Here is a 144,179-nt window from a genome sequence, read left to right as displayed (position 1 = left end):
AAAAAAAAATCCAACATATTTAGGGAACTGATCGTTGTGAGTGTGTGAAATTTGTTGCAGCTTGATTGGATTAAAGAGGACTGTCAGGCCTTGGCGAAGATGTGCACTTCTACCGAGTGCTATTCCAGTCAAAAGCTGCTTTCACACATGTAGTGCAAACCTGAAATGTTCTAGACATTAACCAGAAGAGCATGTGTGTAAAGTCAAAAGCTGGCATCAGTTGAACTGGACATTTTAAGACTTTTAATGGTAGGTCCCAAGTACAAATGCTGTGTAATGTCCGATTTGTTAATAGAGACAGTTATTGTCTGGAGAAATCACGGCCTATTGATTATGTTTCCATCCTCTCTCCTGCAGCGCCATTGAACAGCGCTGGTCTACTGCTGGCCCTACCAAGAGTCCACCCCCTCGCCTAAAAAAGGGCGGTAGTGGTTGACAACACATCTCAGACAATCTGTTTCTGTGCATCCACACAGGAGTTCATTGGTGAAAACAGCTATAGTCATATCCATTCCACAACCCCAACTGCATGTTAACTATAATATAGTATATAAAAATATATCTTAATAATATATATTTTCAGTCTTGATATCTAAACATTCTGTAGAGACTGAAGACAAAAAAAGACTATGAACCATCACGGTGGACCATTCTTTACTTGTCAGGCCTCGTATTGGCACATGTATACTACGCATAAACTACCTTCAAGGGTTCTATGTATATATTGATGTTTCTTAGCTTATAATCCTATTTGTTTGAACCTAATAATCCTCCTATAAGATGTTTTAATGTGGGAAACGAAAGCATTGGCAGTCGTCTCTCTCCAAAGCCTCAGGTAAAAAAAGATGACTGCACCTATCCTCCGGCTGGGCTCTGTTATAAACAATCAACGCTGTTAAATTCAAATCAAAGAATCCAAATCATAGTACTCTAAGCACATGTATGGGAACTAGCTGAATTGATCATCTGTCTTTCTTTCAATCGTTCTCCTTTTGCACTGCACAAAAAATGTAAACTGCTCAAATTATGTTTTATTTAAGAAATTAATAAATTTGTAACATCTCAGGTCTGCACAGTATGATCTGCTGGTGCTCATGGTATGAGGAGGCACATCAACTCCAGGTTGTGAGCTCTTGTAGAGATGCCTTCTCTCTTGCCATCACCTTTGATCGTGATATGCATATTTCATGACCAATGTAATGTCAATGAGTCCTAGACTAATCCACCTCAGAGCCAGGGGGAGCACACCCAATGATAAGGGTGAGTGAACTCAAACAGACTGAGATAAATATTGTATTTTACGAGGAAGAGAGTGAAAGACGCGGCAGGGCCGAGGGACAGGGAGTCACCGCGGGGTGAGATAGTGGGAAAGATAGCTGGGGAGAGAAGTATCTACAGAGCGAGAGAATGAAGCAGACACAGAGATGGAGAAATATCAAGGGGGGGACAAGGGCTAAGGTTATTGCAGGCCACATTTTGCTGTCTACACACAGAAAGCTGCTTGAGCTAAATTTCTGTCAGGTTTACACTTTCCCTGCTATGTTGACCCTGACAGCAGACAGTATTCAGGTCAACAGCAGCTCGTCTCCATCACTTGATTGACTCATCTCGAGTCCATGCATCATTAAAATCGATTAATTTCCTGTGAAGTGATGAAACAGATTGAAAGTTCAAAATGTTGATTTAAATCTTTCATAACCGCTGCATGCTTTAATAATTGCAAATATGTTCTCACCCCCCCAACACCATTTATTTTCCAATACGGCCATCGGGAGACGACTAAACACACCCTGGTGAGCCGGCAAATGGCTGATACCTAACCATGCAGCTGAAACAGCGGGGGAGCACAGGAACTGAGACACAAAACTCATTCATAGGAAGATGGAACATCTGAGGCTTGCTAATTTGCCAGTTCATATAGGTCCCCACCCAACCCACCCACCCACTTCTTCTTCTGTCTCACTCCGTCTCCCTTTTTTTCCTTCCACCCTTGAAATACGTTTGATTCCGCGGTACTTTTGATGCAGATGATTCAAACTACCTCATCCCAGGCCTCTGCAAATGCTATTTGGAAGTGATATGACACCAGATAAATGATTATGGGGTCCTCCTTCCCCCCTGGCAGTGAATGGAAGAGGTTATGTGTTAATACAGGAAGAGAGGTTGTATTTTATGTCCAGTGATTAGCCTTCTTGGACCTAATTATGTCCCTGGGGACAACGACGCTCCTCTCCTCCTCGAAACCGTTTCTCTACCTATCTTGTCTCATTTCTGCTCTATTCCTCCTCCCCATACTCCTCTGTACCCTACACCCAGAGTTCCTTTCTCTTGCTCTCTCAGGTAATAGACACTCTTGATTCTGTTTCCTTTCAACATGAGCAGCGTGCACTCACAGACCCTTTTCCCCAAGTAACCCCAGTCAGCCTGAAACCATCTACAGTGATGTGTGTGTGAGAGGTAAGAGATAGGTAGACAAGCAGGAGACATTGCTGATTTTTGGAGAAACTGATGTGACTGAAAGGAAGAAGAAAAGAAAGAGGGGTTAGAGAGTGAGAAATGTTTTCCACTACACTGAAACCCTGCTCCCTTAATCGTGCATCAATCTCTGGCTAGCTGCAGATGGAAGTGAAGGGAACCTGATTCCACCTCAGTTTGAAAACTGAATAAAACATGCTCTCTACTTTATAGTTCAAGGCTGCAATAAAGGCACACAGGCCCCTCTAAACTACTGTAAGTGGGGCTCCCACTCAACAGATGCCAATTTGGCATGCAGTTATGAGTAATAGGAGTGTGATGGTGATCATCGAGTATAAATATAACAGTCTTGGTGATAAAAACTGTTCTTCTGAAACCCATTCCCCTCTTTGCTCAAAGTTTCCAAAAAACTGACTCTCAAAAAAAAGACTCTAATCCAGGTTTTCTGAACTCAAAGAGTTTGGAAGAAGCAGCTCATTGTTTTGTAAACAAGGACTCAACTCAACTCAAAAGGATGGATTGATGGTGGCAACAATTACCATTAATGCTTATTGTGGATACTAAATTCAAGAGAAAAGAAGCAGACATGGAAATGACATGAAAAGAAGCAGATATTAAACGTAAAAATGACCATGAGGTCATTCATATCTGCTTGTGTAGCCTGAGTCAGAAAAGTGCTTCATCTTTTAAAAGTCACATTCACATCTTTTCTGCATCAGCGATTATGCTCTGGGCAAAGTGCCAGCCAAAGATTTCAGTGCCAAGGCTGGAATTAGTATAGCCATTACAGATGAATAAAAAAAAAGAATTATTCAGCTTCAGCACCAATGTCCTTTACTTATTGTTACACAACATTTTAAAATAAATATTTGTATGGAATCATGTCTATTTTGTACATTGAACTTATGGTTCTGGTATATGTCAATGTTTTTAACCATATGATTTAAATTGTATCAAACACAATTTGTGCGCACCTTTTTCCAACTACAGCCAATAAGTGTCCATCCCAACAGTGCAAAACTTGGGTTTACTCTGTGATTTCCTCCAAAGGCCCACATCAGCTTCATCTCCTGTCTTTACTTTGCATTCAATTCAAAATGAAGTGAAACTGTGAGTGAAGGGCAAAACATTTGGATCAGTTACACACACCCCATGCTATTAATGTGCCATGAAGCTGTATTTTTCATCGCAGCCAGAAGTGGTCAGGACTCTCAATGATCAGTAATAAAATAACAATGAATAGAATCAGAGGGGCGACCCTGTATTTTCATATTGTAATATAATTTTATAATGTCGTCATTTATACCATGTGTTGATGAAGCTGTAGATCTTAACGGTTGCAAAAATGAATGCATCACTACACTATACGATGTAATTACCTGACTTCATGATGATGTTGATCAGGATTTATAATGGGAAATTAACAATAAATTGTCTCTGTAGCGTTATTATTTGTGATGACATCTTTGACCATGACTTCTAACCTTTAACAAATCAGCTGAGACCGTCTGCTGAGACCTTCCAGAGTAATATTCCATGCATTGATATTTTGTAATCCCACAAAGCCGTGAAGCCAACACCTTTCAGCGCAACAGTGTACCATTTCAAGTTTAACTCTGAGATCTGTATAATCACAATGTTCTTGCTGTTAACACAACCTCTGGTGTTGACAAATCAAGCAAAATTGATAACTTAAGAACTCAATCATTACTCTAGCTGGGTAGGTGCAGTGAGGACATTGCATGAAAGAAAAGCAGCAAAGGAAATATAAGTACTGATAGGAAACTATTTTACAAATGAAGTGCCTTCACAGCCTTCACAGCCTCAGTTTGCTGCTGCACCCAACAGTTACACTCCTCTACTTTGCCTGAAGGACCAACACATGAAGGATAAGAAGGTAGTCAACAAAAGACCACAGAAATAGATGAATGACATCTGATGTAGAATACCACATACCACTGCAGCATGCAGGTGACTTTTTCTTCTTTATTTACGTTACTGGATGTGATATCATTGAACAAACATCTGCATAAAACTAGTTGATGGAAGTGTTTTTACTTAGTCAATGTTTTGGATGCTTGAAATTTGCACAACATTTAGAGGCACATGTTTAAGTCTATGTTTCAGCAGAAGCTCATATCAAATCCCTTTTATGACTTTAGTTTTAGTTCGGCTCAAAATGAGGTGAGTCTGTGATTGAGTCGGCAAAGCATCTCAGTTTGTGCCTTTTTTTAAAGAAAGAAAATGTTGACTCTAATGGGCTGAATAGAAAGTGAGAGGGAAGCTTGTAACACTCCCACGGCACTAATAACATGACATGAAGCTGTGATAATTGCAGTTTGATTGCTTTTTAGAAGAAATAGGATGAATCCCATGATTTGTCCAAAGCTGGGGGTGTGTGGTTTGGGGAGGTGGGAGAAGAACTCCAACAAATGCTAATTTTCGACTGAATCACAACGCTCATCGCTGTGATCATTGTACAAGGGTAAGTGACACATCCCAAAGCACAAAGAGTTTAGCCTCACAATTAAATTCTAATTGTGTTCTTGCAGGTCTAAATGGCACAGTGTCTGTAAATGTCTGTAAGTGTGTGTGTGTTGGGGGTGGAATACGAACTGATTACTTTGACGACTGCAGATTGTGCCCTGAATTGTTGCAACAGTCGGCAGGGCAGAACCGAAATGAGCATCTACTAATTGACTATGTATGCAAAGTGCTGCTATATACAAAGTACCTGTCAGAATAGAATTGTTATCACGCAGCAAATAATACATCAGCGTGTATGTGTGCATTTCAAACTCATGGATTGATTTTACGACAAAAAATAATGATTAGAGTTGCCTAAGAGTCATCATTTGGAGCAGTGGTTCTGGTCAGCTTGTGTCTGCAGTCATCATTACTGCATGTAGGCAAAGAAAAATGGCTTATTGACCATAAGGAAATAATTTTCTCACAATTCTCAAGTCAAATTTTCTTAGGTGTATAAGGGGAGCTGTGTATTTCCTGTTTGATTGTGTAGCTGTGTGAGACCCTCCCCAGGGCTGTAATATCCTCTTGATTTTATAAGAAAACTCCCTATAATCTCAGGTTTATAGGTACATTCCCATCCACTAGAGAGTCACCAATGGTAAATCTCCATGAACCCACACTTAATATTCACACAACAGTAGTGGAACATGGAGATTTGTGCTAAATATGGGTTATTACCTCCACTTGAGGAGCTTGTGTTTACATCTGTGTTGGCTTATATGTTTATTTGTCTATTCCTTTGCAGGACTATGCAAAAATCGATTGATGGATTCGAAAATTTGGAAGGGTGTGGTATAAATCAGGAAAGAACCCATAACATGTTGGTGCAGATCGGGATCAGGGGGCAGATCCAGGAACTTTTTTTTCACTCCCGCTAACATTTTTAACATCCAATGTTTTTTTCAACATTTTCAACCTGGAGAATAATTCATGGATCTTGATCCTGAAAAAATCTGATATGTTTAGAGGATTGATATTTATGAGTCAGTGTAATTTGGTGCAGATCCAAATTAAAATCCAAATCTAGATTATTGCGATGTGTTTGTAATGTTGGGCCATTAGTGCCTGACTAATATTACATTATTGATTCTGCATGATTGCGGTGAACATATTATTTTATAAGTGTACATACAGTAAACTATGCAGAAAAAGATCAAATTCAACCAAAAGCAATTAAAACATTAAAACCCTCCTCAAACACTCCCTTTTTGCAAAATAACCAAAATCAATAACCCTCTCTCCTTCTTCTGACATCACCTCTCACCCTAATCATTTTTACACCTTCCCTTAGCAAAGTTGTGCTGACAGAAAACAACTAAATTCACTTAAATCTCAAACAATTCAATTAAAACTGATCGAATTTATACACAAAGAGAATACTGGAGGATGAAGCAGACGCATTAACCATGAACTTTCCTTGCATGATCAATATGTCAAAGCTTTGGCCTTGGCTTTAATGACTAGACTGTGCTTCCATATTAGCTTGATGCATTATAAATCCAATAGCTTTGTCTGCCAGTGTGTGTTTGCCCCAACATAAATGATAGCGACATAATAGAGATCAAGCTGAGTATTTAGTCTTAATTTTCCACAACACTGTAAAGAAAAAAGAGGAGAGTGATATTAATATTCGTCTGTAAGCACACTGTGAATGTCTTTATGCTTCCTCTCTCTCTCTGTCCTCATCTGCTGCCTCTAATTAAATGGGGTGAAACAGCCTTGTGTTTCACTTTTATGTGTTTCAATTTTGTCAGCAAGTTTCCCCACAATGCACCCATCTGACTTTCAAATGATGAATGAAAATCCTGCTCTTAGTGAAGTAATTCCATTAAAGTTCCATATTATGGAAATAAAGACAAAAACCTACAGTATGTAATTCAATTTTCTGCGTTTGGTTTCTCATACAGACCCCAGTGGATGAGACCATCTATCGAATTTGCTAATATTTAAGTGCCTCCTCTTTCCTGAAAACCACATTACTATGCGCATAGATGAAACATTTGCATCAGGCCATTCCTCTTAAATGTGATTCCTCTTTCTTTTATTTTACAAAGCCTGTTGGAATTAGATATTTGCTATTTATTTCTACATTAACCGAATCGCTGTTTCTGCTCGATCACGTGCTCTGTCTTCCCCAAAGTTAAAAGAACTTATCAGATTTGATAATGTCAAGTTGTGGGAGTTTAAAACTAACAAACAGCCTCTCCTTCACTCAGAAGACTGATGAAGCCCATGGTGCGAGTTTGAATAATGTGTGAGACGTGACAGAGGCCAGGGGGTTATTTTCTTGCTCAAGGAATGTGTTTAGCTGTGGCAGCAGCGGCCTTAACAGGGATATGGATCCCGGCCTGGGGAGATGTCTCAGCCTCTCTCTGGGATCATTATTCCAATGGACAAAGCCTTGGTTACAAATAGGTTCATGAAGTTCTTGGGCGGCACACTCTTTGTTTTCAGAGCATTCCTCTGTCTTTTTGATCTGAACATGCAAAGAGAGCTGCTGTTTGGACAAAGGTTGGGAGCTGTTGTTACTTGCACAAGTGAATCATTTTGTGATTGTACTAAACATGAAGCTGTGTTCCACAGCTTTACTGTTTGTTCTCAACAAAGCTGGTGAACAATCTCTGGTGAACCAGATCTCTGTGTCCTTCCTACACCAAATAACATGCATATGAGGTTTGTGCTGATCCAGTGGATCCATCAACGGCAAGATATCCACAGCAGCATTTTTCAGTGTGGTGACTGTTTGGCCAACTTACAGAGAAAAACAACTAATCACTCTCACATTCACACCTACAGACAATTAAGAGTCTAAAATCCACCCCACCCCAATCAGCACATGTTAAAGGTCCAGTGTGTAAGATTTAGGTGGAAGGGATCTATTGGCAGAAATTGAATGTAGAATAATCCTCATGATGTTTTCACTAGTTCATTTCATCTAAATTTTAGGAATTGCAGTTTTCTTTACATCGGGGGGGGGTCATTTCCAGGGAGGCCGCCATGTTTTTTACATTAGTCCAGACTGGACAAATTAAACACCTTTTGAGTTTTTATGACAACTGAAGCTACCACAGGTTCTTTTTCATGTTTGGAAGGTGAGGGTGAGGTGAGGGGTGTTCAGCTGCAACATGTAATTTCAACACTAGATATCACTAAATTCTACACACTGTACCTTTAAGACAGTGGGAGGGAGACAGAGTATCTGAAGAAAAAGGGAGAATATGCAACTGGGAACATTAACCAATAGAGCTTATACCTCCACCAAGGCCTGACAACCTTTGTGAAATAGCCTGATTTCTTTCATCAAGGTTTATGAAGTCTTCCCTGAGAAATCAAGCGAAACATTGAAAAAAAAAATATTCCTGAAAAACACAAAAATTCCTAGACCCGCCCCAAAATATATGATATATATGATATGTGTTAATTTAAACCATATTGATATTATATATCATTTTATACAATAATATTGTCTTTTTGCACACTCTGTTGCACACTCTGTTGTATAGTCAAATACTTATATTTATACCTCTACTATATATCATATCATACTCTTTGTATATATAAGTCTATATACACATATTTATACATGTGTACATGTTATTATTATTATATTATTACTACTATTATTATTATATATACTGTTGCTGCCATTATTACTATATACTGCTATTATATTGGTATAATTACTATCTATATAAATATATATTATGTTATATTATATACTATATATATATATATATATAGTATTTTTATATACTGTCTAACAATAACATTACCATCATATCATCAGTGCTATTACCATCATATTGCCACTGCACGTTATCTTATCTACCTATTCATCTTGTGTTTCTGTTTTTATTCTTTCTACCTCAATATTTTATTTTATTCTATTGTATTGTATTTTATTCAAATATACCAGCTGCTATGACAACTTAATTTCCCTTCGGGGATGAATAAAGTATTCTATCTATCTATCTATCTATCTATCTATCTATCTATCTATCTATCTAAATATAATGGGTTTATTCCTGGCACATACTGCTTTCTTCCACCAAGTTACTAGGTAATCCTCTCTGTAGTTTTTTTGTGATCTTTCTAAATACAAACAGACCAACAAAGAAGTGCACCTACTTGGCAGAAGTAACAAATCAGGGATCCTTTATGAAAGCATTGCTCCGTAGCACTAACACAAGCAGGGACGACAGGATGCTGCAACACTGCTCGACAGTTTAAGATATATCAGACAGGTTGACAGATTACAATTCAGATACAATCCAAAGCACTTATTTAAAGGTGAAACTAAAGGCGATCAATGCTACATCAATTGTCCTTTGTTAATAACCGTCTGATCTTGAACAGGTGATTATTGGTTTATCATAGTTGTGGGCACATGCAGATTTATGAGGCAAAAAAAAGATTAAAAAAGCAAACACTTAAGAACAACAATTCCTCTATGAAAACAAGAAGATAAAATATGTGGTTTGACCATAAAACCAGTGTAATCATGCTCACCCCCCAGTTGCTCTGTGATTCTGCTGTATGTGAATAGATCCCAAAGAGACAAAAGACATGCTGGTAAGCTCAGATTTGTGTTTATAATGCGATCAGTTACAGTTTTACTTCTGAAACTCAATTAAATGATTCCTGAAGGTGAATTATGTCCTTAACTGACACCAGGGATTCATACAGGGAACGTGGCAGCCCTCCTTTACAGTGATACAGTTTAAGTGCAGCTTTAAGGATTACTGTAAAAAAAAAAAAAAAAAAAGACAACAAACTTGGTGGTAACTGAAAAATAAAGATATTCTAGCCTTCCGTCAGTGTGTACAAGAGGAGGTTAATTTCTGCTGCGCTGCATGGTCTCAGCGAGGGCTGAAATCACAGATGTGCTCTACGGGGCTCCACATTGTTACACCAGCGTCAGCAACTTTCCCTTCCACCTAGCATATGTGGAAACTCAGTCTGGAATGCATCCATGAGGAAGAGAGCAAAGGAAGCTTTGCTGACCCCAGACAAAATCAAATGGAGGGAGGTGAGGGATGAAGAGCGAGATGGAGAATGGAGAATGGAGAGCTCTACGGGTGTGCAAGTGTGTGTGTGTGTGTGTGTGTGTGTGTGTGTGTGCACGCATAGAGGGGGTGGTGGCTTTCATTTTCAGGGGATTAAAATGTGGCTGTAAAACTTTAATGATTCCCTGTCTATTGACAAACCGACCACGTTACTGTCTACTACTTATCTACTCTCCACGTATATATCACACAGGCTCAGAGCTGCACTGCATGCAGATGTACAGTTTATGAGATTGTGTCATTATATGAACCTGTAAGTCTGTATAAACATTTTTTACAGTATTTTCTTTGCAAATCCAATACACTGTAAAAAAGTATGACTGAATTAATTAATGTCTAAATAAATACATTAAAGCCAGGGTGAGGATTATAATCAATGTGAATCCATGTATATTTGTATTTATACATGAAATATAAGTATTATTTAAGAAAAACTATGAAAAACATTTCAAGTTTGGTGCTATGGAATTTTTCTTATACATCTGATGCTTGAAGTTCTTTACCTTTTGAGTTGAAATACTGCTTTTCAAGATGATTGGATTAGTTAGCAATATATTGATACAAAGACAAAAACGAGAAGTGCTCCACCCTCCCTCAGCCTGAGCAGAGGCCTAAACAGATTACCTGAAAACACTCTGAATCTTTACTGTATACAGCCTGATGTCACATATGAGTGTAGTTGGGATGATAATCATTTCTGAATTAAAAAACTAAACATTAAGGGATGAACTGAAGATATTGAAACCAATCTGATGCCAGCCTGTTGAAGAAGTTGTTTGTCATCTAAGTTTAGCATAAAGAGTGGAAACTAGTTAAAACAGCCAAAGGAAACAAAATCTTTCAACAAGCACATGTAAAATTCAAAGATGTGTTGGAGATTAAGGTAGATTAAGATGAAGAATTACACTGCATTTATGGGCAGAACTTTTTCTATCATACATCAATCAAACTGTCTGCATAGCCATCAAGTGCAATTTTGGGTTCAGTGTCTTGCCCAAGGACACTTCAGCATATGGAATGGCTAAATTTCTAAAGGTTGAGATGAAATGGGAGAAAAGAAAGATCAGCAAGAAGGACCTGTGGGGAATGGAAGCAAGCAGGATTAGCTTCCTGATTATAGCAACCTATGGCGTCCTGCCCTCACCCAAAACACTACAGTGGTGGCTGAATTAAGAGATCCATCCTGCCCACTGTGCTCAACTCCAGCTACCCTCAGGCACATCCTCACTGGTTGTAAAATAATTCTTTCCCAAGCTAGGTATACATGGAGACACTACCAGGTACTCAAATGCCTTGCAGCAACGATAGAAACAAAGAGAACTGCTACCAAAACCTTGCAATCCAAAACATCAAACGCAGTTCAAAGGACAACATTTGTCCGTGAGGAGGGACGGGGACAGAGGCGGCCTCCTCCACTGACCAGGAGTGGGCAGTTGGAGAAAGTCAGAGACTGGGAGATGTTGGTGGACGTGGGCCAGCGACTTACAGTCCCATCACATATTGTCACCACCATCCTAAAACCTGACCTGATAATCTGGTCCTGCATGTCGTCTACTTTGTAGAACTGTCAGAACCATGGGAGGATAATGTTGATGAAGCGAATGAGAGGAAAAGGCTGTGGTATGCAGACATGGCATTTGAGGCAGAGCAGCGTGGCTAGAAAGCAATAGTTTGCCCTGTGGAGGTTGGCTGCAGGGGTTTCCTTGCAACATCCACCATCTGCTCAAAGATATGGGGATCCATGGACAGGCCCTGCACCAGACCATAAATGAAACATCACAAAGTGCAGAACGCTGCAGCCAATCAGAAGGAAAGATCCCAAATGGGCCCCAAGATGCTAGGGACATGTACAGAGGGCTGATCATCCTGTGGTAGGCCTGCCTCAGAAGAGGGTGTATTGTGATTAAAAGGCAGAAACAACTCAACTGCTGGCGGTCACTAACATCCGATAACATCAACTGGCGGTAGGCATTAATTAGTGCGTTAGAACATACAAGGGATATTCTCCATCTTGTCCTATGTTCTAAAATGGGGAAGCATGTAGTTTAAAAAGGCATAAAGGTAATGATGTGTGATCTACTGAGTGGCCACATGGCTCTCATAGTACTGCCATACAAACCAGTAGCCAATCAGATTTACCTTTAACCTTAGCATACGCTCAGGTTCGGACTGTATCATTGCTTACAAAGCCAAAATACATAACTGAAGTTATGTCCATAACATCTGTTGGTGGACACTAACACCTGCTAACATCCACTGGTAGCTCTTAAAACGTACAAGGGATATTCAACATCCTATATTCCCCCCAAAAAATAAGATATCATATGGTCAACAGATTTTGATTATTTTATTATCAGCAAATAATTTCGCTATCATTTCAAACTGATTGCATTTTGACTTGCTTCATAATGAAAAGCAAAGGTGGGGCAATTGTGACAGTTCACTTTTTTACATATTGGTGAACAGGTAAGTGATTCCAGTGAGGCAGCATGCCAGGCCCTTCAACATATACAGACTCAGAGTTACACAGCATGCACTAGTACAGTTTATATAATTCTATAAAGTATTTCTTTGCAAATTCAATACTATCCAGAAAAGTGAAATGAAGGTTTACTGAATACATTTGCACATCTTTGTACATTTGCAAACTTTGCACATTGAAACTGAATTCATGTATAGTCACAACTCACTCTCCATTGTGTGGACAGGACCCCAAAGTTGTTTTTTTCCCCCTTCCCAGACTCCAGTTAATAGCCTAGCTTGTTGCTCCAGTATTTAGAGCCTGTCATCGTTTTTCCCCGTCTGACTGAATGAACCATTATGATCAAGCAGCTACAGCAAATAATGCAGCACCACACAAACACCTACAAGTAATTTGAGCCTATATTTGCATCCCCTTACCCTTGCCCTGCCAACCACTGAAACCTTCCCACTGTGATGAAATGTGGCTTTTAAAATTACTTTAGGATTACTTTCTGCAAACCCCATCCCCCTCTCTGTCCCTCCCTCCCTCCCTCGCCACACTTGCATTAAAGGACTGCCTCACCTCAGATATTGGCTTTAAACTTACACATCTTTTTGCAGCAGCCACTGAGAGTTTTTGTTTTTTTCTTTTCATTTTCATTTCATGTCCATAACCGGACTCTAGGCAGGAAATTATCTTGTGCTCTAATGATGCTGAGAAATGAACCAGCGCACGGAAGTTTAATACAGATTGTAATAGAAATGAAAATGAGCAAACTAATAAAAGTATATACGCATACAAACGCACAGGTTCATTTGTTTGTTGATTCCCTTTTGTGCCTTTGTGCTGCACATCTACATGTAGTGAACAAAGTGTGTGTGTGTGTGTCAGCAGTTGGGAGACTAGCTGACCTTTCAGGGGACCTCCCTCACTGGAGCTGTCCTGTAGTGGTATTTACATTACCATTTCAATACACTGCCAGGCTTGGCAGGCAATAAAATATTCAGCTGACCTTTAAGGCAAAAAAGACTTAGTTAGAGCCTGTCATATCATTTAACCTTAAGACTGTAGAGAGTAAGTGTGAGCTGTGTCTCTGTGTGCCCCTCATTACTGGCCACACTGACAGCAGAGGCTCTTTAACTGAAAGCAAGCCTGTGGCAAAGGTACTAACCCACTGTTCCCACCGAGAGCCATTTATTCCATCCCTGCCTCTGAACACTCGGCCGTCAAAGTGAAGACTCAACCTTATGTCTTATTGTCATTCATCTCCACACTTTTCCTCCAAGTATCCATGAAATGTATATACACGTAGAGCACATGTACGTACTCCATTGCCCTTCAAAGAGTGAAGTGGGTTTTTTCTTCTTCCAGCCTTCAGGTTTCAAACATTTTTCTTTACCCAAACATCATCTCACATAACATGAAAGGGATTAGGTCACACTCCAACATGCTCCGGAAATAAAACAACATGTATTTGGTTATTTTCATCATTGAATATAATGAGGAGTGACAGCCAACAGAAAATAATTCACAGTCCAAATAAGTCATTAAATGTATCTGTTTGACTGCCAAGTGATCTTCAAGAAGTTCAGTGAAAAAGAGCCTGAGCAATAATGGCTGGTTTAGGAGAAATAGGAGAAAGCTGTACTGATGAAGCTACAGAATAAGAGTCTTTTTTGGTTCTTTGACAAGGCTGACAGGTTAGTCAGTTTTCTTTAAGACCCATGGAGAAAATACAAACTATTAACATGCAAAAGTGAGCGAAGAATGAATTAAATATGTTTCAATGAAGCACCTGTTGTTTTCTGTTTCTCAACAGCTCAGATGATGTTACTGAGTTCAAGAGCTCTGAATAAAAGAAGGCATAAATATGAATTAGAACTCCTTTTTCATCAGATTTATAAAGCTGCTCTATTATAAACCTCAGTAAATGTGAAACAGAAACCTAGTTTGTGGACTTTGAGCTGAGACCATTTTGGCAAAATATGAATGAACCTGACATGCTCGTACCTGATTTCCTCAGTTTCCTCTAAATGGAAGTTGACACGTTGTCTGGGCCACAAACTTTACTCCCTGTCAAAAGTCAGGTTTTCATCCAAATGTGGTGCAAAGAAAAGCAGCCAGACAAAGAGCTTAATAATTCACATTTCAATCCACTGCTGTTGTGCAAATATTAGAAGTGAGTCTTGTCAAGAGAAACAGTTGGCTGTTATTCTCTGGTTGGGTACCATGAACTGGTGCAGAAGCCAAAGAATCAGCCACTTGACATAGTTAAAAAAGCACCAGTCAAACCTTAAATGGTGGACATCAACTTTGTGGAAATACATTTTGGTTAGGTTGCATTTGTTCTGTTTTATGAAACTTTATAGTCTCCACACTGCTCCCAAAAGATGTGATGTTTCCTCAACTGCTGTTTTTCCAAGTGACCACTATGGGTAATATTTCCTTATTCTCGGATATGGACCATTTGAGCAGGCCATAGCAATAATGATACAACCCCTAGAAACATACCAGCGCCACACATACCACACGTTTGTCATTGTTTTCCCAACAATAAACATGTGGTTAAGATTGTGGAAGTATCATTGTTTGGTTAGTTTCATGCACAAATGTGCTTATTTATTTAGCACTTGATGTATAAATAGATATAAATACAAAGAAATGACCAAAAAGATCAGTGCAGGGAGGGGCAGAAAGCCCAAACAGGCTTATATAAAGCCTCCACCTAAAACATGTTAAATAAACCACAGGATTGAATTTAAACAAACTAAAAATTACAAAACTACAACAACAAAAAGAAAAAAAACATAAAATAACCCATTTAAAATAGTGCACATTTAAGTAATATATAAGAGATATTGAATAATACAAATTCAAACAATGAGCATGTAAGCAAACGAAGACAAAAGTACTATAGAGAACCAGCTATAAACCAGCAATTAAATGAGCCTTTAAACATCTTTTAAAATGTTTAATAGTATAACATTTCAATGCCAGATGTGAAAAGTTATTCCATAGTTTAGCACCCATATAACATATGGAGAATTGAGCATGACTAGTTAGAAAGTGAGGAGGGGGAAGATCTGCAGCTTGCCTAGTTGCATAAGAATGAACCTGTGAATAGCACATAAACTGCTCAGGAATATTTCCTTTATTTTTATATATCTTATAAGTAAAAACACAGATCTGAAGTATATGATGTCATATATAGTAAGGATTCCAAGTCCTTTGAATAAAGGAATGGATGCAGCATACGATTTGGAACAGGTTGCAATTCTAATAAAGTGTTTTATGAAGGACCAGAATTCTGTGAAGGGTAGTAGGAAATATACTTGCCCAAACTACATTACAGTAGGAGACATATGGATAAATCAAACTATAGTAAAGAGTGAGGAGGCAATTTCTGGAGACGAGATGACTAACCCTCCTTGTAATCCCAACTGATTTATTCACTTTTTTGCTAACCCAGTCTGCTTGATCTTTCCATTTTAAGTTTTCATCAACAAAAATTCCCAAGAATCTAGTGGATGTAACTCTAGGCATCTCCGTAGACTCTATTATAATTTTACATAAATCTTTATGGTATAACTTTTTACCTCCAAAAATAATAAAATTCGATTTTTTAACATTTAAAGATAATTTATAAATTCAACCCAAGTGGCATATACAGCTAAGCCAGCATTTGCCTCTTTCATCAGAATATTGAAATTGGAATGAGAAAGAATTAAGGTAGTGTCATCTGCAAACATAATTGGAGAAAGAATATTTGAAACATTTGCCAAATCATTAATATAGATTAGAAATAATAAAGGTCCAAGAATAGAACCCTGCGGTACCCCACAGAGTAGTCCAGCCCTGTTAGAATTGCAACCCTCAACATTAGATACATTTCTAAAGTTTCTAAAGTAAAGTCTCTAAGTTTCTAAAATCTCTCTTATGTTGGCTGGGTCAACTGGTAATATTTGGAGGTCAAGCTGGATTGTTGAAAGAATAGTGATAAGTTACGAGGGACTACAGAGGCTCCAGTATCATCAACTGATAGTCTGTCATGTCTCAGCTGTGAAAGTCTCTTCCATCATGATGTACTGTATCACTCAGTGTTTTGGGCTTTGTTGTTGTGTAAATGATTCCCTAGATTCAAACATATGCAGATGTGAACTTGCATTCTTTGGTTGCAAACACATGCTCAAGTGTGCACACCACAAGCCGTACGCATAAATAAAATCACATATCACGAGGAACTAACACACACACACACACAGACACACATAGGGAGAAAGAGAACCCATCTGCTTGGAACAAACAAAATGGATGAATGCCCTTTGGGAATCCTGGCAAATGAATACTCTTGACAGAACAATTAGCATCTTGGAGACAGGATAACCTTTACTCAATACATCATCTTTATTATTCTCGACCTTCATTCTCACTCCATTTTATAGTAGCCCAACGTTCCTGTTTGTGTGTGTGTGTGTGTGTTTGTTCCCAGGCTGTGTGCATGAGTGTAAAGAACAGTATAGACCTGGGACCCGGAGGAACATGTGAAGTGTTTAATGTGGTGAAACAGGTGCAGCCAGACAGAAAGGGCAGCCCAGCCAGAGCTAGTAGGTTAGTCACACTCTGACCCTCACATCACAGAGCTGGCACTGCTGTGGGCGGAGATGTACAAATTGCTCTTTCCTTTTCCTTTTCCTCTCCCATTCTCTCACTCTGTCTCTCTTCCACTTTTCCTCACTCACTCACACACAAACACTTAACTGCCACTAGTAATATATTATTTGTTTGCTGATGTTGTCCTATTGTTCCAATGTGATACTTCAATCACAGCCTACCTGTCGGTTTTTATTGTGAGAGGATTTTTTGTATTTTAGTTAATAACTTTACAAGTTTAGGTCTGCATCAAAGGAAAACTTCAGAATTATAAGAATCTGCTTGACTGAAGAGTTGTTTCCAGCATTGTCACTGTTTCATGTAGATTTTGTCCACTTCAGTATAGTGTAGAGTTCAGGAACATTGAGTTTAATCCTGCAAGGCTACTTGACTAGAAGAGAAAAACAAGCTATAACCCCATCTCATTTCAAGGCAGACTATCTCTTGTTGGCCCTTCATGACAGTCAGTTGAGCTAAGAAAATCCAGCCAAAGATTTTTGCATTGTTGATTTGCTCTTGATTTTGTATTACATCTTTGGATCTTTCTTCATGTGCTCAATACTTCTTATTGCAAATTATTGTCTAAAATACTGTGAACCAGGGAGTATTGAGGGGATTAAGATATGCTTGGAACCAGAATGAATCAAGGCTATTCATCTTCTAAATAGTTTCATATATGTATATACCTCATGTGTTCACATACACATATATCTATCCAATCAACCATCGTATAAAACCAAAATTTACCATTACTTCATGGCTCATGCATGGTAGCATGTTGTCTAAGGGTTAACAGCAACGGGGAGCAGTACAATTCTTACCAAATAATTATTGAACACGACAGTTTACAGATTTTAGGGCGGTGTACATCAGGGTACAGCATAGGGCTCTGCGTTGGGTACATGTCTATGCATAGGGCACGGCGTAGCTTCGACACAGAAGCATTAATTGGGCTTAACCCTAACGTCAAAGTAGACTGGTGCCTGATTTTCGATCATGGCAACATGATGGTCCAAAATCAACTCATAGATGTTTACTTAGTAGGGCTAAGTTCATATTTGACCTGTAATGACCTGTTTGGTTTAAAAATAAAATCCAGAAGCACTATACACTGTCTAATGTAGTTTATCTCATGATTTTACAGTCCCATCACATATAGTCACTACCACCCTAAGACCTAACCTGAGACATGGCATTTGATGCAGAGCAACATGGCTGGAAAGCAATAGTTTGCCTTATGGAGGTTAGCTGCAGGCGTTTCCTTGCAACATCCACCATCAGGTGGCTCAAAGATCTGGAGATCCATGGACAAGCCCTGCACCAGACCATAAAATACATATCACAGATGCAAAACGCTGCAGCCAATGCCTCTGGTTAAGGAGGTAAGATCCCAACTGGGTCCCAAGATGCTAAGGACTTGCACCCAGGTCTGATCAACCTGTGGCGGGCCACCCATAGAAGAGGGGATGTCTTGTGATTAAAAGGCCGAAACAGTGTATAGTGGTAATGATGTCTGATCTACTGAGCGGCCACATGGCTTTCATAGAACTGCCATACAAGCCAGTCACCAGTCAGATTTACCTTTAGCCTCAGTGTACGCTCAAGATCGGTCTGTATCGTTGATTACACTTGAAGTCATGTCCCTAACATCTGTTGGTGGCCACTAACAGCTGCTAACATCTACTGGTAGTTGGTTACTTAAATTGTGCAGAAGACCTTTAAACGTACAAGGGATATTCAACATCTTGTCCTTTTATTAATAAAAAAATCAAGCAGGTGTGTTCACTGTCAGCTTAAGCTATTGCATGCCTCAGTAAAGTAAGCCAGTAAATGTTACGCTCCTCTTCATTTGTCACTTTATATATCATTTATACACTGCACACACACGTATGGTTGCATTTTACCATATACATCAATACAGAGCTAACCCTTCCTGGCTGCCCAGCAGTTAGGTTTGTTCAGAGGTTGGAGTATTGCCATCTGTGGCACCTCTGATGTTAACTTTGTAAAATGAACTTGTTTGAAATTGATTTTCAAAGCCAATTCTATTGTGAGAAGCACAGGGAGGTTTGTAGCAGCGTAATTGTATTGCATCAGAGCCCTATGAAGAAGTATATGCTATAAAATCAAGCACGTTGGGAAGTACACAAAATGATTGAATTGATGGCTCCATCAGGGAGTTATACCACATTATTCACAGTTTGATTAGTTTTTCCTTTTATTCAGACTGATCAATCTAGTGAATTGTATATTTACCGCACTACATGGGGTTCCCTGAGGAAATTGGGCCTGTAATCACTTTTTATTACACTGGATTAATCCATTCAATCTTTGGAGTTTTGTTTTGTTTTGGAATGAGACACAGATGCCAACATGGTGCTTATTAAGCTTCCTGTTGAAGCTGTAGAGCACTATCTTTCCCTCAGTCTCTTGATGCTTCAGATATTTTTTGCTTATTTGTCCTTTAAGGTTTTGCCCTGACAAGAATGGCTTCAGGAGGTGGAAACAGACATGTCTGAAAAACACACACTTCATTGGCAGAAAAAGTCTAAGAGACTGGTAATGTGGAAGATTCTTCAGAGTATATTGATTTTATCCAACACTCCAGGCAAGCGTTTGATTTACTTGAGAAGGCTTGCCTAGCACCATGCGCCATTTATGCAGCATTTAACTGCTTGTATTTATGGGAGCCAATGATTTACATTTCCTCATTTTAAACCACCCACAGGATGATTTCAGCATGTGCGGGGTGGAAATCGGGTGCCCGTTACACTCAAGATGTTGAATTGGCTATGAAAGCTGAGAGGCATTGTTAAAAACATGGAGAGAGAGAAAAAAAAAAACCTTCGCCAGCAGGTTCAAGTGATGAGTGCTCTCTTTACCTCACATAGAAAACGGAGCTTATGAAAATAGTTGGACTGGTTCAAGTTTGAGGCAGTTTGATTGTAGCTTGCAAAGTCTCAGGGCAGAACAAGCTGATCCCAGGCTTGGAAATGTGACAAACTCTCAAAATGGATTGGAAACCAGGAGAAGTTGGCATGTAAGTGACTTGACTTGTGAGGCATGCGCAGGACTGCAAGCTCCACGCCCGACCTCTGATGAGATTTAAAAGCAGTGCATCCAACCTGTTTATCATCCACAACTTATCGTCTATATAAAATGTACTTTATGGGGATTTCTGGCTTGTTTCAATCACAAATCTCCCTCAGCCTGTTGATAGAGTGGTGCAGTATATCACTGCCAATAGAGAAATACTTACGCCGTATCTCCTTCCGAGCTGCTTCCCCACAGAAATCCGGAACCACCCAGACATGAAATGTCATAAAATCATTTGTGATATTTCTCTCTCTTGAAATGAACATGCAATAAAGTACTAAATAAATATGGTCAGGATAAATCCAAGGCCTGTAAAGCTGTCCTTTTTTGTGTATTTAATTTCACACATATTTGCACAGGGAAATTACATTTTACTTATCTTATATAGACGAGGACCACAGGTAAATACCACATTCCTGGATTTTCTCTTGGATATTGAAACATGATCCAGGACATTTTCTTGCTCCTATCCTTCTCACAGTTCCACTGCTCACACAGACTGACCCACACTATACTAGAAAAAGTAAAACCACATCTCTGCATCACATTCATATGCTACTAGTTTGCACTAACATATGCAGAGTACTTTTTAGGAGAATTGTTGTTTTTCTTCAACCTTTCATTCCTGTTGTCATTGACACTGCTAATGCTTTTATGAAACTCTACCGAGTATCTCTGAAAATATAAATAAAACAACAAGTGCTTCAAGCTTAAAAGAAAATACAGCAGTGTTTTGTCATTGCCTTTCCAAATAGCTTGTGAGAATGTTTTGTGTTGCGGATGACAGACTGTCAGTGCCTTCAAAAAATGAGAAAAAGATCATGGTCAATGTAGACAGCTGGTAGGAGGTGAGATTCTCCAAATTAGGTTTTGTGACTCTTCTACAATGTCACACTGCATTTGTTTAGACCACTGACAGATGACAGTCATTGGTCCAACCACAAGATATTCTTGCAGGGAAAAGCATAGATCAACTTAAGAGTTTGAACCAATGAGAAATGCTTCTTTTTCCTGGTTCAGTGTTATTTCTGACTCAATTGTTACTGACAACTAACTGACATGATTCAGCCATAATACTATTAAGAACATCTTGAAGAAAAGGACACATGATGACACAAATGGTCTTGTACCCTTCCTGACCTCTGCTCCGTGACCCCTGTGCTCTGGGTGCAAAATACAGGGAGTCTGGATCAGGGCCGGGTCTAGACAGGCATGTATGAGGGGGCAGCCACAAATCTTGAGGGGGCATTGTGCGAAACATGACATGAGAAACAACTTGATATATTTTATATTTGAGGGGGCAAGCAAGACATTAAGACATTAAGAAGTGGAGCGGAGGAGAGAAGCATGAGATAATAAAAAATATATGAAATTTAATATATTTTGGGGGATTTAGTTTGAGGGGGCACAACATTTATTTGAGGGGGCCAGGCCCCCTCTTGCCCCTGCCTAGACCCGGCCCTGGTCTGGATGGGTCTGAGACCCCTTGATTGACACTTGAGACCCCCTGAAAGCCTCAACAGCAACATTCTTGGGGGTGTCTGGGAAAAAAAAAAGTGTCTTATAATTGTCTTTAACATGTATTTTAAAATCGTACTCTGTCCAGTATTAGGTAGGCAGGGTTTCTGTTAGAAGTATTGGGGCAGGCACACATTTGTATTCATGTACTGTGCTCTATTACCCTGCCACATGTCCTCCCTCCTCACTCCCCCACTGATCTTGACTTGCTTTACCTGTTCACAATAAACACCATGACTAATCAGAAGTTATTAGGACCTGAACAGTATTGAAGTTTACTTTGTATTTGCTTTATTAGCACTTGAGTTTATGGAGCTTGTATTTAAATACATAACATGAAATGCAGCTCACGGTGCTTTACATGAATAAGCAAGTTAAAACTGAACAACAGGAGGTTTGAAAACAACCTTTTAAGACAAAGGTAAAAACAAACTCTTAAAGCAATGTAAAGATTGAAGATTAAAATGAATTACATGCCAAATTATAAAAATAAGGTTTGAGCAGTTTTTCTGTCTGTGTCTGCAGAGGATGCATTTCTAATATGTGGGGGAGTTTGTTCCGAATCTTTGGTGCATGAGTTTAGAAAGCTGCTTCACCATATATATACTGAGGAATTGCAGATGAACACATTTTTTTTGGTGCTTGGTTTTCTAGCAAACTTTTCAAAAAATGTTCTTTTTTTTGTTGTGAAGGGTTCCTCATGGGGTATTTCACAGTTGCCTTAAAAAGTGACATTTCTTTTTTTTATACAGTCTTCACACTTCTTGAATGTGATCGTCCAGTCTGCTGTTCTTAACAGCATGATAAGTAGTTGCAGCAGAATTTTCTCCTTGCTGTCCAGTGTGAGGCTTGACGCTAATAAGAGCAGACTAGTTATTCAAGGGGTTAGATATGAAATTGCTCCTAGACGACAAGGCATTTATAGGTGAGAGAACAGAGCGAGGGAGCCGTGTCAACACCTTTATCACGGCTTAGCACTCCACCATAAACACGGCAGACTGCTCGACGCACACAGTGAACACCCTCCACCATATGTAGGAGCTGCGTCCAACAACAGATGCAGGTCGACAGCAGAGCATATGCACAACAACTACTGCATTAATGATGTATAATTATTGCTGCAGTGGTAAGCACGGTGAAAATGTGGTGATCATCACTGTGAATCACAGCAACACGAATGAAAATCAATTATACATGCGTAAAAGCTTTACCTGATGCTTTCCCCTCAAAGTGACAGAGAGGTAAGTACTGGTGTAATATATCTCTGTCGTTCTCTCTCTCCCTCTCTCCTGTCCTCCAGCCCAGTGACAGCTTCCTCCACAGTTTTGGTCAGATACTGGAGCTCCACATTTTGTACTTGATGGAAATACCAGTGCAGTATTACTGACTTTCTGACATATTCTGACTCAGTCAGCTTTTCACACAGATTAGGGGAATACTCCTGCTGAATTCAAACCAATTGCCAACTTCTAAAACTTACAGAGGCTTAAATAATACTCTTTCAGAATGTATCTTGGTTTGAACCTGAAACGACTGTTTAACAAATAAAGTGGTAAGTAGGTGTGACTTTGGCATCAACTGAATTTGTGTTTCATCAGTTAAAAGGTGTCGATTTTGTTTTCTTCTAATCACCAGTTAATAGGTGTAGAGGAGGTGAAGAAAAACTGTGTGGACAACTCTACATTTTGTTTCTGTGCGGTGTCTTCAGACTTGCCAACCTTGAAGAAACTACTCAAGGCTGAAAAAAAAATCCCATCTACATACATGCATTTAAAGGTGCAGTGTGTAGAATCTTGTGATATCTAGTGTTGAAATTACATGTTGCAGCTGAACACCCCTCACCTCACCCTCCCCTTACAAAAGTGAAAGAGAAACTGTGGTCGCCTTTAGTTGTCATAAAAACTCAAAAGGTGTTTAGTTTGTCCAGTCTGGACTAATGTAAAAAACATGGCGGCCTCCGTAGAGAGGCTCCCCTCGATGTAAAAATATAAAGTATTTAAATATAAAGGGCCTTTTCTGGGGTGAAGACAACTACAATTTATACAATTTAGATGAAATGAACTAGTGAAAACATAATGAGGATTATTCTACATTAAATTATGCCAATAGATCCCTTTCACCTAAATCTTACACACTGAACCTTTAATATATTGCTGCTTATATTTAGGTGTACAATTACTGCTGTCACAAACACATCAGTTCTATTAGATCTGTCACAATCTCATTGTGATTGTTTGGCTGGAATAACTATATCATGACTATTTTTGTATTTTAAAGAGCACATTTATATAATCAATAGATCATATTGTTAATGCTCACAATGCTATTAAATAGTAGATGTGTACATAGGTCTAGTTATCAGGCCATGAACTCACACAACCTGCAAACCCTTCTTAAGGTGCAAAACCTTGTTTTATTGGAGTGAATATATCAACATTTTCGTTGTAAAATATCTGAAAATGTTTTTTGCTGTGATTTTATTTTAATGTCTCGAACATGTAGATCCTTGGATATTGAAGGATACATGGATCATGTTAGATTTTGATCTTGTTTTGTCTTGTTACAATGTTGTGAAATTACATTACATTACATGTCTATTTAGCTGATGCCTTTATCCAAAGTGACTTATAATTAGTGCATTCATTTAGAAGGCAATATACATTTTATGCACCTAGTGGGTCCAGGTGGTACCATTGTTTGGTCACTGTCATAAAGACGATGCCGTAACAAGATCCCAGTAAGAAGGCGGGTAGAGTACTTTTCCTCAGAGCTGGCTCCTGAAGAAATTATCAACATTGCTTTAGAAATAATGGAGGAGAAGAAAGAAGGACAATGAAGCTGAAGAGGTACATTGAAGTTTTCACTATGTTATACTGAATGTGCAAACCGGCAAAAGCTCATCGTAATTATTAAACAGTGCATTACATAGCAATAATGTAGTTTGAGTGACATTATTGCTTTGCACAAATGAGCAAAAAAGCAGGGGTTGGCTGTAAGGAGGAGGGGGGGGGGTGACCTTACACATAAATATCTCAATTTGAACAAATAACCTCAAGTCCGTTAGTAATAATAAGTAGACTGGTTGTGATTCTTAGTGATTTAGTAGAATGAAGGAAAACTGCATGTTGTTTTTGAAGCCTCTCAAGTCCTGGAGCTCTCGATGGAGCGAATGACAGAGGTTCACTCTTGTTTTATCTCTTTTTCTATCACTCTCCTTCTTTGCCATCTTTTGTTCCTCCGTCAACGGGATTCTTTTGCTCTTGCGAGGTTGAATTGGTTTTGTCTATTTGACTGTTCCACCGTCTGTCATTTCTATCACTGGGGACAGATCCCAGGAGAATGCTATTCCCTTCCTTGTTTTGGTTACGCAATAGGTGATGTAGTTCCTTTGTGCCGTAAATCTAGTTGTCATTTTATAGCGAAAACCACATCCTAGTGGCGAATTGAATAACATGGTTAAAGCAAGTCTTATAAGGGGATCAATATAGGAGTGGATAGTGTTGTTTTTCTATGGCCAGTCAGTTTTGACATGTTAATACAATATTTAAGTCAAAGAGTTGTTTATTTCCATTTTGAGTCATTAGTGAAAAGGCATGCTAGCTTGTAAATACCTAATTTTAGGTTTCTGTTAACTTAACCTCCAGCTGTCCACAGTTTCCTGTACTTTTCACATGACCGAACAAGTTTTGTAATGACACTTGCTCAAGTTCCAGTCTGTGGAACACAGACTGGAAAGTGAAAATGAACCTAGTTATCCAAACTTTATCACAGTACTTATTTGTCCTTTACAAAACAAGTTTAAAAAAAAAAAACAACAGAAACCACTTTGTAATGCAATGTAGTGTAAGAGTTTACTGTGATAAAATCAGCCTGTTGTAATTTCAGCGTGCAGCACACAGCTCACACTGCAGCACAGCCAACACTCCAAATGGCAAAACCTCAGAGGGATTACGAGGCAACGGAAGCAGCAGTCTGACTTCTGACAAAGCGATCAACATTTTTAACAAGCTGCTGATGCTACTGTTCCGCCTGCTCATTGGCCAAATCAAAAATGCGACAATTGCCTCAACGAAGTGCACATGTTGCGTGTTGTAAGGAGTCTTTTTCCGCCACTGATCTCAGAGAGCAGGAGGGAAAAGAACAGAGAAGGACTTGGGATAAAACCACAGGAGGTCCCGTCCTTCCCTGCCGCGAATGTTATGAACTTGTCTGGGAGACGGAGATGCAGGTCCCACGGCTAATACAATATTTATTATTCTCGTTGTACCAGCTGTAGACACAAACAATGTATAATGGATCAATCTTCACTAAGCAGCGCTCTCCTAACCTTTACCTTGAAGGAGCACACTATCTGTTCCCTTTCAAGCATTTCCTTAATTACACGTGCATGTCGTCAGGCGGCGGGCCTGGGATGGAGCCGGTCAAAGGTCTTGTTTATCACTTTAATGTGCACCTGAATGTGTGCGCTTGTGCACATCTGACAATGTACACATCTCCTTTTCCAAACCCACTTTTGCCTGAAATGTGCGCGCCTCTTCAAAGGCACGGAGAACTTGTTTTGAACTACAAGCAGGTTTGCTTTCTCCCATCCTTTGTTCTACTAATCATCCCATGGGCACGCACCGTCCATAACAAAGGATGGAACAACAAGCCGTTATCTTGTGAGAAAACAGGAAAGTAGATATCCCCATTGTGCATAATTTAGCACTGCTCCCATTTCTATTCACCAGTCATCAGAGGGAATCCGGCTGTACGTGGTTGTGAAGGAGGGAGAGAAAGGGAGAGAAAGAGAGAGAGAGAGATGGTGGAAGGGGTGCAGAACACAGACATTTTTTTTGCACATCTTTACTCTATCGCTCGATAGATAAGCCAATTTTGTTGGTATGTTCGCTCAGCCAGCACCTCAAGCTTCATGTCATCATCAGTTACTAGAAACTGAAGCTGCTGGGCTCAAGTCAGGATGGTGCAAGATTTAACAGGGCGAGTACAAAACACATCAAGTGATTTCATACTGTAGAGGCAGATTCTGCTTGGCCAAATCCATGCAGATTCATTAGGCATGTCATGGTGTTTTTAGGAGGCTGCTGAGCTTCTGATAAGGTTGTTCTAACATTTCCACGTGTGTGTGTGTGTGTGTGTGTTGGTAAGGGAGGGAGAAAGAGAGAGAGAGAGATTAAGAATGAGAAAAGGAGTCAGTACTGGTGCAATTGAAAGAGATTGAGTCAGACCTGGCTTACCTGTGGCAGATCGCTGCACATTGACTTACTGGGAGGGTAAAGCAGCAAAGCTCAGCCACTAAGCCAGACACCACCTGCCTCACACACACACACACACACGCCAACTATTTCTCCAAACCCCCCACAGAAAGGAGAGCTCTGAGCTCCGCCAAGGAACCTGTGTTGGGAGAGACAGTGTTGAGATTTGCAGAGAAAACGTTTGAAAAAAGATACTGTTCACAGTCACATGTATTCACATAGTATACAGCACACACATACATGCACATTTACATGAATAACTGCATATGCTACACACACAGGTTTGTGCATATACTATAAACTTCCCAACAGCCCCACAGCACATATATCTGATTTGAGGGCTCCTCTATCTTCCATTTTCACAGTGTGACATTCAGAAAACTGCAGAGGACAAAGCAAGTTAAATGAATGGCTTAAAAATAGGAGAATATTTTTGTTTTTTAAATGCTGTTTCTTTTTATTGGCTTTAAGAATAATCTATAAAAGCACAGACTGAAAAAATGCCTTAAACCAAAAAAGATGACATGTATTTTATGACAAAGTGTTTTTGCAAAAACAAAGGCAGAGCTACATTATATGTGTATTTTGTTATTGTGAGTATGTAACAGTTTTGCTGCGGGAGCTTTTATTTCATCCTCACCTTACTTTAAATGTCACAGGGGTTTGTTTGCGATGGCAGCTGATTCATCTCTGTTCCAGCTCCTTGATTGAATTTAAAATAAGTAAATATCTACAACACAAACCTTTATCCTCCCCGCACAGAGCCGTAACACAGCAGCATCTGTTGTGATAAATAATAGCAATCTGATTTTGAAAATTGACATTGCATAGTATTTTTTCTGGTCTTTTGAGTTTGAGTCAGTCGACTCAGAAGCAGCAGGGAAACAAACTCTGCAGCCGAAACTTGCTTTTGCTGGAATGTCAATTTGATGCCTCACTTTCAATTGAACTCGCAATGTCAAAGCCCTGCCGTTTTGGGTTGTAAATAGTGACAGGATTCTAATAAACAATCTGCCACGCTTCACCCCGTGTTAACAACCAACTTTCATCTGGTGTCAATCTTAATACCAAACTCCAATTATCCAAGTCTTTACTGGAGTGGAAAGAATTGGCTCCTCCATCCTCACTGGATAAGTAGAACAACACCAATCTACATTCACACTGAGCTCAAATCATTTGACTGCTCTCCACTACCTCCAGTGAAACAGTCTTCTCTGCAGCTTACTTCATTATGTTTGATATTCTTCTAACAATATTGGACTAGATTGTGAATATCCCTTGTTCATAATGTTAGTGTTTAATCTGACCTGTGTGATTTTGGTTTCTATCATAAAAATGTTTTCGGACACACCAGTTCAAATGTAGCACAGTGAAAAGAATGACTTCGGACAGAGGAAGTCTAAAGCCATCGACTATTCTCATCCACAGTGTCTCCCTACCTCAGCGTGATCAGTTGGTACTTGTCAAATTAATTTTTAGCTGTTGGACTGGTCGACTCTTAGAGTATCTGTGGGTGTGCTCCTCTTCTCTCTGTCTTTAGTCATATAAACTTGGAGTTGGAGACTTGGAGAATGCTGCAGAAGTCTGTAAGTGATGGTGACTTTTATAATGAGTAAAATCCAAAACTAGACTCAGCCTGTCTCTCCTTAAACAGGCCGTTTATAAAAATACAGGTCAATAGAATAAAACACACACCATACAATAAAAATTACCATAAAAACAAGCACCAGTGGATTCATGACTACATTAATGGGTTTCAACTTAAGTCTTAAATGTCTGGCCAGATGAGGATCTCTTTCAGTTTCCAAAAGATTCACCCAATGTTGCTGAGGTAGAAACCCTTTTAGGTAGAGGCCATACCTGAGGAGCCCGGGGCCGTATTCACAAACACTCTGAGAAAAAGCCTGAGAAAGCTTAGCATTAAAAATAAAATCCAAGTCAGCGAAAAAAATTCTAGCAAGGAGTCCAAGCTTAGGAGTGATCTCTGAAAAGTTCTCAGAAAAGTGAAAGAAACTTTTTCCTGAGTGAGGAGGTGTGGTTGACCCGGTAGCTAGAACAACACATTCTTTTAAAAGTGATTTGAATGCCCCCCCCCAAAATAAATAAATAAAAAAAAAAAAATATATATATATATATATATGAACAGTGATAATGTTCACGGAGAAGATGAAAGTGAAATCAATAGGCCTTGTAGTAGAATTTAGTCTCTATCAAGACATGGTGTAAACAGCCTCTTCAATGTAATGAGCATCTCTGTTGAATACCTTTTAAACCCTACTTTGAAATGTTTGAACACACAGCAGCCTGTGCACATGCTGATAGTTGTTTTATTTATTTGAGATTTAAAAGGCTCAGCTTTCATCAGTTTCTGTGGTTGCTGGCCAGTCTTTATAAGTAGCTGAATTACTTGCTGTGTAATTCTGCCAAAAACTAGCAAACAAGCAAGAAAACCCAACTGGAGAGACGACCGTGTCTCCTGTTAGCTCAGCTTTAAGGGTAGAACTCGGCCCCAGGGTTACAGTGCAGGCCAAGAGGCAGGTGTTGGAGGATACAGTGCTGTAGTTTAATGCCTCACTCCATCTGTTTAAAGGCAAATAACAGATATTCTGCTTAAACAATACCACTATGGAATTATTCCACAAGAAAACGTTCTTACCTAATCTCAAAATTACATCCGACCCTTCTCATCCACTGACAGATCAGAATCTGTGAATGTGTAAACATTCAATGCAAAAGTTTGACTTCAAGACACAAGACGATTGGTGCAGGTGCACTGGGGACTTCAAGTTTCCAGAACAAACAAGTGGATGTTACAGATTGGACGATGAGATTAAGATAAAAAATGGCCTCCTTCAGCAGAAGAATGTGAAAACAGTTGTTAGGTGTCAAACTCTGCACAGTGAACCTCAAACATGCAAGTCAAGGACTCGTGGGGGTGATATCATATCAGTGGTCAAGAGGTTACATTCAAATTGAAATGCAAAAAGATCATGGGATGCATGAAACCATTTGCTGCATAAAGCTAGTCCCTAAATAATTGGAATGTAGGAGAGTTTGTGTTTGAGATAAGAATCAAACAAGGGTCCATTAGGTAATTAGACCGTTAATCTTTAGATCTAATTTATTTGTTTCTGAAGAGGGTTGTGCCCTGTAAAAAACATTTTTCTCAGTCTTAAGAAAACTGACAATAGTTATAATATTAAAAAGATTGTTAATAATAATAATAATAATTTATATTATATAGATATATATAATGAATTTATATAGTGCCTTTCACAGGACCCAAGGGCGCTTTAAATATAAATCAGACTAGTGCAGTGCAAGTTCTAAACCTGCCTTTTTGGAAGAGGTTGCTTCTCCTGTGTTAAAGCTCTGGAGCCACTTCAGAATTATTCCTTGTCATTAGTGAGTCCCCCTTTTTATTGTTTGCGTGCAGAGCTTTTTATAAACAGTCTATGGTGCAGAGTGAAGTTAGACAACTTTGTGTTCATCCTACCTGGTTTATCTGCAATACAAATTTTACAGTCAATGTTTTTCATAAAATGACAGAGAATTTGCTTAATTACTGTTAACGAGTGGCTTATATATAAGCTAACTGCTACAGAGGGCTGGTCACTAGTTCATTTAATCTTTACTAATATTAATACTATTGCATTTCCAAACTATTAAACAAAACTCAGCCCATGACCAGGGAAGAATACTGTAATGGAATATGAACTACATGCAAGTGAGAAGCTAACATGATAAACAGTTTGAGAGAAATGCATTTCACATACAGACAGAAGGTAGATGTATTTACTTCTCTATGTAACCGGAAGTGACTGAGCTTGCATTAGTAAGTGTTGAGTGTTCAGTAAGTATAAAATAACCTTGAAAACGCAGGAAGATTCTGCTAATGCAAAAGTTTACAGGGAAATGTTCTCTCTTGTCATGATTGGTCTAAAGCCCTCAGCCTGTTTATAAGGACATGAGTGGTAGTGGTGACTACTCTACTGAATAATGAGCTCCCTCTAAAGTGAGAAAGGTAGCATGTATGCGCCATTCATAATGATTTCATTTCAACCATGGCCACATTCTGGGCTGCATTACCTGTATCAATGGCATCAATACAAGGAATGTGTCTCTCCTTTTGGTGAAGAAAAAGTGTATTTCGGGCTCAGAAGATGAATGATCTTCTCATTTTAAGTATGTAAAGAGAGCACAACTGAAAGTTCTCTAAGTGAATGTCACCCAGCTGCAAGAGGAGCCGCTCCTTGGGCGCAGCAATCAGACAAGAATCTCAAGGCTTCCTCTGTTTCTCCACCTCAGTCTGAATGGTAGGAAACAGGAATTACAATGAGCAGGCAAAGCTCACTGAGCCTCAATGCCGCTAGAGGCTTGGCAGCCATTGGTATCATGGCGGGGACAAAGGGTTTTCTGCAAATAAAATGCCCTCTGAGAAATGCCTGCAGAAACAGATGCTTGCTATGCCGTTATTTTGAAAGAACATTTGTAAGTGCCAAAGTGTCTTGTTTTGCAGACAAACATCTTTTTTTTCGCCAGAAGATAATAAAAAGTAATAAATGGTTGAAAAACTGGAGAGCAGCGGAGTTGGAAAACATCCACAAGACGTTTTTGTTTCTGAGAGAAACAGAGTTCAAATAAATCTTTTATTTTCTTGCTCTTGATGTGTGACCTTGCAGACTAAAAGACAGAAAAATAAAGAAAAGCTCCACCATTGTCCCAAGTGTGGGAGTGTGAGGCTTTGGGCTGTTTTCTGGCTTCTTCCCATTGCCATTGCCGCAGCTGCCACCTGAGATATTCCACACATGACATTTATCCAGGGGAGGGCATTGACAGATGCTTCAAAGCAGCTTTGTGGCACGGCCAAGAAAGGCCCCTCGTCACATTAGATAAGGCAGGGGACTATCATATTAACCTGTGAACAGCGCTACCATGTTGAAAGGCACATAGGTCCAGCTAGTGCTCGCCTGCCTTGCCCGCAGCAAGATGCCTCGTGGCATGCGGCGCCCTGACAAGGATGGAAAATGAATAAACAGCTTGACAAAATGCTCATTGCTAAATGCATTCATGTGTTTATGGGGACACGTTGGCGGTTATTGTCCCACAAGCGTGTCCGCTGGAGGCTGCCAGGCTGTAGCTCCAAGGTGTGGATGAAGTGTAAAAGCTTGATGACGCATGTTGTCCTAACAACAGTGAGCAGTGCCGCTGCTTCCCTGTGCTCGTGGCCCCAGTCGCCACTAGGAGCTTGTATTTTGTCAATGATGCAAATAAAACTGTAAAAAATCCTTCTGATTGGACTAAGTTACCTTTAAATATCTTTAAATAACTTTATTCTCATCTTGTTTCCTCGTCTGAAAACAAATAGTTTGTTTTCAGTAATGATGCTTCATGATTTCTTGTGTTTCTCGTCTCTTCATTACTTATTCGTCTATAGATCTGTCTTTTTATGATTGTGTCTTGTCTTAGGTTGTAACTTTTCTTCTTTGTGTCCTTACTTTGTTCTCTTAATGTTCTGTTTCCCATTATTAAATGTCTGGGACCCCTTTGAGATGATACATCTTATCCCATAACAATATATTCCTAAAAGTCCAAGGATCTAATGACATACCACATACTTTTGGGGGCAGATCTTGTTTAATAGTTAACCGTGGTCGTGTAAACTTTGATACTGTCTGCAAGTCAGTTAGAAGACCCTTGAGAAAGTATCTGGTTACAAAAGAATATGTGGATTTAATGTGTGACTTGATGACAAGTCATATCACTATTTATTCACTACCTCTTTACTTAGTATTTAGCTCTATAATCACCTCAAAATTCTCACAATGGATAAAAACCTTTGCCTTGGAATTTTTATAACGGGGGAAATAGCCATACACAAATCAGTAATGACAGTTCAAGTTCAGTGAGGATGGTTAAGTGTCCAAAATCACAACTCACTGTGGACTATCCAGTAAAATATTGTGTTTCCTATAAGTACAGGAGTGGATTTGGTGAGTTACTACATAATGTTGATTTTTGACAGCGTGGGCACAGAGAGATAAAAGCTTAATCTCACTCAGCAGTGCAGTGGTTATGTTAAATGTATCAGTATGCTGGTCCCTCAAGGTTTCACATTGTCAGTGAAGCTCATAGTGGGTCAGTTTATTGAAGTGGAGCTCTGCACGAACGTATTTTGCTTTCACACACTAATCCACTGATGGCAGTGATTGCACTGATATGAGCAGATTTCTCACAGCTTCTGAGTTGTTCCATCAGACTGAACAATGAGTTCAAATTATTATTTTATTTTATTACATTGATCTGTAAAATACACCCTGTATTACAACATAAAATATCAAAAAGGGAAAATAAACCACACTGAAATATGTGTAGCTAAAATATTGTTTTTTTTCGTATTAATTTTATCATTACGATCCCTAAAATTATCTTTCGATCCCTTGTGCAGTTTGGAACAACCGGGCTTAAATATGTGTGTGTGGGGGGAGTGTTGAAGTAAAACTAATCAATCTTGTCTTTATATCCTGGCATTGTCTGTATCTGCCCCGCAGTCATTCTCCAACCAAGCGGCACAAAAGAGCCAACAGCTATCCAGCAACGCTGCAAACTGCTCCACAGGCACAATGCACCAGGCGAGCCGAGTGTCGGGCGCTGATCAAGAGGCAGAGTCAAGGCTCATCACAGGTTTCACTTCAGTGTTTACCAACAGCTCCACCTGACCTTTACAGCCAACTGTCTCTATTGATCACGAGCATGTGGCCTGTCCCTGCGTTAAAGCCCCGGTTTGTTCAGAGGTGTTTGCCATGCCAGCTCGCATCTTCCTCCCAGAAATAGCTCTGCCTGCGTGTGAGGGAGGATTGTGAGGTGACTCGAGCCAAAGGTCAGAATGACATTACTGCCATTTTAACATGTTCGGCAGGAAAGAGGTGTCGAGTGGAATCCAAATACTTTTTAAACACTGCTTTTGTATAGACTCCTTAAACAATTCCTTTGTTTTATTCCCTCCATCCATCCATTATCTATAAAGTTTATACTTTGAAAGTCATGGAGTGGCTGGAACCAATCCCAGCGGACATGAGGCAATACATGGGGTACCTGGACAGGTCGTCAGCGAATCATAGAACCTTTTAATTTATTTATTCATAAGGCATTTTGGAGATACTGCATCAAAAACACCAAAAGCTTGTTTTGCAAAATCACAATGACCATCTTTGACTTTTGTCCACCAGAGACAAAAACAGTTCATCTTTTAGTCCAACTGAGCATCTCTACCAAATTTGAGGTAATCCCCTCAAAGTGTTCCTGAGATAACAGGTTCAGAAGAATTGGACAGAAAATATAATGTGTTGGGCCACTGGCTTTGCTGGAGTGGAGACTTATAAAACAAGAAGAAAAACTGACTCAGTCTTTAGAGTTGGTAATTATATTTTCTTAATTTGACAACAGGGCTCCTAATGTGCCACTCAGATTCTTTCATTTCACCATGTCCCTCCCCGTCTGAGACTGACAGGCAATTTTGCAGTGGATTTGGCATGTGACGAATCTGAGCTTCAAGTTTGAGAGGACCAATTATTGAATTCAAATAGTCACTGAAATCCATGAAGCTGAAGCAAAGTTTTTTTATTTTATATTATAAAAGGATCACAAGGGCTGATCACAGTATAAATCCCAAAGAGACTTCATGGTTCCAACCCTTTGAAAAACTTTATAGCTTCATACAGCTTGTTGTTTTGTTTTTTACAACCTGAGACTTGCCTGTTTTTGTTAACTACCGACCAACTTTAATGTTTATAAATGTAAAGTACTTCTTTTTAACTTCAAATATTAACTTAAAATAGATCTTTGTGACTTTATCTACCTCTGTTCTGTTTATTATTACACTCAAAGCTCCTTATGAACATATGTACCTAGAAGTGTGTAACATATGCATTAATTGTTGAGAAAATATACAACCAGGAAAGGAAAACTTTAGATTAAGAACATGTAACTGTATTTTGAATACAATTAATTTGCAGATAATTAAACATAATTTATGTATTTGTACTCTTAGATTTGACATTTTTCCTGCCCTGAAAACAGGATACACACGCAGACATGAATACCCTATCAACGTGTAAATAGCTCCAGACAGTACAAACAAGACCTTGATTTGTCTCTTTGTTTGAAACAGAGTGCTGTGCAATATTGATCATTCAGGTTTGCCAGAAAGGAGAGTCGAGACATCTTATACATATTTATCACTGACGCACCCCTTTTCAGCGGCCGTCTCTCCTGTCTCCGGGTGTTTTTCTTTCAGCCACACAGCCCGGGATTGTTATGCATAGAGTGACACGACCTGCAGGCGTTGCTCAGATTCTTATCGCCATGCTCTCATCTGATGGGAACGCATGCTCTGACAAAGGCTGGTCCTCCTAGATTCTGCTCATATCTGCTTTTTAACAATTCCATCAGTGCCGGATAAGCCAGCTGGCAATAAAGACGAAAATGGCAATAGATAGAGGGATCTGGGCAGCATCTGCTCACACGAATGACCGACAGCGCAGTGATGTTTGAATCATCAAAAAGTGGTTGGAAAAATGATGAGGGAGAGATAATACGGGCCATTCTTACATATAGGACCCTGAGGAAATGTCACAGTATGGCACTATAAGGTCAAAGAGCATGAATTGCTTTTTGGTGTCAATTACTTATCATTTTTAGTTTTCATTCTTTGGTATGTTTGGGGTAACATGACATCCTTTAACTCAAAGCTTAAAGCAATAGGCTTTTATTGGATATGTACAGGTTTTTTAAATGTCTTAGTCCTCTTCAGTCTCAGGACAGACCAAGCCCGGATGTAAAGATTTGGAATGGGCAACTTTTCCCACAGTGGACTTCGTTTGAGAGTTTTTCCAAGTTTTAAAGAATGCGTGACAATAGGAAAGTGAACAAAGCCATTTATATATTATAATAATAATAATAATAATAATAACAATAATAATTATGAAGCTGTGAACGGACGATGTTGCAATTAAACACATTGAAGATTATTTTTATTGATACAGGTTTCATTAATTTAACATATTTTTAAAAAGTTTATCAGCCCAGTTTGCTTTAAAAGATGAACAAACTGTGAACCCCTCGAGACTTATAATAAAGTTGACTAATTGGGTGGGCAGAGTAGAAATTTGGGTCGGCATTGTCAACCGCTGCCCTCTTCTAGATCCAGGCCCGGGACAGATGATGTTATATTTCCACAATTCCAATTCCACAGAGAGGGAGCCCTACTTCACATTGTGATCCAATCTTATTAGTTAAAAACTGAGTAGGAGGGGCCAACATATGACTTATTGGTTTTATTGGTTGAATTGTACCACACTGAAGCCAGGAGGGAGGTGATGTAATGAAGACACGTTTTAACTTTGTGCTAAACTTTCAAGAGGAATAACTGCTGACCCATGTGGACGTCAACTCTTGAGGAAAATATCTGACTATTCAGCTCCTAGATAGCCCGGAATGATCACAAGCAGCCACCTGCAGCTGTCTGCAGTTTGGCAGGAACTGGATGGAGATCTGATCATTCACAATTAGAGCTTGTGAGCCGCTTTGGCTGGAAATAACGCTGTCGAGAGTTGTGAGAGTGAACTTAGTCATAAAAGATCAGTTTCACACAACATAGTCGACTTCCATGCTAACATGTCATGCTAGTTTCTATTAAGTGCTATAAATACCACAACCAGATGAACAGCTGCCTCTTCTCTCCAGTCTCATTTTGACATTTGATGTCAGACAGGACCCATATTTACGTCAATATCATTTGATTGGCCAGCAATTGAGTATTGCTTAAACATGATTTAGTGCCTGCACTGCTGCTTGAAATGTTTTTCTCAAGCTCTATGGCATGCAGCACGAGCAAGGCGAAACAACCGAACCACAATGCAGTTTGGCAACGCATGGCGTCATCCACAGCGAATTGGCGAATGACTGTTGAAGCATCCAATTTGTACCCGTGTGAGCTCCATAAGTCAATAACATCTAACTTTGAAACCTCCATGATAGTCTAGACTCTACTTTTTTAAGTATTTAATAAAAATGTTATCCCTATTTCTTGCTTTCATTTGTTGGACCTTGTCCCAAATCACTATTGAGAAAGGCAAACATAAAAGAGTTGTTTTAAATTCTTATTGGTTTTAATGTTCCTCTTACGGAATAATTGTAGAAGATACTACTGGATCCAGACTCAGAGCCAAATGCTTCCACCACGTGAAGTTGCCTGCCCATGTGAGGCAGTGCTCATGTGTGGAAGTGAGTGTGTGTGTGTGTTTTAACACGTGTTCCACAGGTGTGTTATGGTTTGTCTTTCAGCTGTCCGCCAGTGAAGAGCACCACAGAGCTTTTGACTCCTCAAGGGGCAAACTCTTAGCGCCCCGCTCCTCTGCGCCCGACGCACACCAGCCTCATCCTGAGTGACAGGCCGCTCCCTGCAGAGCTCGGGAGGGTAATTGGCATTCAGGATCATCTGGATGATAGGGGAGGGTGGCGAATTCCATGAGACGCCGCTCCGCGCCTCTTCTCCCGCGCCACAAAGTTCCCCAAGACCCGTACCCCATTTGCACAGAGAGAGGGAGAGAGAGAGAGCAACACGCAGTAAGAGAAAGAGAGGGAGAAACTACTTTGCATGCAGTGAGTTGGCAGTAGCATCCTCGGGGGAGACATTGTCAGTGAGGGGGAAACAGCTTTCTATGCATGAGGAGAAATCTCCTTCAGGTTTGTGTTGAAGCTACCACCCAGCCACCCCCCCATCATCCCTCCCTTTCCCAGCGCACCCACCCTCCAAAACCCCCACACCCATGTCTGTGGGAATTTATGACCTGTCACCCTGGCAGCTCGTTGGGACAGGAGGGTGGGGGGGTGTATCCAGGGGTAGGTAATAGCGGCGATGGTGTGCCGGTAGTGGGGGGTGGGGCTCTTAACGTCACTCTGGCGAGCACAATGTATCAATCTGTCCAGGGATTTTGTTCGTTCAACCGTACCGCAGCACGAAGAATTAACAAGAGAGAGCAAGAGAGAGGGGGGTGGGTGCAGGGAGGGGAGGAGGGGGAGACAAGGTTATTGTGATAGCTACCACACCTAAGCTGTCTCCCAAAACGGATCTTTCATTTCACACTCAGGAACCAACAACAAACTGACAGGAACACTCAGCCTCCATCAACATATCATTTGCCTTGCTGTCAGGTGGCATGTGGTATTTAAGGTAAAAAATTATGATAACAGCAGTGGCAATCACACACAACGCTACGATGCAGTTTTGTTTAGAGAGGCGCACAAAGTAACATGTGCCTGCAGTGTGCGGCACTGTATATTTCTCTGTGGACCTTTGATGGAGGGCATTAACCTGTAGATTTCTGCCAGCTCCCATAAATTACTCGGCCGTAGCTGTGCCCCTGAGGTGGATCATTAGTGTGCTTGATAGGTATAATGATGAAGCCTGGTGCATTGCCATTCTGAGACCCTATATTCATGACTAAAGAGTTCTCCGTGCAAAAGAAGAATTGAATTATGCCTCCTGTCGCACAGTTACCTTGAATTTAATGCATTCTGAGAGGAGAATCAATAATTTGTCAAAAGCCGCTGAAGCGTTATTGTCAATTCTGTCAAGATGAAATTATATGGAGTTATTAAACATAAGAGACACAACAGATTTTTTTGTGACAATCATAAACCGTCCTATCAAAAAACATTATTAAACAAATCAGGCTTTAATCCTTATACATTCCTCAGGATTTATTCTGCAGAAACAGTTTCTTATCCATAATCTGCAGCTTGACTAATAACATGGCTCCTGGTAGAAAGCCTCGGATGAAATAAGAAATAATACTACAGATGGCCTCCAGTCTCATAGCGATGTGGCATAGTAGCAGTCTGGAAACCAAACCAATGAGCAGGCTCCCTTAGATGGACCTGCCCACCTCCCATTCTGACCAATTGTATTTGTCCTAAAACTGCATGGACCGATCACAACAATGTATAAAAGCTGGATATGTTATTTTTAACAACCAAGATGGCCGCTGTCATTTTCTATATGAAGAAAACAAATAACTGCAACGTGTATTTCATTTACATTTTTCTCTCACTCTGACGTGCATCACATGATTTGGTTGAAGTGACTGGTTGTTGCTCTGATCTGCGACTATTGATAACGTTTCTTTTAAATAAGAAATGAACTGATGAGACCTTTGTCTGCCAGTTAGGCTGCCACTGCCAAACACAAGTTAAATAAAATACTATAACACATCACATTTGGAATAATGTCTATAAACATAAACCTATAGATTCTGCATATTCACACGTAGGCTTTGGTTGCCTGCAGGTAAGTAGTCCATGTGGAGAGCAAAAGAGGCAGTACATGTTGACTGAAATGTATCGGCTATCAGATTTTTCATGTATCTACATACATATGCAGATAGCTGTTATGGAGATCAGCCAAAATGTCATCTGGACCTAAAACATCTACAAAAGGTATTACTGTTTGTGTATTGTGTGGAGTAATGTTCAACTTGTGATGAAAAGGAATGAATCCTACTGTAAACAGTGTTTGACAAAAAGAAGCAGCCTTGGGCCGACCGTGATTGCTTTCGGATCGACCAGCCATTGGGAGCGTCATATTCAGTAACCAGTTTAACAACGCTAAATGACACCTTAAAGTACTTTTGGGTATTTTGACCTTTTTAAAAAAATAATATACTTGATATATTTATTCAAAATGAGTCAGGCATTTGAAAAAGCTTTTTGCCTGTCTTCTGATAAAAGTGATTTCGAAAATGATTTTATCTGAAATTTAACACAAACAACAGATTTAACTAAATTCTGAGCCAATCTAAAAAGCAAGGAGAGCAACGAGCTCACCTTTATTTCAACCTTGAACCCATTGGTAGAGAATAGCTTGAGAAAATGTTATGAGTTCACATAAGAGCAACAGCACATGAGAAGGGTTGAAGAGGGAATAGGGATGGGAGCGGGAGATGGGGGTGAAGTTTTCTCTAAGAGATGAATTTTCAGGTCTATTTCAGAAGCGCAGGAGTTACCTCTGCTGTCCTGGCTGGAGTGGGAAGGTCATTCTGGAGCTGGAGAGCCAGGAGGGAGAGGAGTTGAAAGTCGAGCAATGATCAGGTAGCCGTGGGGAAGAAGGGGAGCCAAGCAGGTGGTTGTAGCAGAGAGCAGAGGTGGTGAGGAGGGCTGTGGCCTGGGGGGGAGAGGGTGGTTGCTTCAGCATCACGTCCAGTAGGAGCAGCCTGTGGTGGGTGAGCAGAGAGAGTGCAGAGGGGAGAATTTTGTGGAGGTTGAGAAATTTTCGGCCAAAGTATTGTGAACAAGCTTAAGGGCAGAGAGGACCTTCGCCAAAGGCAACTTTTCACTCGGAGCAGGTTTTCTCACAACTCAGTGTCATGCAATTTTGTGAAACACAGCCTTCATCACACAGAGATGGGTGCTTTGTGGTTGTGGTTTGCTAAAATGTCATGTTTTGGACAAGAAGCAAAGATCATAAGGCAATCATATTTCCCCTCAGGTTAGGAAACTACAAAAACACAGTAGCTTTAGCTGACGACCCCCAGTATGAGACCTGGGCAGACGAACTGCATTCGCTGTGTACACAGGGTTTATAAATGGTTTCATTATGTTAATAACTAGTTTATTAATGATTTGATTAATGATTTATTAATGCATTAATTATTGCAAATGAGCCATTGATGAGAATAATTCCTCTATATGTTGCTGTTTATTCTCCAGTATGGCACATCTCTTTTTCCAATAGTTTGTCATCTCCTCCTCCTGTGATTGACTCATTGATCACTTCTAGAGTTCCAGAGCATCTGGATCAACAGTCATTTATTGACAACTTAACATTAGGAGCAGCACATTGGATTTGTGTGAATCTTACAATAATGACTTGTAGATATTACTATTTGCAAATGACTTATTAACCTTTTTGAGGGGTTAATACTATGGTTCCAAACCTGTGGGAAGAGGCCTGACATAAGGTCACGAATAAGATATAAGGTTAATGTAAGATCATTAACAAAATAAAATAAAGGGATTAAATAAAAGCTTTTGCAGAAGAAAAATGAAGAAAGCTTTAGTCTTTTGTTAAACTGTTTGGAACACAGACATTATGAAACCTGAGGTTGTGAGTAGGCAGCACTTTGCCTTAAAGGGTCAGGAGACAAAAATGGTGGGAACTGGGGCTTAATAGAAAGTAAGAAACCTGTGACCTTTTTTAATGACTTAATTAACTGTTTTAATTGCAGATGACTTGCTAAATTTTGCTCAGTTCTTAAAACAGTGATTTCCAACCTTTGGTTTAGGAACAGGATCTTCTCTCTTTTTTCTCAAACTGTTGCTGTGTCAATGTGTAGTCGTTTCAAGTATATATATACAGTTTATATATTTTAAAAACAATCCAGGGAAGAACCATTAACCTAAACAGCTCACAACTCATAGATGCACAGTATGCAGCCTGTGGTGAGGGGTTGAGTGGAATATTTTCTGTTTTAGGATCACAATGAATTAATAGCAGATGACTTACTTCCTTGTGTTGTGGACAAATAGATCAATAAATCCTGACTTGGGGGTTCAAACCCCTGATAATCCAAGGAGCACACAAAATAAATAAAGCCCCTGAATGTGATGATTCATCTATATGTACTAATGCACCAGAGATTTCTAGACCCTAAACCAGGACTGTTTGAAACACACCATCACATCCAGTATATTTATACCATGTTATATGAGTATTAAGGGGACGAGGATGGACAGAGATTATTTGTGATACAGACCCAAAGCTCTCATCTGGATTGGCACATGGGTGTAGGCTCAGTTTATCTTTGTTTACTATACTTTTTCAGGACTCTAAAAACTATTAAAATAAAACAGTCAGAAAAATGAACTGTGCTCATTAGTTAAACTGTACACATATAAGACATATGCACCATATGAAGAGTGTTTGTAATTAGACAGTGATTTGCTTTGAAAAGTTACAAGCCAAAACAATGCAAGACCCAGAAATCTAAGCGTATTTTCTCGATTTTTAAATGATGGTTTAAATTCACCTCTTAAGTATGTTTATACAACACAATACTCAAGTAACAATCCCATCTTCATGTGAACTGAAGCCCCTATTTTGTCCTAGTGCACCGAATAAAGTGACAATTCGGCCAAATGCTGAAAAGTTGAAACACATCTTTAATCATGCAGATGACTTGCTTTGGTGCTGGTTCCTAAAGTAGTAAAACAAAAAATATATATACAATTAATCAGTGCTAGCAGTTTACTATGACCAATAGTTGTGTTTTGTTAGGCGCACCCTAGTGGCCATAGTAAACGCATGCTGCTGATATGGGTCACACCTGAGGCTATGGACAAGTTGTTGAGGTTGCTCGTATGGGGCTTTGCGGTAAATGTCAACATAAAAAGTGAGAAACCATCTGATAATAGCTACATTACTGCTGATACCACAATGTTTCATAGCGTTCAGGCTGCTGTAGTATGGCATACAAAGTATGCATACAAAGATCACTGTTCAATTCCTACTCACACTATATAATCAATAACTTGACATATGCACTAAAACGAGAAAAAGAAGTTGCCATGATATTTTATTTTAATACATGTCTAATCTCTGTGTAACTCCTCCAGCTTCCAGTTTGATACAGAACTTATCTATAGTTGGCTTTGCTAGACTGGCTTAATGTCCCTCACCGGCTGACTTCTCTTACCCTGCAAAGCAATCTTTGTGTTTGTCTGCAGAGGGGCCATGAATATCTCCCGCCTGCTTTAAGTAGAACAGCATCGACACATGGCTGAGCGAGGAGACATCTTCCGCTCCAATGGCCAGTGTGGACAGAATGATGGAAGCCACTAAGAGAGGCGATCCTCTTTTCTCTGGCCCCAGTGTCTGTCTGGCAGCCGCTCAATCGCCTGTGACTTTGTAATATACAATTGGATTCCCCTTGCCTGCCATAACATCCTTTTGCAGATGAGACTCTGGATGACCCGCCAAGGAGGTAGGTTCGAACATATTGACTCCTTTGCATATGCAACAGCTCCCTCTCAGCGGGGCTTGCCAGCGCTGAGACAGAGTGTGGTCGTTAGGGTGTAGCTGCAGGGTCCATTGATGGAGAAGGACATGCGTGCTCCTCTTTTCAACTGAAACTTACTTGGAAAAGAAAATCGCCCTTTCACTTTGGAGACATAATGGAGGCATTTCTGTAGACTGCATCTGCACACCTATACAACAGATGTCCAGCAGTGAAACAGAGATGGATTTTTCCAGGTCTTAAAAAACAAAGCTCCATATATATAACGGTAAGAGAAAAAATCCTTCAAGTCAGAGAGACAGTGCAGTAAGAAGGCCTCCCACTGACTGATAGGGCTGTCCAGGCTTCATCTGTGAATATATTCCCAGCACTGATGAGTCTTTTCGCATTGCTTTGTTCCTGTCGGAGACACATTCCCACGCTGAAAAGCTGTGCAGTGTCTTTTTTTCCTAGTCTCCTCTGAATTGTCTGTGGTTATTGTTATACAAAGACTCAAAATCCTCTGTCCTCTTCACCTCTGTGTGCAGTGCACAATAGAGAGATTCATAAATGTAGCTTTGTTTTATACAAACTTTCATGTTTGTTTTAACCTCTAAATTATAGTCAGGAAGCAGTTTATCAGTTTGGCTATTATTTTGGAGGCTGGATGTCTCCCCGCCTCCTCTCCCTCTGACTTATTGTTGTAATGTCTTCCGACTCTGTTTAGCTATTTTTATTCCCTTTTTTTTTGTCATTTCTTTCATCCAATTTCTTCTCAGACACAAAAGACTTCTTTATAAAAGTAAAGGAAGAAGAGTGACAAGTCCTGGATAGCTTGAAAAGTGTGTCAGCGTGTGTTATTTGGAAGCATGATCTGAATATTGAGCAGGCGGACTGCGTTTGATGAACAACCCCAGAAAAACTGTCATATCCTAAATTTTATTAAATAAGAAGGTCAATCAGTAGTGTCTTTACAAAATGTTTCCACCCAAAGGATTTGCTGTCCCGCTGACATCTTAACTCATTTTCCCCACAGCAAGGAACCAAATGTTGAAAAGAGAGAGGCGAAAAATGCCTGATCTGTGTGTGACCGTGTGAGGCGAACAGAGGTCCAGTGTTGACTCAGGGCCCTTGAGGGACCGACCTCGGTGGAAGTGACACAGAGCTGGAGCAGAGAAAGAATGGTCCAGGTGTGACCTCTGACCTTTGGACGAAGTTATAACTAGAACACTGAGCTCAGTTGAGACACTTTATCTTAATTTAAAGCCAGGTTGTCTCAGCCTCTATGGCCCGAACACTGACTCTTGTATGAAGGTGGCAAAGCTTTTTTGCTACTTTAAAGAAACTTCTTCATGTTACAACTGCATCAAGGTTATTGGGCTCAGCAGCTGGATTTTAGGTCCATTAGAAGGAGAACAAAATGGAGTAAAATCTGGGAATGTATTAAGAATTAGAATACAAAGTTATATTTTCTGCCAGTCAAAAGACTATTGTACAGTCGGTCTACAATTTGTGGAAGAGAGCAGCATTGCATGATGTTGAGTTATAAAGCTGCACTAGAAAAACTGCTTAGTTCCTGCCTCTCTCTGGTTACATTTGAATACAGTACTTACAGTGTCTGGTCACAGTAGCATTAGCTTAACCTCTTGTTCAAAATGAACTCAATATTAGAATTTATAATATTTGTGAATAACCCAACTTTATTTTTTGTACAGAAGTCTCCCTCGTAAAACAGATCAAGGTCGATTAAAGGATTAAAATGCTTGATATTGGTATTACCAAATATTTATCACTGCTGTTGTCATGGGAGGACCTTACTACTTCAGTTTTCCCTTTGTTTTTTTCGTGCATTTTCCCTCAAGTATTGCATCTTTGTGCTGCAATTGAAAAACAACTCCAGCCTCATGATGTGGTGTGCATGCTGGTGCGTGGACTAAAGAAACGGAGGTGGACACATAAACATGAACACCAAAATTTAACCTTGACTCAACTTGGAAATTGATGCAAATGAGAAATATAATTCTATAATTCTTAAGTCACAAATCTTAGACTGCATGAATACATAAATATATACAAATCCTGACAAAATGTACATTTAATCAACAAGAGGATCATTCTTTTTACAGTATATGCTTCTGACTCCTTCATCCATGGCTGTGACTCAGGAGTGGGTCTGTAGTTATTCATAGGGTCGTTGTTTAGAAAACTAGTCATAGCAGCTGAGGAATAAGGGCCTTTTACTTTGCTAAATTTATGTAATATGCAGTGTAATTTCTATTCATCGAGACTACACAAATGGTGGTATTGCACAAGTTTATTGTGACAATCTCATTATGATCACAAATAACTATTCACAGCGAAAAAAGTAGCCCATGCAAACATGGATTATGTTGGAAATGTGATGATATCTAGCTATTATTATGGAGAAAAAAAGATAACAGCACTGTTGCTTACTATATTTATGTCCTTCCTGTGGGGACTTGTTTTGCTCTGCTTTTCCTGTTTCTTAAATTACTTTCTTACAGAAAGGGAAATTGTGGAAATTGTTCACAGTAAATGTAATAAACTCTTAAAAAGCTTTTATGACAATAGCATGCAGCTCTTTAATGCTTTGATTTTACAAAAGCAGTGAATTAATTCCTCCCTCTGTGATCCCTCACAGTGTCAGAGGATTTCTCTGCTGTTTGTCATCAGACAAATGCTTAAGCTATATCCTTGGAGAAATAACTTCATTCAATTCAATTTCCTTTAATTAGTCACAAACAAAAATCTGCTATTTTTTAACATCTTGGACGAAGGGTTGAAAAAAGAAAAGAAATCCTTTCATGTTTGGAAAACAAAGTGAGAATTCTTAGCACCAGTGTAAAGATTTGTATTTAGTTGCATTTTTTGTCTATATCATACTTGCAGCATGTAAATTATCAAGAGATTTATGTACATACTAGATACAAGTTGATGACATATTAATCAGTGGATGCTTCCAGGTATAGCCTACTTTTGATATGAATAAATATGAGAAAAAGCAGCTTGCAATGCAACGAGGAACAGAACATTTAACACTGTTGTTCCCTGCCAACAGTCAAACACGGGAAAGTCCCAAGCTGATTGAAATCAAATGAAAACAAGGAAGACATTGCCCAAAGCTTACTACATGTTAAATCACAGCGTTCTCTGCATTTGATTCTTACTGAGAATCTCCTCAGCTGGAAAATAAAAACAAAATGTCGAACTGTGGCTCATCCCACATGCAAATGAGATGCACGCAATTAAAGCCTCACAGTGACTTACTGATGTTGTTGCTGTCAATGTAGTTTTATTTTCCTTACAGTAGATTCAATACTAACAAACAAATGCCAAAGCAGTGCTGTGGGAACAATATTTATTGAACAAGGACAAATCATCTCATTAGAAAAATCTGGATTTTATAAAAGCCAAACAATAGTTAAACTTTAAAAAAATAATTTGGAGATGAATTATAACTCAAATATCTATTTCATTTGAGCAAACAGAATTCTATTTTTCCTCAGTAAATGTGATATCCAGCTAACACACTATAATAACCTCCCACTCATTTGCCCTCTCACCGCCTGTGCTCTGCGCTCAGCCTGACAGCGAGTATGTCTCACCTCCAGCCAATAAGTAAATGCTTTGTGTTTTTGTTAGCTAATTCATAATGAGCTGTTTTATCTCCCATCTGATGGTTGTAAGGATCATTAGGAGGGAGGGAAGTTCGGAGACTGCTGTGTTTGTAGTCTGTACTTTACTTAATTCAGAAACCATGTCAAGGTACAGTAGAGAACTCAGCTACTTTGCTAAGTGGAATATGATTAATGCTATGCAGCTTAAAATAATACTATTACTATATATTTGAACTGACTGATATCTGTAAAACACTAAAATGACCTGGTTTTCATCATTCACTATGAAAATGATACTTATTGTAAATTACTTAAATTGAATTCTAGTGCTTGAATTAAAGTTTATCCTGTTCTGTCCCACACACTGTCCTGTTCTGTCCCCTGTTCTGTTCCACACACATATATACATATAAAGAATAATAGTCTTATAATTTGGTTGGTTGGTTAAATTGGTATAATGTGTTCGCCAGACTGGATATAGTGGCTAGGCTACATGCTAGTTAAAATATAGCTCTAATACTAGCGTTGGGTACATTGGCATATTTGTTGTAAAACAGGCCAACTGGCATTGAATTTGTATGTATCGGGGGTAATGCTGGGGTGACCACACCCAACCAGATGTATTATCATATGCTGCTGATTGTGTGGCCTTCTTTCAGCCAATTTTCAATCCTGGTGTTATATAAGAGAGCTATAGAGATGCTGCTCTATGTGCTAGATTATGTTGCTATGGAACAAAGCCAGTGCTTAGAAAATTTAGCAATGTGCTGGTGGTGCCTTTCAAATCTTTATCAATGCAAAAACCATAGATTCCCACTTATTGTGAAATCATTGTATCAGTGAGTGATGATCAAAATATTGACCTTTTTTTGTGGCTGGCAGTTTTGTTCATGCAATACTTTGTGTGCCTTTGACAGGTACAAATACATCTCATAAAAAAAATGAACATGATACAACTCCGATGCTGCACTTAAAATGAAATACACTCCCCTTGTTCATGGGTGCATAAAGTTTTATTGTCCGACTGATCTTCGAGACACAGTGGGAGCTCTGCTTGACTTGCTGCATCTTGTCCAGGCCAGTGGGTAATGACAGATATCCGCCCACCTCCTCCTGTCCAACTTGACCACAGCCAACACCGCCGCCTTGGCCCCTCACACAGCAAACAGCCCAACAAATGGCTCTAATTCTAGGTGACATATTTAGTGCATGATTTAGCTTGCAGACCTACAGCTGTGTCCCCGACACTCAAGACAAGACCGTTGGGGCGTCTCATGAGCATAATTAACCCCTTCATTATGGAAATAAGTGAAAACATTTTGAGTAATTATGCCATGCTGGACTTGGCTGGATTAAAGCAGATGTGGCAGCGTGCATGGCTGAATTTGGATTGTCCATTTCACCAGAGCCAGAGATGATGACATTCAGTGATGGGGGACCTTAAAACAGGCAGCAAAAATTTGATATGGTTGTAATGGTTCAAGGGAAAGGAAGAGATACATTATCACCATCATACATTCAGGAAATGGGTCCCTCTACTTCGCTCCTCTCATCACTCTCTATTTGCGATTGAATTGTAAGTTTAAAAAGATATAAAATGATAGTGTCAGAAGGAGGCAGAATCTTTCATCCCTTTAACAGCCATTTAAAGAGATGTGCTTTAAGGCACAAAGCCCGGAAAATTAGAAACTGGTCTCAGTTGATACAGAAATAATTTTGAAAAAGGACATTGCAGAGACCTTGGTGGTAACTTAAAAAGCTGACTACTGGTGGTACATTGGATTTTATTCAGTGGATAGAGGCCAATAACAGGTGAAGAATCCAACTGCTAGTGCATTAAAGTGTAATGTTCAAGAGACACTTGATATTTGATGTCAGATTCTGTCGAAAGGCTACAGACTGATTTTCACTCAGATCTTAAGGAGCAGATTGGCGGTGTATGCATCGTCCGTGCAGATATACTGAGGGAGAGAGCAAGATGGCAGTTGGGTATCACAAAAGTCATCTGAGGTGAAATGAAACATGGCAGCATCCTATTGATAAAAAACACTGCAACAGTTAAGTTGTTATGTTGGAACTCATTTTAACGAATAAAACTGTGATTCAGAAAAGATAAAATTCATAATCATCTGATATTCCCTGAATCAAAAAATGCACATGCCCTACAAAATAAAAAATGGCAGTGATGCTCTGCACAAACAAGACACTGGATATAGGAAATCAAAGACATATGCAACAGCCTGGAATTTGTAACCAAACAAGCAATTGCAAAAGAAATACATAAAAGAAAATATAAATTTGAAATATACTCAAAAAATAATATTCAGACTGCTTCAATTATTCAACTTGAGGTGCAGTCACACAGTACAGAGGCTTTTATTTTGAATCATATGGGCAACCCCATTACACTGATGACAGACACCTACATACAAACCCATTCAATAACTGACAACCTCATCTTGCCTTTACATTGTGCCTCCTAATCTGAAAGAAAAATTGCAAGAATAGTTTTTCAATGGACAAGTGTTCCCGAACACAAAAATGGCCATTGCTCTTTTAAATTAAATGAATTAAGCAGATATTTCCAATGTGGTATGTCTTATAAAGCTCCTGCACAACATCACTCCTCTCCAGATCTCAGTTTACTAAGGCCTACGAATGTTTCTCTGCTTGGATTCTGCTCACACACACGCTATCTCTCTCTCTCTCTCTCCTTTTCTCTTTCCCACAGTATATTCCTCTCTTTTCCGTCTTGTACCCATCAAGATTGTGCTACATCATTTAGAAAATACTGAGAGTGGACAAAGCCATTTTCAGACATGAATTGAAGTGAATAAAATGGACAGGCTTTGCCTTTCAAATATGAAAATCGCAGCAGGAGATTGTTTAGGTTAATACAAGTTCACAGCAATAGGAGAATCTCTGTAATGTTTAGGTGATGGGTGGCGCCTGAGAACAGCATGCAGGAGGGTGGACATAACATGAAAATTCCACTGCGGATATCAACACAGGTGTCAGCCCTTATCAACATCCTGTCAGAATACTACAGAAACTTCTATTTTTTCACAACTATTTTAAAGAGCGACAGCAGACAATTAAGCTACCTCCACCATAACTATGCACATGAATACAACTGTTATAACACTGGTATAATAACCAAACAAAAACCCAACCCAGCTTTCCAACTATCTTGCTCCCTCACTTATCAACCCTGACCTAAGCCCGGTGACCCAAATAAAGACTGTCACCATCAAAAACAAACAGGCCCCTTTTTGTTTCAGTACCCTGTGAAAGCTTGGTTTTGGAGTGTCCTAGATCCATTAGATAGGAACACTAGATGTCACGTACAGGGCCACATTAATTGCAAGTGGGGACAAGGCTACATACTTTTCCCATCCATTGGTATTCAACTTTTTTTTAAACCACTTGCAGCAATATGACAAAACAATAAAAAAGGAATTCAGGACTTTCGACAGATGATTTGTAATTATATAACAAGTATCATAATGGAAAACATCATTAACAACTTCACCACAATCTACAAACTGGAACAAGATTCTCACTTCAACTTTACACTGGCAGCATAAAATATTCAGAAATGAATATATTACCCAGGCTGTCAGACCTCTTCAACCTCAATTAAACCTCTCTACCAAAAAGTTGAGTTTGACCCAACTCCAACACACTCTTATTCTGTGAATTGTTACATTCACTGCTCAGATTAACTAATTGTTTTCAGTGCTACCCACCACCCCAACCGACTACTTAGGTACTTAATTTTACTGAGAAAAACAAAAGCACTTGAGAAACCCAGAATCTCACTCTTACCATTGCAGAATGGAAAATCACAACCTTGCTTTGACATACCTAACTGTCTCTGGTACTTCTTGGCAAACCAACTACAATATTCATTCAAATGGATCCAGGAGCAGTAATACAATTCCTCATGGCAATATTTAGCACAAAATCAAGGTCAGACCAACTGATTTGTAGACCCTCCCTTCTTTCCATCGTCAGCCAAGAAACTGAATTTCTGTCAAATTAATACAATTTCCTAAACTCTGACAACATAAAAGAAAAACCAATAAAATCAATCTTTTCAACTACAGAAAACCCCTGTCTGCTTTTATCATGGCAACAAAAGGGATAATCTCTATCACCATCCAATACAAACCATTGATATGTTCTGTACACCAATCCACTGAGAGATCAGTTCATCTCCTACCTACATTTAAAATCCATCCTTAAATCCAAAATGTATGACATGTGGCACAATCACCAACCATGAGTTAAGTGATGAGAACATGAAGCAAATAGTTTCAAAACTTTACACACTTATTCACATTTCAAATACCTCAATTACATTCCCAGCAATAAGGAACGATAACGCACGCCCTCTCACAGCCCTGTTTTATGGATCTTTGCCATGACCACTCACACAAATGTAAAACTTACACAATGTAAAACTATCCACCGAACCCACTTCACCTAAAGTAACATGTTTGAAGTGGGATTGGCTGATTTAGACACCTGATCACAATGCACTCTGGGTAGCACAGACAATTATATTTCACGCCCCTTGGGTCTGCCAACCAGTTCACTCCCTTTGGATAGCAGCAAGTGTGAAACGTTCCACTATCTTGAGCTGCAGAATCCCATTGCCCTCATCCCTCTGCCTGCTGGGTAATATTACACAAGCAGCCCTCCCACCAAAATACAAAAATCCATTACTCATCTCTCTAATTATCACTAAGATAATACACTTTCAAAACTGCTCATGTAGAAAATGGCAATGAAACCTGAAATACAGTCTTTGCTGGTCAAAACCCAAAACAGTCTTTGAAATGTCACAATGCTCCAATCATGGGTGTGCACATGCAACACAACCAAAAACAAACTGGACAAAGTGAAGTCTAATTATCTAATCTTAATTTAATCACTAAAGCACTATTATTACCTAACAGTATTGTTTTCCCCTCTTCCTATTTTTATGAAGCTCATATTAAAATAATTTGTATTGTTGTATATTACATTTTGAGTAATTTTTCTTTTTTGTTCTCACATTTTCATCACATTTTTATTATTGATATAAAGGTCCATAGTACCCATATTACATTTTAAGGTTACGATTTGGCGACTAGTATTTATATATGTGTCTGTGAATATATGTTATTGAATCGTATACTAAGACAACAAAATGACAAGTGGATAAACCAACCCAGAGGTGTGACCTGTCTGTCGGAGTACGACCAATACACGGGATGCCCTTGCATCACTGTGCTGTAACAAAACAAACTTGTCTGGAAATGTGAAGATTATTTCTCTTTCTAACCTGAAATATAACCTACATTCCCTCAATTAAAATCCTAAATCTGAAACTCATTCCATGTCTTACATGCCTCTCTGGAATCATGGTTTGGCCTCCAAGAGGAATGTATTTGAATAAAATAAGCTTTAATGTAATGCATTTCCCGACTAACTTTCTAACTAACTTCTGAATATATTGTCTAGTCACTCTGCAGTGAAATTATTTCACAGATAAAACTATTTAAATGCAAGATTTCATCACATTGATGAAATATTTGATCTTAAACCAAAAACTGAGGAGAAATAAAGGCTCAGGGCAAACACAGTTAACAGGAGAACTGTTCTTATTGCTATCCTATTTGCTTGGAAGCAAATGTAATCATTAAGTATTCATGGTTAAGTGCGCATACAATATATAAGCACAACTATTTCTAGACTATAAAGTTATGTGCTCAATTAATAGAACACAACTATATGTATTTTTGTTTAGGTACATTAAATCCTGGCTCTACAGGGAACATTTTAGTCTGGTAGTGTATCTACACAAGTAGCTCTGAGGACACAAAAGGCTCTGAACAATGTGGCCTGAAGCTTAAATGTTGATTTGGGGATTGTATGATTTTCGGACTAAACGTTAGACTTGCTCCTGCTTTGCACCAAAATCATAGAACAAAAATAAACTTAAAAGGTTGTGTTCATTTTTGGACTATCTGATGACAGCACCCCAGTAGCGCAATGTAAAACTGATATCTAACCCTCAAGCTCAGTTGCAGTTTATTTCTCTTCTTTCCTTTAAATAAATCAAGTCACTTTCGTCAACCTCTGATCCTGCATGTTGATCATTTATCATGCAAACGATGGACGAATGATGGATTTATCATACTGAGCACAGTGTCAGTGACATTTATGAATGGGAAGACACAGCTGGGTAGTAGCCCCTCAGCATATGTGTGTGTGTTGTGTATGACATGAGCGTATTTAATAGGGAGCATGTCTGTGTGTGTCTGTGTGTGTATCTGTGTGTGTATGTGTGTGTGTGTGTCTGTGTGTGTATGTGTGTGTGTGTCTGTTTGTGTGTGTGTGTGTGTGTGTGTGTGTGTGTTGGGTTGTTAAAATTCAATAAGGCAGATGGGCCTTTTTAGAGTATTATCTTTATTGCCAAAGAAGGGGCCAATCTGTTTCTCCCTTTTGCCAACAATACATATCAATATGTACAGCGCATATTCGCTTTGCTTACATTTTTCCATCGAGCCGCCTCAGTTTTGTTTTTCCTTTGCCTTTTGCTTCCTTTGGTTCCAGCCACTGATTAAACACATTGCACCTGCACTTCACATCCAGAAGATGAAACTGAGAAACATAACACAGGTGTATAGCTAGTTTGAAGGGAGCGAAGAAAGTGCAATCTATAGTGCAAGGCTTTTACTGCAGGGATTACTTTGGTCGGCTCGACAGCCCGCAGCGAGTCATGGTGCAGACGGTGCCCGGTGCCTCGGCAGAGAGGGAGAGAACAGAGATGATCCACCTGTACTGTGGCTCTCTAAGGGCCGGCTAAGTCAGAGCTGTGTGGATTCCAAATGACACAGGCACCTCAGCTTTAAATACCACAAATCATATTCCTCCTGCTCAGCCTGGCAGAGAGGATTCACACCTGCAAAGCTGAGAGCATAATATATTACAATGAGAGCAGGGATGACATTTAAGGAGAATTCTCGACTCCATCGATAGGGATAACACAGGGCTGAAGTCAAGTTTTAGTACCAGATGAAGATGTGATGTGATGAAGGTTCCTGCCGCATCAACAGATGGATGTTATTTAGAGAGGAATAAGTGAATAAAAAAATAAACAGGAGGAAGAAAAATAAGACAGGCTTCCACAATATTTCTCCTGGTGCACTTCAATCCAGAATAATGCTGTCTGAAGGGAGAATTTAAAGCAAACATGTGGATAGATGAGGACAGAATATTGGTCTCTAAATTCATCTATCAATTTTCTGTCCCTGTTTATTTTGTGCAGGCAATTGGTAAATGTCAGGTTTTGGGGTCAATCCATCACAATCTAGGACCTCGGGGTTACTTATAGTTTCAACATTTCAGTCTCCTTCCCTGTCGTTGTGCGATCTATTTTTTAAAGAGCTAGAGAAGCACTCTTCCTCTAGTGCCACCATGAGGTTGACATTCGTTTGTTTTTTTGTGTAATGTCCAACTGGATGGATTTCAATGACATTTATGTCTCCTAAAGGATGAATTTGTTCTTGCACCATCCGCAGGTAAACATTTTAATTTGTCCAGTAAATAGATTTATGACCAGCCACCTGCAGAGGTAATTACATTACCATCAGCCTCAGTGTGACTAAGATCCTGCTGAAAAATGAGCATGTTAGCATTGTCATTGTGAGCATGTTAAGACTACAGATTTCGGCATTTAGCTCAAAACACTGCTCTGTCCACTTCAGCCTCATAGAGCTGCTGGCACACTTGAGCTCATTGGCACTGGTTTTCTCTGTTGACATAACAAATTCTAGTTGTTCTGTACAATGCCTACTGTCTGTGTTGACTCCAGATGATTCCGGCAGGATGGACACATAGTTCACTGCTATTTAGTTTACGCAGAATTACTCTACCACGGAATTAGAAGTTAGCAAAGATCAACACATTGTTAGACTGATATCTAATGTGAAAAAAATAGTGATGAAGTTTGGGTCTATGGTGGAGAGTATTTAAGGTGGGAGGGATTGGATGGAAAGATGGTTGATAGTTGAAGAGAGAGAATGATGAACGGGGGAGGGGGGTAATGACAAACGTAATGATAAGGTTAGTTGGGAGTAGTAGGGCACATTATGGGAGCTCCAGAATGTGGGTCGCTTAGGTGAGTTGACTTACAAGGTATTATGGGAAATGTAGAAAATCCGCAGCAAAAAGAGGAAAGTAGTCACGCTAAAAATTGTAATTAAGTCATTCTAATTTGTAATTTAACATCACGATTTGTTATAAAGTATTTCCTGTGGAGAATATAACAGCATGGAGAGATTTGATTAATGTTCCTTTCAACAGAGGTCACATGTGTCTTGTTGAGATGAAATATGATTTTACATCCTGTCATCAAACCTAGAACAGAAAACACGAGATATGACCCTGTCATCTGTTGACACTCGTGGTGTCACATGAAAAGGACATGTTACAAACAGGTATGTGTGTGTTACCTATATTTGCCTGCTAGCATGTGTGCATTTGTCCATGCTGGTTTATTAAACAGAAGTTGTACAGTATGTGTTAATTTGCAACTACATCTATGTGCAATCTTATTTGTTTTGTGAACTATTTTGGAGTTTTTGGGGACCAGTAGTTCTCATTACGACAAATGCAGGACTTAAATTCTGAGGTCCTGGTTTAGTTTTGGTGCGAGGTGTAATGAGGTCATGTAATAGTCACAGCCGGGCTGCACTGGATGTGTGAGCAGTACGTGTGAGTCATGTTAAGTCTTGACTGTCATGTTTTCAGGTTAGAGCGGCTACACAGCACACATGAGCCACAGGTCTCACGCACGTGTGTGTGTGAGCCGTGCTGCTCTTCTAGAGTCAGGGTCTCAACTACTTTCGCCCTGTACTGTGCATGCTTCACAGCAGAGGAGACAGTGAAAATGATCTTTCACCACAGATTCAATGTTTATTTATCGAACACTAATATTTGCAACACTTTCTGTAACAGTTTTACGGTAAACGCACTCGAGCATTTCAAGGCTAAAATGTAACCTACATTCCCTCAATTAAAATCCTAAATCTGAAACTCATTCCTTGTCTTACATGCCTCTTCATGCATACTTCATTGTGTATTTTTTGTGTATTAAGTATTTGCAGGACTGGAAGATGCATGTCTTCATACCATAAAGCATTGGCATCATATAGAGAATTATATTATTTATTGCCTTTTTCAAAGACAAATCCAAACATAGTAGTAGCATCTCCGCAGCACAAAACAAAAGACATGTGCAAGACGCAGCAGATAAACGATGCAGATGCAACACGCACCCAGTGTGACCTGGGCTAAAGAGGTAAGGCACGATTTAAGGGTAGTTTGTGGGTAAGGCTGTTGATGATGAATGGAAGTCAGTGGAAGTCCTAATAAAGAAAGCTATGCAAATGTGTGTGTGTGTGTGTGTGAGTGTGTGTCTGTTGCACAGCTGAAATGTTCCCAAGCAGAAAATGAGTTATGAATATGCATTAACACGTTTTACTGCATATCATCATCATGGACTTTGTGCCAGTGACTGGGGCCAAATGAAGCCGGTGTCTGACCCTGGGACAAGCTGTAGCTAAGGTCAAGTCACATCACATTTATTCTTCGACTGCTACGTTTGTCTGTGAGCAGTTTGCAGAGTAACAAAGGGAGCAGCAGATACAACTGGTGACATTCTGCAACAACAAATGTGTGAGCCTGCTCTGCTTTAAGTTACAAAGTTGTTAAGGGTTCTGTCGACACACCTATGTTTTGTGAAATAATAACACAACACATGGTATTGAGTTTTACAGCTACACAGCAGGAGGCCAACCTACAAAATGCTTGGCATGACTAAATAAAAATCATATATGTGTGTATAAGAAAGACTACATCACTAACAATTGTTATTTTTGTAAAAAATGTATATGAGAGTTTCAAATTAGAACCAACCCAAGCAAAGACTTGTAGATATTCACATTTTATAAAAGAAACAAGTTGAAATCTGCAAAATGGTTTATCGCACACTTCAATCTGGGGGGGAAAAAATGAAGTTATGGCTTGATGAATACTGTGGCCATGAAACAAGGTTTAAATCAGAGCGTTTCAACAGACTTCTGTTGAAGTCATGCATTTAAAATACAGGCGCTGAAAAAAAAATGAAAAAAAGGTAAGCCTTGAAAATGCCTCACAGTCACTTAGTGTTCATATATTTAGTTCATGCCGTTATAAAATGTCAATAATATTAGTGGATAATAACCAATGATGAGAAACTAGTATTTGTGCTGCAACAGCCTTGGTTACCCAAGCAATAAAATCATGTTTGTTCAATTAACACCTAATAAATATTTCTGTCATTTTTATGCTAAAGAGACTTGAGAGGATTATGTCAGAGAATAGACACAATAGGTAATAACACGACATTGAAAAAGTTATTTCATAATGAAATAAATGCAGTTAGGAAAACAATCTCCTCAAAGGTCCATTTAGTAGATGCTGCTGCACTTTCAGTCACATCAAATGATCTTCACCAGCAGATGGAGTTTGTCCAGTTGTTATGGAATCATAAACCTCTGTTCCTCTTTTTTTTTCAAGCACTTAAAAGTTGAGGTGTAATGTAGTTTTTCCTTTAAACCCCTGAAACAGGAGTAAACAAAATAATCTAATTTCAAGGTCCATGTTGTAAGTAGTTGAAAAGAAAACCTTGACGTGACTTGAAATATGAACACATCGAGTAGCAGCTGAGGGAGCTCTATTAGCTGATGAGGACCATGTAATATGATTGAAATTTGCACAATAGCCACTAAATAAACACATCCTTCTTGACTTATGATACATTTGTAATAGGTGTAAATATTTAAGCATGTATTTTATTGACAGAGCAATAAATTAGACTTTTTATGTATGGGTTAAAAATACAAAACAATACAGATCTAAACAAAATGAAATGAACAAATGACCACAACTGATCTGAACAGAATATTTACTCTATTTAATGGTTATTTATTCATATAAACCTCCACATTTGCACCAAAGCAAATGTATTGCTTCCCTAAGGAGCAGATGGGAAATTCATTCAAGCTACATTTTCAAGAAAAAAGAGACAAGATAACAAGTAAATAATAGGGAGAAAAAAACACAGTGTAACATTTACTTGTAAGCTGTTGACAGAAAGGTTAGAGGGTATAAATACAAGAGGGCACTACTACCTGCTACTGCCTCTAATAAATACCATTGTTTGTCTCCCTTTTACACAATTAACAGATGTTTTGATATGGATGTTTTTCCTTTCATCTGCCGTCAGTAATGAGACGCAAACTCCTGATACACTCTCCATCTCTGAACTCCAGAGACCACTTCTGACAGAGAAAAACAGAAACATCACACCAACCACACGCTCAGAGAGAGCAAGAGTCGAAAAGTGATGGAGCGAGAAAGGGGAAAAAAAAAATAGATAACATGGAGATGATAGGGCACCTCAGCGGGGAGTAAAACCTTGGTTCTATTTAAAACAAGGCAGCTCTGTCAGCTCTCCTCTGTAGTGCACCGCTGTAGATGATGTCATTATTAATGTACAAAAACATGGCACCCTGTTGGTGTCAGTTCTGCAATGTTTAATATGTATTGGAGTGCATCATTGGAACACAGGGTGTAATGATTGTGCTTAGTCTCACTGTCAGCCAAGTTGCAGCACTGCAATACTGAATGTATGAACACTTCCTGATGTCAGTGCAAGTTCAGGAAATGAGAGCCTTTATTGATTTGTTATTATCTCACTAAAGAGCTCATTTCAACACATGTGAAATTATTTTTAATGTGATGAATTCACACAGACATTTGTGGTTTCCAGAGATTTAAAATGACACATTTAGACACATGTGTGGCATATCCAAATATTAGATGTGAAATGTACAACTTGACATGAAACAAATTTAAAATGCTTTAAAAAAACACAATGCAAAAATGCACAATGCACACTGCAAACACACACACATATTAATATATATGTATATATATATATATATATATATATATATATATATATACATATCTATGTATGTATGTATGTATTTATGTATACATCTATATGTATATTTAACATGTGATTTAAGGCAAAAGGTTTTTACATCCGATACATGAATGTGATTTAGTATGGAAAATATTTGAAAATATGTGAAAGCTAAACCAGTCATGAATAAATTAACTTTTAACTGTTAAATACAGCTTTACATTTACATTTATGTCTGCTATTCATTATTAAATCTGAGTTGGATCTAAGTACAGTGTGTGTAATAATAATATTAGTATTAATGCAGTAGTAATAATGATAATGATTCCACAGTAAAAAAAAAAATGGCTGACGTGCTGTTGGGATTGTGGTATGGCTCCTTTTTGCTATTTTGGCACACCAATGCCTTAAAATCCAAAATGGCTGACTGTTCTTGTTCAGGCATCCTTGATGCACGGACCCAAAATAACCTTCTGCTTTATAAAAATCACTATCAGCAGCATAATTATTTGAGCATTTTAACAGATCAGCATTGTGCTGAATATTCATCTCAATGATGAGGCAAATGATGGAGAGCGAGCGCTTTCAAATGTATGGAATCATTCATTGTCATTATCAGAAATGTTCCTTTTTGAAATATCATGTTTACACGAAGGTGAAAGCGTCATCCATCAAAGACTAATTAGCAGAAAATAACACAAAGGCGAGAATAATGAATCTGCCCTGTCTTAATATGCGTGGTGCCTGTTCACCAGTGGAACCCCATTTACCAATCGCTTGCATAAAACCACAGTCATGATTGTCTCTATTAAAATCATCACCATGTGGAACTGTACATGAATAATGTTTTTTTTCATTAAATGAACGTGCACTTGTGTTTCTTGTTGTTGTGCCTGATTGGAGGGTCAGTTACAATAGTAACAATCAAATAAAATGCACCATATGTGAGAAAAGATTTACATAAACAAACTTCTTCATGTCTACTTGACTTTATAATGGTGTTAAATCATGAGGCTAAATCATAACACACAATATTACCTGATTAGGTGCTACCTACAATGAAGACAATAACTGAAGATATATATTTATTAAATGTAATTAAAAAACAAAAAACAAACTAGCATTCAGGTGGTATTTTCATACATCCCGGTTATACTTTAAACTGTATTATGTTGTTTTACTGATACTGCTCTTCCCACATAATGAAATTCAAGAATAATGGATGATCGATCCCAACCCACCGTATTCAAAGGACAGGAAGACAACCATTGAGAGTCTGATGAGTTCACACATTTTCGATGGAGATCTTAACATCTTGAATTTCAGGGCCAGTTTTGCCAGCAGACTGGATCCAGTATCACCGTGTTCTATTTGGAACCCAGTTAAAAGCTGTTTGAGATCTCTTTGTAAAAAGAGCCAATTGATTGAAACGGGATGACACTTGGCTGTTGGATGTAAATTTGTCTACACGCAAGGTTAAAGTCCCTGCTGATGCCGAGGGACGAGGCAGGATGATGTGCTGCTGTACAAGGGAAATATAGAACAGCCACATGAGCACATGATTGTCTTCTTTGTAAAGCTTTTATCGTCTCACACACCTTAGTCAAAAATGTTTGAAATGCTGAGGCTATGATATTTTCTCCTGAACCTCAGACAGTGATGAACCATGATTGATGACGCACCACTCTCTGACAGCCCTCACAGAAACAGATAGTAAATCTGACTTTACCCTCTTGCAACATGTTTGCTGAGCATTTGAATTCGCAGCAACACTCTGCCTGTCTTACAGCTTTTCTCTCAACATCTTTTCCCCAGTAAATGACATGGACAGAGCACTGGTTCATTTAAGAATGTTTGATTTGTTATTTCCTTGACAGTTGCAATCATAAGTAAAGGTCCACCCCCTGCTTTTTTTTTGCATTAATGTGTGTGAGGCATTGTGAGCTGTGCTCTCGCACAGCAGCAGCTTCCCGGCATGCTAAAAGCTGAAGCACAATGAAGGTGACTGGTAATGGTTATTGTTTTGTCCCTCTCTGCCATTTAATCTCCTGTCGGAGAGCTTCATTAGGGGCTGGAAGAGCAAACGACTTGTAGATAAAACTCGATCTTTAAGCCAGGGACACTCAGGACGAGCCCATCTTCATTCACATGCCGGCCCAAATGGCATGAGCAACTGCGTCCAATTTTCTGTCATTTGAGTTTTATGTCACAGATCACTGGGGTATTTTACTTGAAGTTTTGCAGCATCACAGAATTAGAAGTTCATAACTATAAAGCAATTATTACAAAATTGTTTGTAATTCACAAAACCAAAACACATTAATAAAGAAAACAATCTACAGCTCTGTGAGACTTTACTTAGACAGAGCAGCGCTTTGACCTAAATACAGACTCCCAATGAAAACACTGCAAACGTTGAGTTTGGCAGGTCTTATGTTTACTCCCTTAGTTGAGCGTGTTAGCATACCAACATTACCAACAGTGGCACTACAGGAAATAACTAGAGGATCGACAACGTCTTTAGAATTTACTCTGACCTGGTATATCTGTAACAAAGTTTACATCCGATAGTGTATAGTAAAATCAATGTGATTCATCCTGTGGGGAACATGAATACTCTGTATGTACCACATTGTATGACCCTAATCCTATCCCAATAATCCAACCAAAAGTTCTGCATATATTTCACTTCAAACCATAAATGCCCCCTGAATACATCAACTAGGAGCCATAAATATTGTGTGAATCTATTAAGTGCATGATGAGCCATTTCACTTTAAATCTGAATGTCTTCGGTGGGAATCATTCATTTTCTGGGGACCACAAATGCCTGCACCAAATTAAATGGCAATTTATCCAATAGACTTCAGTCTGGAGCAGAGTGTTTGGACTAATCCACAGATCAACAATGCCATCCATTAAGCCATGCCATTCGCATGGCTACAAACAAGCTATAAATTAATACACAACACATTGCCAAGACTCAAACCAAAAGCCGGAGGAGAAGCCAAGTTGGCTATTTTAAATCCAATCTCCCCTTGTATCAAAGCCAGGCATGACACTCTGAATGCAAATGAGACTTGCCAATCATCCCATCCCTGTTTTAAACCCACCATCCGCAGTGATGGAAGAAAAGTAGAAAGTGCTTTGGCTGTGATTTGTTTCATGTGAAGCACCAGGGAAGTGGGGAAATGTTCAGTTGTTATTAGGAAGGACACAGAGGAGGAGGAGCGGGAGGAAGAGGGGGTGGAGATGGCTACGGCTGTAGCTATGGGAATGGCGTGAGCATATCAGGCCAAGCAGATTGTGCGGTCTGAGTGGCTATTAAAAGTGACAGGATGGAGGCCTTGGAGTTGGTGAGCCGCCTGATTACACCTCTCCTCCCCAGTCCCCCTATTGACTGTGGTTAGGATGTAGCCTTCCATTTCCTGCTGAAATAAATTAAAAGTCAGAAGTAATTTGCCTGATGGGGGATGCAGGTGTTTTCTCTATCTTTCTTTTTTTTGTGCTACAAAGTTTCTGAATAAAAAATTCTCATAGCCTGGAAATCAATTGAACCTTTGGCTCTTTGATAAGGAAAGGGCTTATTTTCAGCCTGTGACAGTTTTGTGGCAGGGAAGCAAAAAAGGTAGGGATTTGATTAAAGGGGAGATAGTGAGAGATTGAGGTCTTGTTCTTGCCATAGGAAAGATCAAGGCACGTAATCATGTCTGCTACAATGCTGGCTCTCCTGCCATGCTCCTGCTCCCTCATTGTCTCGCTCACACACAAAGATGATAACACATACACACAAACACATTCAAGCATACATACTGACATTTCCTCTTGTGCACTTTGCAGTGACGTCTGATAAGTAGGGAATGAAAGAGGGGGGAGAAATGCTTTATTTTCCTGGTTGCAACTGTTCTGTCCAAAATCCCAGTTGATTCCAGTTTGCTAAGCCTTCTCTGACATTTCTCTATTGTCAGACAACTGCATGGCGGACATGCAGCACCCACACAGTCTCTGCAGCAATATCCTGTTGCTGCTCAGAAAACCAGGTTTTACAACCCTCCGAAGCGCACCCAGTCACCCACGCGGTGAGAATTTAGGTGTAGTTTTGGAGAGAGGGTGTGAAAATTCCTTGGGCTGTTAAACTGATTAACTGCAGAGCTTTAAACAGTTCGCTATATGACAGTGAGGCCTGTATGCGAGCAGACTACTGCCACCGGAATAAATATTGCACATTGCCTCACTGGGGTTAATGATGACAAACAATCTTGCGTGATGAGGGCTGTGAAAGTGTATCAAAGGAAAACTTTTGACTGAAATTTAATATAATTACTGTACAAATGATGGAACAACAGGTCGTCCCTTTGAGGGAGCTCTTGTGGCACCTTTGTCCCATCCTTTCAGGAAGGCCTGTCCACAAAGACACAACAGCTTCACTTGTTCCTTGTGTTGCTGTTGAAAGCAAGGTGAACCCCATGGAACATCAAACAGGCTTTCATGTTTCTTTTATTTCAAATGGCAATGTCTGTACAACACCAGGAATCTGAAACCAACTCCTGCTCACAGCTAAGTGGGAGCCTCTGTATCACTGGAAACCCATCCTCACCCCCAACTGAGGTTGTTCTGGGACATCACAACTCTCATCCTGAGAGCTCGAGAGGACGCATGGGAGAGTCAGGTGTAGGCGGAGGAGAGAGCACGTGGGAGACATTTGCCTTCAAGGCTTTCTGCCAGAAAGCTTGCACGTGGCTAATGTTGCAAAATGATCTATTTTAACCTCAGCAATGATCTTTTCCTTAAGCAGTGTAGTTTACGTTACCCCGACTGAAAACTGAAGCTTCTGTCGGTGAGGCTTTTCTGGCAGAAAGTCATTAAGGCTAACTTTTTCCAACAGTGAGGACAGAGGAGGAGTGATGCAGGGAGACCTGCAGTGTCAAGGGGTGCAGGTTCCCTCTCGCTCTTCGAGTTGCAAAGATGAAACTCACATTAGGTGCACTGTGATCAAAAGGCAGAGGACTCTGTGTCGGGCCGTGTTTAGACACTTGGCTCTACAACTTCAAATGGCACACAGCCGCAGATCAGACCAACCTCTGCCGCACTCCCACATCCACCCCATCAGAAACCTACAAGCACAGACAAAGACCCACACACAGCTCTCTCTGGTGAGCCCATCTGGGAGAGAAAAGAGGCCTCGCTTGAAGTGCTTCCCAGTCGAGGTGACTACATAAATAGACGGAGGAAGGAGGAGTGTGAGGGGGGGGCAGGTCCCGCGAAGATGGAAGAGAGAACGTGTTTGGGCACTTTCACCCTCGTTAATTTTAGATGTTGTTTATTCCCCTCTTATAAGCTTTCCCAGAAGAGAGCTTATTGCCTCAGTACATATTTCCATTTTTCACCACTGGCTGAGCTGCTGTGGGATAATTTTATCTGACTGTGATTCTGGATCCAGTGTTTTGAGATTGTTCACTTGGAAAACAGCAGAAAGGCTCATAGACACAACCAACCTTCAACAAATGTGGTTGTGTTTAGCAACACAAAGATTTCCAGATGTGTTTGTTACTAAGAAGAAGAAAAGGAGGATAAGGGAGAAAAAAATGAATAAAGCAAAGAAGAAGCAGAAGAAATAAGATAATATGTTGGCACAGTGTGGAAACTTAATATGAATCAGCTTATGTGACATTAAGACAATCATAACCTGCTGGATTCTTTTTTGTCCATAAATTATATAAATTAAAATGTATCATCCATCAATTAACCATCCGTTATCTATACTACTTAGAGTCTTCAATTAACCTAACCTCAATCTGCATGTTTTCCTACAGTGGGAGGAAGCTGGAGGACCCAGAGAAAAGTCATGCCCACAGGGAGAACATGCAAACTCTACACAGAAAGGCCATGACCAAACTTGGATCCGAAGCTGGAACCCTTTGCTGTGTGGTTAACGACCACATCTTCAGGCTGCCAAGTAATAATACTTTTGTAAAATAACTGGATGTATTTTATACATAAACATGGATACTGCTAGTATCCATCCATACTAGTTCAAATGTCATTAAATTACCAACACCAACAAAAAGTTGCTTCTAATGCCTACACAGCCAAACTAAGTTGTATTCCTGCGTATGACTTCCACCCATCGTTGTCCCAGACAACACACACACACACACACACACACTCACACACAGAGAGGCTGTAGCTTATTTGACTCAGTCCCTCAGACACCGACCAGATGTCAACAGTCCTCACTAGCTCATCAAATGTGTATTAATGCACAGCTAAAAATAGATCCAGACAAATACATTATTTCCTTCTGATTGAGTCAAGTTTGCTCACAACTACAGATTTATTTTGTTTTAGGAATATTATGACACTTAAAGGTACAGTGTGTAGAATTTATTGATATCTACTGTTGAAGTTGCATGTTGCAGCTGAACACCCCTCACCTCACCTCTCCTTCTGTGGTAGCCTTTTATTGTCGTAAAACCTCAAAAGGTGTTTAGTTTGTCCAGTCTGGACTAATGTAAAAAACATGGCGGCCTCTGTAGAGAGGGTCCCCTCGATTGAATATAAAGTATTTAAATATAAAGGGACTTTTCTGGGGTAAAGAAAACTTTGATTCATACAATTTAAATGAAATGAACTAGTGAAAACATCATGAGAATTATTCTACATATAAATTTCTGCCAATAGATCCCTTTCACCAAAATCTTACACACTGGACCTTTAAAAGAACTTAAAATTTCACGACCCATTTTCTTTTCTTCAGTAGGAGTAAAGTGCATACAACACAAATATTCAATACTGACAAACATAATAATTGTTGGTTTGGGGGTTTTCATGATAACGATAGAGTAGAGCAGCAGTTATTATCTAGATTAATTCTTGACACAGTAAAGGTATTCGAATTTTGGGTAATGTTTTGGCTGTGGCGTAAAAAAAAAACTTTCTGAGAACTTCCCTCACCTTAGCAAAGCTGTTATTTCCATGATGTGGGAATTGAACCATGCTTGTTAAGAGACAAGGGAAATGTTATTTCAGGTTGTGATTCATGGATGGAGCTGATGTCTCTGTCTTTCTTTACTGTGTGTACACAGGGTGCATATTTTGAATTTGAACAATGCTCATTTCACCAGAATTCACAACACCAGAGCGAGGCAGAAGAGGAGGGGGAGGAAGGGCAGAGGAGAGACAGAACAAGGAAGGTGAGACGGACAAGGAGGAGAGAGAGGGAGCGGTGCGCCAGAGGGAGTCTATCTCCTCTTCAGCAGGAGCTGTCAGCCCGTGCCGTCTGAGTGGCTATAAACAAAAAGTGTTTTCTCCCTTAACAAGCTCAACAGGACCTTCAGTGGGGAGACGACACAGGAATGCTTACTCTCCAGGGGTGACAGCCACTGTCTGTCATCAATCAGTCAGACTCACTGCACTACCCGCAGACAATGCCTCAACAAGGGCACAGCTCAGATTCATCACAGATTCGGAGAAAAAAAAAAAAAAAACTAAACAACTGGTATGATGAAATATAAACATCAGCACTGCAAGTCATTTCATTTTAATGTGTGACGTGATAGGGGAGATTATGCAGGCGTGGGTGGGTGCTTTGGGGTGCAACGGCAACATCTTAAAACTTACCATAAATAATGTTTTTCTCGCATTAGAGTTACAAATGTCAATGTAAACGACCCACTGTCAGCAAGCATGCGCCAAGGCTCGCTCTCATGCCGCATGCTTGCACCTACACACGCTCTCACTTAGACATTATATGCTTTGAAGCGCTGTCAGTGCTTTGAAACGTCGCTCTCTGTCACAGAAATCATTTGAAACACTTCTTTCAGAATGTCACAGCCCTGTTTGGGCTTTGATCAAAGCCAACAATGTCAATTTTGGGAGGAACTGCTGGTAGTAATACATGATGAAACTGTCAGAAAGTAGTTTCAGCTTGCTCCCCTGTGCATCTTAAAATAATCATTTGGTTGCTGCCTCCTCATATGTCACAATTTTTTTACTTTGCAAGGATTTCCTTGATGATGTACAGGCATTAGCTGACAAGAAACAAAATGGGTTACATTTGCATGATAAAACATGCGTTATTACAGCAGGTAATTTACTAGTAACTGATGTTTGCTTCCTGATAAATGCTTGATCTGATGATTGTCACAGAGCCTTCCACACCAGCGGTAAACCTAAGTAAGCATATGTTGGTGACAAGATTGCGTGCTGTATGGTAAATTTTACAGCCAATGAAGAAACTGCTACAACAAGCCGGCATGTGGGAGCAGGAAGCCCAATTAAACTGACGCGTCTGGTTTGCATCAAACAAGCAGAGAACAGATTTGAATGTGTTGTTGTGTTACATTGATCTCTAAAGGGGGTAATACAGTTTCTATTCAGTAAGCAATGATGGCACTTGTATTTCTATTCTTCCTCAGACCATTTTCATCATCCTCATCTCGCAGTTACTCTGTTTGAGTCCACTTATAATACACATGCCTTTTTTTATAATTATATAAATCTGATATTTTTCTACTGTAAAATTTGTTCATGAAAGAAATATTAGTTTTTCCCTTTTCTGGGTGAGTGGCGACTTTGATTTTCTTATATAGTGAAACTCTTGCAGAAATCGAGACCTTCCTTTTTGTTGTGTCATTCAGCGTGTAGAATTTAGAATCTAGTGGTGAAGTTGTATTTTGCAGCTGAACCTCACCTAACCCTCACCTCACCATTCCCTTCCAAACATGACAGAGAAGCTGTGGTACCCTTCAGTTGTCTCAAAAGGTGTTAAGTTTGGCCTTCGTAGAGAGGACCAGCTCATGATGAATGAATTTAGATGATCACACACTAGTGAAAACATAACTAGGATTATTTTATCTTCAGTTTCTGCCAATAGATACCTTTTCACCTAAATCTTACACACTGGACCTTTAAGTGCCACAGAAAGGGTGTCCTCAATACTGCCAGATGAACCCTGTCTCTTACAAATTACCTCAGGGCCAACTAAGACGGCAGGAAATTGGTCCTACACTTGCACCTCTTTTTTAAAGTGTCTTTAATCTTAACGTTTATGAGGTCTCAAATGTCAAGTTTCATTTCATGGGAGAATATTTATATTATTGAGATGTTCTTAAGCTTTGAATGAACTATAAAGCTGACAGCAGTGTGTCAGATAACCATGAGAGCTTGTCATGGTTTTTAATCACTGCTCATGTACACCCACTGTTATCTAATATAACTGCAGCCAGGACTAAAGACTGAGCACCGCAGCTCTTTCAGGTTATACTTTGAACTAAATGCTTTCTTCACAATACTACCATGATGATTTTTAACAAGCAAGTTTATTGGTATCGTGTGGAACATTTTAATTCAGGTTGTCAGCTTAGTTAATATTACGTAGTACAAAACAACGTTCAGCTGAGACGGATGGGGAAGATATTTGCTCAAAAACCAAAGTGTTAAATGTATCATGGAGCTCAATATCATGTTTATTATAGTCAAAGGGATCCCCACAGTGATAATGATACATAAAAAATGATATGTTTTCAACAAATATTATTAATTCTTCAAATTAAGTCTCTCCTGATTAAAGTGAAATTAACATAAATGGTGGATATTTTACACAAAAAAACACCCCTTGTGTCCTTGTTGATCAGACAACATAACAAAAAAAGAATCTCTGTATTTCACTCACTCAACAATCAGTGTGATCTCTGTAGCATTAAACTGCTGTGTGCATTAAACCTGCCTGTCACTAGGCCTTGGAGCAGTGTTACTGAACTTATCTGTGCACATAAGGGTCTGTCATGCAAATTATACTTCACAAAAGGACTGTGGCTATTCTTTATGAGACAAAATGTTGGTAATATTGGTTTACACCATATTAACAGACCATTTTTCTCTCTACTTGAGAAACATTTTGCTCCTGATCCCCTCAGTTATGACAGTGCTGCCTTTAATGCAGTGATATTATATACTATATTGAGGTAGAGTGACCCAGGGACCAACAGTACCTTAAATTCTGGAAGCATGGAAACAGAATCCATCATTTGTATTTTAAAGATTCAACTGGATTAACATTAATCAATTGCATTAGCCTTGAACTACATGTACACAAGGAATAAAAAAGAAAAAGTCAATGCATGCTTCTGCTACAGATGTTTTTTTTTTTCTTCTTGTCTCTTTTGTCTGTCTTGCAATGTGAAGCCACCAAAGACAGAAGGATGAAATGTTCTAAGTGCCTTTTATAATAAAGAGAGAGATGAGAGAGACGGCTAAATCACACTGTGGTTCATTTGTCAATGACCTTACATTGCAAAAAGAAGGAAAGAAAAATAATTGCAATATATGAACACATCTTAGATTTGGCCTCATACCAGTCAAATTCTGTCATTATCAAAACATCTCAGAGTTCAAGGGAAGCACACACCTGCAAGGCTCAGTGTGGGCATAGAGAGAGATTACTGTCAATGAACAGGGCTTTTAATTAGCATTGGTAATGTAATAGTTTGTTCTTAACATCTGGGGAACTGACCCAGCTGTTTAGAAAGTAGCATTTTTTTAAACAAAGTAAGGCGACCCAAAAGCCCACTCACTTACTGAATCTATTTTTTTCTGTCTAGTTTTACACAGCACAACCTTCATCCTTGTTGACATCATTTTGTGGTAAAATCTGTGAAGTGTCTTCTGCTTGTACAGTTTGTACCATCAGTATCTCTTAGGTCTTGGCAGGTGTTTACAACAGAAGGCCTGGATGATGGCAAGTCTACCTGCAGTGAATCTTGATTAGTGAGACTAAAAGATTCTGAAGGGTTGGTCAGAATTCCTCCTACGTTCTTGCACTAGTTTGACTTTGTGTTTCAGTTGTATGCACAATTGTATTAACATATTTACTATTTAATTCCACAAATTAAAAACTGTGTTTATGGGCAATGAAATTAATAAATTACATAGTAAATAATAGAATACACTCAATATTTTTACTACAACTTATGACAAGAAGCTTTGTTGTCTGATGTTAGTTAACTTGAAATTTAGCTGTTCTTGCTGACTTCATGACTCAAGCCACTTGTGCTATTGGTTAAATTTTAGCTCAATGCTAACAAAAAAAATGAATTGTCACTAAAAAGGTTGCCACGGTGATACAGTGGTTACAACTGTCATCCTATCAGCAAGAAGGTTCTTGATTTGAATCCCATGCTTAATACCAAAGAGTAATTGGCACCTACATTAGCCACACGTGAATTTAAATAATTAAATTAAAAGTGCTCTGACAGTGCAAATCTTTACTAAGGTCCAATATTCCCATAAGAAACCACATTTAAATTCACCGGATCTCTAGCAAATTGCACAAACTAATAGGTACCAGTCCCCTAAATATTTTTTCAGGAAAGAGTCATGTTTTATTCCCTGAGACTTTAATTAAAATGTCTTAAATACGCCCTATCTTGCAAAGTTTAAAAAAGAAAATCCGGGATCCACCCCTGATCTGGATCCACACCAAAATTTAATGGGTTCTTTGACAAACCATTCATCATCCTTCCACCAACTTTTGCAGTAATGTGTTGAGTACTTTATGCGTAATACTGCTAACTAACACACAGACAGGTAAACAAACAAACAAAGACTAAAGTATTACCTCCTCCTTAGTGGAGGTAATAATTAAACACGGCTTGTTTTGATGGTGAATGTTCCTACTACTACCACATCCTGTATTTCTTGCTTCGCCACACTGGAATAAAAGGCAGACTCGGAGGATAATGTGTCTGCAGCCTTATCTAGTAATAAGTCCCTCACATCTTGCTTGGCAGAGGATTGCCCATCTGAGTCTATAGATCTGATTGCTGAATGTGCCCACCATTGGATTCCTATGAGCTTTTTTACATGGAAAATAATCCTTAGAGCAGCTGACGAGGCAGTCTATCTAAACACAGGACAGCATCATGAGTCAACATAATTTAACAACACATTAATCTCTTCGCTAATGCAGTCAATAGCATATTAAGCGACCTACAAAAACAAAATTAATGAGAAGTAATGTGACGACAGTCGGCAAAGAGCTCAAGTGAAATCCTGAGCAGTCAGCAGGGCTGGTTGTGCCAACTCATTTCTCAGCTGTGTCTCTTGCTCTCGCACAGGGATATGCCTTTGGGTCAAGAGGTGCTCTGATTCCAGAGCTGTCGGGCCACAAATGCCATATTCAAATGGCTGTGGAAGGGATTTTCAGGCATTTTACATGCAGTTCCCACTGTGATGCTAACAGGGAGGTGAGAAGACAAAGCTGAGCAGCTATCTCAGGAGGACCAGCTGTCTGGAAGTGTAGATTGTAGATCCATGAGATTTATGAATGGTAACTACCATTATCACCCCCAACGTATCAGTTCCGTTTGAGGATTAGTCCTACACTTCTGTTTGAACTGATATCATCAATTGTTTATCAGTCACATGGGTACAAAATGCACTTTACTACAGAAAAAAAGCAACTTAAGAATCTGAACATTTGATATCTTCTTTATAAATCCTTGCCCACACTGGCTGCTCAACTCCTACTGCTCACATTAGTGGCATATGGGCATGCACACAAATTTCATGCAATGTGCACATGCACCTGGTGGTTTCTTCCAAATTCAGTCAAATATGTGCATTTGTAATTTCCAGTAGATCTTCATGCACACACATGAATCTAGCACAGGAATAGGAAACTCCACTCCACACAAATCAGGCACCTAGTTATAGTATAACTAATGAATGTCAATATATTGGCTTCAGGAAAACAAATGACAGTTATGGAAAATATTTTAAAAAATGGGTATGCGATATACCTTTATGTAAGATTATATCTCTAACTAGAGAATGGACTTCTTTTAATGCATACTGGAAAAACTGTTGAGGGCATATTTACAACAAAGCTTGAGGTCTTCAGTAATTGTAAGATGGCAGTTAATTTGCATATAAATAACATATCTCTGTAGAATGTTTACATATGTGTTTATACTTTTTAACTGCAAACATTTTTAATAAAATGTATTTTTTAATGACATGACACAAACTAGACTGTTAGAATTTTTGTTCTCCATGTGTATTCTTCTTTAGCAGTTAAGACCTATAGCTTTATTAGCTATAGAAAAACCCATGTGCTATACTTTTACTTAATTATCTTAAGACATGTTTGTTGTTGTTGCTTTAGTCGAAAATCAAATATTGCATAATATTTCAGACATAGTATTCTACTAAATGACCAGGGCATGCAGTCATTCAAATGTGTGCAGCCTGTATCATGTGCTGTATCATAATGTTAACCTTAAGATGACACTTTTCACCACAATATTACAGCTATCATTAGTCGCCGTCTCACCAGAAGGTCGGCGGTTTGATCCCAGTCTTCCCCATCTGCATGCTGAAGTGTTCAAGATGGTGAACCCAGAATTACCCCTCATAGAAAAAAGGGCTGCCCATATGCACTGTATGAATGTTTGTGTGAATGGCTGAATAGCAATAAACTTTCGTTATTTGTTTTGATTAGTCAGCAAGACCAGAAAAGCTCTATATAAATACAGACCATTTACTGTAAAAATGCTTTCAGCAGCTGGGCGCAGTATACACCTGCTGGTGTATGAAAGACAGGATTTGTCTCATGTTGCCCACTCGCCCACTTCTGTCTCTATTTTGTAACTGGGGCACACTTTTGAAATTGTGTTGTTCATCCTATATGGAGTGCACTGTATATTTAACAAGCAACAAACCACAGACGGATTTACTCTGGTACATGTTTCTCCAACTATATTTCAGCCCTAATGGTGCTGTTTGATTTATTTGGGCTTTTTTTTTTACATTACCATAGAGTTTTCAATTTTTTTCCTTGTTTAAAAAAGGATAATAAAAAGCGTCTGTGTTTTGAGTCTGTAGCATTGTGATGTCTGTGAAGATGGAAGCTATTCAACACTACAGTACAGCTCATGTCATCCTTGGAAGAACAAGGGTTAAAAATAGATGCTTTTCCAGCAGACGTTTGAAATTGCCACACTAGAAAAAAAAAAAAACAGGTGTTTCTAACAACATTAGCAATGGCTCCATTCTGTTTGTGTCCCGGTAAGCTATGACAGAGTGAACTGAAGCCAGCAGGAACTGTACCAAGACCCCAAAACTGAAACAGCTGCATTAAATTTAGCCATTTATTTTAGTTTGTACTTTAACATGTGAAACTGAAACGATGTTATCAACTCTTTAAGCTAATGTGAGGGATCATAAAAAGTTCTCTGTCAACATTAAGCAACATTATTATTCATTTCCAGATGTGTGACTGATTAATGTCCAATATTCACTCTGCTTTTGTCTCTCTATGGTCTAAACCCACATTTGTCCAATATGACTTTTTTTAGCCTGTAACCTTGTATCCTGCCAATAATACTCCTCACTACTGCTGCCTTGGACAAATCTGTCTACAGTTTAATTAGGCCTTGTGTCCATACAGTGTTGTTCTCTGGTAGAATGGCAGTGGCAGGCCACTGGTGATCGATTCACCAAAAAGCTCTGCATGTAGGGTTTAGACATATGACAGTATCACCTCATCTCTGCATTGTATTATAGACTGGCATGGCCTGGTATTGCTTTTAAGCACTATTTGTTTGACACTGTTTTTTCAGCAGCCAGGGGATACTTGTCTTCTTGGTATGGATGAGCTTGTTGCTGTCCAGTCGGACTTGTGTTGTTGTGTTGTGCTGATTACAGAGCAAACAACAAGCTTGTACGTACGCTTGTATAGTCATAAAAGAAACACTCAGAAGCAACATTCTCTGTCTGGCTGATCTGCTCCCACAGATTTGCTTTTTTCTCTTTGTTCTAATAGTTTCTGTCAAACAGATTACACAGCTTTAGATACACAACACAACAATCATCATGATTTCTTGGAGCTTTTTCCCACTTGAATGTCCAACCTTAGGGTCATGTCTTCATTAGAGTAAATTTGATCAGGTAAGTTATGGTTTCACATTGTCATTAAGGACACACACTAAAGATTTTTGTCTGGGCCAAGTCTACCTGTACTTGACATTGATTGGTTTGTAAACGGGCCTATGACTGACATCGGCTTGTTTTCTATTTAGCTATTATATGTATACATTTCTGAATAAAGTGCATAGAAGTAGTCATTCCATTTGAATGGAGAAAATAAATGAATGGATCACTTTGTTAAATGTGTTGCCTCTGTAATATCATGTGATATTACTGCCAGTAAAAATCTAATTCCGCAAGCTGCTTCCTAAACTTTTTCTTCCTCTATTGTTTAATGCTGTCTCAACTGCGTGCAATTGGTCCAAAAATCGGAACTAGCACTGCATGAAAAGTGGGATTTTCGTCAGTAAATGGCACTGTCAATAGCTGTGGAAGTTCAGGTCACGACTGTTCACAGGATTCTGCAGGCAGCACAGAAAACTACCAGGAACTGCCGGGAATTGATGTGGGGTTCCAGTTTCTGTCCGGCTTACAAGCCTGAGAAGCTTGGCAAGTGACCCCCCTGCTCTTAGGTCAAGGGGAGGCTTTCACATGTTAATGACAAAACTGTGAGCTTTTACAAATGCAAATCAGGATAGTTTCACTCAGTGGTGCAGAGGTTACACCTTTTTAAAAGGGACTAACTCCCTTTTAAAACATCTCTGGTATAAGTACATCAGGCTTAGTATAATTATAGAATCATAAATTGTAGCTTGAAGAGATTAGCCTTATGTAAGTAAGTATGCTATAATCAGTGTAATCAGTGATACAGTTTTCAGGGTACATCTAATGATACATTGTCAACATTTCATGTCTGTCAAGCTCATCCAAGATAATCAGTTAGAATGGAGAGAGTGGCACCACTGTATTGTTTTCTGAGAGAAGTCTTTGTGCTGACACCAAAACACCATGCTTCACATAAAGCATATCAGGATTGTGTGACAACGTCCCAAACATCTGTCATCCTGGAAAAAACTCAGAAACATATTCACATGGCATACTAAGCTGTTGACTCTGCTGAAATTGCCCAATAATTTGGACTTCAATTGTTCTATTGTTGTTATTGAACTTTCCCAGTATTCCATTAAAAACATTCAGATGAAAAACGCCATATAACATTACATTTAATTTAGCTGACGCTTTTATCCAAAGTGACTTACAATAAGTGAATTCAACTATGAGGGTACAAACCCAGAACAGCAAGAATCATGTTAGTACATTAACTTAACACCAGAAAGACTCAGTCACATACTCATCCTATAAAAATGTAAAATACAATTTAAAAACTGCTATAACCGCCGCTCCCAAAGTGACAGTGGGAGGGTCACGTGAAGTTTCACTCTGAAAACATCACACTCGTGATATATGTCCATTCCTGAAGATGCCACTTCAGTTGCCAAGGTCATCACGATAAAGGATTTGTCCAATCACAGCCTCATGATCAAAGTCCTGCTACTGCAGACAAGAATCTGCTCCTGTTGTTTAGAGTGCGTCAATGAATGACTGCAAGTAACTGTGGTAATTGTGTTTTTCACTGTGGATCTTCTCACGGTGAATTAGCGAGGGCATTTCCATTTATTAATAGTATACTCATGTTAGTCATGTTGTTTTCCAGCTGCATATAAGACGTACTATGAGACAGTATAAGGGAACTTCCGGTACAACCAACCAGACCTTGCAGCTCAGGCAGCAGCATTGAAAAGTTCAGCCCGGAGTCGACAGAGAAGAAAAGGGTAAGATTAGATTCATTCGATCATTTTCAGTTACATTCATTTGTAGATGTAATGTGTTATTGAACTGTGCTGATTGTACTGATTTTGTTTACAGCTGATTAAAGCGGGGCAGATGGCAGATGATGTGCATCCATCCTTCCACAGCCAGGAGCTCACCGGCCTGTGTGCCACACTTCAAATAAGAAGCTACACTGAAGTACACAGCTACACACAATAGAAGTCTACATACTGGAGCGGAATCGGACAGAGTGCTACCAAGAACTTATGACCTAGAGGCGGCGAAAAGACATTTCAAGCTTCAGCTGATTTCTTTTCACTGGCTTGGCCTGTTGTGTTTGTACACTATCTGTGCTGTGTGTAAATAGAGCTTTGACTCAACATGTGCCTTGTTTTGTTTACACCTATACAATATATACAACATATCACATCAAGCATCACATGAGTATATGTATAGTCTTCAGTAACTGCAGTGCTTTTGGTAAAGGCGTACTAATAATTATTATTAATAATTTATGAGTAATAATAATTGTATTATTATTGAGTATTATTGTGTGGGAGGGGTTTACTCAAGTCTGTATTATAATGGGCCAGGGTAACCCATAGCAACAGATCTACCAGCCAATCAGGAGTGACTTTTCAGTACAAAGGTCTGTGGTCTCATTCAATGGTGAAGTGATATTAGTTCTCACCCGGGGTTTCACATTCATATGCTAATTGGATCACACCTTCAATTACTTACACTGGATATTGCCACATTGTGTCATCTTGTGTTCAGAAAGGTGTTTACCTCAACATACCTATAAATAGATATTTACATCTGAGTATATATCGAGAAAAAAACATCTCAGCACTAGTTCGATGATTATTCTCTGTGGGCTTATTACTATAAACTGCCCCTTTCACATCCATTGTTTATGAAGACAGATCGATTGAAGTTGCTTTTATAGTTTATTCAGACGATTTATATCATCTTGAATCAGAAATCATTTTGTTGTTTGTCTCCTGTGAGTCCTGTTGTATGTAATATGTGAAAGAAACGATGAAAGCGTGTGACAGCATTAATGTATGTGTGTGGCTTGAGGAGGAGGGAGTGAGTTTCTCTTCATCTGAGGGAATTTACATAATGTGCCCATGAGCAAACATAATGTCAGAACAAGCCCGCAGTGCAAACATTGTGTTTACACTGATGATAGAATAAGCCACTAGAATAATGCATGCTAACTGTGATATACACCCAATTAAGCATTTTAGAAATGTACAGAGGAAAAAAAAGAAAAAAAAGGACTTCATTGAGCACATGAGCAATGACTGCTGGCATTTGATTACAGGAGGGAAACACACACATAACTTACAAGATGTTTCATTTTTGGGTTTTGAAAATTGAATGCAGTGGCAGTGAGAAATATGTTGCGTGTTTGTAGGAGGAAGCGATCACTGTGATTGATTAAAGAAAATGAATCACTGCATGTTTGTGAAACACAAGCAGCATAACCCAACCCTCCACTCTGACAGAAGCAACATACATGGCTGCAGTAGAACGAGGAACAGGGAAGAATTCTTGTGAGTAATTTTGTTGCCGTTGGACCTAATCAAGTCTACCTCTGTCGTATGCAGATCCCCATGGAAATATAGAGATTCATCATCTTTTTATACTCCACGGTTCACCGTCCCTGAGTACCAGGAAATAATTTCAATTTCTCCTCTTGATGAGCTTCTACTCATGGGCAATTATCTCACTACAATAGATGGTACCTTGGTGAACAATTGTGCTGCTGCTGTGTCCACGCTAAGAGAAAGTAAGACAGGAAGAGAAAGTAAGACAGGGAGAGAAAGTGAGCTCCTGAACCTCCCACTGCCACCAGAGCCTGAGGAAAAGCCGGTTGAGAGATCAGTGACTAAAATGTGTTCTGAAAAACATGACTTCATGTGAACCGAGATGAAATCGCATGCCCATTATTACTTTCTGGTCATTTCCGATGACCAGAAATATATAATGATGAGCAGAAAACAGAAAGGAAAGGCAATTCAATAAACATGAGAAAAGACACAGCTCATTTCCCCCAAAACAGTTCAGAGTAAGTTACACTTACACTTATTATGAGAAAAATCAAGAAAATTCGAAAAGGAACTTTGCAGTATTAAAACACATTTATGAAAATATTATACACAGTATACCTAAAGTAACTTGCTGGACTCTGCTAGACTGAGACTATTTTCAGAAAACAGGTCTGTGGTATAAAACAAATGGCACGTAGACATACAATACTCAATTTCCATATGGGAGGCTTCATCAGTGTGACTGAAATGGTTTTATTTCCCCAAAGGTTGGAAAATGTATATTGTAGAGACATATGTTCATGAGAGTATTGGGACAAGGTGTGATTTGATGTGAAACTACAGGGGTAAAGATGTTCTGATTGGTTTTCCTTGTCCAAACAATTCTCTCTCCAGAGGTGTGTATATGGTTTGGAACTATATAAGACAGACTATATAATAGCAAACCCCTGATTTGAGTCCATATTTGGAACCATTCCTACCTTTGTTGACCCCAATCAACAATAAAGCCAAACTTTCCAACAAGCTGCAAGCACGATTTTTACATATCACCTTTTTAAAGGGATAGTTCACCCCAATATGAAAATTCACTCATTATCTACTCACCACTATACTGATGGAGGGGTGGGTGAAGAGTTTGAGTCTTCAAAACACTTTTGGAGTTGGCAACAACGTAAAAAAAACAAATGAAAAAAAATCCATAAGATGCCACCATACTGCTGCTGTGGTGTCATCCAAGCGTCTGTAAGCCCTGATACTCAAAATCCACTCGAAACAGCATCATTTACACCATTTAGACTAAATGTCCACTGTTATCATCCTCTTAGATACTGCAGAAGTAACTACAGCTTTAGCCGATTCTCGCAATACTCACAAGTTCTTGCGAAAACTACAGCAGGAGCTAGGAGGAGGATATCAGTGGTCTGTGGATAATGGGTGAATTTTCATTTTTGGGTGAACTATCCCTGTAAGCTTTTGTGGAATATGTGAAATCCAATTTTACACATTCAGCATGAAGCAGCCAGAAGTTTGGTTTGGACCTACACGGTGAGTCCCAACAATATTCTTTCTCCTTTACCTCTTATTTTGTCTCCACTGAATCCTACGGAAATGTCTGCCTCCTCTGCTCCTGTTACTAAACTATATTCACCAACTGGTCGCTGACTTTGTCTGTCTGCCAGCTGCTGTTGGACAAGCAGCGTGAGATTGCTTGGGTTGCTTTTCTTTTTTTAGTGAAACCTGATGCCTGCTTACACATAAGGTTGATGAGAATGCTGGGACTGAAATACAACAGTAAAGTTGCAGAGCAATAAACTCAAAACTATGAGCTCAAAGACACTGAAAAGGTTTGTTATCTGCTGAGGGGATCAGCAGTCAGGATCGTTATAGGGCTGCAAAAATGAATCAATTCATTCCAAACTATTTTACATTTAGTGTTTTCTTTTATTGGAAAAAAAAGTCACAATACTCAGATTTCAGTAACGTAAATGTGGACATTATCTGGGTTCTTCACTCCTCTTATATCTTTTTTTTTTTTTACCATTGTCTGACATTTTATGGACCAAATAACTAATCTATTATTCAAGAAAATAATAAAACAAATAATTGATGATGAAAACAGCCAATATATTATGAAATAATGATTTGTGCAACTTTGAATCTGTGGCTTTTAAGTTCATCTTAGCGAATGTTGTTGCATGTTCCAATTCATGCTATCCACATGTGGCTGTCTGTATAGATCATTACTATGTCTCTGGTTAACATCCTTCAAGCAAGAACATGTAATACGAACACAAGGGTTTCTAATTTTACAGCTTTGTGATAACTGTTCTTCCATTGGACCGTTAATGAAAGCCCAGGTTTAGCCACAAGCCTTCAGTGTTTGCCTCAGGTAGTTGTGCTCCATGTCCTTGGACTGTAAAGTCCTTGTTACAATCTGTGTCCAGCATTACTACTACACACCTATAGCTTGTTTTTCAGCTTGAGGCCGAAATCAAACATAATGTTAAGTGCTTATTTTTGGTCGACCTCAACATCCAGGTTTGAAAGCCAGTCGTTTCTTTGTTTTGAGACTGTGATGCTGCCGTCGACTGTTGATGTGTCTGTCAAAAGTTCATCTGCATATCACCGCCAGGGGGTTGGAGCGAAGCTAGAGCAATCAGTGATACATTTGTAGCAAGCTCGAATATGAGACAACTTGTGAGGTGACCTGGGAGTTTGAAATGATCACACGGTAACTCAATGAGCTAACACATTCTAATGAGTCACCATTCCCTCAACACTTGAGCTGAGATTGAATTTATGATTTACGATAGAATAACAGAAGCACTACAGTTGCTCTCAAGACTGCCCTGCTATGATGACACTCTCTCAGCTGGGATCTCATGCTATGTGCTCAGAGCAACAGAGGGCCTACATGAAACAGATAAGCCTGACTCAGAGTTAGTGGAAATTCAGTAACTGTTATAGAAACAGCAGCCCATCTGGTTTACTTTGAATTCAAACTCAGGTGGCCCTCTGCATGAGGTGGCCCTCGTGCATAAAACATAACCCAGTTTGCCCCAACGCCATGTTTTTTGCCAGTGGGCCGCCAGTTGCAGACCACTGCTGTTGATTATATATTTTTGGTAGTAAAGAGTAATATTAATATTACCATTGTAAATACATTATTCTAAAATCAGACACACCTCCACACACAGCTGCACCTTTTTAGGTTTACCTTTTTGTTGGACAAAGACCGGACTTGTGGATATGTTATTGGGCAGCAGACATCGACTCTTTTGTAACTTTATGTCATTTAGAAAATTCCATATACCCAATTGAAACCAAAAATTCCAACTTTGACCCAGTCTCTTCACCACAACTGAAGAGACTGGGGAAGAGACTGGGATGTCTTCTTAATAATGAAATGACCACACTTCTGACTCATATCAAGTCTTATCTTCTCAACACAGATAAAGAGAGCGTTTACCATGCAACATGACTAGATACTGGGCACAGGAATTTTACTTGAATGCACTTAGGCAGAAGTAAAAATGCCAATAAAGTCTGAGGCAGGCCTAGAATAATTCCTGGCAGAGGGTGGATCCTCCTCAGCACAGTTCAGATAGAAGTGATGGGAGTTTGCAAAGCGTGAAATCCTCACCCGTTGGCCATGGAGCATTTGAGTCATTTGGTTCTAATCAATGTTACTTTTATCCCCCCACAGATATATTAATGTAATTTTATTCATGAAGCATTGAAAGTCTTACTAATTGCCTCTTGAATGTGAATACTGTATAGTGGGAAAATACTATACACCAGCTGTGTAACATTTCACACTATTAAATGTATATTTGAGTGCCCTGCCCGACTAAACTAGAGCTCTCAGAGTGGAAGTATTATTTTATACTTGTTTAATTTTCATGTCATCCTGACTGTCTCTCACGTCGGGACTGAAGGTGTGATTCTATAAAAGAAACATTTTTGATTCACAGAGCCATTACCGATCAGTCCGGAGACACTGGTTTGGTGTCAAAGAGCATATCATCATTCTGTTGTATGACAAAGCCGTTTGCCAAAGGGGCCTGTAATTACATCGTTGTCTGCTTTTCAGTTGACTCCCGGCAAGGGAATTATTGGTAATCATCCATGTAATGCGGTGCCACTCAGATTTTGACAGCTGAGTGAAACCACAGCGCTGTGGTTTTGTCCTTTTAGATGTAAAATCACAGCTAAAAACCTCTTTCTTTTCCCCAGGCTCTGCGTGCTCCTATCTGTGTGTTTTGTCACCAACATCCATAGCTCTGATGAACAAAAAAAGCCCCTTGCTTTATACATGCACGTTGGGTTAGTTAGTAAGAGATGCTGCCAAAAATCCAAACTATAGAAAATAATTCAAAAGTGAATAATGATGAACAGATTATTCCCTTAGAAGGGTGCCATTATGCCTGATCAAACAACACATACTGTAAAACAGAAAACAACAATAACCTCCGCCTCCAAAAGGACATCATTATTATTTAAAGCATCCATCTCTGCTCTTAAACCGCTTCACCTTCTTCTTGTCCTGTCCGCATGAGTGGCTTGCTGTCTTTGTGCTGCCATTTAATAAGCATTCTATAACCTCGAGGGACGAGGCCTTCTACTGACTCTTGCAGTGCTAGACAGGAACGCTGTGACACCAAAAAACCAGATCTCTTATCTGCTGCCGTCTTTTCCTGCAATTGTCAGCAGAATAGATAAATAAATAAATAGGGGGGGAAAAGAAAAGAAAAACAAACTCCACTGAAGCTTCCGTCACCAAACCGGTGGTGCTGTCAGCTCCTATTTAGAATCGGTGTTCATTCCCCACTCAGGCTTTTCATTTATTTAGCAGTAAAATATGCTAGAGTGGTGACTTGCAGGAAGATATGTCAAGACACGCAGTGAAACCAGCAGTGTCAGGGCAGTTAGCACTTCAGTAGACATAACTGTTGGTAGGAGTGCACAGTGATTGTATTGTGTTTCACTGTCAACAAAGAAACATCTTGGCAACGCCATGTTTTTTGTTAAAGCCATGAAGTCCACATCTTGGGGTTGAAATCTATGTTTACAGAGGCAGCTGTGGTGTGTCATTTAAGAAGCGGCTTCATTCTCACAACAACCAGGGTCAACTCATGAGCGGCTCCGATCGAAAACAAATCCAACTACAATCCCACATCTTATTTCTCAGGCTTTTAGATAGCAGATAGGCAACAAGAGGGCATTTCGGCAGTGCATTGTTTGACTTTCAGCGGATCAAGCCTTCAGCGGAGGGGAGGGTGAGTCTGATTAATAAATAAGAATGCGTAAAGGGTGAGCAGTGCTTGCGGGTCTCCCTGGGATATTGCTGAGGAGTCTGCACACCTGCCCAGACTGTCAAGCACCAGTAGGCTTTAGTGATTTGGTTTAAGGTAAATTTAGCACAGGCCACTGGGGATTTTACATCCAATTCTTTTTTTTCATAACACAATAGACATTGGAGAGGAGAGGAAAGTCAAATAAATCATCCGCAGGTGGCCAGTTGTGTTCTCACTCACTGACTTTGTCAAATTAAATTGTTAGGATTCTAAGTTCCCCACCTCCACATGGCGTAACTAAAAGAAGTAATTTTGATGCATTAAAGGAGACTTCGATAAAGTCAGACAAGCAGCAAATACTGATTTTAATGGTGGATTATGCCACAAGGCCACTGACAAGAAATATGGCAGACTTTGCATTAGACTTTTGATGAGAGTCAGTTATGGACGATTCTGCAAAACCAACTCTTTCTTAAGGAACTATATGTACATATAGGGGAATATTATGGTTTGACAAATGAATATGTTTACCTGGGGTTATGACAGTTGTAGCCCAGTGTATGCCAGGAGATAGAGAGGGTTGTCTTCTAACCAGGGGGCACCTCCACTCTGCATTCTGAAGTGTCCTCGGGCAAGATTCTGAACCCCTGACTGCTGTGATGTGGATGGCGTGATGGAAAACTGCTGCATCCAGAAGCATTGTATGAATTTGTGTATGAATGGGTAAATGTGAATTTTACTGTAAAAAGTTTGTGTGATCAGTAAGACAAGAAAAGCGCTATTTAGCACCACTATGTACTAACATATGAGGATATTAGGGTTAAAAACAACAACCAAATCACCTTTTTGCTGATACTTCATTTGCAATTCCCTTTTTTAACTTGCATTATAATGTAGAGAAAGATTCTTTAATCATTGCCTCAATGACAAATACTAAGTAGTAAGTGTTTTTTAAGTGTAAACTCAGCCAGACATAAAGACACTGGGGTTTGAGCTGCAGTGACTCTCTCATCCAGGGCTGATGTCAACATTAAGTTTGCTGGATGATTCTCCAAACTCATCAATTTATACAGCTGCCAGAGAACAGAAGATTTAATATAGACACGGAGCGAAACAGAGGCTGGATGCACACTGCCGGCCTTGCCTCAGTGCTCATATCTGATAGTTTTGAATGACCCTTCACATCGTATTATAAAATGTGACTTTGGGATTTTGACTGACTCAAGGTGTCTCCACAACTGTAAAGCTGGCTATTTCTCTTTTCTTTACTCACAGCTATGTCCTTAATGCCCTTAAAAAATCTCTACAGTATTTCTCTAAAACAATAAAAATATGCATAACTTAATAAGCAACAATGAAACTAAGTTCAGGAGAAACATGCTGCAGGACAGTGGATGTTATATATTCAGTTTTGATTGTCAGTCACCTGACAACACAAGCAAACATCTGAAGTCAAGTTGTTAATTCGAATCTTGTCAATTTGTGATCGGCCCACGGAGGAGCTGACACTGCAACTCACTATCTCAACTCAGTCAACCATTTTCAAAGGATCCAATAAAAACTCTCAACATGACTCTAAAACAACCAAAGCATGTCATCTTAATAATGACCATAATGTCCTGGAAGATTGAAAAAAAAGTTATCGTAAGGCACTTGACGGCCTTACTGTACTGTACTGAAAAAATATGAAATGCCAAACACAGACTATGATTATCGAAATAAAGTTTTGTTTCTTTTAATATTTAAGGAGATGAGAACATGAAAGTGCTTTGAGTCGTGTTTTCTCTCTCACCAAATTGTATTTTCTTACCAGCAGTGGTAGATGGTGATGGTTGCTTGCCCAAAGCTTCATTCATCCTTATGTTTACAACACAAGAGTTCATAATATAGCCTCTGAGCAGCACAACTTCTTCAGGATGGACTGGACACAACTGTGACTGTCACAGCCTTTCTGACAGTCTTCTTGGAGTAACCCTACTTTTTCACCATAACTGGAGGCCTATTAGTTTCCGCTTAAGATCGATCAATTAATGTCTAATGACCCAAACCTGTTTTTCAAACCTGACTACATCTCATTATAAAGGTGCTGATTCAATTTCATGGGATCTTGATGTTTGTTCGTGACCAAACATAGAAAAAAAGGTCTATTACTGTGAACTGTTCACACTCATTTGCCCACTTAGTATCAAAAGCAACTTCTGTTGATAATTAGCTCATCTGTGCTATGCCCATTTTTATGTTAACGGTCTTAAAGGAAGTTTATTCACTGAAACTATCAGTCTGCGTGTGCTGTTTATTTGACCAGTGGTATGGCTGATGTGGCCACAGAGTAAGAGAGAGGGAGAAAGGGGGAGAAAAGAAGGGGTGGAGGGGTGGAGGGGTGCCGGCAGTGGGCAGCTGGAGGCACGTACACTCGTTAGCCCTGCTCGCTCTCCCTTTCAAATGGGGCCTTAATGATTTATAGATGTTTGCTTTAAAAAGTCATTGGCATTAATCCCATGGCTCATTAACCATTTAATTAAAATTAAATTCTGTGTTAGGACTAAAGCAGATTGAAAGTATTTTCTCCTGGTGGGAGGCTGTTGAATCACCTCATTTTCGGAAACGCTTCCTGTGAGGGGGATATGTACCAACACACAGCTGACATGTAGCAACAACCGCCAGCAAAGTCAAGCAGGACCGACTGCACACATTGATTCAGGTTACTACCAAGAACACAATTCAAGTCTTTATATTTGCCACAATTTCTAATGTGATTCCTGATAGCAATTAAAATGTATAAAGCACCAACACACTAAATAGTTTTTGGTTTTTCAGTTCAGTGTTGCAAGACAAGAGTTTATCCTCATCATTTGCAGCATCATGAGTGCAAATAAGATTTAGGTGGACAGCAGGTGAGCCATGACCTGGACATAGAGTTTTTTTTTTTCATCTGCTTCAGATTAGTTATATAAACATGAGTGTGAACTGCGACACCAGATGCACCACCCTACTTGCTCTTAGTTTCATTTTGTAGCCAACTGGCAGAATTACTGATTCCGAAGTATCTCTTCTTGTGTAGGTTTTGTGTTTCTGATGGCAACTGCATAGCAGCACCATACACAGCAGTTATATAACAACACACCAGTCGGGTTGCATCCTCAGTCGCTGAGATTTTAGATTTGCCCAAAACAATTTTTGCTGACAGCATTTGTGGAAATGCTCTCAGCATATACAGAATGAAGTGCCAATAACAGGTATATAGTGCACTGACCTAAAGCATATCTGTCCTTTTCTGCTGGGAAGAGTATGCAGTTAACTCACAAACTTATTCAAAAGTTCAAAATTATGGGAACCATCCTTATTCGCTTTCTCTGTGAGAGTTAGATGAGAAGACTGATTCAACTCTCATGTCTGCACAGTAAATAAGAAGCTACACCAGCAGCTGGTTAGCTTAAAGAATAAAAAGGCAACTCGTCCAGTTGTGTCTAAAAGCAGCAAAATCTGTCTTTGAAGTTCACTACATAACATGCTGTATTTATACATGCTTCCCAAGTGACATATATAAAATGTTAGCATAGACTCCATAGCATAGCTCTTTCCCAATTGTATCCAATTTAATGTTGAGCTAATCTCACTGGATCACTTTACATTTAGCGAACAGACACAAAATTAAGTTTTTTCATCCCACTCCGGGCAAGAAAAGCCTGAGTATAAACCTTAACAACAACAATAATATATTCTAAAAAAGGTTTTGGTATTGGTGTTATTCTAATTACTCCAGTGTCCAATTTCACATTTCAAAACATTTGGCTAAAGCTGTAAATTGATTATCAACAAACTGTTATCTGTTAAAATGTGTATAATTACACTGTATCTCCATTAATGGGTTCCAAAAAAAGGTTTTAATTTGGCCTTGATGACGAAATTTGATTGAGAAAATCACCCTGATCTCTCCTTATGTCTGACTCCTCGGACTCTCTCAGCATCTCCTGCTACCAACAGTACCAGCAACAAGTCATATCAGAGAGCTTTACTGCAATGGTGATACAGTGCAATAAAGAGGTGACACTCCATCACTGGCCCCAGAATCTGTGTAGTACCTTAAATTGCTTTCTAAATGGGTCTATGTTACCCAATATGTGGTTTTGATCCGAGTGTTTCAACAAAGTGAAATGAACTTGGTGGAAGGATGGAAGTAAAAAAGCAAAGATTGATCGTTGTGCTCATTGGAGTAATTCAACCCCAGTGAATTTTCCTCTGAAGGTTTTTATAGCATTTAAAATAGCATCACAGTAATGACCCCCACACACTCACAAACACACTATCATGCACATAGTTGCACTTATACACGAGCACTTTGCAGGACAACATGTGGTGTAAAAGTGCTGGGAAATGAAAGAGGGTCGAAGGGATTAATTCATGTCTCCAGAAATACTCTTTTGGAAGTGTATTTGTTTGCCACTTATGTAACCTGAGATAGAATGGTCAATTTTGGTTATTTGATCATCTCCTTCACATATCTACTGATTTAGAAATCTTATTTTCTGTTCGGACAAACTGATCTGTATGAGCAGCTCAGCTTATACAGCAAGTGAAGCGTGAGAAAATCAGATACCTGTTCGAAAACTGCTCCTTTGTATATTGTTTTTTTTCATTGTGTAAAAGTATTGTGTCCCAGTCAAGACTGTTATAAAACATGTGAAACAGCCATTGCTTGGTCACTGATTTGCAGAGCTAATTACTGAACAACAGTGAGGTGATGTGTGACTTCCAAACCGCGAACTGTGCACTGTAAAAACAGGAAGACATTTATATACTAACAACCACTGACAAATCATTTAATTTCACTTAACTTTAAGGAAACATGTAAAGGGTACTGCAGATATTTAGTTTTGCACTTCCATAAAGCTGTGAGACTCACAAGACATAGCTTTTTAATGTCAGCATTGAATCGGCATGTTCTGAGACAGGTTCTCTGTTTTGGGTCAAACCCCCTAAAACACTGCATCCTGCATTTCCCATCGTGCAACTAGAGGATGTCTTCAAGATCATCCTCTTTGTCAATGCTAATGTTAATGCTCATGTCTTCCAAACAATGTGACCCCAGTTTGTAAGACAGACATTGTGCTATGTACTCTTCAATACCACTGCTGACAAAAAACTGTCTCTCTTTAGCTTGTAACCTACAATTCCCAGACTCCTCTGCATGAACTCAGCTGTTGTCAACAAGACAGATTTAATTAATAGAAATTACATTAAACATGACTTAATGATCCTCACAGTTAAGGATTGTTTTCCCCCAGTACCATCTAATATCTGCAAACAACAAAATCCCAATTGTCATCACCATATTGGTGTGGAAGCAGAAAAACCAGAGACGGATAAAAATAAAAACACATCTGCATGGTTAGGTTCCTCACATGGTGATTTGTGTGAGAGAAAATTAGAAATTGAGAAAAAGAGATCCCGATTACTCTTCACCATGCATTGTTACTGCTTAAATATGCAGCCCTATTTTTCTTTCCTCACCTGAGCAATCATGTGTTATTTGTTAGTTCTAAATATTTGCCTTTGTTTGACAAGGGGAAAAAGCTTCTGAATAATGTTAATGAGAGAATGCATTAGCATCAGGGAATGACTAAAGTAGCTGCAGGTTACTGCTGTTGATGCAGGTGTGCCTGTGATGTAACACAGTGCCTCGATGGATGTTGATGTATGCAAACATGACTCAGAGTGTAAACTCTTCAAAATGGCCGCCTCACCTCAGCAACATAGCTGCCGGTGGGTTATGACTTCTCCCAATAATGCCTTTGCTAAAGTCTGGCTAGCGGCCAATGGGAAGAGGCGAACAAGCAGACAGCACGGCACCGATATCCCTACTGGCCACCAGAGCCAGACTCAAACGGTCAGGGACTTTAAAGGTGGCAGCTGGTGAGTTGATATGGGGCTTCCCACGTTCTGCCGAGGGGCTTTAGATTCATTTAAATGATAGAGCTTAGTTTTAAGCACTACACACATTAATTGATGTTGAGGACTGGGAGATATGGAAGCTAGAGGATATCGGGTACCACAGATGAACATGAATGGGTTTATCTGCTGTCTTTGTTTTCTGTGACTTAACAGATGCTTATTATGTCCAATCTCACACACAAAGAAACATCTCAAGGATGTTTCCTTCTATCGACCTGTCAATAGGAAGTAGAGGTATAAATGTAGATCTTCTACTATGGTCGATTGTTATTCTTCCGAAGAGATTATTTCCATAACACTTCATCTCCGGAGTGTCAGGAGGATCTTTTATTTGAAAGTGTGCTTTGATATAAGTATCAACAACAATACATTTGCATTTGTTAAAGCTCTCTCACTCCCCACCTCTCTCCTTTCACTGTGTGCCACTTGCAGACCTCATTGTAATTCTTCCCCAGCTTAGTTTCTATCTTCTCTCACTTAGTGGCCCGAGAGGTGCTTCTAGTTCCCTGAGGAGCCTCCTGGCTCACGGTCAGAGGCCTTTTGAGCTGCCAAGTCAACTGAGGCCGTCGGTGTCCCTACTGTGTGATCCTGTACAGAGGCTGTTGGGATGCTGGCACAGGCCCATTGATTTACTGCCTTTGGCTAGGACACTCTCCAAGGAGCTCCCATTCTGGCTGGCATATCATTTATTTGGGACACATTTGGCAATGGCACCATCTTGGCCCTCTTTGAAATGTGTCGTCCAGAGACAAAATAAATGACAGTATCAAAGACGTGTCAACCATAGTGGGTTTTTTTCCTTGAAGGGTGGGCGGAAAGGACAACACACTAAGGCAATTGTGTCCCCACTTAGTGCAGCACAATGTTAGGGACAAAAGCACCAAAGCACAACAAAGCTTGACATGAAAGGAGTGTTTAAGCCGTGAATGCCTGTGGAACGCACGTGTCAAACTCATTTGATAGTTACGTCTGACATTTCATAATTTCTCGATCACCTCTGTGTATCTTTATTTTGCATGGGATCAGACAGATTTCACAAAGTATCACAGCCACAGTCAGAAGTGGTTCTGTGACAGTGTGATGTTTGTTACTTTACACTTTACCTACTGGGCACTGAGCGACAGCCTGGGCATTCTGGGATGTCTTTCTGCTCCACTGTTTTCTAGGTGCAATTTCTGTGTTGATACTTATAGACAGGGGAAAAGTGTGGAAGCTGTAGTTGAGTGGCAGCATTTTGTTTTGCATTTGTCTCCAAACAGATGCATAGCTGTCATTCAAGGTCCCATTGAAGATTGCTATCACATGTAATCGCTTCAAACCTTATTCCCATGGATGCCCGCTCACAGATACAGCTTTTTCAGGTGTCTGTCAAAGAGATGTTGCAGAGGGGCATGCAGCAAAGGCTTCAAATATATGAATTTAAATATAGAATGGGCACAGACATTATGATTCACATCAGGCCCCTCTAAAGCAACACAACACATTTGGTTTCAGCGTCTTTGCAGCTGTGTTACTTCTATCATTTAAGACTACCTTTGCTTTCAATAGGAAATATGAGAACAGACAATGTATTTGTTTTCTATTAAGTCCAACCTTTTAGAAAATCTTTAAATATTAATATTGAGAAAAATCTCAATGGTTGGTTTTCTTCAAAGAAACGACATTGATAAATCTATTCAGGCATTTACAGAAACTCAAGATGGCAGAAGGCAGAAATTGTTGTTTTATACCTGCCTTGATCAAGCAATTACTCTCTCTTTTCTTCCCCAATCCTCATCACAGCTGCTAGGCTGTGCAGTTTAAATTTTGTTCAGCAAACTGTCTCTGAAAAATCTATTAAATCTGACCCCAGTGTTCGCCTTTGTAATATCTGGAATCAATCAGCTCATGGCTCTGTATGGATTTGCAATAGTACACCCTTCAGTCCTCTTAAGAGCAATCACAGCCTTTCGATCACACTCTGCATTCACCTCAGGCTGCACACATGTGGCTTGGAGACATTGCCATTTAAAAACTATCACGCTGGTCTTTCATTGAAATGCAGTAAAAAAAGAAAATTGTTTTATAAGCATGCACAGCATATAAAAGCATGTTGACAAGTGTCAGAGATGTGAAATACCCGATAACTTTAGAAAGGGACATGGTTGTTTTTTTTTCTAAGGGGTTTGACAGAGCCCCGCTCAGTGTAAGGGGGGGCAATCACCTTGCTACTCTTGAAATTAATTTCCTCAGCTGACATTATGACAATATAATTTTTTCCAATAAAACAGCCCGGGATAGACATGCTGTGGACAAGAGATTAAACTGGTGTGATTATCTACATCTGCATAAGCTATAATATTTTTGTACCTGGCAGCTGTGAGCAGTGAGCGTTACAGCTCGGCCTTAACTTGGCCTTAAAACTCCTCACCCTATGTAAACGCTTCTCACTCACATAATCAATTCAATTTTATTTGTATAGCCCATATTCACATAACAAACACAATTAACCTCATAGATTAACATGGGGTGACATCCTCTATTCTTAAGCCTCAGTTAAAAAGGGAAAAAAGAAAACCCTTTAACAGGAAAAATATAACAATACAGAAATCTCAGAGAGAGTTGCGAGTAAGGGATCCCTCTCCCAAGACAAACAGAGGTGCAATAGAAGTTAAAGAACTCAAACCAAAACAACATTTACACATCCATTTCCCTGCAACTACTCGCATGCATCTCGGCCAAGAAATAGTTGTGGGCTTAAAAATTCAAGCTTATTTAAGGTATAAATGCATAAACTCTTGTCAGTATTAACATCGGAGCCATAACATTACTGAAACTGATCACGAAAGTATAATTCATACAGCATTGTAAACAACAAGAACGCCTAACGGTAATGACTCCCTCCCTCTGAAGGAGTGTTGAAGCTGTCTGTCCCTCCCTCAATTATTTATGTTCCTTTAGTTCATGAGGGTCCACTCTTCAAGGGGTTTTTCATAAAAGTATTCCATGTTGTAAATGTTGTCCTGTGAAGTCCATTGCAGACTGTCAGGAAGCTTCTTCTTCTCCATTTCTTTCTACATGAAAACTGATTTCAACATTAATATTTCAACAAAAAAATCCCATCCCTGGACAGTAACTCACCAGCTAGCTTTACATCTTCCAAGGATTAGAGGCAACCTGCCATAAAATTATAGTGTGTTAAACATAAAATAGAATTTTATAAATTCAAGACATTGTTTTAGTATTAATCAATTAACGCTCTGCAAGTAAACATTTTCTCCCTTCCTTGCCATGCGCTGCCCTGTCACTTTGCCATCTGTGCTGGCTGACTGACTGAAGAGTCTCTTATCTGCTCAGGTAGCTTAAACCCCTGGACAGAAAAAAAGGTAAACCCTGTGAGATAGCTCTGGCCCGCTCTGGCCATGAGCCTTTGGTAAGGCCTAAGGCAATGAATTTTGGTTCCATCCTCTATAAATCAAAATATAATTGTTTCATGGTTTCAGACAATAGCCCTTTCAATTTCAAAACAAATATGATAGAAATGAAACTAAAATTTGAAGAAAATTATTGAAATAGAAGAAAATAACAATCAAATGAAAGAGATCAAATAATACATTAAACATCTGATATGTTCCGCCTTCTCTGAAGGTCTTGAAGGCCCTCAGGGTCCCCCACTGGTACAGGCACATTCCAGTTAAACAGGTCAACATTCTGTAAATAACCAGATGAAATGCACATACCTGATATAGCAAGCTCAGTGCTGTATGTTCTATGTACATCACACAGCCTCAGCTTGTAGCTGAAAAAAGCTTCTGCTGTGAAATCTAATCAAATGGAATGTGGGCAGAGTTGCTATTGATCCTCAGTGTTTGAAATATTTATCTCATGCCGCGATCAAAGATGTGATTTTAAGTATTGTTTATACAAAACATAAACACATTGCATGAGACGCTACATTTTGATCATATCAAACCTCGACAAACTGCGCACTGTTTGAGAGCACAGAGCCTTGTGATTACATGTGTGTAAACCCTTTCAACCCTTTCTGCAACAGTTTGTAGTTTTGTGTGCACACACTCCAAGAATGGTGAAATTCATGCTAGTGGCTTTGTGGGCCTATACTTAGGTACAGTGGTGCATTGACTCAAATGTTAATTTCTGCTTTGGAAATTGCTCACAGTGATGATAATGATATTTGTCATTTTTAGCATCCCAGGTATTTTGGCATGCTAATCGCTTTTTAACATTTAACATAAACTGCAGCTTTGAATGATGGGAATGTGTTTACTTTAGCAGGTATGTGGTTGCAAGTGAAATATTAATCTGGAATTAATTGATGAATTTAGTAAAAAAAAAAAATTATACTAGTTATACATGTTTATAAATTATAGACAGTATCACTTTTAAGGCACAACATGCATTTTCTGAAAAAAAAGCTAGCGCTTCTCCCAAGCCAAGAGCCCAGGACACACTGGCAGCATAAACAGTGCATGTGAGCTGCGGGAACGGCTTGCTTTTTATTCCGGCATCCATGTTATCAGGTTAGAGTGGCCACACTGCCTGCATGAGCAGCGCAGCTCAAGGCACTTTGGTTTAACATTCTAGGAGCCATGATGTGATGAAAGTCACATGTTGACCGAAAAATGAACCCTGACTGCGGCTTTTGCTGATGGTTGGAAGGGTAAGGTCCGCTTTAAAACATAGAGGTTAAATGGGTCTTGTTACAGAAATTCACTTTGGTTTATATTTCAACAAAAATAGTTCAAACTGATTTAACACTGAAGCATTTAGATAAGACCTTTTGATTTTTTTTTTATCTTTTAAAACAACAGTAATACAAAGGGTACAAAAATAGAAAAGATTTTATTTGGTATTTGTCATTTTAAGTGTTATATTCAGAACTCAAACACATCAATGATAAAGCAAGGACATTTCAACTTTGAAAAGAGGCCTGCTTTTTAGGGTTAGCTTTAGGGGTCACTCTCAATGTTAGCTTAGAATACCAGGTCCTCTCAGACACTCAGTGTGTGGTAGTGGTGCGGTGGACATGCATATGTATAAGATAGATAGGGTGAATCCTAGGGGGTGACTACAGTAAACAAATCATTGGCACCTAAAGGCTACTCTTCCCCTCCGGAGGACGAAGGCAGCTGTGGCACAAACTGAGGCATTCATGCCAAGACATCTCATGCTCGAGTCAAAGATGACATGTCAATGCTTCACATCGCATATCATTGTCACATAATGTGTCCCTGCTGGTGACAGGCTGAGGACCGCAGTTGCCCTGCAACCCTGGAGTTAACTCAGCCCGGCCGACCAGGCTGCTCCTGAGGCTGCGCTTTGCAAATAAAACCGGACAGTGAGGCGTGTGTGTGTGAGAGTGTATAAAGTGGAGTCACTGCTAGTTGTGTCTGACATATGCTGTTGTTGATTTACGATGGAAACAAAACAAGCTCAGCTGCATGGGTAAGCCATCAGCTCCCAATGGATTTTATTAAATGAGAAAGTGAACTGATGGAAAAAATGCTTGTGTGTGTTGAGAATACTGCTTCAAGATGCATAACACTACTGTGCACATAGGAAGGCTATATTTACAGAACCACCCATCATGTGCAGTAAACATTAAGATACTGGTCACAGACAGACATTTATTTTTGATAATTATGATGTTTTAGAAGTGAGGGCAGATTTTGTTGTTTATTTAAAATGAATAAGATAATTACTAAGCTTTACAGGTGTTGGTGAAATTTTGGTTTGTTTCACAAATACATCTACATATCGAGTTTTGTTAATAACACAGGTCCTTTTGCAAAACAGCCGGCTACACTGCAAAGACAGGTGAAGAAAAAGAGGCAGGTTGAGCACAAATGAGACTGTGAGTGAGACACATTGAGCTCGTTCAGGAAAACAAACAGAAACCTTGTCTGTCCACAGAAGTTGGTTATGTTCTTGGCAATGGAACTTGCTGAACTTCAGTTCAATCCCAGGTGCTTGGCGCCAAATGGATTATTGCCTGGTTTGAGGTCAGATATGATGCCTTATTAGCTCATGAAAGAGCAGGACAGAGTGCCAGACTATTGTTCTCCATAGCGAGATGAAAGGCTAGCCGGCTAATGAACATCTGCCAGCCAGCATAAGGACCCCAGCAGACACACAAAACCTTGAATTGACCATTGCTGAGAGCAGCTGCTCTGATCAGAAAGATTTTGATGCAAATTTAATCTGAGTGTCCGCCATGGAGCAGCTGTAATACCCAAGGACCAAGATTAGTGGGAAGGCTTACAGTGCTCTTCTTCTGTGTGTCTGAAATGCCAAAGTTCATCAGCCTAACCTCTATTAGACTTCAGAGCACAGTCCACTTGTCCTGTTCACCAATATCAGGATAATGAAATAGGGATGATGTAGATTTTAAAGATACATACATTGTCACCTTCTCAGGATATAAGAAATTCTATCTGACTTTACCCGTGACTCCTTTGAACCTGTTCAATTACCAAGGGAACATCTGAAAAAAGCAGATGAAGGCACATGTAAAAATGAATATGTGAGTCCTCAGAACTATCCCACACAGTATTGACACATGAACAATCAATGAACAAAACCTTTTTTTTTTTTAATGGTTCAATCATCCAAAAACCTCTATATTTGCATATTTGCAATTTAAGAGTTACATACTTCATTAAGGTGGTAGAGTGGTGTAGTGATTAGCCCTGTCACAAGAAGGATGTTGGTTAAAATCCTGATTTGACCGGAGTCCTCTCTGTTTGGAGTTTGTGTGTTTTCCCTGTGTTTGCATGGGTTGTTTTCGGGGACTCCTACTTCCTACCAAATATCAAAGACATGCAGATTGGGGTTGATGGGAGACTCTGAATTGTCAGTAGGTCAGTAGGTGTGAATGTGAGTTGTATGTTGGCCCTGTGGTGCACTGGTGACCTGTCCAGAGTGTGTCTGCCTCTTGCCTAATGTAAACTGGGATTGGCTTCAGCCTGGGTTTTGGGGAGGATACCCATTCTTCCATACATAATGAATGGGTGAAAATAATTGAAATCTTAACTTAGCGCTGATTGGTGCAGGTATGTGACATCAGCTTTTCCTGGATAAGTCCCATCAGTTTAAAACAAGCGGGAGGAGCTGCAGTTACTGCAGCAGATAGCTGTTTGTTAATGTTCAATTCAGTTTTATTTGTATAGCATCAAATCATAATATACTATCTCAAGGCACTTCACATAGAAGGTCAAGACCTTAAAATCTCATTTAATATAGTGAAACCCAACAGTTCCCACAATGAGCTGCACTTTGGCGACTGTGGAGAGGAAAAATCCCTTGTTAACAGGGAGAACCAGGCTCAATGTGCCATCATCTGCCTCGACCGGGGTTGGACCCTACTCGTCAGAGGAAGAAGAAAATATGTTTCCAGGGTTTTCGAGTATTTTCCCTCTTTGCAGTGCTTCTGACAAACATAATATTGCTTATCAACAAAACCTGAAAAATGCCTTTCTGTCATGTTAAGCACAACTGGTTAGGGACATCATTAAGTTATCCTCCACATGCCTCTGAAGTCATTTGCATAATGCAATAACTCTAAACCCTAAAGTGCAATTACATTGTTCATACTACCATGCACAAGGAAATGATTCCCCTAACTACAGTGTCAGAACGCATCACGAAACATATCAGAGCAGGATCTGAATGCGGCAAAGGCTACAGTACAGTGTTAATTAGGTTACTGATACTTTCCACTGCACAATTACTCTGTCAGAGTGGCTCATCTTTCATTTCTCCGGTCACTTCTTCCCTCTTTGAGGCTTATTCCAGGAAATTTCTTCTGCTCTGCACACTTCTGATGGCGATAAGGTAACAAGGAGGGTTAAAGCTTATGATAATAACTATGACCCACTGTCTTTTTGCGTAAATGGTAAATATGCATTGTGATTCATCTGGACATTAAAGAAATATAGTGAGACACCTGAGCATTTTGTAGTGGTAGAGGAAAAGGCAGACAGAAGCTGCAGGAGCGGCTCTTAGAAGCTGGTATAAACAGTGCTTGGCAGTATCAGAGCTCTTGCCTCTTGGACAAATGTAAATAGAGGCTTACCCCAGGAGATAGAGGAGGACTTTGAGGTAATTGTTCAGAGATCCTTTTCTCACCATTGAAGAGGGCTGATGCATTTTTTGAGAAACCTCAGGGATTAAGGAGGCCTCAGGTGGAAATACTGGGTCACACACACTGAGCCATCCATGCCGAAAGAGAAAAACAGTCAAATCAAGGTGATGCAGTAGTTGAGTGTGTGCACTTGAACGCGAATGTGCAGATGTGGATGTGTGCATATGAGGGTCTGCATGAGGCAGTGGATAACTGGTATTAGCAGTGAGGAATCCTGCCTCGGACAGTGAGCCTATCACCTGCACTCTGAGCTAATCTCCCCTGCATTTAAGGAGAGGCTCTCTCCTGCTTCACCAAAGCACCGCAGATCAGAGCAGGCACTAGTCCATTAACTTAGTCCAGCTCTGCCAAGTCAGAACTCACCTGTGGGACTGACTCAGCCTGTTACATTATAGACGAGAGTAATTTGACTCACTACACAAAATATGGTTTGTTTCAGTGCACACCAACATTGTTGCATGCAGAACAGTCTTTTCCTGAGTCTCTGGTGGTCTAACAGATACTGTTTTCTTCTCCAATTCCTTAATCCTTTTACCGTCCAGCTGCCTGCATCTGCTCCATACATTTATACCTCATTTCTCTGTTAGCCTAGCTGTCTTGGACAAACAGCATTTGCTGTAATATTCCCAAATTATCCCCAAATTATACCTGAAACATATTTACATCAGCTCATCACAAACAAAAGTCAACATCCCATTTAAAGAAATAGTTCTTTATCTTGGTATACAGGGTGAAGTGTTCAGCTTCCTAATCTAAATTTTTTCAAGATTTTCCCAAGATTTTCCCAAATTATTATAATACAAGTAAAAACATTTATTGGGGAATATTTCTCTCAGCAGATTAATACACATTTGGCATTCTAGGGATTATTCAGTGTGGTGTGGTGTATGTGGGATTGATGCAAAATAAACTAGTGGCCAAAGTTAAACGGAGTGTCTTACTGATATGTTTAAGTCGTTTTGAACAACAATGCTCAAAGGCACAGAGTAATAACAGGTTTACTCTGTTATGAAAGTTAATGGGATTAGTTCAATGCTTGTTTTGGTCTTTTCTCTCACATAGATTTTGTTTAAAATGAGAAAAATGTGTGAGTATTTTTGCCCTGATTCTTTAATGGTCTCTCACTGAGAACATTCAAGTGCTACTAGTAACATGATAAATGTAATTTGGCAAAAACAGCCAATATCTGGAAGGCCGGCGATTTGTTGAGGTTAAGGTGTTTACATGACTCCTTGATTCCCTGTGATTAATGCTCTCTGTTGAGATGACTAAACCAGCTGACAAAAGATTCTCCTCCGCAGATAGAAGCATCCGACTGCGAGTATGAAACATTACGCCCACCAGCATCCTACACTCTCTGGGTGAGCACATGTATGGAGAAGAAATGATGATCCCTTTAGTAATATGTAGTGTTTTTTCCTCCTGGCATTTAAATTCACCACGTGTGTAAGAATTTGGTCAGACAGTAAAAATCAGAAGTTGAAGCTTTATGATGCTTCCCATGCTAAAAGAGTGAGACAAAAATATTTAACTTAGAATTATCCTGAATAGTCCTTTTAATTACATTCATATTGATAAACGAGTGTGTGTGTGTGTTCAGAGGATTCTTAGAGGTATCAGTTTGTATCCTGGAGCAATGTTTTATGAACCAATTAAAAAAATATTACACATGCAGGAGCCCACTGGTCATACGTTTTATAACACCCATGTTTCCAGTTTTAGTTGAAAGCTCAAGTCCAGTATTTATATCAAATTTTTCCAGATATATATGTGCGATTTGAATATGCAAAACATTCCATATAATAAACTTTGTGACGTTGTCGATGACAACAACAGTGCTTTGTTTGCAGTGAGTGGTGCTTCACTGAACTTTGAGGAAACAGGTGAACAGCTCTTTTTGCAGCAGTGGTGCAGCCCCAGGGTTTTGTGGACTGAGTCCAGCAGCCAATCTTTACTTACTGTGCTTCAATCACTACAGGTCACTTTTACAGTTTGAGAAAGAAAAATGCAACCAGCACCACCACAGGTCAAAAAAAAAAGACCATTACAAATATGAAGGTTTAGAACAGGCATACTCGTAACCTTAAATGGTACAAACATAATGCAAAGCAACTCACTGTAGAGCACATTTCAACAAAAAGACAATTCACTTAAAATAAGTAAAAGGCATCATGATAAATTGTAAAAGGAACTTATAACAAAGCAGGAAAAATATGTTACAAAAAAAGAATAGAAAACAGAACTTTATTTGGGTATGAGAAAATGTGTTAACTTCCATCTCTCTGCTGCAGTAGAAGTAGATTAAGCCTTAAAGGGAATGCAAACAACTCCTACAGGTGCCACAACCCTCTGTTCAAATCCAGTGATGGAACAATGTGTTATTACAGCCTTTGATGCATTATCAATACAGTACTGCAGGAAGTCGTAATGCGTGAGAAAAAGTAACTCAGGAAGATGAACAGGTTGGTCAGGACTTCATCCTACAACATAATGAGGCAAATCTTGTGGGAACAGAGCCAGACAGTGGCTGTAAATGATGGAGGAGAAGCTCAGTCTCCAAACATAAACCCCCTCGAGTTGGTTTGGGATGAACAGGACAGAGGGTGGAAGCAAAGCAAACTGCTAGTGCAACACATTTGTGTGAACTCCTGCAACAGTGGCTGGAATGAGCTTTCCAAACAATGTTTAATTCCCATTGTAGAGAGAATGTCACAAGTGTGTCCGGCTGCTGGGAGAGTAAAATAACAAAAAAATAATTTTGTTCCACAATATGTGTGTGTGTGTGTTCTTTGCCTTAATTTAAAAAAAATATATTTAAATAACATCTGGGAAAAATGGTGTTCCTCAAGTGGATATTGTACATTTTAACAATGACTTACTTTACAGAACAGACATTCAAATTTCCTTTCTTTTTTATCATGTACTGAATCAGAAAGGGCACAGATCTGTCTGCTGCTGCACCAACAACAGAAAACTTCCCTGTTTGCCCTTTTGGCCAGTACTCAATAAGAAAACATTTCTCAGAAGAATTTCAGATGCTCCCTCAGAGAGAATTTCTCCCAAAAACTGCTAAAGATGGAGTGTTATATTGTTCACCTCCGCTCTTGGCTCAGTGACATTCATCTAAATCTGGTATTTCTTGATGGCTAGATGGGCACACACCCTCGTAAATAAAATCACTTATGGCTGTAATATTTGCCCTTGACAGGGAGGAGCTCAGGCCAGTGTGTGTTGGAAGTAGAGTTAGAAGCTGATGTTAAATAATATTAACAAGGCGTATTTGCCAAAAAACATATTTTATTATAATGTTTCACGAGGTCATGTGGAGCATATGGTGCAGTCTGACATTTGTTGAGGGAAGATCTGTTTTCCACCCTCAGCTTCCAATCTATAGGTTTTGTTCCAGGACACACATGGATAAAGTGCTTGATCAGAATCATGGGCTAAAAGCTCAATATACTGTGAAGAAATTTACAGCACAAGACTCTTTTTACTTCATTTTACAGGATTCCTCTGTCATATATTTGGAGAGGAGCCTCAGAACAATACTGAGGCATCCCAGAAGCCTTCAAATGATTCACCATGGAGAGGTTCAGAAACATTTAACTTTATGCAAAACGTTGCTGACGCACAGGAGGGACAATCCAGAGACAAGCAGTCGTGGTTGTTTTGATTCCAGCAGCTTTTTATTTCTGAGCCAACTCAACCAAGTAAAAGCCAAGCAAACGTGAGGAAAGCCAGTTGTTGCAGTCGACTGTGATATTGTGCTATTCACTGATATATTAATAACTAGCTGGACAATGCACAGAAACATAATGCTTGCAAAATGAATTGCTTTATAGTGTGAGAGTACAGTGGGGACAGGCAAACATAACAGTCCAGTTAGAGCTGCTGCTTTGTTGTGTGTGCAGCTGTTTGCCTGCTTAACTCTAAGAAACAGAGTTGCTGCACGCTATTGTTTACATCATAGTTTCTTTATGCTGCTTAAATACTTTGGCCCTGAGAGCTCAACACACTGCAGCTTCAGGAAACACATGCAGTCAAAAAACACACAAGCAAATTCATACCAATACATGCACAATTGCAAAAGCATAGAACACAGTGAAGTGCATACAGGACCTCCGTCAGTGTCTAACAGTCCCTTATGAAACCACATTTAAATTCACTAAATCCAGCTAAGTATGCCTGTGTTTTCATTCAGATCCATGAATTCTATTTTAAGAAATCAACAAAAATGTTTAATAAACACTGTATCTCACATTTTTAAAGTGAAAATCCTAGAACCGCCCCCTGATCTGGCTCTGTGCCAAACCTTATTTGATTCTTCCCTGTCTGATACCACATCCTTTCACCAAGTTACATAGAAATCTGTCCTGTAGTTTTTTATAATATCATTATCTGATAAACAGATGAAAACATAAGCGCAGGTGACAATAAAGTCCAACACAGATATGAGCTGCAAATACACTCATTGAGATCTCAGGGCCACTGAATTCATAGTGGAATTACCATGATCTTTCAGTTATATATATATACTACAATGCATGACATGATTATTGTGTAAGATTAAAGTTGCCCCCCCTGTCCTTACAAATGCACGTCCAAATGTTTGTTTGTAGGTGAAACATGTCAATTGGTAAAAAGTACAACATTCTACAAGCGTTAGTTGAGGTTGACCAGTGTTCATGGCTCATCACCTAGTTTTGAAATGAGTTGGAAATCGTGGTGGTGGAATGTGGGGCTAGATTGCTGAACAATAACTAGATTTATTTCACAATAATTCAAACTCAGAGGGAAAAACCTGGTAGACACTGGATCGATGCATGTTGGGGAACTTTCATAGCTACCTCTCTGTGGGTGCTTTTTGTGTTAAGTGTGAGCGTGTGGGTGCACAGGCATGCGTGTACACAGGCATGCATGTGCGAGCATGTGTGTACGCCGCAAGTAATAAAGGCACAGCGGCTGTGTTGCAGGGATCCTGGGTGTGTGACCGCCACTCTGAGACCACAGGGGAGGAGAGGACGGCTGTTCAGAGCTTGAAATATTGAGCTCTGGTACAGGCGTGTAAGTAGCTCGCCTCAGCTCCTATAGTCATGACCCCCCTCTCAGCCCAAGGAAATTACAATGGATGAGAATCAGGAGCTCAGGGCCACAAAAAGCCTCCTACAAAAACAACACAATAAAGAGTAATTTCCAATTCCACCTCCACCTGCATGAATTGAAAACATGAATGTATTCTCTTTGCACTGTCTACTTATTAAGCAAAACAGTGAAGAGGAGGCAACGCTGGTAATAAGAATGTGCAGAGTTTGTGCCGTGCTTGAGTGAACAATGCTAGGATAAATAACAGAGGAAGAAGAGGAAGACGAGGAAGACGAGGAAGACGAGGAAGACAAGGAAGACGAGGAAGACGAGGCTATGCTGCACCTGGAGCAGCTGAGCTGGAGCCAGTGCTACAGGAGCGGCATTGTGTTGCAGTGTAAGAGTAGAGGGAACCACTGCTCTGCTACCTGGCTTCACTCACCTGCTTTGATCACCAACTGGAGTGTCATTCATCACCTACAGCCCTGCTGAAGGCTGAAAATGGTGTATGCATGCAAAAGGGTGTGGGTGTGTGTATGTGTGTATGTGTATGTGTGTGTGTGTGTGTGTGTGTGTGTGTGTGTGTGTGTGTGTGTGTGTGCGTGAGTGTGTGCGAGTGCGTCTCTGAATATCAGCACTGTCTCTCTATTTCGTTTCAACTTAACTTTTTTCTGAAGTCCACACAGACAGTGAGTGGAGATAGAAAACCCACAGAAAAAGTGTGAGGCAGACACAGACAGACGCAGGGAGATTTAATTTGAGCTGGTTTTCATTTGGTAAAAATGGAAAATCTAATTTTGCCACCAAATCAATACTCTAAACCCTTTACCGATTATACTATGACACTGACAAACATGAATCCCCTCCTACTTATTTGATTTCTCAGAAGATGTTAGGGTCGAGAATACGTTAAGGAATTATGAATTCCTTTGAGTTGTCTGGAGAGCTGTCACACAATGGAGGATGTAAACTGCACAATCGAGGTTGTTTACGCCTGTCCATTTGCATTTCACTGCTGCTAATAACAAATTGCTAAATTCTGCGGCAACACTGCCAGTGACCTCCTGATTTTGCTTCAAGAGCCGGTTTAAACTTCTGTGAGATCCTCATCGCTTTTCGGGTTTGGCCTTTGATATGAGAACTGAAATAAGCCCACGCTGCTGTTGATAGCGTTATGAAATACCCAATGACGTTTTAATCTCTGCAGTAACCACAAACTTAAAGAGAACCAACTGAACCAGTATTGGATAGAGAAAAACATTTAATTCAGGGATAGAGAAAATGTTGAAAGGTCTAGAACATAATAATAATAATAATAATAATAATAAGTGATTGTCAGATTTCACATTTAACTGGAGGGATAATAGATAAGTACTTACAAAATAAATGTTCTTTTCTCATGTCAAGTCAAATATGAAATACAAAAAGTTTTTTTTCAGGTGTTTTAAAAAAATGAATAAAAGGTGTAAATTAAGTGTCACTTTGGTTAAACTGTTTTGTGAGATGACTCACTTATCACTGTCCCTTCTCTGGTCTGTCTACTGACCTCTGTGCAAATGCTCAGTAGTATTCTCAGATTTGATTGGCTCAGACGCATCACATGAATTTAACACCATTTCATAGAATGGCATTGTATTCTATTCTATGAGATTGTGTAAAATTCATGCAATTGATGTATGAGTTTCCACAGGTGCTGGATGCAACCCGCACTGTTGTCCGTCTCTGAGTGACCTCTGCTCCTGAACAGTAAATGTTACAGTAAATGGTCTCTGTTTATAGAGCAGTTTTATAGTCTAGATCACTCAAAGTTCTTTATAGTACAGTTTGGCTATTTACCCAGTCACACACACATTCATATAGTGCATCAATGTGCAACACTTTCTCTATTACACATCATCCACCTCCGTCAGGGTTGAGGTTCAGTATCTTGCCCATGGGCACTGTGGTAAAAGGGGAGACTGGGAGCTACACGTTAACTAAACCTACCTTAGTAAGTTAAGATGTAAGATAAACAAACATAACATTATCATTCCATCAAAGAAGCTAAATCTCTAATAGTAATTTATAGCAACTAAATGTGTTATGTAGGGTGGACAGTACATGATGAGTCTTTGAGCTGCAGGATAGCTCAGCTGCCAGAACACACAGCCCAGAAGCTCTGCTGCCACAGAGGCAGAGGAGAAGCAACGTCTCAGCAGTAAGGTGGGAGTCTTCAGCTTCGCTGGCGGAGCAGGGAGGCAGGATCCTCCATGTCCAGTTTTCTATAATCTGAGAAACTCTCTCTCCAGGCAGCCCCTTTAAAAAATGGATCTTTGATATTTCCTCCTGTGATAAGTGTTTGACTTTTACTCTCAATCTCAGTGAGAAAGACATGGTTTCTCTCCTCGGACTGGTTAGTACTGTAAGCTTTGGAGGGTCCAAACTCCACAAAATGCTCTAAGCAATCTTTCTGCACTTCATAAACACTGGCAAGATGGGTATATGTGTACATTTAAAAATGCATGGCAATGCAGTACACAATACAATACACTAAAGCCAGTGATAACAAAGCTTTACTGTAAGGTTCTTCCACCCACCACGGATGAACCATTGTTTATCTGTTATCCTTAACCCTTTAACGTTCTGCATCAGACATCATAAGTTATACAATTCAACACAATTTTATATTTTATTCTTTCCAAAACTGCACTTAAATAAATGTTTAAAGTATTGTATTAACATTTGTATACCTATCCTGCACTACCTTTCAGAAGGGTTTGACAAATATTGAAAGTAACTCAAGTGCATTTGTTTGACCGATGCAGCTTCTTGTTATTTTAGAGATCATCCATTATCTGCAGTAGGAGACTGAGCAAGGTACAGATGTTTTCCTCTGCAACATTACAGAGAGAAGCACATCATACGATAGATTTCTTACATTCAACATATTGTACTTTAGTGAACTGACAGGTCGTTGCCCTTTGTCGAGTTTCAGATGTCTGAGTTTATTTATACTTCATTTATAGATACTGTTTGAGGCCCGAAGAAGCAAGATTAGAAAAGAATTCAAACATTAAAATACAACTAGAATGTCAGTCTGTAGAGTGCATAGCTCCGCAAAACAGTCCCCCTTAAATTCAACCGAGATGCACCAAACTGTACACACTCACAGATGTCAGCCTATTTTTTCATCAAGATAAAGGTCCACTCCTTTTTTCTGGATCCACTGCAAAATCTTTATTGTTCTTATCTGGACCCTGTCCCAACCCTCTTCCAAGTATTGTGGAAATCCATTCAGTAGTTGTTAGTTAACCCTGCTGACACACCAACATGAAAACCCTCTTGGCTGATTTGTGTAGCCTGACTTTGTCTTTTCTTCGCTTTTCTCTATTAATCTTGTGACATAAACTTCGAGTTGCTACACACACTCCACAGGTGTAAAGGTGTCACACTCCAAACATTAGGTGTTCTGCTGCCATTGACTGTGGTGTGAAAATGTATAAGATGAATAAGATTAATAAGTGGGTGTGTGTAACAGATCAGTAACTAAATCCTTTCAAAGCACAGCCTCAAATGTAAATATTCAATTGTAAACTCACCTCAAAACTATAAAGGAGACGTAGCTATGAAACAAAATTATTCCAGTGGACACTGGAACTGCAGAAAAAATAATGTTTCAAAATGAAAAAGAATAGTGAACCTTATCAGTGGTTCTGTTAACATGGCATGATAAATTACACAGTTTGATAAAAAATGGTTTCAAAATGGCTGTTCGACTTAAAAATATTTGGATATACACTGTTAAGACTGTTTTGTAATGCTCCCTCCCAAAACATACACACTGTACAGTACAAGGGCAGAATTACATATTCTGAAAATGTTATATTTAATATGTACTACATTGTTGAAATGTCAAACACCAACATTTGACAAAATGATAAAATATTGGGTTAGTTGACAATAATAAGAGGGATACTGGCCAGGAACTATAAGCATCATCTACTAATTTCACAAATGTGTGTCTGTCTGTATGTGGAACCGCTATCTTGTAAACTGTTCATCTTATCAGCTTCCCACTTGGTATGCGTATTGTTAATGGCCTAGGGAGGTGCAGTGTCACCTTTGGTGTACTTTAGACATGTGATATGTTCGATATTGATAAAATGTGAATAAACAGGCGACCGGCGCTCTGTAGCAGTCAGTGGGGCGGGACAGTGTGCCTTCAGTCTGCAGACTCACTTCTTCTGTGTCCTCAAATAAACATTAGTGAGCACTATTGTCAAGGAATGATTCTTATGGAGGCTGAGGCACAGGCCAAGCAAACAGCCCATTCCAAACAGGCAGGTTTAGAACAGCCACTGAACTAGTGCATTGATAATGACACTATAAAATGAGCTTGTATAAGACATGTATAAGTGTTATATATATATATATATATATATATTTGTTGTTTGTGGACGTATGTGTACTTTTTATTTTATTGCTGTAGAATGTGTGCTAATATTTCATAATACAGCCTGTAATTGAATTAAAAAGTATTTCAAATACACATTTATGTTTATGTACAATCAACATATTTCTCATGCATTATCATGAAGCTAACATTTTTTTCACATCTGAGACCTTTGATGGATTTGAGAAAAAAGTTATAATAACCAAAGCCCCAACCAATTTTCCATGTTTCATCCAAATTAAATTAAGTTATCGCTGGTACACACACCACTAAGAACTAGAGAACAATCCATACAATCTAAAACAGGATGTGAACACATGAGAATTTTAAAAGTTAGTAACTATCATTATATAATTATGGTGTTAGCATATTTATAATGATTTAGTTCCATATCTGATCATCTGTTGTGCAGTCGTTTGACACTTCCTCTGTGACTGCAGCAGCTGAACAAAAAACTGTCCCCAGTAATTCAATCAACAAGGGAGCTTTTTGTTTTATTTTTGCACAATATCCTGAATCCTGAGGGTCTCTCCAGTAACTTTGAAATCAAGGCAGGTTCCAAGCCAATAGATTTTGAAATAATTACTGAGAGAATATGCAAACACATACAATATCCCTTTACAGCAACAAGAGAAGATAAGAAACTCTCTCACAACAGTATTAGAGCAGCAGTTGAGATGAAGAGAGCTGGGGGGAGGGTGCCATACCCTCAGGTACATTGTTGCTTTGTTGCTTATTAAACTTGCATTGTTTGAAGTGTTAAGCGGCTGAGCTTGTTGACATAGAGGTGCCCGCGCAATGCACATGAGGCAAACAACTTCTACTGCCAACCAGGAGCTGAAAGCCTATATTGGCACAGTAATGAGCCTGGAGAAAATGTAAAGCAGGGGAAGATGAAACAGACTGTGTGATCCATCAGCTGTTCAGGCTCGTGGATTTCTAACAGCTTCTCTGAGCTGCAGTGAAAAAACGATTGACGAGTGATGCAGGCTGGACGGGGGCACAACGGTGGTGGAGAAAAGAGAGAGGGCGTAGCAGGTGGGGGGGGGTCTGGGATTTTCACAAAGGCACACGTCTGAAATATTCAATTTAGCACTGATCAACTGTTGCCTTTTTCAAACTCAGATTGAATTATCCTATATAGCAACGCCATTATGTTAGGGATTATTACATGCTCTCCAGGAGATTTGGTTTATTCATCCTGCCTATTGTTGACGATGACTGGAGCACTCCCCAGAGAGCAGCCCAGAGAATTGATTTCTGACAATCCATGATTCACCTTCTCGAGTCCCCCACTCTTCTCTGACACTCCTGCATATCAACTTAAAGGCAGAGCCTGACAGCTCCTCACATCACACTCCATATAAACAGCCATTATTTCTTCAGAAAGCTTTTTGTCTTGTACGGGGGCTTCAAAGCTTGCGTGTCCCTGTTAAGACGAGTCGCGGTTTAGGAGACACACAGTGAGACTCTGAAGATGTGGAGACGAACATGATGTGGAGACGAACATGATGTGGAAGAACGGATAAGTGGTTGGTAACTTCCTCTTAACCAGATTTGTCAGGGGTTTCACTGTTCAGCATGTGCAGTGACAGTGTGATGTGTTTAAGCAGGGGGACGACCTCATAGACCTGTCAAGGTCAGTTAGTAATAACCGTGATTATATTCTTTAAAATGATGTATTAAAAAGGATAGAACAAAAAAATGGTTCAACTAAAAAAAGAAGTTAAAACTCACACAGACATAAAAGCTTCTTATTTTCCTTAAGTTTTAGGAAGTGATTTAAAAGCAGTAGCAGAGTCAATCGAATCTCAGCAGATTCAGTCATTGCAATGTTTGACAGCCCGGACATAAGCACACTAGCCTTTAGTGATAAATCAAGCTCTGGGAATAAGCAGTGGTTAAGTAAGTGTCAGACAGATGATGTAAAGAAAGTGATGCACAGTAGCTTTCATTTTACTGTCATAAACCATCAAAGACAAGACCATAGCAGCTCTGTGTGTCTGTACAAAGTTACTTCTGCTTTGAGTTTATATGAATGTTAGCATGTGAACATACTCAGAAAAACAATGCAAACATGCTGATGTTTAGCAGGTGTACTGTCTAATGTGTTCACCCTCCTTTGTGTGATAACATGCTGAAACTAGTATATAAGCACTGTTGATCCAGGTATTATCAGATAATCTGTACTTCATTTGCTGATTAGAAAAAAAATCCATAAATCTGTAATTTGTTTCCAACTCAAAATTCTGTCAGAATCAAAACTTTAGATTTTAATTCAAGTCCTGTTTTCCCCTCACTTTTATAGTTCTTTCTTTTGGGGTGAAGAATTAAAAGGTCCTGTGATCCTGTGCATAACCTTATGTTTTTGTAGATTCTATCCTCTTGGCTTTAATTTAGACTGTTTTAAACTCCATTTCTGCTTCGATTATGTGACCCTATTTTTTGATTTTGGTTTAAAATAAAATACAAAACGTTTCTGAAATGGAGAATAGAATAGAGTAGATTTATGCATTATTTGAATTACAGATTATCCGATGATACCAAATGGCTAAAATCCACCTTCCAGAGTTATAAACAGCCCCACGGTTCAATCTGTGCAAAAACGTTGGTGAAGCTTAGATATCACATTACTAGTAGACCATGCCAGCTGTTTACCCATTGTTAAGCTAAGATAAAAATCAACCTGGCTATAGCTTTATATTGACAAGACAAACCATGTATCTCAGAAAGACAATGATAAAGCCTATTCATCTAAATCTCCAACTAACAATCACTACACATGTAAGCACTTGAGCATCTAGCAATATCCATCAATGAAGGATTTATCAACATATCCACGATCCTAATCAAAACTGGGTTTTTGTCACTGTAAATATGTGTGATAAACAGGCTTTGCCTCCAAGTAGATGCACTTAATCAATCATGAATTGAATTTGCGATGGTACAGATTCTTATTTAACGGTGCGGGGGCGATGCGACTGTGTCACAAGACATTCTGATAGATAAATGGCATAAGAAAGGGCCCCCCCTCCAGTCAACGCCTCTATGTTTCTGACATGGCCATTCCACGTCACACTGCTTGAAAAATGAGCTCCGTAGAGGCATGCAGTCCTGCTATGAGATTGCACTTCATAAAGGGGAACAGCACACAGGGGTGAAATTCCACTGTAGGGTTATGGATTTTCCACTACATCACTGATAGATTGCACTAATATAACCTCAATAAAGAGTTTGAGAACAACTTTATGGATGTTTTCCCTCTTTTGCCATCTCATTTTTCTCCGCTTTGATGTGTGCTCCACTTGATTTGTCTGTTTTTTTCTTCTTACTTTGTCTGGCTGTCACTCACGGGGTGCAGAGTTACACACTCTCAACACATTAGTCATGGGATGTGAACCATGGAGTGTTTCATCCCAAGTCTCACAACTAGAACCTCAAGCAGCTCATTTTGTTTGTTTGCTTGCTTCAAGCAGCAGCTCGATGTTTTGGAGACGGTGAAGTGTACTTTGCACATAAATTCCTAAACAGCACCGCTTGGCACAAAAGAGAAGACGGTTACGGCTTTCGCATTGCATCATCATTCTGAGCCATGTCTACAACTCGGCTCAGCTACGCTTCTCTATAATTACTTCAATGATAGAGAGCACATGGTGATTTGTTGAAAATGGGATCGGATTGATCGTATAGATGCATTTCCTCCCATGACCTCAAGTATGTACGTATTTCAATGTCTTCTTTCAATTATCCAGTCTGCTAGGAGAGAACAAAAAGTAAGGCAAGTAGTACTGAGTTTACATTGTATGTGTCTGAGCCACACAGAAGAGCCAGCTTTCGAAAAAATACAATATTGTGTAAACATACTATAAGTGGTGGAAGGACACTTTATATTTCCCAAGTACACGAGTAGTTCAGTTGTGTGATACTTTACACTCTTTTAAATGGGAAGAATTGTAGTAACTACCACATTACATTTATTTGTTTGTTTATAATGAAGTAAAATAAAAAATATATGGTAAATGGATTATATTTATATAGTGCTTTACTAGTCTTATAGACCATTCAACGCACTTTACAGTACAACTTGCATTCACCCATTCATACAGTGCCTTTTTCTATAACACACGATTCAGTCGATAGAGCCATCAGGGCAATTTCGGGTTCAGTATCTTGCCTAAAGACACTTGTGAAAACAGACTGGAGGTGCCAGGAATCAAACCATCGATCTTCTATTTAGTTGACGACCACAACTGTCCCTGTTTAATGAGCACATCAAGTGAAATAAATAAATATGATTATTGAACAGCCCAGGTCAGATGTCATCCCATGCAGTGCGCTCAGGGTGTGCAATGATCAACTGGCAGCAAAATCATCAACATCTTCAACCTCTCCCTGAGTCAGTCTGTGGTCCCCACCCCCTTCAAGGCATCCATCATTGTTCAAGTACCAAAGAAACCAGCGGCCTCCTGCTTAAATGACTTCCGCCCTGTCGCACTGACATCAGTCATCATGAAGTGCTTCGAGCGACTAGTCAAAACTCACATCTGCTCCTCCCTTCCTGACCCCTTGGACCCTCTTCAGTTTGCCTACAGACCGAACAGGCCCACAGGCGATGCCATCAACTTGGCAACCCACACAGAACTCACCCACCTGGACAAAGGGAATACATATGAGAAAATACTCTTCGTTGATTACAGCTCAGCGTTCAACACCATCATTCCCTCAAAATTAATCTCAAAGCTCATTGATCTTGGCTTAGAGAACTGGAAACTTGAAACTAAAACTTTAACTTAATTAATGAGGTTTTCCTGTTCCCTCTTTGGAAGGCCATGAAAATCTGACACACATTTTGTTGTGGCACAGTAACAATGATACTGTCATAATTATCATCATAACACTTTTATGTATATTATACAGATATTACTCTACTTTTGTTGCATTGTTTTCTGTGGTACATGCAGTATACACCCTTACATCCCACTGGTCTATTGTTCACTACGTACATCTGTTTATCTTCATACATCACTATGCATGTGTGCATTTGTGCAGTTGAGCCACACTATCTGGTTAGCTGCTGCACTATATTTCATTGCAGTGTGTGTGTGTGTGTGTGTGTGTGTGTGTGTGTGTGTGTGTGTGTGTGTCATGGCAATAAAGTTGAAATCTAATCTAAGGAAATATAGTGTCATAGTGTTTTACCACAACAGAGAGACTGAGGCTGGAGGTTGTGATGGATAGTGGCTCATGTGTCCTACATCTCCGTAACTCCATAATAGATTTTGTTTAGCGATAACAGAGCTGAGCTGTAGATGGCAGATGAGCAGTGAGTATCGGTGATGCAAATATCTAAAACACAATCTCAGCGGGCAATAACTGTGCTCAAGACATCCTACAAATAAAACGTGTCTACTTATTTAGTCAATGAATTTAAAAAGTCACTGACTGACTTGCTTTCTTTCAGGTGAAGCAGGACTTCCAGTGGTCTATGGTGATAGTTTTGAGAGGTGGTAACAGAAAAGATCTGCAGTATTTATACAAAACAGCCAAAACTCAAGATTTCTGCCAGCAAAAACTAAGGAGAATTGAATCGTGTCTCAGAATCTCTAAAAATAAACCACAATCTATGGTCTGCACATCTGAGGCCCTGCTTGTTCAGTCACCATGTGTTACCTGCTGAGCCCATCTCTGAGTTCCCCGGCGGCTCTCTCCTACCACTCTTCCAGTTCGAGGCACTGCTGTGCCCTTTCTCAACCGGGTCAGCGGGACCTTGCCCCCCATATCACCCTGTTACTGCACCACACAACCCCCCCATCAGTCTCCCAGTTTTCTCTCTATCACTGTCCCTCTCTGCCACCTGAGGGAACGATTCAATCACCTATGACCCAATCTATCTTTTAATGATGTTCGGACAGTCCAAGGCCCACCTGCGCCCCATAAAAGGCTTTTCTCACAGTTTGCATTCTCCTTGGCACTTCTACATGAAAACTGATCCTGCAAGGGTATGTGTGTGTTTATGTGTGTGTGTGTGTGGTGGACCAGCTGCATGTGTATGTGAACATCCCCTGCAGCTTTTTCCCATATTCCTTTTCTTCTGAGACCTTGACCAGTTTTTGGTTTGTTTATGAGTGCATGTTGGGAGAGTCCGGAGGAGGCGAGTGATGTGCCAGGAAAAACATATGGCACCGGTGGGATGCAGACACCTGCCGTTGGACCAGTGAGAGCGCTTTCAGAATCATTAGGAATTAAAGGAACTTAATGACTTCACAAACAATGCAAATTCATTTCCTGGGTGGTTTCCTTTTACCCCCACATGGGTACCTTATCCCTTTTGCAATACCAGCTGGTGTGTCTTCGCAAAAACTGTGTGAGTGTGTGTTGTGTCATACTGAAGCATTTCAGTTAATATAACAGCCATCAAACATTTTAGAAATTAGTTTAAATGGATACTGAAAAAAATTAGCAGGTAAGGTTAAAGCTATTCAGATATATTTTATTTGACTGTAATAATTAACACTTTTCATTATTTTACTTCATGACATCACTGCTATACAAATGAGGGTGTGTGCCTACACACTAGAGAGGGGTGTCCTTTCTGTTTTATTTCTCCTTCTTTTTCTACCCTTTTCTTATAACACCACCACTGTTATCATCAAACTCTCTCCGTAAACATTCAACACTTACTCCTCCTCTTTGCCAAAGACACTGAAATCTGTGAGAAAACAAGTCGACCCACTTTATCCCGCTCATCACTGTAATATGCTGATCAACATGGAAAAAAAAGATTTACATATGCAGGCCAATATCTTCTCAAACTCACGTGTGCAGAACACAGGTGTAATTGCTTGTCTCTATGTAGCTATGACGTACTGTAGCTTTGAGGTGTTCAGGTGAAGGAACCTGCATCATCCTGCATCCCAAGCATCCATCTACTGACACGCCAGTCAGGATTAAGTCCAGCAAAAGACTGGACTCCTTTGGCTTTATCCTCTGGTGTAAGTACTTTCGCTGCATACAAATCCATCTTTGTGGACATATATTAGCAGGTCTTTTAATATATTGCCATTCAACCGGCTGCTGTTTGTGAAAAATACTGGAATAGAGGAAGATATTAAAAAAGAAAATGAGACAGCATGACTTATCATCTAATCATAAAAAGAGATTGGCTTTGTACATTTGCATGTAGAACTTCATGTTTTCACAATGATTAGATAATCATAGACAGTTTGTGATACTTTTGTGTTCTGCATGGAAGGAGTTTTTGTCAGCACATGTTGCCATAGAAATATCCTTGGGGAGGATGATGTGGCTTCTTGTTTACAGGAGGAATCACCATATACAATATTAAATTATTAATAGCCAACTCAAAATCTCATCTCTAGTTTTACATGTTATTTTAGTACAGGTAGTTTTGGTAATTTACTAATGTTAATTGAAATGCCGTGAGACAGTAAGTCATTGAGGGATCAGCATGTGTTGTGCTACATTATACAGATTTGTCTGGGCACCTGTTGCATTTGTGAAAGTTGGTGCTTTAAAATGTAATGCCTGGTGACATCATGTGTATCAGAAGAAGTACACCATCTCAAGGGCTGAGGAGAACTGGAAATTTGAAACACGAAAAGTGTGGGAAAATAAAAGAGTCAACAGTAAGTTAGCAATTCTTTGCTGCTCCCTGAAAATGAAATTCTTCCCTCATAATGGTATCACTCCCAAATGTTATATGACTAGTTACTAAATATGGACTTTCTCTGCATCCCTGGACGCTGCCTTCACTGTGTTAACTAACAACTACATTAATTAGCTGGTAAGATAAGATTTGACTTGGCAGCAGAGCTACAGTGTTGTGTTGCGCAAATACATTTTGCTCTACTGCATGCCAGAAGACATGCATGTATGTAGAACAAGGGTAATTTTCAAGTAAACACATTCCAAGTATGAGGTTACAACATAAATGGTACACACATTTCCAGTCTACCCTTGGCTGACAACACGAAACTGAATGGGCTTTGTAGGCAAAATAATTTCATTGGATAAATTAATAAGGCATCTGACCCAAATATTGACCTTTTAAAGCTGTAGCTTTAATGGATGTGTAACAGGTGGCCGACACTGCCAAACACTTCAGCAACAACCATGCCTTTGTTTTTAAGATCTGCTGGCAGTGTGGTCCAATAGGGATGGAATAGCATTTGCACTGAACCTCCTCCAGGGAGAGAACATCTTCCTTGGGTACTTGACTCCAACCATTGTGCACTGCCCACTACTACACATGGTCTGATTACATGCCGTCCCTTCATGCAGAACATCATGCAGTCACTGAGAACGAGACTGGAAGGCTTGCTTGAGAAGAAGGACCACGTGCACAATGCTGCTGCCAACATTCAAGCTCAACTGGGAAGAAGATGAGAAGAAATGGCTGCAGTACAGGTTGATGTTGAAACGAGAATTTCAAATGCTAACTTTGAAGACTCAGACGCACAAAGCTCTGATCGATCCCAGTCCAGGGGTGTCACTGACAAAGACATGGCTGCATCTTTCTTCAAGTTAAACCGAAACCCGCAGTGGGTACTTATTTGGATGCACCAACCACAGAGGGGTTTGGTGAGTACATGCTGCTGCCCAGGCTCAAAAAGCTTTTCATACAGTACAACACCGCACTCTCCTCAAGTGCCCCAGTGGTGAGGCTGTTCAGCATTGGTAGTCAAATACTTAGTCCCAGGAGAGACCAGCTTGGTGATGCCAACTTTGAGAAGCAACTGCATTTGAATGCTTACAAACTTCTTTTGTTGGTGGTTTGGACTTTTTGTGGTGCTATGAAAGTGGTACAAAATGTAGCTGCATTCAGAAAAGCAGAGAAGGATGTTAAAATGTTTGCTGAATATTGCACTGTGAAACCTCTGACTGTACCTCTAACTCCTCTCTATACAGTCTAAATGCTTTGTGTTCCTGAGGTTTCAGGGCTTTACTTTTTCTCTTGACACACAAACCAGGAAGGCAGACAGTCAAACTTAAGGAGATGGCTTACTCATTGTTAAGCAAATGTTTACATTTAGTTATTCTCTTTTCAGATGAGGACCATGTGGCTGAATATTGCACTAAGCTTTGAGTTTTGGCTGTTTGAGTCTGAGGCCATAACCAAAGGGGAAATTAGCTTATATAAGGAAAATATTTATGTTTAGGACAGCTAAATGCTGTGTTGTTATAGCTGTCCTTTTTCTCTGGACAAACAACAAATCAGTAAGATGAACAAAATCTGACTGAAAGATAACGACTAACTCGTTGTTTACTGTTTACTTTTAGTTATGTTCTTCTTTTTAGAGGTGTGTTTTTTTTTAATCTTTGATCTACAGTTGCATAGACTGATGCAGACACAAAAGTACAATAGTGCAAGAAAATCCCTGACCCAAGTCTGCTTGTAGATTGGTGCTGTTTCTCTTGTTGCCTGTTGTTTTTCTCCTGTGTGAGCATCATGTTTATGCATATCTTGCATACAGGTGCAGCAGATTTGATGTGTCCGTTGACTTTACACCTAATAGACATGGGTGAAGCTTGGGAACACAACAGCCATTGTACCAGTAAGGCTTTGCCGGTGGCATCTCTCCCCCTTGTTACATGCGTGCTTGACAATGCAAAGCATGGGATAGTTAGTTAGATTTTTTGCAGCATGGCAGGTTGTTGAGAAACAGAAGGGGAGTCTGTATTTTGATTAAACATCCATAACTGATTAAATAAAGGTCAGCCACTCAGGTTTTGTTTATTGAAACAAGTTGTTTCCCTAACCACCGACCAGGAGTCTGCCCTTGTGTTATTACACCAAATAACATGTGAGGGATTTACACTGAAATTGAGCAAACAATAAAATAAGAAAGGCAGACACATGGTTAATCACTTTAGGAATTATGCTTACTTGTTTTCTTCCAGAGTTAGAGGAGAGGACCAGTACCACACTTGTTTGTAAGATATAAATATATGATAAATGTAATGCTTTAGAAATCAACCAGTTGGCAAAAGACTGGAAGGATGGAGTAACACCTCTGGCTCACACTGTGCAAGAGGCTTTTGCCTGTGACACACCATATGGCTAGATGGAAGGAGATAAGAGCTGCTCTCAGAAGTTGCTTTCACAAAGACATGCATGATATGCATTATCTGAATAAGAATTTACCTCTATCATGATATGAAATGTTGGTCATATTGCACAGCCCTAGTTATATCTCTTCACCAGGTGCATGGACACTCAGCTAAATGGTAAAGACTCCAGGTGGTCACCGCACCCACCCACACACAAACCCCTTTTAAAGCCAAACCTTGTGTTTTGCACAAAGTTATCACATGTACGTATGCTGACCTGCTTTTCTTTACATCTGTCTTTGCACATGTCCACGCTTACAGTTTCCATTCTTCATTTGAAGCTAAGCTATCCTGCTGCTGGCTGTAACTTCATATTAATCCTTCAGACATGACAGTGGTCAGTTTCCTCATCCAACCTTTATTGAGAAAACAAAGTGTGATTGGAAAAGTGATGATGATGGAGCATAAGGCTGAATACTTCATGCTACCATTCAAAAAAAACATCTTTCTTTTACCTCTCTGCCCACTATACTGCTGCGCTGTTAGTGCTGATCTTAAAGACTGAATCAGTCAAGCAATCACTGCTGCACTAGAACAGTATAAAATAGGGGCAGCAGAGTTTGTGTGATGAGGGATTTCTTTGCAGACTCAGACTTGCAAAACAGCAGTCTGTGTCCACAAAGCAATTACGGGTTATGTAATGAATAAGTGTGGCTAGGTGATGAAGTGGATCATTAAAACCAATTAATAAAATTATAAATAACTGTTAAATAAACGTAAATAGTGGGAAGTGAGTAATACTGTTGCGAGCCAAGTGATTTACTGATTGAAGCTCTTAGTTGTTATATTTCAAAATCAATTACTTTAATGTAGAATTAAAAGTCAATATCATCAGTTGCCTGGTGACTGAATATAACAATAGTTGACAGAAATGTTCTTTGAGAGATCAGAAATCCACAACGTTGTGAATAAAGTCCAGACGCTGATGGAGCACTGGCTGTCTGATTAAGTGCTCTTTTTGTGAGTGTATTGAACTGATTCTTGATTAACAATTGTAATCAATTCTAGGCCTGTACCCCCTCAAACCCACTCACAGTAGGAGCCAATCTAGAGGGCCATGAATATTTTTGAGCACATTTACAACACGCTGCCCGCTATCACTAAACCAGGGTACTTGGCACCAATCACATGGAGGGTCATGAATGCCGAATAGTGACAGCAAAATGGCCAAGACTGAACCCAGTGAGGAAGTGGACTGAACAAGCTCTGAATCTTGCCCTTGATTTCCCTCTTAAAGTTACCCATAGATTCTGTCAGTGCTTGTTTCTACGCTGCATTGAAGGAAAAGGTTTGCACAAATATTTAAACTCAAGATGCCACGTTTTGGCTGCTTGACATTGTACACATTTCTCTCTGAATCATCTTTAAAACTTTGGGATCTTTGGAAACATGGGACCTTTGGGGACATTGTTGTGTCTCAAAATGCGCAGCCACACAAGAGCAAGAAAGGGCCATCATTAGAATTTAATGGGACACAAAACTAATAACTTTCTTGATATCTCCTTTTTAAATCACAAGCAAGAGATTGCAGCTTCAAAGCGTTTCATCCCTCAACTCACGTGACAGGTGGTACTTTTGGGCTCGCAATAAATCAAAAGGCAAACAGCACAGTAAGCTAATTATTCCTGGGTTTTAGGGATTGTATGCTCAGAGCGGCAGACCTACATACAGTCTTTCTGCATGCTCAAATATTTGCTTAGCGATCATGTTTGTTTGGATGTGTGGCCATTGATTTGCTGTGCAAACAAATTCTATGAGCAGGACCAAAATAGCACGTTCCACTTCACTGGCTGATTCACATTAAAGGAGGGGCTGAGGATGAAGAAGTGTTGACAGAAAATAACTCCATATCTCATAAGCCCAACGACAATTATAGGCCTGAGGTAATGTGAAGTGCAGTGGCATTCCACGATGGGTCTCCCTTGGAGGAGGGGCCAACTTTCCTACAACATTTAACGGTGCAACTAAATATTAATGACGTAATGTGTAGAGTTCAGTGGCAGAGAGGAGGCTGTATTTATGACCACATTAACCCTTTAGGGGGACTCGGGCATAAAATGAGCCAAAGGGCCCCATTGACCTCACATTCTGGACATCCTCAAGTGCCCATCAAATACAGTTCACACAGAACACTGCAGCTGAAGTATATTTTGCCTAAACTCCTGAAAACAACCAGTCGCTTTCAAACTGGATTTCAGTTGACCCAAGGTTTGCTGTGTGTTCACTTTGTGGTAATTTAATTACACACTATCAAAGGAATATGCTCCATGTAACGTCTTTCAAACAAACATCTGTTATTTAAATTGATATTTAAGCAACATGGCAATTAAGAAAAGGGCCTTGGGTGAGGCAATAAGGTACAACCCACCTCAAGGTCCTGATCAATTAAGTTGATTTTATCCTATACTAGTGTATATACCCAAACAAAACATGGTTATTTATTAAATTAGAATTCTCTCTGATCTATAGATACTGATATGGGTTATTTTTCCTTCCTTCATTCTCTTAATTTGTGATTGTTGTGATTTGTGCTCAAACACATCACTCTTGTTGCTCCACCACCATCATCATCATCATCATCTAATCTGGATGCAAATGCAACTATTGACCATAAATGTGAACAAATGTGTGAAAATGTGTAGCTGAGGCCTGCTGACTGCCACATCAGCCGCTATGCATACAAATGATGTTCTGGAAGACGTCTCTGTCTCACAACCCCTCTCTCCTTCTCTCTGTCTCTCTCTTCCTCTGACTCTCACTCCACCCTTCCCGTCTTTTGCAGTAGCTGTCGCATCGCTGTTAACATTGCACTCACATTCTTCTGAGGCATCACCAAAAGGGACAGGTTGAAAATCATGTTAATAGTTGGCTGGGACAAAAGGCAAGGAGGCTATATTTATTCATTTATTTTATAGCTTATTAAGAATGGATCTCAAGGACTTGCCAACATTGTCTGCTCATACAGGCAATGTATGCCCTTGGCAGCAACCATAGGTGTGCTACAGAATAACATTGTATATTGACGAGCTGTTATGTGAAGAATTCATTTATACCGTGTTTGAGTCATTGTGTATTTCATTATACACATTATCAGGAAAAAAATTATATGTAAATTACATAATTTAATACCAACCTTGTATTTTAAATGTGCTGTATGTAGGATTTAGGGGGATCGACCGATAGAAAGAGAATATTATAATCATAATTCTGTTTTCATTAGTGTATAATCACGCGTCTCTATGAACAGTTAGTGTGACCACTACGAACAAAACCACTAGTAATGGTGTTTTTGGTCTTTTAGAATGGGCCATTTTGAATTCCACAGAAACAGCCGGTCCTCTTCGTTGGTTTAATTTGGATAACATAAAAACTACAAGACAGAAACGTGGTGCAAGGAGGATCAGGGAAGAACTCAGATTTTTTATCCACTGTCTTTACCTATCATTACCATATCTAAGAGTTTGAATTTAAGATAACTATTGGTCCTTGGAGGAGGTATGTGCTTTTTTGGGTACTGTTCTACTTGGTGATGGTGATATGAGTTGACCATTTACTAAATCTCTCCCACAAGCTGTGATTGTCCATCTAAGCAACCATAGGCTGCTTCACATTTTCAATTGGCATGCACACTGCAATATTGAGGATGGTGTATTGTTCAGGCTGAAAACCAGATACATGAGCGCAAAAGTTTAATGGATGGATTAATAATGATCTATAGATCTGTGCTCAAATTTACTGCAGTCATTAATATTCCTGCTAACTGGCTTACTAGATGCAGTACTAGCCAAACTCACCATTACTTCCAGAGCCAAAGTGCATTGTATGGGCTAGGCTGGTGGTACTACTCTTCAGTGGGATATTTGTACTCCATCCATGTTGGGGAACACTCAGCTAAATGTAGGCTACATGAGATCAAGTTCTAACTCAAAAAGCCATTTGCTCTAGAAATCAAAAATGTGGTTTAAATTTGTTTGGAAAAAAAGGCAAATCAAAAAGCTCTGCTTTGTTTGTCCAGTTAAAGTTGAAGGAAAAATCTGGATTTGCATTTTTCTTTAAAATACTGGGATAAAAATGTGGCTTCTTCTTTACTTGCATATCTACATAGATTTGAGGAGTATTTTCCACACAGGAACTTAGTTTGCGCAAAATCACAGGAGCCATCAAGTGTGTACAAAAACTACAGATTCAGATGGAAACATTAATAGTCAAATTCAGAGTTTCTCATCAAGCTCATGTTGCAAACATAGGCTTAATCAGCAAGTATTATACAGCTGATGTGATCTGTCTTGAAATCAATGGTTAATCTGCCTCTACTAATGTTAAATGCATTTGTGACAGAGTAGAATCAAAACAGGTGTAGTGACTGTAACAAAAGTTGTTTAACTTAACCTGCTATAAATCACAAAGGATACTCACACTCTACCCCCATTGATGGGAATATGGTTTAAATGTGCTGTTTTGCTCCCACAAAGTGCTAAAAAATATGAATATAGTCCATGTTGTTTGGAAATATCCTGTAACTGGGCATCATTATAAACAAATATATCAAAGATGCACATCAGATGGAGCAAATATAGACAATAATCCCCCCGATGTTCAACAGTCATTGAAAACTGCCTTACAGCTCACCTTTATGTAGTCCTCAGAGCTAAAAAGATGTGAAACCATTTGACTTTCCCGTCTTCAATGAACAGGCACTTGTTTGATGGAAGGGATCAAGTGCACCCTGTGGGTAGAATCATCTCTCCAGCATCCCTAAGAGATCTGGATGTTTGGCTTATGGCAGAAGCACTAGGAATGCACAGTTGCACTGTTCAAAAGCATTTTTGACTTTGACTGCTTCGCTTTTGTACATGTTAGGCTCCTTCTTGGCATGTGTGTCTCACTATGTCCCTAGAGTGAATTATCGCACCTCATTTGTCTTAAGATGTGATGTGTGAAAGTAAGTCAGGGCCGGCTAATTGATTTAGTTCCCATCCCTTGGGTTTCTTGTAATCCAATTATTAGAGTGCACATAATGATTTTAATTTAGTTTCTGATGTGGAAAGTAAATATACTTTATTTTCTGCTTAGAGAAGTGATGATGAAAAATATACTTACAGACTTAAATAGTGGCACACTGCGGAAAAGAAGTATTCTGTACCCACACTGTAATAATCTGATGCGCTTCTACTATTTCTGGTGAGGCAAGGAAACTAAGCCGATCCTTGCCACATGTCCAGTCATTTTGAGGGGATGTTGTTGTGCAGGCAGCTCACAGCCGGGGCTCAGGTGGCATAGAGAGGTGCAATTCAACAAGACAATTACCGCGGAAACCTAACCAATTGTCTGTGGGCCTGTAAATGAATTTTTGCTATTATTTCACTCCTGGCAAGATTTTTTAATAACTGCAAACCCAGCTTTTTTTTTTCCTCATCGAATAGATTAGTTAAATGTCAGGCAAAATGTAAATTAATTAATAAACACAAGCTCTGGTTATTATGCTCTTTCTATTACGCAGCTTTGCAGTGTTTAACGCGGTGTCCCATACAAGTAGCAGGCTATAACAGATTGCTTGTTTGGCACTAAGCAGGAGAGACGTGATTTGCAGTTTTTTTTTTTTTTTTGAGAAACAAGGTTGCAGGAGAATGAGTGACAAAGTTGTAATGGAAAAGACGTGCACAAATGTTTAGGAGTCACATATCTATCAATCACACCATGTTTACACAGGGCCAAGAAACATTTCTAAATGAAGTTCACAATTATTGATGCTATATGGGCTTCACTTTATTAACAATACCGTGAAGAATGGTTATGTTAAACAGGTTCCACAACACCTGTTATCACAGGTACACAGGGACATACTGTGCCTTTTGTGGTTAGAGTAGTAGGACTATATTTACCTACCAGTGTGATATCCTGGTAAAAATGCTCCAAATTTCACTTACTCCTTGTGCGTCATGTAGAGTTTCTCTATGTTGGAAACTCACCTTTATCCTGATTTGCACCATGGTGACTTGATTAAATACAAATTAAAGAAGAAGTTAGGCTAGTGGATAGGAGGAAGTTTGAATGGCTTTAAGGAAAACCTCAAGTATTTTAGGACACTATGGAAGACTTTGCTGCAGCGTCCCTGCTTATGTGGGTTTTGTTGTTTTTTGATGGTAGTTCATGAATGCATGTGCAGTACTGTGGTGTAGGAGACACTGCGATGGCCTTATGGGTATTGTGAGTTGTATAGTGAGGCAAAAAGAAACATAATCAGCTGATGGAATGCACCTGCAGCAAATAGATGCATCCCATCATCAGCCCGCTGTGCGGCTTTTGCCTTTTCTTTTTGCTTTGTTGTACAAGCCTCACAGTACCTGTGCAATACCCACCAGAATGTCTCAGTGGTCACAACGTTGCAAATAAATTACAGCTACCAGGAGGCTTCAAAACTATTGAGTGTGCAGGAAAGTCTTTGTTTTTCACCACAGAAGTGTAGGTTCGCAATGATAGATGTTAAAAAAAAAAAAAAAACTCCAAACAAAGACCTCACATTTCACGATCTCTTCATTCTTTCTTACTGCCGCAATCTCAATGGGAAATCTGGTACATGTTAACATATGAGTTTTTATTCAGAACTGTTTTATTGACAATATTATTATACAATGTTAGATCAAATGTTTACTTGCACTTGCTATAAAATAAATGGATTTATTGGTGCTTCACTAATGCTTATTTTCTTCCATTGAAGGAGACTGACAAAACCTGTTTTTGGTGAATGGTTTAAGCTTATGTTGGACATTGACTCTTTTGAATCATTGATAGCAACACTTTAGAATTACCTTAAATTTTAATTTAAATGTATATAAAGAAAGGAGTAAGATGTAGCAGATTAAAAATACTCCTTACTCCCGTTTTAATGTGCCTCACATCCTCTTATACTTATTATTTTCTATTTTAGTGGATTTCCTTTTTTTTAGATTATCCACTGTCATGATCTGATGTGTTTGTTGATTTTCTTTGACTTACCATAATGTGTTGTACTGTGCTGCATTTCATTAATTCTAAAATGGAAAAGGAAACTAAAGGAACTAATGAAAGGGCCATTTTGTTTTAAGGTTTTAAAAATGTGCGTTCTTCCTAAAGAATGTTTAATCTGATCTATCTTATAAAATAAATTATCGATTATCACTATATGTGCTACTTTCCAACAAGTTTAGGTCAAATTCACAAACCAGTAGTATATTGAATGACTTTAGTACACTTGAAGAGAAGACAGTTTACAACTGTATCAGTAGTTATAATGACAGAGCCTAAGGACAAGAACCAAGTGTCATAATTTTCCTCATGTGCCCTTGGAGAAAGACACAGTGGTGTCCTTCCCTAATAAAAGTTAAAAGAATCATAAAAAATATGACATTATTGCAGAGTAACTGGCTGTTATTCATAAAATAGTTTTGTGAGTGCAAATTCTGCGGATATTTAACTTTGCATTAATTATGTTTAAAATTCTAATGATTTAATACCAACACAAACAGAGTATGAATGTACAACATGCAGTTCATCCATATTAAAATTAGTGTTTCTATTAAAACAATGTTTAACTGAGCTTACAGAAGTATCATGCTGTTTTGTATAAAAAAAAAAATATTGTTTACAGAGAGTATGTGGGGACAATATGGCCTTTAATGTAATGAAATGAAAAAGTTAGGAGGAAAAAAATAGAAATTTAGCTTGTTTGGACTTTTGCATCATTTCAAATGGATGGAATAAGTTCTATGTTATGTAAAGCTATGTCCTTCCATCTAGCTGCTCTACCCTGTCATTTTATTGTGCATTTTGTGATTTTAGCATTTATGTTAATCCTGAAGTAATTTGTATACATCTGAAGGCAGCAGAAACAAACCATGAATAAAGTTTATTAAATATCACGGTGAACGTGATGACCGTCACTAGTTACACATTCAGTAAATATAGGAAGATAATAGCATTCACTTGAAAGTGTATTTCTGCTCACATTATATTAAATGTAGATTAACTATTCATTTTCTTCCAGCTTTGTCTCCTCCACGAAATGGCTGGCTCTTAAGTGACCAATGCTACACTAGTTAGCTAGTTCCTTACTTTTCCTGTCTGCTGTTTGTTGTTGTCTTCTGCAAAATCATAATAATACACAATCATAAAAATCCATAGTAGTTAAGAGAACAGCTGAGTTAGTGGGCTGTACTCTGTGGGACCACCATCACATACACGTCATGTGATTCATTGTTAACATTAAGATATTGATCAAAAGACAGTGATGACTCTGCTACAGTCATGGAGGACTGGAATCAAAATTTTAGATGCCAAGATTTAATTTAAGCATGATTTGCATTGTGTGATTTTTGTTTTTGTTAGGAACATGGATATATACATGGCTCAGGTGAGGTTGTCCTCTTTCTCTATAGATATAAACATATATAAACAATAGAACTTCTATGAACTGTTGTTGTTCATGGCTCTTTCAGATGAAACAGAGACTGTACTATAATTAGAGTGTAAAGCTTCCAGGTCTGAACAATGTGAGCGATGTTTTCAGGAGTTCTTTTGTTGCTCTTCATCTCCCTTAACTTCACCCCATCTATCAGAGCTTAAGAATTAATCAATGTATTTATAATGGCCTTCAAGCCCTGAAGCATCTCTCAAGGCTACGCAACCAAATAGGATGCAAAGCTGTGATCCTCAAAGAATTTCCATCACAGGAATAATGCGGTCCCAGGGCACCGCTGCAAACGCTTGCCCCGAGCATTAGGCACAGATAATTTAAACACATAAGCAGGTTCTTAGCGCACCTTAATCAATGCCATTGGTGTCTTTGAGTTGGGAGGGAGGGGAAAGCAATAAAGAGATAACACTGGTATAACCTGGGGACTCGCTGCAGAAGAAATATGGAGCGCTGAAGCCCTCTGGGTAATGAGAAACAAAACTCCTGACAAAGAATTCTCCTCCTGGAGTTTCTGCACCACAGCAAAGTCACATAATGAGCACGATCACACCTCACACATTCGACGAGTACAGAAAAAGATTACTGGAGTGCCATTTGACTCACAAATAAATGGTGCAATAAAGTTAACATGAGCCTTTGCCAAATCTGTGTCTGGCACATGATGTTTGAAAATAGCTGTTTTGGAGCAGACATGTCAGCACAAATACGAGCAATCCTCTCAAAATCCCATTGTGCTGGAATGTTTTATGATGTTATCAACTACTAAAAGGCATAAAAGAGCAAACAGAGCAGACAAGTGAAATTTCATATAGCGGTGTGTAATAAAATAATCCAACAAGCATAATTCAAAGACCCAATGGGAAGCCGGAAATTCTTCATCAGAGCACTTCTGCTGTAACCAGGCATCCACATCAACAGCTCCTTCCCCCATCTCCCATGAAACTGATATATGAAACCATTTCCCCAAAACCAAACATGCCCGAAAACATTATTAGTGCCATTTCCTCTTCTGTATTAAGGTGAGAAGTGCTGAAGGCAGATCGGACAGAGCCTTTCCCGGTGATGAAGTGCTTTCCTCTTTAGGTCTCTCACATATCACAGAGGAAATGTGTGAGATTTATCAGTGTTGGCCCTCTCAGGAGCTTTCTCTGTGGTGGAGCAGCTCTCTGAGGACAGTGCTGTGCTGCTCTTTCTCAGGGAGCAGGTGTACTTTTGTTTTGAATCATCTCTTTGATAGCATTGTCAAAAACTCAAAATGAGAGATAGATAACTGGAAAACAGAAGATTTGTGCATGTGTGTATTAATAGAATTGAGCTTATCCTGCTATTCAAAATCACAACAAATGATCAGTCCATATTAAATCCAAGGCTCCATTTGTGTAAAGTTTGTTTTGAAAATGACCAAACAGGGTTTTTATTATGCTTCATATATTATAAAGTTTTGACCTTTGTGGGTTTTGTATTCTTTATGCTTTCCTTGCATGTGCCACACTGAACTGTGCAACAAATTCTGTATTCTCATATTAATTATAACCATGAGTTCACAGCCTTTACCAAGTATAATTAAGCTATAGCAGGAAATTATGTTGCATCTTTGTGTTCATGTGTATACAACAGATAGATCACAGTTTGAGCAGCAGAGGCTTTGCAGCAACAAAAATGTTGTAGCAACATGTATCATGAAAATTTCTCATTGTGTACAGTAACAGTCAATAGATATGGTGCAGTTTTGTGTCACAATCGATTATTGTGATTCACTATGTTGTTGTTTTTTGCCCTTTCTGCAACTTAACTCTACTCCAATCCAAAGGTCTAATTGATTCATTTCCAGCCGAAATCTAGTCTTTGAGATGTTCTGCCTTGCTAACCAATAAACAATCAGGGTCTGGAAAAGCTAATTATATGATCATCAAATTGTTAACCCATGTGTGCATTTTCTAAACCACCTACCTGAGGGTCTGTCCCAGCATACAGTGGGTTAAAGGCAGGCCTTGACATATCCCCATAACTGCAACATATCTGTAACATGGTTAACACACAAACAAACAGACAGAAAAACAACATACATTCAGTCTGAGATTCAAGGCAATATAGGTTCAACTTCACAAGTATATATGTGCAAAGTGGAAGCAAACTGGGCCATCAGTCACACAAAGAACATGCAAAGGGCCCAGCAAGTGAAAGGCTACTATTTTGTCTTCATTGTCTTTGAATTTGCTCTTCTTAAATAGCAATCTTTAATAAAATATGTTTTAGACAAACAAAAGTCCACCCACATAACAGGAAGGCAGGTTTGAGTTAAATTAAAGATATATTTCAAACTGTTAATCATGCAAAGCAACTCTAGTGCAGCCCCAGAAAAACAAATCTTGTTATTTAGTTAGAAATATTAAAGGTCCCCTTTAAATCATGGAGCCTTTCATTAATATGTTTAATCCAGGAATCCTATGAGGCCGTATAGGCCCTGTGGTTCTGTGAGCTAAATGCTACTATAATTATATAAACTAGCTCACAGGAACAATGCTGCCATGCTTATCTTGTCCAGTGGTCCAAAATTAAAATCACCTAAATTAAATCAACAAATGCTGAAACCTATTTATGGTACTCAGTTACAGAACTTCTGGACTTAAGTAAATTCATTGACACACCTAAAGACATTTTCTATTATAATTTCTATTATGCTTTTCCTTTATTTCTGTAAGATATATAGATGGATTGATGGAGCATCATCATCAGTATGCGTGTCATCTTTCATCAAAGATGGTTACCGGGAATTTCAGAGCTCTAAACGACTTTTGAAAATTGTTGTTAATAACATTTTTTATCGGAAATATGTTGATTCCGATACATGTATGTTATATGTAACAGTTTTTAAAAGAAAGGCATTTTAGCAAAGAGTCAACAAGAAGACAATGAAATATCTATGTTGATTACAACACCTGGCCTACTACCAAGTGGATTTACTCCTTCAGTGGTCTCCTGCACTGTGTCGAAGTTAGCTAAACCACAGTCGCAGTAAAGCGTACCATGCTAATGAATAATACAAAAGAAGTCAGTGTTTCTGTTCTCAATTTCACATTAGAATGTGCATTGCTGTAATCTTGAATGAACATCACTGCTAGCTTGTTCACGAAAAAAAAACAAAGTGCTTTTAAACAACTTGTCAAATTAAATTGTCAATGAAATAAATGCCAATATAAAATCCTAAGATGTCTAATGTCAAACAAATTACCTTACAGCACTGTTTCTACAATGCTCCAAAGCCGATTCACACCAACTGCTTTCAGCACATGTCTGCCTTACTGACTGACAAACCAGGAAGAGCTCCACAGGAAGTAAGTAAACAGGAAGTGACTGAACAGAATGTGATTTAACAGGAAGTGACATCTTAAATACAACAGGAAATACAGATTTTTAGCACTAAGTTTGTTAAACTGTAGAGCAGCACTTATTATTTTCAACTAAAAATAAATACCAGTGAAGTAGTTAAATATTAAATTCCTGAAAGGCAACACAACCCCACAAGCCTGTTACCTGCCTGTTACAATGTTTTATATTGCCCGATGAATGTGGCCAAATTTTAAACAAGTTCAACTTTTATTCTCGTGAAACAAAGGCTGAGGCATCGGACTGTTATGAATGCTAGATTCTAATTAACTTTTACAATAATTCACTCAAACTTTACAGCCCCTCAAATCCTCATAATAAAGGTGCCTGAGACTTTCCATCCACTGTATCTTAGAGGTAGTTAAAGCAAGCATAGTGTCCTGATTTGAGTTAGTTAGTGCACATCGTGCCAGTCGCAGTTTCCTGTGGTGCTCTACCATGACCTGCTGCAGGTGATGCTGTTGCTCATCTGTCATCAACACCTCAGGGGTCACATCGAGACAAAGAAAATCCATCTCTTCAATTGTCATTCAAGCATATTTCCCACATGTACAATTAATAAGAGGTGTGTATAAAATTGTATCAACAGATTGTGATTAAAAAACTTTATCAGTTCTGTCACACAATACGCAGGTCCTTTTTTTAATATTTGGTGCTGCGGTTATTCATGCTGGCCACTCTCATATTCTGGATCAGATTCAGGCATGTGCAGAATTGAGAAGTTTTTATTTACAATTAATTGTGTTCTGTTACTTACTTTCAGTAACTAGTTTTACAACTACACCAGTAGCCTGTACTCACAAACACTGGATGTGCTGCCCTTTGACAAACGTTGAGATGTTCAGCCAATCAGGAGAAAGCTGGCTTTTAAGGAAGCCTCTTACGGAAGCATGAGCAGATATTGCCTGCTCCAGTCAGAGCTTCAACTGAGGTGTTGCATAACAGGCAGTCTGAGATAAAGAATTACTTTTTTAAAAACTAAATCATGCAAAGCCACTCTAGTGGAGTCTGAGAATAGAAAATAAAGAGCAGGATATGAGCATAATATGTACCCTTTAAATCATAGAGCCTTTCATTAATATTTTTTAAATCCAGGAATCCTGTGAGGCTGTACTTAGGCACTGTGGTGCTTTGAGCTAAATGCTACCATAATCATGTTAACTTGCTCACTGTGATATTGCTGCCATGCTGGTGTAAAGTAGGTATCCTTAATACAATATTCACTGTGTTAGTTTCGTGTGCTAGCATGTCAGCATTTGCTAATAAGCATTAAAGCAGAGTACAGCTGATGCTGACGTAAATTTCATTCGTTTTACAGGTATTTGGTCAAAAAAGTATTGGATGAATTAATACCAAATGATGGTGCTAGAGGACATGTTGAAGGAACACCAAAGTGATAACAATTCAATTGGGATACAATAGCTGTTAAGATATTTCACGTAAAACCACTGTTGTGTACCACAGGTTGCACTGAAGGAAAAGTCAGGAAACCATTCAAAGTTATAATAAATAACATGTCTCACAATCCAGATTTTCGATGAGATGTTTCAGTTTTGGAGCTTTCTACAGCAGGAAATACATTCTGACCCATTAAAACAGAGGAAACACGTCTCAGTTCAATCAAAAGTTTAGTTCAAGTCAAAAACAGCCCAGGGTTAAGTCTGGTTATAAGGTTCACACATGAAGCCTAGCATAAGTTCAGACAGGAAGACATTCTCTGCATCTCATTTATTCATAATTCTATTTCATTCACCTCACCTCTAATAAACTGACTGTTGGACAATAATCCAATCAGATTTTGCCATGACCTCCATCAGCCAATCCTGTCTTTGCTGTCAAACATTTGACTTCCTCCTCCCCAGTCACCTCCAGTGCCCTGGTCAAGTTTAGGGGAGTCCACTCACATTTCCTCAATCACATCCGACGCCACTATAGACCCCAGGGGTTTCTTATAAAGTGATGTGATATAAATGAGAGTCTGATCAGACCTTCAGTTCATCAAGCATGTGCGTTCATCCACTTTACACCTCCTGTGGTGTTGTTGGTATTAATTAAAAGTTCCTGGGCTGAATCACCAACACATCTCTCTGGCAGGTTGTACAAACCTTGTGTTCATACATGCCTGTACCTAATGCAAATATTGTTGACAGCCTACAACGACCGGTGTGATAGTGTCAGTAGAGCAAGAATCGGGGAATGCAACAGTTGAGTGACCACACACAGTCAGGAGTGACTTTGCAAAGCTCCATAATGCAGACGAGTGAAGTCAGATGAAGCCATCCCTCATTGGGAGCGTGTCCCAGGATTGCACACCCTCTTGCTGGGAAGCATTTAATTTCTCCTTTCGGCACAGTGACACTTCAGTCTTTTCTCTGTAATTATGCTTTATTAATGTTATGTAATTTGGCAAGACAGAATCTTGGATGCAGCGGCACAGTTATTGACATTAGCTGGCGATGCTTCTTTCCTGTGGCTTCAATGAAAAGACCGTGCCTAATTATGGTCCGATTAGGGTTTTTATCTCCGAGGCTGTGTGTGGTGCCGCTGACAGCTCGTGGACACGACTGCACACTCTGTTTTCACAGACAGGAAGCTCAGTGTTTTCCTTGTGTTAGACTATATCAGAGCTTGTAAGCTTTGTAAATACATCATTTATTCACCAGCTGTTGTACAGAAGTTACAAAAATTTTGACATCAACGTTTGACAACTGAACAATACCCACTGTCAAAGTGGTTTAGACTTCAGAAACTTTGGCCCTTACTCAGTTTCATCATCTTACTTTCAGGGGATGAAACCTGAAAAGTACTCACCATCTTCAAAATGTAATAAATAGTGTTTGGGAGAAAGATGACATTCTAAGGTGCCATTTCTACAGTAATGGCTTGGTGGCTCTTATGCCTTAGCTCTCCATTGTAAGGTAATGATGTATTATTACATTTTGAAATTGGGTCAGTTTTATCACAAGAGGAAATAGGCAATATGAAAGCACAGCTTTGTTTCACAGAGATTGTCATCAAAAGCACAGACAGAGGTTTCAAGGGATGATCAATACTCAGAAGTTTCAAGGGATGATCAATACTCAAAATCAGAAGTAGAGGCTGCAGGGTGGGGTGTGTCTTACAGTCGCTAGGCAATTACAGGCACTTAAGAAATGATTATATTATAACATTTGATGGAAAAGGCTTTGATTCCTGAGATCCCATAACTATACATGTAAACATTGCATCTTAAGTCAAATCAACAATACCTGAAATGTAGCACATATGGTGGCAGTTTGGGGGGGCCATCATTGCAAAAAGTCAAATGCAGCATATATAAGCTAACAGATGATCACATATGTTTTAGACAAACTCCCAGTCAAAGGTTTTTTTAGTAGAGCAAATAACAAAGATCGGTGAAGACATCTTCCACAGCTTTCCTTTTCTCCTGGCTCAGCATTCACCCCTGCCATCATTGGCTTGCTTACAATCCTTCTGATCGTCCGAATGCTGGTGTTTTGTTATTTTTGCCCTGCGTGGTTTTGTGTTAGCTATGCTGCTGTGTTTTCTTCTTCTGTGATGGCAGTGTTATAATCTTCAGAGAAAACTATAAGGAAAAACTAAAAGAAATTATAGCCTCATATTTTCAAACCTGAATTATTGTTTGGTTCTATTAAGCTTTGGTTGTGATGTAGCCCACTTCAGACCACAAAAAAATATTACAAAACACGCTGATGTGGTAGTAGATTTAAAGTGCTCATTTGTGTCATGTTAAAATACTGCATGTTGTTCACTTTCTGGCTGCCTGGACTTTGAGAAGTGTGCACCTTTACAAAAAATTTACAATATACACGTTTTTTTCTACATTTCAACTTCAGAGCACATCAGAATAAAGGTTATTTCCTAAAGGCAATAAACACACAGCATAGCCAACAGGAAGCACCAACAGGCACTGAAATAACAGTAGGGAGCCATTTACTGAGGAGGATCAAGTCATTTCTAAAAAAGAAATAGAAATAGAAAAATTATACAAAGAAAATTACACAAAGATTTGAAATTACTATTAAGTAATATTTAAAAAATTTTTGTATAATTTTGGTAGGTAGGAAAGGACGACTGACAACTACTTGCATCCAAAAGTTAATTATTGTGACTTTCATTGTACATTTTATTGTAAAGAACTTCATTAAAATTATAATTTCATGTTCCTTAATCAGAATTATATACAGTATACTGTATATAACAAAAGAGACGGCGTGAAACGGGGCATACTGGATGGTATAGTAGTGACAGTCTGAAATAGTCCATAAATTCAAACCCAGGTGGCTCTTCCGCTCTCAGTGCTGCTGCATACAGGCTCCTGAGTTAGTTCCTCCATGCTGGAGTCCGTCACTGCTGCAGTGTGGTCATGTCTCCTCCAGGGTTTTAAAAGCTCCTTTTGGTGAGCTTTAAAAGCAAGACCATGAGCCATGTTTTCAGAATATGCTAAATTCAAACATCCATCAGCAACCGAGGCACTGAGATAAAGAAGACAACTACAGAAGTGAAGCTCTGTAGCTCCTCAATGTAACAAGAACATTTCCAAATATATTGAGTAAAAAAACAGTTCAGAGTTCAAAAATAGATAGTCCATAATTATATTTTTACATTAAGTGGAGCAGAAACCTTATACGTAAGCAAGGGCACATTTATGCAGCATGAACAAAACACATCATCTGCTGGAAATTGATACTAGCCTTAGATTGCTATCGAATTTTCTCTCCTTTTAAATGGTCGGCAAAAACAGGATAGTCCATCATTGAGGAGCTTCATGAGGACTCTTTGATATTTGCTCTTTGATATTGACCACACAATCAATAGAGCTTTCCTACAGCAGAGCTGGTAATATTACTCAATTTTCACAGTTAGGTAATATTAGTCCCGTAAGAGCCTATCTATTGATCTGACCACACACAGACCTCTTATACTTTCAGGAGCACTCCTCGAGATCCAGTATGAGAACGACAACACTGCCCAGTTAGGGAGGCGGCAGCAGAACGTTTTCACATTTAATACATTTTTTTTCTCAATATTTAATAGTGTCTGTTGTTGTTGGCCAAAACCAGGGTGAAATGAAGGCAAAGACATATCAATCAAAAAAAGAATGATCTGTACTTGAACAGGATACAGTTCGTTTAGTGAGGTTTGGCTACTAACTGCAAGAAAACACTAGGAGAGCTGAATTCCTTCTCTCTGTATCCTGTGTGTGTTGTGCAACACATTTTACATCCTGCTGTTTACTTCATGCTTCCCCACTATTTCACAGAATGTGAAACGTAAAGAACTGGAATACTGAACTAACAAGTGCAGAAAAGACAAAGGCTACTATCATTTAAACCTGTAGGTCAACAATGCAGCATTTGAGATTTTAAAAAAAGAGAAATCAAATCTAATTTGTTTCATAACTATGTTAGTTAAATCTCAAGGAAAAAACAATGTGCTTTTTGTTAAGAATACAGTGAACATTAAAATATATTTTGGATTCTAATTTCAACGATTTATATGTTATGTTTGTTTGCATTAACAATTCAAAGTGTAGAATTTAGAGACTGCTATTGGTAAATTTGCATGTTGCAGTTGAATACACCTCACCTCATCCTACCTTCCAAACATGAAAGAGAACCTGAGAGCCTTCAGTTGTGGTGTTTAGTTTGTCCATTTGGACGACTATGAAAAACATGGCGGCCTCCGTAAAGAGGACCTGCTTCTGATGTAAACAAGAGTAAAGAAAAAAGCTATTTGTACGATCTAGATGATCACACACTAGTGAAAACATTGCTAGGGTTATTTTATATTCAATTTCTGTCAATAGACTATTTTCACCTAAATCTTACACACTTTCCACTCTTCTTGGTACTTACTCTATGGTGTACTACTCATGCAATGTAGCCGCAAGTTTATCAAAGGCTTTACAGTGCATTTGTTGTTCTAGATATCCAAGATGTCATCCAATGTATACATGGAATGAAATGCATTTTTTTAAATAAAGCAAAAGAAAAAGAAGGAAACATTGCACTTCATGTTATAACTATCTGTGACATTTAATTTTTGCATGGCAGGAATTTAAAGGTACAGTGTGTAGAATTTAGCGACATCTATTGGTGAAATTACATGTGGCAGCTGAATACCCCTCACCTCACCCTCCCCTTCCAAACATGACAGAGAACAACCTTCAGTTGTCATAAAAACTCAACAGGTGTTTAGTTTTTCCTGTCTGGACTACTGTAAAAAACATGGCGGCCTCCGTAGAGCGGACCCCTAGATGTAAATATAAAGTATTTAATGGTCCAGTGTGTAAGATTTAGGTGAAAGGGATCTATTGGCAGAAATGTAATGTAGAATAATCTTCATGATGTTTTCACTAGTTTGTTTCATCTTAATTGTATGAATTGTAGTTTTCTTTACCTCAGAAAATAACCTTTATATTTAAATACTTTATATTTACATCAAGGGGACCCTCTCTACGGTGGCCGCCATGTTTTTTCAATTTGTCCAGACTGGACAAACTAAACACCTTCTGAGTTTTTATGAAATTTAAAGGCTACCACAGGCTTTTATTCCCCATATCATTCTGTTGCTTTGTTATTCATTCATCGTGTCATTTTTATGGTTTTACCTGGACTAACAGAGTTGGATTTATGTTTTCCACTCTTCTCCATGTCTTGTGTTTGCCAGCAGAATATCTGAACAAAGTTTACACAGGGATTTGCAAAAGTTGGTGAGGGTTCTTTCAAATAAGGTATATAACTTCTTAATAGACTCAAGTTACATAATCTAACTTTGTGTGTCAGACTGTAAGAAAGCTCCAGTTTTAGTCCAGCCAGATAGAATGAAACATACCTTCCTGCATCTGTCTGTGTGAAGAGGTGGAACAGAAGTCCTCCTGCCCACTGAGAGCAAATATAGATGGAACTATTCACTTACATGAAACACATAAACAGGGAATGTAGAACTGACCAAGCTTGACAACTGCTAGAAATTGGCAAGATGTGCTCACACTGGATGTCAAGTAAAGGTACTTCAAGTACACTAATGGCGCCAGGAGCAGTGTCTTGATTAGCAAGTCCCATAAGAATGCACATATGCGCTTACAGCCCACTGATGTATAAAGAGACCGTACTACAAGATGTTGCCCCATTTATTCTATAGAAACTAGCTCATTGGGCACAAATGTCCCAAAGTTTGTCAGGTTTGGAGTAAGAAATAATTTAAAAGAGATTATGTTTTTTCGAGTATTCCCTTACTCTAATGTGTTTTGGCAAGTTTCTTTATTCAATGAACATCTCATCTCAAACTACTTTAGGGAAATTAAGTTTGGTTGTTTTGGGGAACACAATTTAATGTAAATTACCATTTTATTTGATATAAAATGGTAATTTCATTTCTTGTATACTAAATGCAAAGTATATACTATAAACATCTAAATATCACTTGATGTCCCAATAACTCTGTGAAAAGCCTCCAGCCTCAAAGTGAGGGCTGGCTCAGGTGAACCCTGATCCATCTCTTATACTCTTGGCCCAGGCTGCTGGAGAAACGGACACTATGCACTGAGTAATGTCTCCCTCTGCACTAGTTTATTCTGTTCATTATTATACCTATTATTAATGGAGCAAGGCTCCTGAGTTATTTGAGGCAGTCTAGTCGAACTACACTGAGCTACTCGTGTGACAAGCTTCACATAATCATTGACCACAATCGTTCCCAAACTACAGTTCAGGACCCCCTAAGGGATGAGGGTCAACACATGATTACCAGAAATATAATTAAATTAATGTATTTTTTCTATAATTGTGACAAAAGATTAAATATTAGTTGTTGACCAAACATTAGCCAATTATCTGTTTGGCTGATCTGTTTTATCTTGACTTAACCAGAGAATGTGTTGTAATTTAATGAATCAAATCTTCATAGTATTGTCTCTAAAGCATGCAGAGATGCTGAATCTAGGGCAACTGACTTGATTGTAGATACTTTTCAACTTTTAATATCATAACCATATATGTAACTTGGTTTGTTATGGTTCTTAGTTGGTGTAATGCCATTAGAATTGTTAGAGTCAACCAGAAATTAACACTTCCTCCAACCCTAAAACGGATAATTCTGTAGTTTTACAGTATATCATTGTATGTCTGTATCATTCACGGACACTTCATTCAATATTTTGTGAAATTACAGCATATTATTTGCATAAAATGTCTTCACTGCTGAAAATCCTAATAATCAAATCTGTAACATTTATCTTTTAAACTGAAATTCATCAAAGGGAGAAGTTACAGTTGAGCCTTGTATGTTGCCACTTAAATGAGACACAAACCCTTTAACATCTGCATATTCTCTGATGCAAAAATTCAATGCACACTTCAACTGTACAGATAAATTACAGTTCTAAGTTTGTCTGGTCCTTGTGTCTGGGTGTGTTCATGACGTACGAACAGCAAAGCAGTTGAATGTATGAAACTTTCTTCCACAATCTTTATGGCAAGTGCATTGTTAATATGTCTGTGTGATCTGCAGTGCTTCATACATGTCTGGTGACATGGGTGGAAAAAAAAAATTCCGTGGCCACGACTTGCTTAACGCGTGGGAACAAGATAATTATTAGGTGGCCACGAATTAATAAGACGTGGCCACGAGAAATGTTTGTCATTTTATCAGTGAGACTGTTGACTTTCTGGCATCAGTAGCTTCAGCCGCATACATGGACAAGTTTGATCTGATTTCGTTTTATTTTAATCCAGGGTGTAGCGACCCTGCTTTCCAGCTGGACTGGCAGTCTGCCTCTCAGCCAATCAGGGAAGTGCATGTTGAAAATGCTGAATGTGCGCGCCGTTGATTGGTGGGTGTGGCAGGGCCAGTGTGTGTGTGTGTATGGAACGGAGGGCGAAAGGAGATGAGATACGTCTCTGTGTGCTGGAGTTCACAAAGTTTGTTCATGGTAAAAAGAACGAAAATATCTAACAACTTCACAGTGTCCAACCATTGCTAAAACGACAGTGAGCTGGGTACTTAGCATACACAATGTTAATCACATAATGTTTAATTAATTTTACCACAGAAGTGTAAGAGAGGTTCCTCCAAATCTGAAATTCAAACAAAACTTTGAGTTTAATGACCAACTTGTGCGGCAGTTGCTTTCTCGTGTATCCTCTTAAGACCTCAGCGGGGGTTCTTGTTCCCACAATGCAATGTGTCATTTAAAAAAAACTGATAAAATACCTGTGAAAAGTAAATCCTTGACATTAAAATTGAGATTGAGAATATAGGATGAGATGTTGAATGTCCCTTGTACCTTTGAAGGTCTTCTGCACAAATTAGGCAACCAACTGCCAGTGGATGTTAGCAGGTGTTATTAGGGACATAACTTTAGTTGTGCACCTTAGCGTCATCAAGTGTTTTTCGGCTTGTAATCAATGATAAAGGCCGAACTCAAGGGTATGATGAGGATGTGGGCTACTGGCCCGATTGGGAGTATTATGAAAGCCATGTGGCTAGCTCAGTACATCAAACATCATTACCTCTCTTTTTAAACTAAACACTTTACCATTTTAGAATAAAGTACAAGACGGAGAATATACCTTGTACATTCTGCCACACTAATTAATGCCTACCCTGTACCTTTGTGTCATCAGGTGTTTCTGCCTTTTATTAGACATTACATTCTTATGTAAAATGAACAATTGGAGGACAGCAATTTAAAAACAATTTGAAAAGCACACGGCATTGGAGCACTGGTACATGGACCTTTTTTCCCACTTCAGGTTCAGCAAGAGATATTAATTCCTTTCACCATCTTTTGGATCTTCTCTTCATTCTTCAGAATGTTGGACTTAACAGCACAAATCTTGTTCAGTTGGTCTGCGATCAGCTGCTCCAGCTCAGCTAGTTCTGCTTTCAAAGGATCCAGAGTGGGGTCAGTCGCTCTCTGTTCCTCTAGCAAGGCCTGTGCATGCTTCTTGTTCACCTGTCGCCAAGTTTGATGTTCAGCCACCATGGCGTCTGTGTTCTCTTGGATGTTGTCCATGCTCTTGCCTAAAGGAAGAAAACTACAGCAAACCTTCTGGATGGATGAGTGCAGCCATTCAATTTCCCTTGTCACTGTATCCTCGTCTTTCTTCCATGCTGCTTCAGAAACCCAGTTCTGCTCTTTGGAATTGGGGAATGACGATGACAACTCTACCTCCATGTTAGGAGCACGTGGGATTAGATGGACAGCCACCTCCTTGACAAATTGCTTATCTTCACCCTCTCTATCCACGATGATAGGTACTGGGTGTATGTCACTAAGAAGTCTCCCAGCTGAGGTCATACCAGGGTAAGTCTTCTGTGACTTGACCCAAGGAGTTGCTGGGCAAGCACTGCTGGGCTGTGTTATACGTCTCTTGCTGGAAGCCATTCCAGATGGTACTATGGAGCCTACATCATCCCCATTTTCCAGAAGAACAAAGCTCTGAGTTAATTGTGCATGTCTGTTTCCCTCACTAACAAAGTCATCGTATTTTCCAATTTTACATCTTTGCCCCTGCCCTTTGGTAGATGGAGGCTGGGGTTTTCTACCTGGAATGTCAGAAGCTGTCTTTCCCCAGCCCTCTGGTTCTGCTGATACTCTTGCCCTACTTTTTCCATTTACAGTTTTGTTGCCCTCTTCCCTGTCTTTGTTTTGCTTCCGCTCTATGTGTCTTTGTTGTTTCTTATTTATTTCCAAATCTCTGGGGGAGTCTCTCTCTCTTGTCATTTCTCGCTCGTTATCCCACTGCTTGTCCTTTTCCCTTCCTCGATCACTCTCTCTTTCCTTCTGCCTGTCTTTATCTCTGTCTTTGTCTTGCACCTGGTCTTGGCTCTTGTATTTGACACATTTTTGGCAATGGTCATTTACACTGTCAGAGCACTTCCTGACCCTGTGGTGCTTCTTTTCCACGTCTCTCAGTAGATGCTGCTGCTCTTCAGGCTGGTCTGGGATATGGTCACCACTACAACGGTGCTTTGTTATCTTTCTTCTTTCCTCTCTACTCAGGTGACGTTCACATTCTTCCCTCTTCTCCTTGGATGTGGATGTGCTGGCCTTGGTCTTCATGTCCACTTTTTTTTTACCCAGTACTCGCTTCACTGCATGATCACTTGGCAACTTGTTGAGGCAACACTTGGCGATGGCTTGCAGCAGCTCATTGGTTTTCTCAGGCTGATGACCAGCCACAATGTGTGCTGGCTTTGCCGCCAGGGCCTTGCCACTCACCAGCATCACAACATCGATGGCTTTCTGGAGGAAGGCTATCTTGGATTGCTTATCTTTAACATTGTCTGAATTCAATTCATTCTCTTCATACAGGTCTTTCATAAAACCAGTGGTCCTGATGACCTCACTGACAATGTCGAGGAGGTATCGAAAAGGGAGTTTTTTCAGCAAGTTCTCCGTGAGAGCCGGTTTCTTTATCACTCTGCCCAGCAATTCCTGGGTCTTTTTCACCACTGCCGGATTCATGACAGTGAATTCGTCCTTGAGCTGTTCCATTTTTCTCAAAAGGGTCACGGACACTCACTGCTTTCAGTATTCTAATCTATAGAGGAAACACATAAAATCAGCAGCTTGCTCAATGAACAGATGACTTTGATAGGTTTATTCTTTAGCTGGCATGCTTGCTCTGCTAGATAAATATATCAAAGACATGACATACTGAAAGACAAAATGTTGGAACAGACTTTTATCTGAATTTTTTTAAACTGTTTTACATGAGGATAATCAATATACTTATTTATTTCCCATTTCCAGTCTTTAAACTCATCAAGATTTATGGTGCTAACAGCAGTCCAAAAAAGTATTGTAAAACTTGAATGCTATGTGAAAATAACCTCTTAAATCCTGTGGGTTTTCTGAAAAACTTCATAGGAACGTGAAATAAAACATTTCAATGACTCTATTTGGTGCTCAGGCCCCTTAGTTTTTTATTTCAGTTTCAGCGATTTATACAATCATGTTTACAGTTTTTCCAGCTGTTTTTGTATTGTCTTATTTTCCAGCTGTATCCATATGGTTTACAGATTGGTTCAATAAAATTAAATCAAAATAATATAAAACAAAATCAAGGCTTTACTCCTGCTTAAAGTGTTGATGCTTGGATCAACAAAAGGTACAATTTATAAGAGATGATAAGAAAAACAGAAAAACCATGCAAAACAAAGGTAAAAGTAAGAGAAAGAAAAAAAAAGGGGGAGAAGGAGAGAGGGTCGGGGTCAGGGAGGGGAGAGGTTTATGTGTGTAGTGGCCTGAGCGTGTATGCACAAAGAGGTATGTTAAGCTGGGAAGACAAAGATTCATGTATAATTCAGAATGTGAAGGAGGATTCAGATCCCTTCACTGTATCAGTACGCCTATGGCAGAGCTCCATCTTCTAATAAATATTTCTTTTTGGAGTCTCAGGCAGTATGTTATTTGTTCCAGCTGGTAAATCTCCCATATCTTCTCGGTCCACACATGTCGGGGGGTCAGGTTTTAACCACTCGATTGTAATGCATTTAATTGCTGCTGTTACCAATTTTTGTAAAAGATATTTTTTAGCTCTTCCATCAATGCCCACCGGTGAAGTGCCCAGTAGTGCTACCCTTGGATCTTTTGTAATACTTTGATGAAATACTATTTCAAGTGTCTCAAAAACCTCTTTCCAAAATGTTCTTAATTTGGTGCATATCCAAAATATGAGGGTATGGTTAACAATTTGTGTACCACAATTTCTCCAGCATTTATTTAAGTATGTTGAACCCATTTTAGCCACTATTTCTGGTGTTCGAAAGAATCTCATTATTACCTTCCATTTGAATTCCCTCCATGTATTTCAGTTGGTTACCAGATGTGTTCTAGTGCATATTTCTTCCCAGTTGTCCTGTGGTATGTTTGCATTCATTTCAGTTTCCCTTGGATCTGTAGTGTATTATTAAAAGTCATGCCCTAAAATATTCGATAAAAGTGACCTATAATTTTCTTACCCCCATTTCCAGTTTGTAATTTTATCAATAACTCCTCAATTGGAGTGGGCTCCAAGACTTTATTCATATATTCATATTATTATTTATGTTTTGTTAAAAAGGTCCTTAATTGTAAAAAAAATGATATCTAAAGAAGTCTGTGTTAGGCAGCATGAATTCTTCTCTTATCTGTTCAAATGATTTAAGGCTGCCATCCTTATGGAGTTAGTGTAGACTAGTGAGTCCATGTTCTGCCTACTTTCTAAAACCTGCATCTATATGGGACAGTGCAAAATCTTTATAAATCCAATGTCGGTTAGTGCTGAAATTGCTTTAGGCAATCCAAATGACAGTTTTATTTTCCTCCAAATTGTTAGTGAGACTCTGGTCCATTCACCCATTGGAGTTTAATGGGATGTCTAGGAAAAGCAGGGTCTGTAGGGGGCTTGCACATAAACTTTTCTCTTAGTTGAGCCAACGTGTACATGGGAGATCCTGAATCCTTATTGAATGGTTTTAACTGTCTGGCCAAAAAATAATGTCTTAGATTAGAGAGTTTGAGCCCTCCATGTGATTTAGGTAGGTGCGATGTTTTTAGTCTAATTCTTCGCCTTCCTTGCCATATAAATTTTGAAATAAGACTGTCTAGTTTATCAAATGTAGATTTTGGAATATCAATTGGTAACATCTGAAATAGATAGAGACGCTTAGGCAGCACATTCATGCACACACTTTCAATACAGCCTAACAGAGACATTGAGAGTGTTGAGCATCCTCCTATCATCCGTATACGTTTTTTAAATTCCAAATTTTAATTTTTACATATTTATTTGTCTTGAACAACCAGAAACATGCCACACAGCAAAACACAAATGACCTAATGATCACACATAGCTCTATGTGCCTCATGCAACTTTTTTTGGAGCATGTTTGTGAAGAAACCAGCATATTTAATGATTTCATCAAAGAATTTTTGAACATTGCTGTAAATATACAGTTAAGAGAGGACAGTGCGTTCATGTGAGAGGACGGGTGAGTGGTTCTGTAATAAACTGGAATGAAAGGTGAAGCAACCATATCCAGACTGACAGCTTTGAGTCAATGGGAAGCCAGGTATAGAAGCGTAATGTCTCCTAAGAATCTATCTCTTACTGACAGACAAGTTCACCCAGGTTACTGTTTTCACAGTGCAAGGTATTTCTTCAAGCAGGTGGAACGAAGGCCCTCTTGAGGGAAACAAGAAGAGACAATGCTGTCAGGCTGCTTGTTGAGGAATGAACATACAAACATGAAAAGTAAGATTGAGACATGGATGGTGCCGTTTAGAGAACTGACACAGATGCACTGACTGACAATCATCAGCAAACTGTTTTGCAGCAAGACCTTACAAGCTGCGTTTCCTTTTGTGAGCAGCCTTAAACACTGTTCACTGGATCGATTCATTGCAATTCTTTCTTTTTAGGTCTTGTATTGCCTTTAATTGATAGGAAGGAGAGCAAGCTGTGAGGGGGGAACAGAGAGAGAGAGTGGGGGAGGACATTGCAGATAGGGCTACAGATTGGAACCAAACCCTGGCCGCTGCAGGTTGAGGCTGTGCCAGTGGTGTCAGCTCTACCAGGTGAGATTTATTGTAATTCTAATCATGTCAGTGTTCACCCAATGCTCAAGAAGTTGCTCAGTTTAAGGGGTATTGTCCAACACAAAGTATTTTTTAAATCACTAGACCTGTCAGGAAGTCAGTGGCCACAAAAGAATGAAATCTTCACATATGATTGATTAAAGACAAAGTGTGAGAACTTATTTTTCCCTTAACTTTGACTTTCTTGAAACATTTTTAAATTGCTGAATATTTCTCTTATGGTGAACTTTGAGAAACAGAATAAAGGACCTTACAGGCTGAATATCTTTGAGATATTAGAAAAAATGCTGAGTACTGATGTTAGTATTTGAACCTGCCACACGCTCTGACATTTTTCATTTGCTGACCAAATACCTGTATAGCTGCTGTTCTCCACAAAGGAGCACATTTTAATTAACTTTTCCTTACTCTTTCATACTTTTTATTATAAATGAAACACACTAAGTTTTTTTGTGTATAAAAGGTAATAGATCACTTGAACACTATTTACTGTGCTCAGTAAGTGAATAAAACTGTTTTTATTAAAAGCCTGAAAAAAACTTTATCAACAGAAACAATGTGTCACTGTCAATTTGTCTGATAGAAGTCATTCTTTTGGGATATTGAATATCTGTGAAAATATCAATGTCATCCCATCCAGTATTTTTCAAATCAAAGCTAAAAACATCTACCTGATGGAGATAAAGACGAAGAAGTGCTAACAGTAGCAACCTGCACACAGATAAAACTTCATGTGCTGACGTGTAGAAGAGTAATTATTTCTACCAAGTTCAGCATTTCCAGGCAACCAGAAGGCTCCTCTCCTGTGGTACCATTTCCCAGTTTGAACCCAGGGAGGCAGATGACCCCTCTATATTTAGAGTTAGACTTGGATATAGCTCACATTCATAAATGTTAAAAAGCTCAGGCTGCTGCTAATATTAATGACACTAACACTCCTATATACATGCAGCTATTCCTTGCAACTGTTAACTGCAGTGGTGTTAACCCTAACCCTGAGTCAGGGAATGGCCAGTGTCATTGAGATTCATCATTTGAAGATCTAAATTTAGTTTGTTGTGATTAACATAAGTGTAACAGTGTGGCCAGAACTATGCCCATTGTTGGTAATGCAGTTTATGTAAACTGAACGGTAATTGTTCGAAAACATTATTTTAGATACTGTCCTGTCTATAGTGATCAAACTTTTTTTTTTTTCTTTTTTACTTTTGTTTCATATCAAACTAGCTACACTTTCGAGACCACTTTTCTCTCCCTGGTCTGTGAAGACCTGAAGGGCCAATAAGACTTGGGGGGGGGGCTTGAGATTTATGTGCTGCATAAAGTCAAGAGTCTACTATTTTGAAATTAAATTTCAAAATCACAGAACCAGAAGTAGTTTTCTGTAGTAAATCTAGAGGCTGTGTATCAAGTGGTCATCAGACAAAATTCTCGAAATCATGCTATTGCTGAGGAAAGTACTCAGGTGATTACTCGGGGGCAGGTCGTGTTATGGTCACTCACAGAACACTGTGGTAAAATGCAGTGTGATCTAGATGCATACACAGCATTTATTTTTAACAAAAATCACCCTTTCCTCACTGCTGCTATTTATTTATTTACACGAAAACCTGTTAATGAATCAAATTTAACACTTTGTGTAAAGTGGCTACATTTCACCT

At 39.2% G+C, this 144,179-nt stretch overlaps 1 long non-coding RNA gene and 1 pseudogene across 3 annotated transcripts; both read right to left on the bottom strand.

Annotated features, from left to right (window-relative positions):
* Positions 1 to 40,117: 40,117 nt before the first annotated feature.
* LOC138412412 (uncharacterized) lies at positions 40,118 to 127,872 on the bottom strand. 3 transcript variants are annotated; one of them, XR_011244804.1, is made up of 4 exons: positions 127,750 to 127,872; positions 126,468 to 126,536; positions 91,398 to 91,433; positions 90,721 to 91,330 (listed from the first exon to the last, which is right to left on the bottom strand). It is a non-coding gene; the product is annotated as an uncharacterized lncRNA (long non-coding RNA). The 3 variants fall into 3 exon arrangements; XR_011244817.1 differs by lacking the exons at positions 90,721 to 91,330; positions 91,398 to 91,433 and adding an exon at positions 40,118 to 40,324; XR_011244808.1 differs by lacking the exons at positions 90,721 to 91,330; positions 91,398 to 91,433 and adding an exon at positions 114,122 to 114,325.
* A 9,813-nt stretch (positions 127,873 to 137,685) lies between these two features.
* LOC109624851 (TRAF3-interacting protein 1 pseudogene) lies at positions 137,686 to 139,482 on the bottom strand (annotated as a pseudogene).
* Positions 139,483 to 144,179: the final 4,697 nt, after the last annotated feature.

Source organism: Paralichthys olivaceus, chromosome 1, assembly GCF_024713975.1.
Source record: "Paralichthys olivaceus isolate ysfri-2021 chromosome 1, ASM2471397v2, whole genome shotgun sequence".
Lineage (NCBI taxonomy): Eukaryota > Metazoa > Chordata > Actinopteri > Pleuronectiformes > Paralichthyidae > Paralichthys > Paralichthys olivaceus.
Note: the sequence above shows the minus strand (reverse complement) of the source record. Positions and strands in the feature narration are given on the sequence as shown.